The sequence below is a fragment of the Ixodes scapularis genome, unplaced genomic scaffold (assembly GCF_016920785.2).
Source record: "Ixodes scapularis isolate PalLabHiFi unplaced genomic scaffold, ASM1692078v2 PGA_scaffold11__112_contigs__length_91849675, whole genome shotgun sequence".
Taxonomy (NCBI): domain Eukaryota; kingdom Metazoa; phylum Arthropoda; class Arachnida; order Ixodida; family Ixodidae; genus Ixodes; species Ixodes scapularis.
In genome coordinates this window covers 26816326-26960504 of record NW_024609837.1, presented here as the reverse complement: position 1 = coordinate 26960504, position 144179 = coordinate 26816326, and the positions used below count along the sequence as shown (strand labels likewise).

The window sequence follows — 144179 nt, the reverse complement described above, 5'->3', positions numbered from 1 at the left end:
GCAGAGAATGCGTTGGGAATGAAGGGGCTCATGCTATACGTCTTTACGGGACGTTAGGTGACATGACTGTGACGTTGTACGACGTCATGATGTTACTTGATGTCACGGTGTCAGATGAGGACCTTTAAGGTATTTCAATAAATAAATATCATGACTTCACTTCACGTCACGTGCAACTTGGACGTCGCGTGTCACATGACGTCGTAATGTCCCATGATGTCATGATGTAAACTAACACCATTATGTAATATAGCTCGGTAAAGTGACGTCGTGATGGAACATAGCGTAACGGTTCTTTTCGCGTTTTTTCGTGGCGGTTCTTGGCGACTGTTTTCTCAGAAAACTCGGCCCATAAAACACAATGCGTGTTTAAACACTTGTAGAGCCCATCCACTTGACGTGACGATGGAGGACCAGCGAAGCTCTTATCTTTACGACAACTTTGCGACAACTATACGACATCTATGCGATTTATATAGGATTGCAATGAAGACTCGTGCACAACTTCGTTGTTTAATCGTCTTTTTTTCCGGTTTAGCTCAAGTCTATCAGCATCGCGGAAGCGAAAGAAAAGAAGGTTTTAGTTCAGCGAAGGTTAAGGAGGTTTTAGATCGGCGCGTTCTGCCCTCTGCCTCGTCACAGCACACTTTTAGCTGAGATAAGTCGGTGACCGTAGATGATAACAAGGGATCAGGACCTCATTATCTAATAATGCCGAAGACATTACCACAACTCTCGCGGGTTGCTCACTTTTTTATTTATACTTGCCACGTACGACCAATCGGAACGAAAGAGCGCCGTTTAAACGGAAGTTTCTTTAAGATCCATGGACGCATTTTTTTACAGATCCTAGTACATAACAGCATCGCTGTAAAAATTATTGGTTCCTGGCTGTGTCCTGCGAATTAACTGCGGTGACAGCCCGCCGCCGTGCACCCTGCTGCAAACTCCGACGCTGACACGCAATCGCTTAGCGATAAAGTTCTCCCCTTAAATATGGCGGAGAATTCCACAGATGATTCGTTTATCCGGTTAAATATCACCTCTGCAATGTGTTTACGGGAGAGTAGACTCTTGTGTCAGTTAACTATTCGTACAAGTGCAATATCCTAGTTACACAGATAACCGCCGTTAACTGTGGCTGAGGTAAAACTTGGTTGCGGTTAAGGGTGCCCGTGTAACAAGGTAGCAGTGCACGTTGTCTGCGTTACAGAAAAAGTAACGGAATACTTGGAGTCAAAAGGAACGCGTTGTTGACCTACGTTACTTCAAAATAAAAGTAAGGGGTTACCGTTACCATTAACCGCAGTTAAGTCTGACCTCACGAGTGTGTAACTAAGGTAAAAGCAAAAAGAAAAAAAAAGAAACGGTTTCTGAGTACTGTCATTAAACGTTTAAACTGCGAGTGAAACGAACCGCACTCTCAAGAAAAAAGGGTGTCAAAGGTGTATTCTTACACCCTTTGTCCCATATAGTACACCCCAGAATTTCAATTTGACGTACAGTGCCCTACAATCGAACAGAGGGCCCGAAATTTTACGTGGGGCTTGACAGCCGTGTGGTACAACATTTTAAATAGCTAAAGTACGTATCAAAGACCACATAAAGAAAACACCGAGTTTTTACAGTAGGGTCAAGAAAACCCGGATTATTTTTTTCGCGTTCAGTAAAACGTACATTAGCTATTTTAATAAGTTGTACCACACGACTATCAAGTCCTTCGTAAAATTTCGGGCCGTCTGTTCGACTGTAGGGCACTGTATGCCGAATTAAAGTTTGGGAGTGTATTATATGGGACAAAGGGTGTAAGAATACACCTTTTGACACCCTTTTTTCTTGAGAGTGCGCCGTGGTTTGCTCGCCGGACTCTAAAAAAAGCCGCCTCCTGTGGCGTGACCTGCAGCACGCTTGATATTTCGCCCTCTTCTATGTGGCTTCTATTTACTATTCACCCCGGCGGCAATCATGCGTGCAATCCTTTGGCCAGGAGGAGGGACCCTCTCCCCTCCTCTCGCCGTCTGAGCTATAAATTCGGCTCCTCCCCTTTGTGTATAGAAATAAGAGTGCGCGTCCTTATAGATGGGATTACCGCTTTGTGTGAAACCGCCCGGCGCTTATTGTGACAAGCGGCCTGTCAATATACAATTCAGCCGACGAAGAAAAAGAAAACGTAAAAAAAAGATACTTTTTTTTTTGTTAACTGGATATTTTGCTGAATCATCCGCGGGTTTTCGGTCGACAGTTATAACTTATAACCTATAGGCAGGGTGGCACGGTTTTTGCGTAAAACTTGATTTTTCCCAGAATTCTAGAATCCCGTTTGAATCTGCATACAGTGGTCAACCAGAAATTATTAAAAACAATCAGTTTGGATGCCGTACAAACTTCATATAAAGAAAAAGAAAAAAAGAAAGTACGAAATAAAACAGTACGCCAGAAAAAAAAAACATAACTGAGAAAGAAATAAAGGTATTATTTTCAAATATTATTTGTATTATTTATAATAATAATAAGAAGAAGAAGAAGAAGAAGAAGAATTTTACTGCACGCATTTTGATACATAAAAAAGCGGGTCCTTCGAAAGCCAATAGCGGCTTGTAACACCTGAACCCTGCAGCGGCAGAAAAAAAAAAAAAAACTATACTAATACACACACACAAAAAAATAATAATAATGTGAGCAATTACAAAACAAGTGCTTAGTAGCTAAACACAATGGAAACAAATGCAACCTATAAACACTCGTAGCATAAATAAGCTAAAAAAAACTGTTGAATGGTTTTACTCGTCTTTTGCAAAAAGCATAAAACTACAAATCCGAAATTAACAAAAAAAAAATAGCGGTGAAAACTTAACAAACGAATACCAGGCAATGCAGATACTTTTCACCACGGTCGGCGTATAAAAAAAGAGATGAAGAGAAAACTTATAGAAGCTAGTTTAATAAATCAAAGTTGGTACATATAACTCTAGCATAACGTTCGTAAAGCTTTTTTCTTAACGGACGCTTGGAAGTCATTTCAAAAAACGCATCCGACATGCTGTTAAAGAGCTCAGGGACATAAAAGGAACGCAGTCTTTTTCCATAATTAGTATATACACGCGGAATGACAAAAGGTTTGTTTTCTCTCAAAACGCGCTTTTCAACATGAGGCGTCTTGAAAGCACTCGTCCAATAATGCTTGCTAATTACACACCTATTAAAGAGGGCTGGAAGGCGCGGGAGACCCGAGAAAACAAACAATTCATCACCAGACACAGGCAGCGAAGTATACGCCCCTCCCCTTAGAATACTTTTTTAAAATAGCGTCAATTTTAGCATGCCAGAGCATAGAACAGTTAGCATATGCTGTAATGCCGCAACGCAACAACCCGTAGGCTAAGGCATTAACTATAATTTTTTTTTTACTGAAAAAGGGAAAAAAACTTCGCAATCTTTTGGCAATATATAAGGGAGGTGTGAGTTCCAAGAGAGGTCAGTATCAAAACATAATCCCAAGTACTTGACTGTGCCGACAAATTTAAGAGGCGTACACCTGCAATGTGTACACTTGGAAGAGCGCAACTAGAAAGGAATATCTGGACAATTCCGTTTTAAAGGATTACTAAAACGCATAAGCTCTGTTTTTTTTTAATGTTAATTGTAATATAATTTGCCTCAAAACCAATCTATTACTCGCGAAGCATTGGTTTGCAATAACTAAATAGCGTATCGTCAGCGTATTGGTAAATATCGCACCCTAAAACAGTCTTAGCCAGGTCATTCAGGTATAGATTAAACAAAAGGGGTGACAAAACCGAGCCCTGAGGCACTGCGACCCTCAAAGGTACATTATCACTGTTGGAGTTACAAAGTGAAACGTGCTGTGTCCGGTTTGTCAAAAAATCTTGAAAGATTTTTTGACGAACAGTCTCTCTCTAAAACCTAGTCATATATTTTTTTTTCAATAGTATCTTATGGCCGATGGTGTCGAGTGCCTTGGAAACATCTAAAAAAAGTGCGCAGGCAAATTTGTTGTTTTCAAATGTTGAGTGTACAAGTCCACGAGTTCCTCTAGTAGCGAATCGGTGCCATGCCCCGCTGTAAAACCGTGCTGTGTCGGCGACAATAGATCAAACTTGCCAAGAAACGTGGTCATTGTTTTTAATATATGTTTTTTTTTAAACTAACGCGAAACAAAGGAGAATAGATATCGGTCTGTAACTTTCAAAGTTATCACGAGCACCGCTAGAGCCGGATTAAGGCATTTCGGGGCCTTGGGCTAAGGACGCTTCAGGGGCCTTAATGATGATGATGATTGCGACGATGATGATGATAATGATGTCTGGTTAAAGCAATGAACCTGGGAAATACCGCAGTTTCCTTTATTTTTTAATCAATAGAAAGCTTCAAAATACTAAAAAAATTTACCATTCCCGTCTGGTTTCAACTAGGGAGCACTCCGGCAAGACCACCGCGGAGGCGGCATGCAGGTGTGTTCCCTTCCCCAGCAGCGTCGAAGGCCGCACTTTCAAGGTGTAAGCGCTGCTCAAAAACACGTGTTTGCGCGCACGAGACACGAGCCCGAGTAGGGTGAAGGGGGAGGTGTTTATGACATTTCCCTTCCTGATAAAAAAAAAAAAAGAAAGAGGAGCGAAAAACCCGAGATTATGGGGCCCCTCGTGTTTTCCTCGTTTGCTCGAAGCCGCTTTCAAAACAAAGCGTACAAGCACCCTAAGGGGCCGGTCACCCACCCAAAATGCCGGCTTTGTACAGGGATAGGAGTGTGCTACGCGAGGTGCGCGTTCGGCTTCGCTGACATCGCCATTATCTTTGTATATCCCTCTTCTCGAATGCTACGGCAAAGCAACATCGCTTTCCTAAATATTTCTAGGTTTCGTTTTCTTTTTTCTACGAGCTGCGCATGGGGGCCGCCAGAGAGACGGGGCCCTGGGCTGCAGCCCCCTTAGCCCGTACCTTAATCCGGCCCTGAGCACCGCCTTTGTAAATTGATCCAACTATCGCACTTTTTAAGCCAGCCGAAATTATTCAGAGACTCAAAATTCCGTTAAATATGAGTAGTAAGATATTTCCCAGCACTACAAGATTGCGACGTAGGTCTCCGAGACGAATTTTATCTGCCCCGTGTGCCTTATTTGGATTACAACTAAATAAAACTGTACGTAAATCCTTTCTAGTCATGTCCGGCAGAAAGGCGGATATGAAGCAAGAACGCTCGAGATTAGTAGGTGCGATAACTTCATCATGAGAGACACCCGAAAATTTGGCAAAAAAAAAAAATGATTGAAACCGTCAGCAATTGATGATACATCAGGTCCGAAGTATTGTTTTATATTTTCATCAATGGACGGCCTACTAGAGCATCCCTTAACCTCGTTTACAAGGGCCCAGGTCGTAGAAGTATCGAAGTGTAAATGAAAAAAAACTTCCCATGAAAATGCCGACGTTTCTGGAACGAATAAGTGCACTTACACGATTCCTTTGACTTTTGTATTGCAACCTTAGGTCTTTGACCTTTAGAAAACGACGACATCGTGCCCATAAGATATCCTTCTCTTTGATGGCAGAAAGGACGTATGCCGTCATCCGTGGCTTGTTCAGCCTGCGTTGTTTTTACTGTAACGTGTTTTGAGCTCGTGGTTCTGAAGCATGAGAAAAGTTCCACTAACTTTAAGTAGGCCTCTAATTTTCAGTAACATTATCCTAATTCTACGTGGAAATTTATCTATCGAAGTGGCGTGTATCTGTAATTTCGCGTTTCTTTTGTCGTTCTATGGCATCTGAAATGATATCGAAGTTAATTCGACTTGACACAAAATAAGGATCCGCCAATTTTTGTTTAATTACCGCCGATAATAAAGGAATTCCCGAGTTTCTAATGTTTATATGGTCAATACAAGATGTAACCAACGTGCCAGACAAGTATTCTTCTCTAGTAGCTGTTTGGATTACGCTTTCAATTCCATAATTCGCGAGTATATTAAAGTGATCACAGACGATTGTTTTTGAACACTTTCAAAGGTCAATGTTGAGATAAAATAGCAAGGGTGCAGGCGAGCTGGTGGATGTTAACCATGTTGAATATACCTGAGACTGGGATAGAAAAGAACATAAAAGTCGAAGTTGAGGTCACCTACCATGCCAAGTTTATCAAGACACATTGTATTCTCTAAACTTACGTTCAACTCATTTAAGAAATTACGCGCATTTTCGAATGGAGGCCTATAAAAAGCCAAAAATGATATCGCAAAATTATTGTTACAGAGTTTTAGCGCGATGCATTCTGCATATGTAAAATATATCTGCTAGTTAACGGCTGTCCAAGCTTTTCTAACATAAACGCCAATTCCTCCTTCTCTAGTAGCGTTACGTGTAAAAAAATAAACTTCAAAGCCTGGTCAAAAAAAAAAAAATTGGCTTTATGATACGCTTACGTCTCGGACATTAGTTTCTGTTAGGACAAAAACGTCGACACTGGCCTCTAGAAGCCCAAAAATGAGCTGAACTTCATCCCAGTATTTTCTAATGCCTCCGATATTCAAATGAGAACCGTAAGTGCGCTATCACGGGAAGGCGTCCAGAAAGGAAGAAAAATCGGTACTTAAAAAAGTGTTCTCCATTTTTAATTATTCTTTCTAAATCACGAGCACTAGCGATGCGCACTGGTGAAGAGTTCTCGTCTTTCTTTGCAAAGATTGTGACGTTTTTAACCCAGACACATTTATAATTTTTCCTTGCCCATAGTTCGCGCCTGCCAAAAAAAAAAAAAATCCTTATTGGTCCTTCTGAGGTTTTCATTGAAGTGTATTCTTTGCTGATTTTCTGACCGAGGGAGCGTAACCAACTTTTTTCTAGTGCCCATCCAGTGCTCCTTCACCGATACGGAACTGAACTGAATCATGATCGGGGCAGCTCCTTCGCGCCTCGAACGGAGGTGGTGTCAGGCTACAACATCGACGGGGTTATGGCAATGAATATATCTAGTTTTGTTTCAAGGTCGTTCATAGTAATTTTCAAATCTTCATCGTTCGTGAAAGGAATTCCGTGAATTTCCATGTTACATCTTCTGCTTTACTACTCAGTTGAATTAATGTTTGTTTGGAGCTGTTCGAAAAGAGTAGTTTGGTCTTTCACTGTTGTTTGCAGTACTCCGACCTCGGATCGCAGTAACTTCATCTCTTTTATCCTTTTCTGTAACGAGTTTCATCATAGATTTGCATTTCTTAATTGATTCTTGCAGGCCCTTGATCGACTCTTTCATCGCGTCCAGTGACGACCTCAAAGAAAGAAGGTCATCTACTTTAGCCGGAAGATCAGACAGCCGATCAACGTTGACTTTCAGGGTGTAGAAAAGCTCAAGTTTGGCGTTTATCTGTGCAAGTTGTGCGGTCACGGCACCTTCGTTGGCTGATAACGACGCCTCCTCGGCACCGCCCACGCCTAATCTGCTGTCACGATTTGTGCAAGTGCGGCAGATTCATTTGTCTCGTTTGGCGCTCCCCATTGATATAAGAGTTCTTTCCGCAATGCCGGAGCAAGCCTCAAGGTGGTATGCTTGTTTACAAGAAGAACACGTAATAAAAACACCGTCACTCGGCACAGGGTTGAAACATGCAATACACTCAGTGGGGTTTGGAGCAGCCATAACTGACTTGAAACAGACGTTCAATGCACATACAAAAAAGAAAAAAAAAAGTAACAATTATCGCAAATGCACTTGTTGCAGTCGGCGGCGGAGATAGATACTTAAGCTAGCAAAAACACAATTATAACAAACTCTCACCTGCCGAAAATGACTAGGTTAGTTGCTTGCTGAAGACAGGCCGCCGTCTGTGCCGAAGAAGGCCGTGGGATCCGTTTTTAGGGTGTTGAATTTTAGCTGCCCGGATGACGATCAACCACCTGGCCAGGCGTCAGACGACGAGTGCTTCGTCAGATCTTCATCTGTCGGCGGCCGGCAGCGATGACGATGCGCCCAGCACCGAACTTTGTTATCCATATTTTTGTTATTAAACGGAAGATTGCAGTGGTAAAGTTTTCAGACATTTACTTGTCTTGTAGCTCGAGTTTTCAATAAGTTCAACTCACATTAAAACTTTCTTAATTGTCCCGGTATATGCCAAATTTCTACCTTAATACAAAAAAAAAGTGTCAAGTTTTAATTTTTTTTTTCATTTTTAAATTTTAAAGTGGTACTCGGGCGCTTTTTTTTTCAGCTGAATCTCCGGCGTTTATCCGTTCCGGTATGCTATTTAGTGTCGCGAAATTCATAATAGTTATTGTAGAATCGGCATATAAAAATTAGGCAAAAACCAACATTCAAATATACCCGCACTTTTCAGTACCGTGTTACGTCAGTGGCAGGCAGGCTTGCCAGTCGAGCAAGCAGTCTAAAAAATAGAATATGCCAATCATTTGTTCCGTGCTGGAGCGCGGATACTGGAATGAGCTTCCAGAGCATTCATTTGATAATGAAGCAATGGTGAGGGTGCAGGCTAGCTGGTGTAAATTGAGCATAGTTGTAAACCCGAGACTGTCCGTATCCCCAGTCTCGGGTTTACAACTATGCTCAATTCATTTGATACTTTGGAAGTGACGCCCACTTTCTGCTGGCATGACTTTTTTCATTGTTGCTAGTAGAGACGTTCAGAATGAAAAACACAGTGAGGACCAAAATTGTATATAAAATAACTTCGGAAAAAATGTTTTTGCTCAATATTTGAGAGACTATTTCAGCCATGTTCGTTGGCGTGTTTAGCTAATTTCCATGCAAATCGTGGGCCATGAAGAAATCGCCACAGTAGCCCTTTAAGGCGTTTTTCTTCCGAGATCTCGAAATTTCCTTTTAGGTCTTGAGAACATAACTGCTGAACCTTTGACCCATGCCTCAAATAATTCTTATATTACAAGAATTTTTGTCTTTCGAAAATCACTGTAAAATAATTCTAATATTACAAGAATTTTTGTCTTTCGAAAATCACTGTAAAATAAGGTGTGTTTATTTTTTAATGGGGAGCTTCTATAATCATTAGCGTTATCTTTATCGCCAATCAAATTAGGATTGCTCGATGGCTCTTTCTTAAAAGGCTTTCAAGTTCTTCTTCTGACACAATCTCGAATGTGCGGGCATACTATGGCAACCCAAATCTGCCTAACTAGTGTCATGGGTGTCAAGGTCGGGGATACAGAAAACCTATTTGAACATTTTCTCATCTTACCCTGCGATAATCCTGCCATATCGTGCAAAGTGTTTAGGTAAAGGAACCTCTATTTGGCTGAATGTGTCAAAAATATTTTAAATGTTCTTAATGTAAACCCCCGCCCCCCCCCCCCCCCCCCCAAAAAAAAAATAACAAAAAAAATTCTGGGTCTAGAATGGTGTTTTAGAGTATTGTTACCTTCTGTAATATACATATGCCGCCATTTTACGTGCACCTTTCCTGGCGAAAGCTCTACACCGTTGGTAAAACAGTCCTCTAAAACTACAAAATAATTGAGACATCTCTAATGGAGCTAAAATGGGAAGCGTCGAAAAAGATTACTTTCAATTTTCCACCTTTCACCGACAAACCTTTTTTTTTTTTTTTCTAGATTGTGTGCTTTGTCATTTTTGTTCAAATTTTACCAGTTTAGTAGCAAGAATACGACTTTTTCAGTTGTGCTTTTTATCGCTTTTTTAATCAGCTGTATAATGATTTTCAATGCGAAAATTCCACCAAATTGATTTCAAGAGAAATGATAATCGGACGCGAACGAAGTTAGCCGGCAATCACGGACTAGAGGTTTTCGAAGCAATTGTATTTTTAATGAGCAGTCGGTCATCACACAAAACAAAACCACTCGAAAAAAAGAAATCTAAACCTTCATTGGAAAGCACGAAAATCGAAGCAAGAACGTACTTGTATCTTTTGGCAATTGTTTATAGCTGGTATTTAATAATTCAATTAATATTGAGTCGTGTTTCAAGAAATTCTGACATTGTTCGTAAATAAATGTCTGGCACTTTAGACTTACAACACAATCGAAACAATTAAGTGGTATCCTTTTGAAAAACATTTAGACCGCGTCAGTGGTCTAAATGTTTTCTTTCAGAAAAAGCTAATTATTTAGTCATACTGACAACAACAAAAAAATCGTATTCTACTTCGGTGCAATTGTATTTTTAATGAGCAGTTGGTCATCACACAAAACAAAATCACTTGAAAAAAAAATCTAAACCTGCATCAGAAAGCACGCAAAACAAAAGAAATACGAAATTTTATTTTTAGCATTTTTCTTATAACCAGTATTTAAGTATTTTAATCATATTGATCGTGTTCCAAGATATTCTTGCATCGCTGGTAAATAAATATCTGGCACTTTAGACGCATCAGTGGTCTTAATGTTTTCCTTCAGGAAGAACTAATTATTTTATCACACTTACAAAAAAGAAAAAACATATTCCATTTCATGCGCGAAATACCTAACTTATTTTACTTTTTCTCGTAATTCTACAGAAGGAGAAATTAGAGAATGCACGTACAAACTATAAACATACCACCAAAGATAAAGCTTTAAAAAAAATAATAAAACCGAGCGATGCTGGCCGGAAACGCACAAGGGTACAAACTGGTTTCAACTTTCAATTCCAAAGTAAATTCGAATCCTCTCACCCCCCCCCCCCCCCCCCCCCCCCCCACTTCTTGTCCCGCCACTTTCACGGTGGTAGCGCACGTTTCTGAAAACCCAAATTACCCGGCGGAGAAAAACACAATCTACCCGTCGCATTTGCTTCAGGCTTTAGTAGCCACTAACCTCGCATCACCACTCTCCATTTAACAAAAAAAAAGTCCCAATAAAGTAGTTAAAGCGAGCGGTACAGTAAAATGGCCAGTTGCTCCACGCGGAAGCACTCGCATAAACACGAGAACATGCGCAGAAAAAGTCGGGAAAATAGGGACGCATTTTCCGCTTCGTAAATTGGTTTAAAATTGGGGAGAAAGAGAGGGGGCGGGGGGATGGGTGGAGGGGGGGGGGGGGGGGTTGTGAAGAAAGCGAGCAGAAATACTAGTACAGCAACTCACTCGGCGCGCGACCCACCTGAGAGACTGCGTTTGCCGCCAGGGGGAGCAAGGGGGAGTTAGCTCTCCCTCCGGTTCTCCTCTCACCTCGGCTAACAAGCCCCGCGGCGGCGCTGCGATCGCCAAGTTACGCAGTCGTCTGCTTTCCGGAGACTCAATCGGGCCAATCAGAAGATCGCGTTGCCAACCAATTACGCGACTGTAATGGCGTCCCCAAATCGATTTTCGTCTGCACTCCGTTGTGTCGGGCACCCCCTTTAGCTGCTTGATTTTTTGTTGTTTTTTCCTGCTTTTTTTATTTTTCTATGTATTTGATACGGTAACGCAGTCACGAGATGGGGGAGATGATGGTACAAAGTAATCAAACAAGGGAACCAAATATAAGAAGCAAATTTTCGGGTTTGACAACGTAAGAGCCACTTCGTTCTAATGCAAAATGTTCACGGCGCGCGCGCTTGACGGTTAGTTTAACGAGATTGCGATTTGATGAACACAGAAATGCCCCGCCGTATTCATCGAGGAAATGGGATTTTGTCAAGCGACGCAAGCTTTGTAACAGGAACCGAACTCTTTTGCGAACGAAGATTGACGAGAGCTTGAACGGTGAAAGTTGTTTAGAAAGGATCGGGATACAAATTTTATTTTGAAGTACGTAAGTGCAAGAGAAAAAACAACCGACCCCCAAAAAAGTGCATAAAAAAGAACAAGGATAACATGGCTAGGGTTGGGCAGAAATACGCTAAAATGTATTTGTAAATACAAGTATTTCCAAATACATTTTACACATGCAAAGATGCCCCGAAAAATTAATACTGAAATACAGTTAGACAAATATATCGCGATACTATCATAAATGTATTTGCAACATACAAGACGTATTTGAAATACAAAGTTTTGAGAAATGCAGATAGTGAAATACATTTTGTCTAAAAACTATTCGACTTGTCTTCATATGCTCCGTAAGATGTTTTTGGGTTCATCCGGTAGTGTATACATACCTTTCCTGGGTAGTCGTTGCCATCTTGAACTGTGGAACTTACGGCACATCGTTTTGCCTCGCCGCATAACTAAATGGTGTTCACAATTTTGTCGCGACAGCCATCACTCAAAAAAAAAAAAAAAGAAAGCCCGTGCGTATACTTTCCCGCACAACACTCGGAGAGCCAATCATCGCAACTTACGGAGGCAGCTCAGCGAATGACAATGCCGAAACATATGTTTAGACCGAAAAACGCAGTCTGAGTTGTGACATTAAGAATGCAAGCGTGGCGTTTTTCATTGCTTGCCGTCACAACTCAGACTGCGTTTTTTGGTCTAAACATAGGTTTCGGCTTCGTCATTCGCTGAGGTGCCTCCGTAAGTTGAGGTGATTGGCTCTCCGAGGGTTGTGCGTGAAAGTAGACGCACAAACTTTTTTTTGAGTGATCCTTGTTTGGCCTCTTCTATATTTTTTTTACGTAATCCAAACTGTAATGCCTTGTCTTTCTTTTTTTTTTTTGTCGCTTATATTGGATGTGTAAACTATACGTGGCTGGGGAGGGGGAGGAGGGTCAAGGAAAAAGTCCATACAAGGAACAAACAGCAAACACGATCAACATTAAATGTGCGATATTTATTAACTAACAAACGAGTACTGGATATGTAGGATTTCAAAGCCTACGTGTTTCTTTTTTTCGCCCGAAACAAAAAAAAAAAAAAAAAAAAAAAACCTAATGAAAATTGTAACGAGATACATCCGCCCCTAATAGTACGTCGCGACACCAGGAATACACATCAAAATGCATTTCAATGCTGAGATACAAAATAAAACAGAAAAAAAAATTGTATGACTATGCAGAAATATAAATACCAAATATGTTAAAAAATTACTGTCGCGATACATCTGTAGAGCGATATTTCCCAATCCTGATGTTAAGTGCCAAATTCAGAATGAAACCAAGCATATTTCGCTGACTGAAAATCTTGCAACTGTATTTGTAAATTTCCCGAACTCCCCTTACCTTTCAGCGACGTGGTCGCCACCTATCTGATTTAAAGCAATCTATACCATGAGGGGCTAACGGCGAAGGCGTGATGGCACGAGCCAGCCATAGGTCTCCAACAAGAGCATCGCAATTTTTTTTTTTTTTTTTTGTATGAATTGTAGTAGTGCTTGTCAAACTGGTGGGTATCTTAATGGTATAAACAAAAGACCAAGCTTTTTCGGCTATGATTATGGTCATATTTCATGGTATCAAACCAAACTGCACTGCATTTGAGGCCATAACCACGAAGTAGACGACAAAATTACCACACAGGGGTACTACAGATCGCTTAGAGTTGCGAAAAGCTGCGAGCGCGCTGACCCTCGGAAACCCAATGACGCGTTATGGCTATTTCTCATGGTCGTCTTGGAGCACACAGGGAGTGCCTTTTCAGGGGCAAGCGCTCTTCAATAAGTAATCTGGATCGACATTCTTGTCAGTGCCTAGAAAGCTCTTGAAGAATGAGATTGACTATAATTAGAGTGAAAAGCTACTCTCATTACTGCGTTGGAAGCCACTCAGAACAGATGCGCCTGCTTTATTCGCACTACCTACCACTAAAGCGTAACTACTATAAAAGTTACTTTATGATTGCTGTCCTTACCCTTGTGTCTTCCTCATCACCACAAGTTTGACGTTCCACGTTCTATAACTACAAAATTTTATTCATATTTCGTTCACCGTACGTAACATTACTGGGTTCGCCTTCTCGGATCCGTACCCACCATTTTTCTAAATTACGTGAAATATCTTTGTCCACGCTCTCTTATATAATGCCCACATTACTAATGGTAATAAAAGACCGGGATACACTACTGGACCGTATTGTTTCTATAAATAACGCTAATATATTTGCAGCAGCTACCACCCTCTTCTTTAACCTCTCGAATTCGATTACAGTATTTTATTGTTGTGTTCGTTATTTATATCTATATATTCATATGTATTTACCCTCTCTTGTGTAATATGCTATTACTGTGTTCATATACCTATATGTATTTCCGCTCTCTTGTGTAATAACATTTCCGGGTGTCCAAGAAAAATAAATGATGATGATGATGATGATGATAACTGACTCTCAACATTTTAAATCTGCCATTATATCGCCGCGTGCATGACCGAGAAGATAGCTTCTTCGTTCATCTAGAGGATTCACGTAGACTGTTACCCCGAGCATAAAAGATAAGGAGGCCAGAATGGTGCCTAGTCAGTCTTGCCTCGCCCCATTGGCGACGTGACCGATCGAAAGCGTCGCGGTGGTCGGCCCTCCACGATTGGCCGAATGCTGACTTTGACGTCAGCAAAGGGTTCCTCATTGACGGAAACTTAAGAGTTATGTAAGAGCTTCGATTTTGACGGTGTTGGCAGTATTGGTTTAAAAGCGCAATAATTTCCAGCTTCCATCATGCTAATTACAAACACCATCGAACTTGTTGTCCACAGGGTAATGACGATAACCATAGGAGGGCGCCACCTAAACTTCTCGCCGCTAATAGCTCGTTCCCGAACATTCTAGGTCGAATGTTCGAGATGGCGAGAATAGTAGATTAATAGCCGTGCCCCGTATTGTTGATTCATTCGCTGATTCTCTCTCGCGATAGCCGGCTGTTACGCCGAAGCACCGCCGCTTGCTGTGGCCGCCGTCGACGCTCGCTGCTGCTTTCTCAACGCGCGTTCTTCTTTTTTTGTTTTTGGCACAAGTTCGCCCTCATTAAATTTTTAGTTCATTCCGATTTCTCCTGCCTCATCGTCTGTCCTTCGTGACAATATACTAATTATTTTGTTTGTTGAATACGCTTAATATGTTTTGTATTATATCTCTATCTTTATTTGTGCTCTCCCTTTCTGAAATACCGTCGGGTTTGGAGGGAATACTAAATAAACAAATAAATAACTAAATTAATAATTAAATGCGTTAAGTTCTGGTTAGTGTGAATTCCTAGCGACTTTTGACAAGGGTCTCCGTACTCTCTTCGCTATCTCGCTGCATGAACATAACGGCCAAAAGCATGCAAATCATTAAACTTGTTTATCTCAGCCAAAGACCGTGAGGCAGGTCCGCAGCAGCCAGCACCACCATTCTCTGCGAATTCACGTAAAAAAAAAAAAGACTGTTGGACCAGACATTTTAGTGCAACTATATCGACTCGCGATGAGATTTCTGTCCTTCTCGCAGAATCTCGCGAGAGCAGGACGGTCCTTCGGGTTCCGAACCAATAGCGTGACGACAAAATCAGACGCACGCGCTCGACCGGCACGCGACCTTTCCTGCCCGATGTCTTTCGTCGATCCGTATCGACTGCACTGTCTTGCTTTCAACATGGTTCCTTTGGCTTAAAAAAAAATTCAAAGCGAGCGGACTTAGTAAGGCGGTACTCGTAGACAGTTCGATAATGTAGTGTTAAAAAAATATTTGAAGTAAATAAGTGGTAATTAAAGTAATTAAAATGAAATCAACGTGTGCCACTATTACGTAACACTATAATACATCGTACAATGGTCAGCTTGCAGGGGCTCTCTGAGACGTGTTTCTTTCTTGCATGACAGTCTTGTTACACTGGTTGTACACAGAAACTGTTTACATGCATGTTTGAACATGTTTGCTGAAATTAATGCGTGAGCCGTGCCCGCAAATAATTTTGATATCACGATGTATACGGAGTCGGACTGAGACTAGACGCGCAATTTTAATTTGATATTAAAGAGGAAAACAATGCTTATACTCGCTTCGTTTTTACGATAATATACGGGGTCGTAGGTTGTTTATATCCTGGTTGAACCCACGCACAGAAGTGCCTTAAGAGACCGATATTTACGGCAATCTCGAGCATCTCATGTTTATCGGCAATGTGTGTTTGACGAAGCGCTTCATGCGGTCTGCCTTGGGTATCTGCCCGGCCGTGGGCGGGATTGCCCATGGATAAACTCGTTTCGCTCGCCGGTTGATAGTATGAGAACACGTTTTCTCTCTCTTTCTCTCTCTTTCTCTCTCTTTCTATCTCTCTCGCTGCTTTAGAGGACATTGACGGTCGCTGATCACTGAACTGGTGAGATTGTTCGCCACCTCGAGCTGAGCCCTTGTCATATGATAAGGATGGCTTCGGACGATGATAAGCGCCTGCCGAAGCAGCGTTTAAAGGAGCTGTGTAACAATTTCAGTGCTTTGTTTAAATAATTTGGGAGTTGGTGTCTCGACGTTTCTGAACTAAAGAACGAAAAACCCCTTTTGCCTCCATGTCCTAGTTTTTTTATTTTAAAAATGAACAAAAATTAAGGTTTTCAACACCTCTCAACTCCTTCACCATCTTTCGAGTCACGTGCGTTGTGACGTCAATGGGGGTCGCGCGGGGTTCGGGTGAAGCTCTTTCTCTAGAGCCATCAGTGAGCAGCGAGAACTCATCCGCCCGCGACCACGTGACCACGTGCTTGCGCGGTGCGGCCAACATGGCGAAAGGAGGAAAATCTCATCCGGGTCTGGCCACCCCAGTCCGGCTCTGCCCCCAGAGCCCTCTGGCTTATGGCGGCTGTTCGCGGTAGCAGACAGAGCTGACGGTTTTGTTGACCTCCTATAGATGGCACCACTAAAACTCCGTATAATAAAAGTTTTGTCGATTATACCAGGTTTTTGACGCATATATATTTATGTTAAACGACAAAATTTATAGAAAAAAAATATCTTTTATCGAGCAGGTATTTGCACAATTTCCTATCTTTCTACAAGTCCCCCATTGACGTCATGCCGCGTGGTTCTCACGGTCGCCGCTCGCGGCTCCAGGTCGGGAAATGTTCCAATTTGGGCCTCGCGATCACGCGGCGGAATCGCAACATTTCGAAGGAAGGAGATTTGTTTTCTGTTTTTCTGACAAGATAAACAATATCAAACGTAGAAGATGCAAATTCTTTCAACGTTAAAATCGTTGCACAGCTCCTTTAATAAGTACGGCCGCTGCCGACCAGCAGGAGCCAGGGTTGGACAAAAATCTCGAAAAATTGTACTGCAATACAAATACAGAATACTTGGACAAAAAAGTATTTAATTAAAAGTCCAATTACATGTTTTAGGAAAGTATTAAAATACAAGATACGAAACAATATTTTATCATTTTCATTTATTTGTTTATTTATTTTATTCAGTATATTTCATTCAATACACTTCAAAGCGTTCTGAAAGGCCATTGCACATGATTGCAAGAAAAAAAAAACATTAATGAAGCACTAAATGCCCCTGACGTAATATACATATATAAAAATCTAATTGAACACTCAAGGAAAAGGACAACAGCCTCTGCATATATAAAAATTCACCAATATGTACCAAATGTCCCCTCTGAATTCGGAAGCCTGGCTGTCACCACCTAACGACGGGGTGGACAACCTGCGAGACAGCGAATGCAGCCGTCTCCGCTGTCTCGGCCGATCCGGTATCTCGGTGCGCCGGCGGCAGCCCTCTCCGTCGGAGTATAGTGCGATGGCTTGACAACGTGCGCATAGCTTCTCTAGGACGCAGGCCATCCCCCCCGCTAGGGGTGAATTGGCGCTATAGGCGCATTGTCTAATGCAAATGAGCGGACTAGAATATATTATCTTGGTAAAGTATTAAGGTAAGTACGTGTCGAAGGTTCGTTCACATATCTGGAGGAAGCTATGAGGTGGCGAAGCGTGTCTAGGGGCATCTTAAGGCTTATTCACACGATGTATCTTTTCAATGCGCAACGGTATAGCGAAGTCGAGATTTCGAGAAATCGGCATGTTCGCACCTGGGGTTCAACGCGCGAAACCTCTGGCGCGTTGACTCGCAAGAATTTTGCCAAACCTTCTCATCTGCACCGGGTATATGAAGCTTTTCGAATTAAAATGATATTAAGTACGCACAGTGCGGAGACACAGTCTGCTTAATTAATACTTCTCGATAAACCTCATGGGATTCGGATTACCCAGATTACCCCTGCCAAACCGGGGAAAGACCGCGGGCACCCCCTCTCTTGCTTTATCGTAAATAAGACATGCAACAGGCTCAACCATCCGCATCTCCGAATATTTCGAACAGTTTTGCACTACCAAAATATCAGTTATACCCAGTCATCATGTTTACATTCAGTGCTAGCACTGGTCGCGACTGGATGAATCTGCACCGCGCCACCGACCGCGCCAAACCGTACCGCCCGTATCCGCTTTTCCGCCTGCCGCTCGCCGCCATGTTTGTTTTCTCTTTTCGGCTCTGGCCACCTTGGCTCGGATACGAGATCAACCGAAAATCAGGCTCCTCCAGATGCTCTCTCCGCCTCGAAGGCCAGACGTCATAGTGATGTCGAGCGCCCATTGGCAGCGTTCGCGTTTCTTCTTCGGGCGATTGACAGGCCTCGGTGAGGTTTCAGCAAAATCTCGCTCCTGAAGCGAGGAGCGCGCGCAACCTTTTTTTCTGATGCCCGCCACGTTTTGCGTCGCGTTCGCACGGAGCATCAGTTTCTCGAAAACCTAGTTTCCCGACACAAGATTCGTCAACAAGACGCATCGTGTGATTGGGCATCTCGGGTTGATGAGAGTCATTCGAAGAACCGTGCATATTCACGCGCAGAAGTTTACAGGGCCGAAGGAGTTATGCGAAGCCCGAGCAGGTTTTTACCTTCTTGGCTGGCCTTATACAGATACCCTTCTCTTCCATCCTGGCCTTGATCTTCGACACACTTGGTCCGTGGCCAAGTGGCACCGTTCAGACTTTTTTCTTTTCTCTCACCGTGGCCATAGTTCCGAAGCAGTTGGTCGCAGAACGTGTGCGAGCGCATCGGGGACGCGAGAAACGACGGAAACAGCAGGAAGAGCCTCGGAGTCCGAGCACAGCCGACTCTATACCATTTGAAAGAGCCAATCAAGCTCAGCGTCAAAAGTGCAACGTCACGGTGCTCGTGGACTTTGTTCGTTTGCCATCGCCGGCTAAACCGGTCGCTCACACATAATGCACCGTCATCCGGTGTTTTTATTTTGTATCCGTGGCTGGTTCAAACTTTAAACCAATCACTCCCAACTAGCATAAATTGACTTATCATTGACTAACTTGTGACATACCAATATATCATGAACTATAAGCCTGTTACAGACTAACCAGCCATGACCTGTCGTGGAATAACCTGGCATAAACCATTCTGTCAGAGACCAGCCTAAGTTCTACATGAACACAGCCTAAGGTGAGACCTAAAGCTAGCTTCACCTGACCAAACGGACGCTGACGAAAGGAGACTGAACCGATTCCGTGAGTTCTGGTTTTCAACACGTAGATTGCCGTGTTACGCATAACAGCAATACCAATAGCTCATACCAGTGCTACTAAAAGAGTTTTTGCTATTTTTCGGCTATTGGGTTATGCGTACTTTCTTAGCTACCCGAAGGCTAGAAGTATTCTTCATGGTAGTAGTGGTAGTGTTGAGAGGGTAAAGGAAGCTCGGAACATTTTAACCACACCTTTTGTAGGGGGCGAGTCAGTTCCGAGTTAGAAGAGGGGTAGGAAAGTGGGGCGGAAAAAAGGAAGCGGACAGAGTGGTGGAAAAGAAGGAAGAGGGTGGCGGTAGTTTCGAGAAATTATACTTCTCTTCATCCACGATCCGCAAAGCTGCCGACGCCAACCGTGAAGCCTTTTCATGTTTCAAAAGTAGAACAAGGTTCGTCGATGCACGAAGCACGTGCAACGTGCAGCCCTTGGGAAGATCATGGCGGCACAGCGCAGCACTGAGCTAGATTTCAGACGCCATGAACGACTCCGATTAAAAAACAAAAAGAGGCTCTGAAAAAACAACTTTTGGACACAAGAACTAAACTCAGAAAAGAAAAAAAAAAAAAAAAAACGGAACCCTAATTATATCTAGCATTCCGTGTTTTTGGTTTTTTTTTTTTTTTTAATTCAAGGGTGTCGGTTGCCGGGCTAATTTTTTGCCACAGATTCGGTGTTTTGTGTGAAAATTGCTGATCAGTTTATGCGCAAAAAAAAAAGACCGAATATACAAAATATTTCCCTCTCTAAAAAAAAGAAAACACCAGAAACCCTCTAAATTTGAAAAAAAAAATATAATAAACACCATAAACAGACAACCCTAATAATACACGTTCAATTTTACCCGCCAACTATGCTCATACACGATAAATCGCCCATTGTGATTTAAAATCGTGTTTATTGCGAATACAATAAGATCACAAACTATACGGCAGTCTACTTTCCGTTCTCGGTCAGCGCACAGTCCGTTTTTAGTAAATAGTTATATTTTTCACGACTCAGGCGCAAACATCCTCTTGCCGTTATCGCCACGGCGCAAGCACATTCCATTCAAACAAACAACTGATATTAATTGCCTACAGTTGTCGCAGTAAAATGCTGAGACTGTTTATCTGAAATATAAAGCTAGAGATAGCATTGTTCTTTAGCCTTATAGATGCCGTTCCGCGTTAGAACAGCTCTTTCGTGGGGTCAGCGATGACTTATCCATAGGATCATCGTAAGTACACTTTTCTTCACGATACTGCACTCTTATGGCGAATTCGGGCGGTCGGTTGTCGGATAGACCTAGCTGGCGGCACCGGCAACCACAAACCCGCCGGCGGCACACCACGTGACCCTCAGCCCCCGAACGTGAAACGCCAGACGCTGGCCGTTTAGTTCGCCGCCTGTACGCAAGAAACCGCTCAGAGGCTACCGCCGCCGTCACCCATGTCCTCCATTTTCCTTGTGGTATTGTCCCGACGGCTTGGATTGACTTGATTATTGGCTGCCGAAGTGACTTAAAATAAGTTTCGACCTTTCGCTAATTTTTTTCGCACTTATCTCCTCTCCACATTTCGGAGGTGACGACACCGGGTACAGTCTGTGCGCCCGCTCGCCCGGCCGTTCGGAGCTCGGGCGGAGAGGCGCCAGAAAGTGACCGGTGCTTGCCGAAGGACCACCACCACCCGAACAGTGCGCGCCGGCCGGAAACTGACCACGCGAACACTATTGCCGGTTTTCCGGCAGAATAAGTTGCCGACGATTGACCACCCGAATTCGCCATTAATCTGGTTCTTCTTAAGCCGGGGTCACATTGCCCATACATCGAGTCACCGCAATGTCCGTGGTTCGAATGCCTCGTGCCTATCTTTGTCCTTGAACTCATTGCCATGCGGCATTCGAAGCGCAGACCTCGCGGTGTCTCGGGTTCGAATCTCTGTTAGCCCGGCTGTGGGTTTCAGTTACGTTCCATACAAAAGTTGGTATCCCACTTCAACTGTGTAGAAGATAATGTTTAACGAATCAGCCGATTTTATCTGGAATGTTTTTTTTTATGAGTGTTTTATACGGAACTCGTGCATTCGAAGCATGCGTATTAGCTTTTGCACTTAAGGTATTGGCAGTGGGCACTGTTTTTTGCTGATTTACATGAGACGCTGTTCCAGTCATCTTACGCGTTGCAGAGAAACAAGTCAAAAAGAAAAAGAAACGCTCGTTGTTCAAATTTTACAATTTGATCGAAGACTCAGAAAATGCCCACACTTTCACTAGAACAGTGTTCCTGATACCAGTAGGTGGAACGCCGTTCCAGATAAACGGTAATTGTTCATAAGTGGAACAACGTTTCCGTTCAACACACCATAAAAATTGCGGAAAAGAACGCCGTTCCACCTGAAATAAGCGGAACGTTTTTGCAAACGAAATTTTTCACTTACTAAGTTTATCTTATGTGGAACCAAATTAAAAGTATATAAATCCGATGGTGATGGTTCTAAAGCACAAGCTTTGATATTTCCGGTGTATTGAGATACGACCGGAAGTAGGCTGGTGCAAGAAGTGCAGGTAAATTGAACTAAAGGTGCCATACCAACCGGGGGCGGGAGGGGAAGGGGGGGGGGGGGAAAGTGGGGGGGCAGTGATATGGTTATCTTGGTAGAGGTCCCCGCATCCTTAGATCGAGCCCCTACCTACGTCTGCAAAGAACGGCGATCTTTGTGGTGTGGAATGCACGTTGCAGAGCCATTGTGGAAGCTTTAACATGTACAACGCAGTAAACACGTTAGCGTCCTCCGGCAAGTCACATTCAGGACGAAGTAACTCCACGAGAGAGCCATACTGCCGCAAACTGGCGCTGCTCCTTAGGAACTCGTGACGTGGCGGCATTCACAGACCGCCACCAGACGCAATTTTGAAATATAATAATTTGTTTTGAAATTAGTTTCCTTGAATTTTCTGGACTGCCGGCAAAACATAGACCACATCTAAACAAAAAAAAGAAGTAAAAATGTTTCGTTTCTGTACCCCTTTAAAAAGGTGTTAAACTACATATTTTGTTGTTGCTATTTTTTGCTATGCAATCAACTGCGAAATGTACTACAGCCTTATTTAAAACTTGACAAAAGGAACACTGTTCTGGGAGTTTTTAAAAGGATACAATTTTTCATTATGACCAGAGTGACTTATAATCACTCTGGATGGCCGACTTATGTAACTTTATAAAGTGATTTGCCTTCGTACAACAGTGCTGCCTCCTAAAACGGGTAAATGCGCACGAATTATTAAAGCAGACGATTTTAATTTCTCCTCAATATGACTAACCAAAAACGCAACTTATTAATCGCTTTGAAAAAGTACACGGAATAATCGGAAGGTTAATCGAGGAGATACCCAGCCGTACAGTTCCAGTGAACCCTTTCTGACCCAGAATAGTTTTACGTTGTTCCTTACCGCGTCTCTGAAACATAGTTCTATGTTCCTAACTGCAAACTGTTTTTTCTCAAGGTCGGACACCAGTATGAGGGCCTTTGACCCAGCCACCGTCTTCTTGTCTTTGGCCGCCATCGCGTGCAGCGCAGATGCGTACAGAAGTAAGTTTACAACACCTACACAACGACTAAGATTTTATAAACAGACGCATTCACTCGAGTAGTAAGCAAGCGCAGTTTTTTAAAGGGCGAGTCATTTGCCCAGGCGACATGGACAGAAAGATGATAGATATGACTACTGCTGAGCCATTTAATTTGGGTGACAGCTTGCGCCACCTAGCCACAGTGTTTTTAATTCCAACAGTCAATCTTTATACAGGGCTTCCTTAAAACGCGGGCCAAATATTTCCTGCGAAAAATTACGCATCGCACAGAAAAGGTTAATAACAATACAATACGACACAATACAATACAATTAATTTTCTTTTATGAATATATTTCGCTCTGTACCCATGTAAGTCAAGAAGGCTTGAGTGTGGGACGCGGCAGGTCAAAAACAATCAGAAGTTTTACAGTTTCAACTCCTTCTATGAGTTAAATAAAACAAACAAATTATAAGAAAAGAAGCGGTTCATACAAACGTGCACACTAACAGGTGGAACGGGCCTCTATTAGGTGCATACGGCTATTTACTAATACTTTCTAAAGCGTGGTTTTAATAATCAATACAATTTATACAGTGGTTATCGTCGGATGTTGAAAAAGCTTTTTAGTAATTGCCACCTTTTCTTACTTCCTTTGTTCGTCTCTGTCAAAGCATCCATTTAGAAAAAATAATACCTTCTTACCTTTGTCCCTCTCACGAAGGCGAACATTTTTAGCTTTCAGAGGTGAGTTTGAGACATGCTTAGTCGCTTTCCTTGTACGTGACGTCCAAATCATCGCCGTATTTCTTTATATTTACAGGAACACAAGAACACTCTCTTATTTTATGAATTTCTTTCAGCGTCCCGCCAAAGGGTCTTTCTGTGCTACTTTGCCAGCTGGTCCTACTACCGGGTCGGCGACGGCAAATTCTCAGTCGCGCAGATAGACGCGACGCCGTGCACCCACCTCATTTACGCGTACGCCAAGCCCGTGAACGGATCTATTGCACCGATGGATACACGTCTCGATACCAATGTCCACAGTAAGTTTCCAAAGAATCGCAATTTAAAGAAAAAACAGCATTGTTCAAAAGCCTTAAAGGGATATAAAAAAAAGCAGGTGAGCTGGATCCTGGATTTGTCAAGCCCACATATGGGGCCGAAAGTTAGCATAACGCGTCGATTGGTCGTCTGTGCAAAAAGCGCGCCGTCATCGTCGCGAGAGTCCAATTGGCGCGATCTGTAAACTTCGACCCCATTTTGTGTTCGACTTTGTCTTTGACAAGTCTAGGGCCTCTAGACATCGTTTGTTTGCCAAGCCTAGGGCCTTTAGACAAGTCTATGGCCCCGTTTTTGTTTTTGACAAGTATAGGGCCCCTAGACGCACCTTTGTGTTTGACAGGTCTAGAGCCCCTACTTGTTTCTGTTTGGCTATTCCCTTCCCTAGGGCCCTTTGACAAGTACAAGATCCCAACCTTGTTTCACAAGGGCCAATCTAGGGCTCCAACTTTCTGTTTGAGAAGCCTGGAGGCACTAGACCCAACTTTGTGTATGACAGGTCCAGGGCCCTTTGACAAGTATAGGGTCCAAACTTTGTTTTTCAATGGCAAATCTAGGGCCCCAACTTTGTGTTTGACAACTCTGGAGGCACGAGACACAACTTAGAGTTTGACAAGTCTAGGGCCCCTAGAGAAGTCTAGGGCCCCTAGACAAGTATAGGGCCTCTAGATAAGTCTAAGCCCCTTAGAACAGTCTATAGTTCTTACTTTGACTTCGACAAGTCTGGGGCCCCTGGATCCAACTTTGTGTTTGACAATAGGGCCCTTAGATTCTTTTGTGTTTAGCTAGTCTAATTTGTCACTTGACAATTGTCTACGGCCCCAACTTCCTGTTTCAGAAGTCTGGGGCCCCTAGACCCAACTTTGTGTTTGACAAGTCTGGGGCCCTTGGACTCGTGAAAGACAAAAGTTGGGGCCGAAATTTACGGAGCCTGCCGATCGTACTCTCGCGACGATGATGCAGCGATTTTGTCGCCAAAGTTAACTCGGCGCCCTCCACGAACTTTCGGCTCGTCAAACACTAGTTCTCTCTTTTTGAATAGTCCAGAGCTCCTGGTATACCTTCCGCATCTTACAAACTCCGAGACGGAGGGGAAAAGAGGGAGTGACGACACAAATATTTCAAACACAAGAAGAGACGTTTATTTTCTATGCCTATCTGGTTAGCAAATACTTAGTTTACAAAAGAAAAAAATAAAAGTGACGTTATATCGCGTTGTCTGGTGCTCTCTACAAGCTTTTCACTCTCTCATCGTGCGTTTTTCCCTTCCTTCTCTTAGAAATGTATAGAAAATTTAATGCCCTGAAGAGGACAAGACGTGGCTTGAAGACACTCATCTCGATCGGAGGCTGGAACGAAGGATCAGAAAGATTTTCTAAAATTGCGTCGAGTGAGCGGGAACGCCGGGCCTTCGTGGAGAGTGTGGTCGCATTTCTGGACCTCCACGGCTTCGACGGAATCGACATCGACTGGAAGTACCCGACTCAAAGAGATGGATCCCCGAACGATAAGAAGAACTTCGCACTGTTGCTCAAGGTAGAAACTATTTGCGAATTGGAAGTATTTGAATCTAAGCCCGCAGCATTTCTTGTGAGCACAAAAACGTTAGTGCGAACGGAGTGGACTGTAGCGTAGCGGAGCGGAGTACGAACCTCCGGTGAACCTTTTATCCGCCCCCTAAAAAAGAAAAAACGCCATACTCCAGCGCTCTAGAGTAGATAGGGAAATGCAGTTAGAAGGAGTTGCAGGTTCGGTCAAGAGAAGCTAGCTCCGACCACAGAAACCAAGGCTCCGTCCACACTGAATAGGGCTGGTGTGCCGGCGGCCCTGTTCTGATAAACTGGAACACAGGGCATATAAACCCGTGATCTCAAATGCGATAAAACATACACGACGTTAATTTGCATATTATATACAAAGCTACTGTATGAGCGGCGCACATTTTGTAACGTCAGAAAAGGTTGCGTTTTAACTAACGCATGTTTCTCCGGGTTCTTCGGGGTGAAGCGTCTTGTGAAGATCTTACACTGTAAAGTATTTGCCTGTTGAATCTTGAAAAAAAAGAAAAAGTATTTTTCCGAATCCTTTGAACAAAATAGGTGCTATTGTATTTGCCCTGTCTAGGCGAATGCTACTTCTTACCCCAAAAATCTTTCCTGCGTAAAAATTTGAATTTGTATTCACTGTCGTTTAAAGAGGAATACATACATTAGAGTTTGAATGCGCTAAAATGTGTTGCATGATACAACCGGGAGTTACCGGTTACACCTGTAAGGAAAAACCTGCAATGCCCGAGCCCCCCGCTATACACCATTCCAACATTTACAAGTCTTCAGCCCAGCGTGCGATCCCCTCAGCCCAGCACACGCATGTTCGTTACTTCGGAAAGTGGCCAAATCACGCGTCATACGCACGAACACTGAAAATGGAACCGGATGCCGCAAGCACAAGAGCACAAATGTCGCTGCCTTAAAAAGTTTTTTTTTTTTTTTAACAAAGCTGGAGATGCACGTTTCTAAGCTAGAAACACGGGTTAGCTCGGGCTTGTAGCTTTGGATGCAGTCTCAGCTTAAGGTATTCACTGGACGCCATATTTCAAGGCGATGTTTAGAGCGCATGCTCAGAACGAGCTCACAGTAATAGGCTGCTAAGATCGGAAATCTCGATGGTGCGGGATGAGCGTTCCAAAAGAACTGTGGAAGTTCGCCGTCAGCACGCGCCCAGCAGCCGCGCACACTGTTATGGCCGCCAATGAAGACTCCCACTAGAGCGGCAACCAAAAACCATCGACACCGACAGGCGTCGAAACACGTGCAGAGTGCAAGCGAGGGTATATCTTTGGCATCTCGCAGTGTTTCGGTTCTCGTGAAGCAAGCGCGAGTGATTGTATACAATCACTCGCGCTTGAGTTCTGCCGGTGTGGGTTCTTTTGTTTGTCGCTCAACTGGAACTTGAGTGCGGTCGATGCCATGACTATGGTCTTCCGCGTGACATGGGAAGCACGGATGTTCTGGTGCCTTGCAGTCATATCGCAACGTAACGTATAATAGTCAAACGTAAAGGCTGGTTCACACAGGCCCGTTTTCTTCCTTAACCTTTCGTTACGAAAGTTTCCACAAGTCACCGGGACACGTGCGCTTCGCACTAAGCGTGGCTACCAGGTCAAGGAGGCAGCTTGGGACGCGACATTCAGGACACGAATGTTGCGGTCACCCACACGTGACGTAAGAAAACGTAAGAAAACTCTGCTGCGTGATCCGGCCTTTAGTAACTGTAGGTGGCATTCCCCGGCGGCCATAGCTGAGCTCGCTGCTGCTGAGCACGTGCTTACTGCAGGCTTCCACAACGCTTCCAACGCTTACATTGTGCACCATCAAGAGTGTCGTCTTTGGGAGAACATAAAGAGGAACTCTCCCCGAACGTGCGCTGTGAGCAATCACCCCCCCCCCCCCCCCCCCCCAGCTATGGCTTCCATTGAATACCACCTATACTCTGCAAAAGCTGCCAACTTGTTGTTGTTCGTGTTGTTTTACATCACCTGTTGTGCCGTCTATACCATGTGAGAAACAGCCAGAATGGTTCGTTACAGGATTTGAGGAAAGCATTGGACCGCAAGGATCACATACTTACGGCCTCCGTGTCTGCACTAAAGGCGATAATCGACGCAGCTTATGATGTCAAAGAGATCTCCAGGTCAGAATGTTTATTTTTCATTTATTCCTGTCGTCGTAGAAGCGTAGTCAATCGGAGCCTAACAAAGGCAGGCCGTGGCGGGTCCTAATCATCTTATTATCACCCCTCAGTCAATAAGATTGCGGGATGAGCCAATGAGGAAGCCCAAGAACGAATCCCCAAGCAAGAACTTGGAGGATTCTTAAGCTTCACCTTTAAGAGTGGAACGCGAGAACGGTATCGGGCCCCGTTCGCAGCGCCTTCTCATTCGCCGTGCGAGCCTGCCTTGCGTGGCCAAGTAAGTAGCGGGTCTGGCTCACAGCCGAAGGGTCGTGGGTTCGAATCCCGCCTAAAATGTCTAATGTTTTTCTTTGGGACAAATTAATTGCTTTATAAAGTGAAATCGTTTCTGAGAAGCGGGGACCATTAATTTGCATTTCCTGTCACAATTTTAATCACTCTCATTCCACGCGCGATGTCACGTGTTTCACGTGAGCGTTGCTTTGAAATTCCCGCGCGAGGTCATGTGGCCAAGACGTCATGACTCTATCAATCAATCAGGATTTCGCGTCACGCTATCGACGCCGGCTTTTCTGCAACACGGGCTCCTTAACGCTATTGCGTTAAAAACCGCAGACGATTTACGACCCCGAGTATTTTGTTAAGCTGTCACTTACCACAATGACAAATGCCAAGCTCAACTGATGCATGAACCGACCTGGTATCTGTGCTCGTGTTCTTTGATGCATCGAACAACGTTCGACACAAACTGTCAACGTATACGGCATGTGGAATTCGCTCTAACTTATTGTAGAACGAAGCACAATGAAGTCGCGTATGGAAAGAATAGGGTCACAAAGTGGGCATGTCGGGCCAACCATCAGCTTAAGAGACGGAAGGTGTGACCTATTACGCAGCTAATGGGGTCACGGCACAAGGTCGACCACGTCGTTGCGAAAGACACAAAGCGTCTCCGCGCAAATTGGGGTCTGAGCAGCGCCACCACAGCGACGGGAAGACAGGTGTAAGGTCACATGATGTGCATGGCACTGGTTGGCGCAATGAATGTGACTGAACTTAGGTATCCCACCTGTTGCGCTGTGCTGCAGGCATGTTCATTTCATGAGCATCATGGGCTACGATCTGTTCGGTCCGTGGAACTATCACACCGGACATCCTGCACCGCTCCGGGGCAGAATTGGCGGCTCTTCTGACGAGAGCACCCTGAACGTGGTACGTATTCCTGTTTATCCTAGTGCTCGAATTTCAATTTTTGTATTGTGAAGGAGATCCCATCGAAAATCGTATGCCGTTTTCTGGCACACGACTTCTTCGTAACTTGCAGGAAGATCTACAACCAATCTCGGATACTCTATCACGTTCACAGCACGGGACAGAAGCGGATTCACCACCGCTAATAGATTCACCGCTAAAACAAGGCATCATCATAATCTATAATCGTCTTCATTTATGTGACCTTAAACTATATCATAACCTCCTACATATGACAAAGCCTGGCAGATCGCCACGACACGCGGACGCCAAAATGAAAAATGTGGAGCGGCAGGCAATTACGGATAAGAGCAGAGCCACGTGACTGGTGCCCCGCTGCGGCGAGACGCCAAAACACAATTCTCCCGAGCGAACAAGTGTGTTTCGGGTCCTCGCCGCTGCAGAAAAAAAAACGAAAAAAAAAAAAAAAACGTTTATATGGTTTCGCATTAGTCCAGAATCCGCAACGCAGGAAACCAGCATCGCGAGTTGGATCTCTGAAGGAGCTGACGTGGGGAAACTCGTGCTGGGTATGCCGCTGTACGGGCGAACGTACACCCTGAAGGACCCCAGCGAACACGGCTTCAACGCGCCAACGTGGGGACCCGGTGAATCTGGACCCTTCACCAGGGAACCGGGGTTGCTTGGCTACAACGAGGTACGTTTTGTATTTAGCCGAGGACGCTGTGGGACTGGACGTAGTTAAAGGGCAACTACGGTCAAAAGCCGAACCGTAGTAAATGACTAGTGTACTGCTTCAGATGCACGAAATATGATCACAGCCGAAATATCACGTCGAACTGATGCCGCGTACACCACTCAAACCGATATTAAAGATGCGACCAGCTGCTTTTTAGCAGGCGGCCAGCGGGTTAGCTACTAGTCAAGCAACACTGGGCTACGACGTGATGTCGGTTCTTTGGTTGTTCCTAAAGTCGCTGGTTCATGGGAAAGTACACCTTAAAAGAAGTATGTGCGTTTACTTTCACGCACAACACTCGGAGAACCAATCAGCGCAACTTGCGGATGCAGCTCAGCGAATGACGATGCCCGAAACCTCTATTTAGACCAAAAAACGCAGACTGAGTTGTGACTTTAAGCAATGCAAGCGTGACGTTTTGCATTGCGTTTTTTTTATCTAAACATATGTTTCGGCATCGTCATTCGCTGAGCTGCCTCCGTAAGTTGCGCTGATTGGCTCTCCGAGTGGTGTGTGTCAAAGTAGACGCAAAGACTTTTTTTAGAGTGGCGCCATTGCCTTCCCTGCCTGCTGGCATAAACGAACAGATACTAACATACAGACGACCAAACTTTCGCAAGATGATTGGCTGATTGGTCTCAGTTGCCATGACAACCGCCGTTTTGGTCTATTCAAATCTTCGAAGCTTCGAAAAGTCGTCCTAAACCATCGCGCCAAAATAGCTATGGAGCATCTGACACCGTTCCTCGGCAATATAAGCGTATTTGGTACCGCGCATGCAATCAACTTATTAATCATGTTTATCTCTACAGATCTCCTGCAATGGTGCTGTTGTTTTTGCGTATTTTAGGACAGGAAAATTATTTTTCAATGCCACCAAGCACCAACACCGCATGTGATGGCGGTGCGAAGATGGGCGCTTCCCTGCAGCTGGGTCGCCGAGCCCGGTCTTGGTTTTAGCAGACAATCTTTCGAAAGTTTTTATTACGCCTCTTTCGGTGCGACGCGAGTCTCTGTAATGTCCAGTCTTCCAATATTCTCACTGGCTTGCTTCGGAGTGCAAGGTTTCTCCCAGAGCATAGTGTCCGCTTGCATGAATACGTGCCATAATGGCCCGGTTGACACCTATCGTTGTACGGAGAGGGTCGGTCGAGGTGCCGCTGGTGCCGCATCCTCGCGTTTGTCGCGTTGCGCCGTCTGTCGGCAGCATCATCAAAGTAGGCGAGCACCACTGATCTCTATGTCTATTTGCTGGATCGCGTTTGACCAGCTCCTCCTATGGACCGGAATGCGGTCACTGGCGGCCATCTTTAGGTAGAGTTATATCATCTCTAGCCATCATAGTAATATGGCGGACAGCGCAATGGCGGCAGGCTGCCATAAAAATAGCCGTAGATCTAGTACACTGTACCGTGGGTGACATTTCGTGCTTGATTGAAGTTGTTCGACGAAGCAGATTATTGAAACCCGGCGTGAACGGTAGCCTCATCTTTGAGGACCCGGCAAAAGTTCTACGAAAGCGCAGCACCGGGGGAAAGCAGCGCAGCTCGCATCAAAAGCAGACTCCGTACCGTCGTCTGCTTGCGATGCTTCTTTCGATGCGACTTTCGATACGTGCTGTGCTGCTTTTCTCCCGGTGCTGCGATTTCGTTAAACTTTAACCAGGTCCTCAAAAGCCGGACTACTGTTCACGCCGGGTTTCAAAAACATGTTTCGTCAAATAATTTTAATCAATCACGCAATATCACCCACGCTATTTTGACCGCAGCCTGCCAACCCACCTGCCAAAACGCTATCTGCCATGGATGGATGATAGCGGCTGCAGCAGCTTACATTGGCTAGAGGTGATATAACTCTACCTAAAGATGGCCGCCAGTGACCGCATTCGCGGAGCGGGCAAACGCGATCCAGCAATTGTCATAGAGATCAGTGGCGAGCACCGACTGCTTAGCTGCCAATCTCCGAAGCTCGGCGGCGTCGGTGGCTGCGCTCGTGTCGAGATAATCAAATAACTTCACTTCTAACATTCTGTTCGTTCCGGCGCACCGGTCATTCAAAAGCACCTTACCCGGGGCACTTCTATAGAGCATAGTTCTCAAGCAATTGCTCGTTAGTAACTCAACAGTCGTCGCGCACCCACTCAAACACAAGGTAAACATAGGAGAACTGCAGGAGAACCGGAAATGTTTCTCTCCCCTTGTCATGGCGGCCGGAAGTGGCGCGAAAACTCTGTATACCAAGGTTCCTCTATGTGATGGCGTAGCGTGAACAAAACTGAATGTTTTCGCCCATATGGGAAATTCGGCCATTCAACATGGCTACGGCCGCAGGTCTGTTTGTTTTGTACCAACATTAATAGATTACCTCAGTTGTGGAACTACCGCGGAAGGGACTGTACCCTGCCTCACTCATTTTAGTCAACCTTTCGTAGAGCCCCTCGATATGTTTACGTTTGAATTTTATCAAAGGAGTTTAGCCTCCAGTCGTTTGAAGCGCCATCTAGTTTTTCATTTGAAAACTTTGTGTTCCATAGAGTACGGTGAAACGCTATCTAGATGTTGTGCTTCGAAACGTACGTATTCGATGGAATACACTGCAGTTACTATAACTGGCGTCTCCCCAAAACAGTGGTGCTCCAACAGAGGGTGGTACTGCTGGTGCAAGCAGCGTCTCTGAGCAGTTCCGCGACTGAGCGAATCTAGTAACGTTGGTCTGTCCACGCGTGTATATCGAAATGGTTTGGAGTGGCGTTTGAGCTTAGCTTTCTTGGATCACGTGCGAGCTTTCCGGACTTTTACAGCCGATACTCGTTGTGGCTTCCTTGTCGTTTTTAACAAAAGATGTGTTTTATCAGCCGATTTCTACGAAAAAGACGTAATGAAGACCTGTCGCGAACGACTGTGACGTCACCGTGACGTCATGACGCCACACACGTTACGATTCTAGATAGGCTCAGTTACGGGACGTTTCATAGAGGCTGGCTGCTAAACATTACGAATCCCCCCCCCCCCCCCCCCACCCCCCACCCCCCCCACCCCGGGTCGCTTTCTGTCGTTCAACGCGCCACCGTTTTGGGGGGATCGGCTGCTATGGTATACCTGCAGGATACTCTATCGAATACGCATGTTTATAAGTAGAGCGTTTATATGGCGCTTCACCGTAATCAATGGAACACACCGTTTTGAAACGAAAATCTACATGGCGCTTCAAACGAGTGAGGAAGTACCCCTCTCCGCGGGAGTTCCGCAACTGAGCTAATCTAGAAACATTAGGAAGTGCCTAGCTCATTCACAACACATGGCGTGCTCCTCGGTCTTTGTCAGCACGATAAAGCTAATGTTGGTCCCTTTTGTTTTTTGTTTTGTTTTTTGTTAAAGCATTTTTACGATTCCGGTTGAAACCAGTTCTGTTTCTTCCTCCAGATCTGCACGCTTATCTCTACCGGAGGCTGGAAAGTGACGCGAGACCCCAACGTCGATGCCCCAGTTGCGGTCAAGGGCAACTTGTGGATCGGTTTCGACGACGCCGAAAGCCTCGCGAATAAGGTGAGCCTTTTTGCGGTCCCTGTAACAAAGTGATGTCATAATGGTCATGCAGAAAAACTTTGTGCGGGCATGTTCGAAGCACGCACATGCACGAAACAAACGGACTTTGAACATGATGTTTATGAGCAGTCTTACTGCGGCGTTAGGAGTGACGAGGCAGGTATAGACTATAATTTGTAATACTTTGTGTCGCAAATTTAGTATGCCCAAACGTCGTTAGGAGTTTCGATGGCTCTTTAGTTTTTACACGATACGCGCCTAGTTATTATCACGCGTGAGAACTACGTCAACGACTCGTAATTCATTGAGGTCCACATCAAATGTACGTATTTCTGCTCCCTTCCTCCCAAAAAACTAGATTTTTGAGCCGAGTACACCTGCCTCCAGTTCTCGTATATAACTAATTATTAAAAAAAGAAAAAGATCATTGACAGCTCGAGATTTGCGGGGCATGGTTTTTATTATGTTCGCTCTCCCTGATTGGTTTTGCGGCGCTCTTATCGACTAATGCCGCATTGTCTTTGTCGGCAGAGCGATAATGAGATGATCGAAACTCGCCTCGCCCCAGGGTTTCTTAACGACCTCTTCCATACATAGCTTGTACTGACGTCACATCTGCTGCCATTGCCGTGGCATCGCTGCTGAGTGTGTATATACCTTCTGCAACACACATATCGCTTACCTATTTCGTTTTACTCGAGACCGGTTATAACGATGTCTGTTATAACGAAATAGCAGCTGCAGCGAAGCGATCACGATTTTCCATTCTTTTTTTCATTTCGTTATAGCCGAAGTCGGTTATAACGAAATAGCGGATATATCGAAGTGATTTGCCATTCCCGTTGACTTCGTTATAACCGGTCTCGACGCGATAGCTGTACTTACCACCACTGGAAATGGCGTCCGTTGTCAATTTTTTAGCTGTAATCGTAGTCGTTGTTCATGTTGTGGTTGTTCTTGATGTTGTTGATGTTGATGTTGCTGTTGATGTTCGGGCTGGCGATGTAGGACGTCCGTCGTCGATGTTGCCAAATCCTCGGAAAAGATCACCCGCCGCCCGGGGGAATCGAACCTGCGGTCCGCTGCCTGCGCAGTGGAGGCGTTACTGAAGCCTGAAACACATGTCAGCAAAAAATCCCGCCGCATCGCGCCTCCAAGCGGCATGACCATAGCAACAACCGTCGCTGACGCTATCATGGGACGGCACGGCATTGGCGGTTCCTATGGTTACGCCGCTTGGTGACGCGACGCGACGCGAGTCTTGCTCACGTGTGTTTCACGCTCTGAGCCCCTTGATGAAGGAGTTTTTTTTTTTACAAGTACCGCCAACCGTCGCTGGGGAAACGCGTAAGGCACGTGCCAGAAGCAGGCGCTCCGCCGCCGTTCGCTTCCAAGGGCCGCTGATTTCAGTGCTGCGCCGCCATTTTCTTCCAGGAGCCGCTTGAGAAACGGGCCTCTGGTACACTGACGCATTTGACGTTACTCACGAGACAAGCGCAAACATATCGAGGGGCTCGTTACTACCGAGCTACGCCAAAGCGTCCACAACCATAGCCTCTTCTATACGCACAAAGCCTGGCAGTTCGACGACGGCGCCGTAGAGTGCCCGGTCGCAGATTTGGATCTGGCAGCACAGAGCATCAAAGAGCCATTTCTCGGGGAACCTGGACGTCAGCGCACAGCTCTTGCAGCGGCGAGGACCCGAAACACACTTGTTCGCTCGGGAGAAGTGTGTTTCGGCGTCTCGCCCAATAAGCGGGGCGCCAGTCACATGGCTCTCCTCTCATCCGTTGTCTGCCGCTCCACTTTCTTCCATTTCGGCGGCCGCTTCTCGTGGCGATCTGCCAGGCTTTTTCAGTGTAGAGGAGGTTATGCCACAACCCGCTTTAAACTTGGGTGTTTTGTGGTATATCATAAGCCCACTGCACGGGTTTTTTCAGAAAAAACAAAAAATAGCAGATAACAAAATGCCGCAGTAACACTGTCAATGCGAAGAGCTTGTGCCGGGAGACGCATTTTCACGCGCCCAAGACCAAATAAAGGAACTATAAAGCGCTCGGAACAAAACGGAACATATCAGATGTCTACCTTTTTCACGCATTCCACGGTTCGTGAACGCGACGCCGATTCCCCTCGACTTCGCCGAGACGTGTCGAAGCTATCGCTGTGACTTTACTGCAGATTAACACGGGACTGGTCGATTTTTTTCTTTTTGCGCAAGAACAAGTAGGAATGACGCAGCACGACCACCACACGGGGCGGTGACGTCACGTGGCTCGCACGCGAAGCGGTGACGTCAGGGCGAATACATTCAACAGTCGTTTCAGGAGTATTCGAGGCGAGACGTTTGGGTATTGCCGCCGGGTGAAATTTTTGCACAGCCCAGAGGGAGGATGCTTCAACTTCCTCTGCTGGCGCGAGCACATGCGATGCCAAGCTTCTATAAAGAGTATCCACTGACGCCATATTTGTGGGTGCTGTTCAGAGCGCATGCTCAGAACGATCTCACATCAATAGGCTGCTAAGACCGGCACTCTTGATGGTGCGGAATGCACGTTGCAAAAGAACTGTGGAAGCTCGCCATCAGCACGCGCTCAGCAGTCGCGCACAAAGCTACGACCGCCAGTGAATACTTCCTATACGCAGTGTGAAAATTAAAACATAACCGCGCGGGTAGCATGTGCACCGCCCAGTGGGGAAAACAAAAGCGCTTTGAGCGAGCTTCTCACTGCGAATTGTCTCGTTATTCGCCATTTAGGTTATCTTTAGTTACTAAATTTAAGGGGAAAATCGACGTCAAGGTGTCGAGTCCTTGAGTGGCCTATAGGGCGGAGGCATAGAATGTTATCAGATTACCCGCTAAATTTGGCGAGTTACCTAACCAGAGGACACGTGACGCGGGAGCGTGACATCGCTGTGTTTACGTGACGTCACATCAAATCAGTCAGGTCACGTGGCATCGATGTCCCGGCTAAATTTAGTGAGGAAACTGGCATCGCGTAACCCGAGGTCGCACGATGTTGTCACGTGACGTGATGGCACTGCGTTACGTGACCCGAAGTCACATGACGTCAGGTAACCTGACAAGATATTTTGCGCTATACATTTAACAGGTATTCATGACGTCATAGTTAAACCGTGCTGCCAACCTTGATACCGTGACGTCGTACGACGTCAATTAACCCTCTAAATTTAGCGGAAAAATCGATGCACGGATCGACGGACGGACGGACGAACGGACGGTGGGACAACTCTGGGAATATTCTATGATATCGAAACTTGGGCAGCCTGGTGGATTGGTTCCGGATCAGAGACATCTAAAGCCGCAATCCTGTTGCTCATACATATCCTACAAGACACACCGAATTTCTCAGCAAGAGATGATGACGTATTTATCTGCTTATACTCGCGCCGACCATGTTCGAAGCATGTTTGCTTCGTACATGCGTCGACATAAATTTGCATGATATATTAGCAACCGCGGCTTGAGTATCGTGGTAATAAACGACACTTTTCGACGGCAAAACATCACAGGTCCAGTTGGCGCTGGACAAGGGACTCGCCGGAGCCATGGTATGGTCCATCGAGACGGACGATTTCAGAGGCAAGTGTGGTCGCGGAAAGAACCCGCTCCAGGAAGCCATTCGGAAAGCCCTACTGCTTAACGCCTCCGAGCCAACGATGACCACGTCCGAGTCAACGATGACCGCGTCCGAGCCAACGATGACCACGTCCGAGCCAACGATGACCACGTCGCAACGTCTTACGAGATCTCCGGTGACTAACTCCCCCGGGCTGTTCACGTGCGTTTCGGAGGATCGTTTTCCGGACCCGGACACCGATACCGGATACATCTGGTGCGTGCGAAGAGGCAGCGATTTTCAACTCTTCAAAATGCGGTGTCCTCGCGGCACCTTCTTTCGCAAACACACCAGGCGGTGCGATCATGTCTATAAAAACGCCCTGTGATCTGTCGATGTCAGCGAAGGTGCCATAATATGCCTGCCGTTTTACTCCGGCGCAGTTGTGTGTGTTTCTAACGGCGATGGCCGTTGTTGGGGTGTTTTCGTAGATCGTTTCCCGCCGTCCCGGAAGGCTCTCCGAAACGGACAAGACCAGCGGCGTGCACGCGCAGTGGGAGCGTCTTCGTTGCGTAGAAGATTAACCATGTTGAATTAACCTGAGACTGGGGTAGAGAAGAAACATCAAAACGTAGAAGAGACAGAAAATAGACAGGACGACGTCTCAAATTGAGACGTCGTCCTGTCTATTTTCTGTCCCTTCGTTTTGATGTTCTTCTCTACCCCAGTCTCAGGTTAATTCAACATGGTTAAAATTAACCACCAGCTCGCCTGCACCCTTGCGATTTTTTCGTTGCGTAGACTGTTGCAAGACGGGAGAAGCGACCTGCATGTTGAAGCCCGCTAAAATTTAATGAAAAAAACCTATACGCTGAATTTAGCGGTGAAATGTCTTCGTTAAATATAACAGTGAATTGCAGTGCCGTAGGGAGTTTTCATAGACCGCGCTTCCCCCTCTGCTAAGCCCTCCGTCATCGTCGAACTGCCAGGCTTTGTGAGTATAGAAGAGGCTATATGTGCTTTAGGTCTTCCCAGAGCCGTATATGTAGAGAGTTTGGTCAATGGGAGGCGCGGGCAGAGTCAGGGCGTGCAGCACACTCGGAAAGAGGGCTTGGCATGCTCTCTTGACCAACCAGAAGCCGAAAAGAATCCCCTAGCGGTGGTAGCGAGAAACAGTTCTGATCAAAGGTCTATGTTCGTATATGGTTTTAATAAGTGCGTAAGAGTGAAGTGTAGTAACTCTTTTTGGTTGAAAATAGGGTTCACGTGCTGTTTTGATCATGACCATGCAGAAAGATGTAAGAAACGAATGCACCGCTCAACTCTGTTTTGCGCGGACAGAGTGTGACCGCTCAGACGGCAGATTCCCGGCCCTCGGCGTTTGGCGTACGGATTATGTCGATCGTTCCGCTAGTCGTACTCTTCCACCATCATTTTGGATGAGCGTGATTGAAACATCACGTGCACCATATTTTCAGCCATCGAGAGTTACTTCAATGCAGTTATCAGGTTTGTTTCTCGCGACCACCGCCAGGGTATTATTTCCGGCTTCTGGTTGGTCAGATTCGAATTTCTAAAGAAGCCCTGGAACACGCCCAGCCCGCTTTCGGCCAATGGCGCCTCCTCATTTGTCTCCTATACTTCCCAACGAATGGCCAAACTCTCTACATATACAGCTCTGGGTCTTCCCACTAATCAATCGAACAAAAGCTCAGTGTTTTGACGTCCTCGCACGCTCTCGTCTCCTCCTCTCCCTCAATTTTTCGGCGCATAGCCTTAGCTAGAGTCAGTGATCAAGCCGCTTCAGAGTAACGACACTTCCGTCGTTGGATGGATGGATGGATGCTGACGACTGTACCCTTTAAAACGGGCGGTAGCTTGCGCCACCTAGCCTGAACCGTCCTGGGGCTTAAACTCGTGGTTATCTTATACCGCAGGAAACGCTTTTACGTCCTTGAGAAAAGGTTAAAAGAATCAGAAACAAAGAGAAACGATATCGCCAGAGATGCCTGACGCCCTGAAGATCAGGCAGTCGTATTTTCGAATGACAGCTGTCGCCAATTGCGCCCGCTCTGCACTGACCTCCAAAATGGCGGCGCCCGCAACATAGTCGGGGTATGGAGAGCCGATACTCTAAGGCGTACCTTATTCAGAGGATCGAGTCTTGGCGTTACAAAGTCGTGACCATGGTTCTTGGGCTAGTGCCCCCAGCAAAGCGCGTTTCCACTCACAGTGGTGGGATGTTGTAAACTTGTATAAACGGCTATGTGGGTTGAGTCAACGCATAAACCCAGAAGTCACATCACCTAAACCGCGAGGAAAACCAGGAAAAACAAAATGGGGGGAGAAAGGGGGGGGGGGGGGGAGGCAACCCAAAGACGCACGTGTTGTCGCGCGTTAAAGACCGTACGGGTGTTGGGACCCCATAAACGTTCCCTTTGTTGTCGTGCTCCCGACAAAGCAGCCAGCTTGTCCGCCTCCTGTTCGTCCCATCCTTTTTTTTTTTTCGCCAACACGGCGACGACAAAAGGGCGGCGGGAACCGAGTTATTGTGACAGCAGCGGTCCCGCCTTCCGCCCCCTTTGGTTTCCTCTCTAAAGTCTTCCGAAAGGCCCGTCGCGGCCAAGAAAAGGCTTCCGCAGAACTCGACCCGCAAAACTCTTTACCGACAGACACCCTAGCTTTCTTTGTTCGTTTGTTTGTATGGGGTTCTCCTTCCTTCTATGACTGCCCGAGTTCGCGGAAAGTTGGGGAACGGGCAAAACAGTAATTCGACATACGAGAAGACGCCTGCTACTAAAGCCGTTGGGTTTGTACTCTGAAGGTCGTCTTCTGCGATCTTCGGAAAGTGCGACCGCCAGTGCACGTTGCTACGGGTCTACATAGACGCACGTACACACGCGGGAATGTGGCTAAAAAAAGGACACAAGTAAACTAGGCACACAAAACCAACACGACACCGCGATTTTTTTTTTTTTTTTTCACGTTTCAGTAGGTGGATTGCCTTGTTAACGCACAGCGGCCCGTGCATTTTACTGCGAAATTTAGGGGGGGGGGGGGGGGGGGAATCGACGTGGGCGCCACAACTTTACACAACAGTGTCCCGGTACACGTCAAATTTCACTTTCAAATGTGGCGGAAATATCGACGCAAGTGTCCCGGCGTCACGCGGCACCGCGAATTCGCATGTGACGTCAGGTACGCACGTCACGCGACCAAGTCGCACCTAAGGTGTGGTTACGTGACGTTAATTTGCGCGAACGTTTAGTGGAGAGAATAAACGTCAGGTTACGTGACGCGACGCCACCGTGCCAAGTTGTGGTATCACGTGGACAACGACGCGACGTTCGGGTCACGTGCACAGAAGTTTTTAGAGCGCAGCTCTTAGGGGCCCGTTTCCGGCTTGAGCGGCGTCGCCGTCGGCGTCGGCGTCGGCGTCGGCGTCGGCGTAACCGCGCGGTGCATCATGGGAAATGTCCCATAATGCACCGCGCGAGCCCCCCACCGGGGTCACGTGACCTCGTGGGGGGCACGTGACCCCCCCGAGGTCACGTGACCCCGGTGCATCATGGGAAATGTCCCATAATGCACCGCGCGAGCCCCCCACCGGGGTCACGTGACCTCGTGGGGGGCACGTGACCCCCCGAGGTCACGTGACCCCCCGAAGTCACGTGACTCCCCTGAGGTCACGTGACCCCCTCCTCGAGGTCACGTGACCCCCCGAGGTCACGTGACCCCCGCCGATGTCGCGTGACCCCCCGATGACGTCATCCTCACTGATGACGTCACCGGCATCCACATCGTCATCGTCATCATCACTGATGACGTCACCGGCATCCACATCGTCATCGTCATCATCACTGATGACGTCACCGGCATCCACATCGTCATCGTCATCATCACTGATGACGTCACCGGTATCCGCATCGTCATCGTCATCATCACTGATGACGTCACCGGCATCCACATCGTCATCGTCATCATCACTGATGACGTCACCGGCATCCACATCATCATCGTCATCATCACTGATGACGTCACCGGCATCCACATCGTCATCGTCATCATCACTGATGACGTCACCGGCATCCACATCGTCATCATCACTGATGACGTCACCGGCATCCGCATCGTCATCGTCATCATCACTGATGACGTCACCGGCATCCACATCGTCATCGTCATCATCACTGATGACGTCACCGGCATCCACATCGTCATCATCATTGATGACGTCACCGGCATCCGCATCGTCATCGTCATCATCACTGATGACGTTACCGACATCCGCATCGTCATCGTCATCATCACTGATGACATCATCAGTGACGTCACTGATGTCGTCACCGGCATCTGCATCGTCATCATCACTCATCACTCGCTGATGACGTCATCATCACTGATGACGTCATCAGCGACGTCACTGATGACGTCACCGACATTCGCATCGTCATCGTCATCATCACTGGTGAAGTCATCAGTGACGTCACTAATGACGTCATCGGTACCCGCATCGTCATCGTCAGTGATGACGTCATCAGTGACGTCAGTGATGACATCATCGGCACTGGGGGTCACGTGACCCCCCACTGGTTAGTTTAACCCCCCCCCCCCCCAGTGCCCTTCCCTCCTCCTCCTCAAGAGCTGCGCTCTAATTCGGTGTTACAGGGAGTTGTAAGCGGCTTTCATTTTTTTTTTTAAATATTTCTTTGATGTATTTGGAAACAAAGTACTATAATTACAATTGGCACAGCATACAATAAGTTATACGAGCTTTTTTTTTTCTTTTTTTTTCGCCTTCGAGGTTTATAAAGTTTGCCATTTATACTATAGACCAACTCAACTCTGACGTCACAATGCTGTCGGCTCCGCGCATGCGCGGATGCCTCGCTTCACCGGAATCTGATTTCTGCGCACGAACAATGCCCACACCCAGTGTGGGCAAAGCGAGCTTGTTTGTAAACAGTGTGTTGGTGTATACATATACCAGTATTTCCCAAGCTTTTGATTGGCTCCGCGAACCGATCCTCGGGAGCCAATCAGGGATCGTCACGACGCAAAGGCGCCTTTGTGCGCTTGATATCACCGAAACCAATCGGCACAGTGTTGTGTATGCGCTGCGATCCTGCGCCGCAACGACTAACTCATCCGCTCGCACATGGTCGCTCGTTGGACCAGTCAATTCAGAGTTGACTGGTGCAACGAGCACGTATTACTTCCACACCAAGTTGTCAGGCCTCTTCCTTCCATGTTACGGTAGGCCCGTTCGAATCTTCCAAGAGCTCGATATTGCTTCGAATAACGTAGTATCTGATTTTATCATTGCATCAAACATTGACGGCACTCGCACAGTTGGGCTTCGAACTGTGCGGAGGAGAATCGCCCGTAAACATTGCAATCTCGCTTTGCCGCAGCCCACCTGAGTTTTGGGAAGAAGCACCCTTCCTAAGAGGGACTCTGCTCGCGCACGTGTCTCTAACCTATGGTGAAATTTTGCGAGGAAAATCGCTCCAGTATTTATTGTAAACCGATATACTCTGGTAAGTCGCGTGCATTGTTGGTCGTCAAGTCGGGCCTTTTAGGGCAGCTTAGTCGTATTTTAATCGTTTATTTCAATATTTGTTAGATCATGTTCAGCTTTCGAACTTTCGAAAACGGTCCTTTGCGGGAAAGCTTTGTAATGGCAGAGGTCTCCCAAGGAAGGAACGCCACTTTAGATAAGTGATAAACAGATTTTGTATAGGAAAGGTTAAGTCTCCAAAAGTATCGAAATACCGAAACGAGAGTTTCGGTATTTTAATGCTTCTCAAGTTTGTGCTAAATTCGTATAGCGAAGAAAAAATGATATGGGTTGTGTGTATGTTTATACAGCCTAGAACTTGGTCTGCTTCAACGGGCGACGAGTCTCCCAGCTGTAGATGAGAAATTTGGCCAGTGCAGTATAAGCGCTAGCCTGGGGTTTTAAACGTGCATCGCGCAGTAGTGGTGCACGACCGCACACCGGTACGATGCTCATCCAGATCGAAACGGGCAGGGGTGGGGATTGAACCCAGGATCCCTAGGTTCTGTAGCGCGAGCTTTCGCTCCACGTGATCCGAGCTGGTGCACGTGCAGCAACAAAGCATATGGTCGCATGACGGCCGACCACATGAGTTGCTGCGGAGCAGGTCCTACGCTCTTGCAAGAAGCTTAAAAACTGGTCTTGTCTCTCTCGGTCGTTCTCTGTTGCACGTGTGTCAACGGGCCTTTACGCTTTCGCCTTAAAACAACTTTTGACGTTTATGAAGACTCGAGCTCGGTACCTCTCAGGGAAAAGAAAAACGCACAACTTAGCATAAAGACATACAATTTTGCATGCGGCTACACTATACCCTCGAGCAAACTCGGTCGCGAAATTGATGCTTACACGCAGATCTCCATTTTGATCTACAACCGTTTACCTTTAGATTTGCTAAATGTTTTTTTTTATATATATGAACTGAGGTAGCACGCACATTTTCATTGAATTTATAATCCACCTGCAAATTGATTAGGAAAGCACTTTGTCAAATTGGTTAACTAAAAAGAAAAAAAAAACACGAAAAGGTTCTTGGATAAAAGACGAGTTAGAGGTAAATTCTAGAGTATTTTTATCCCGTGAATCTGGATATCACGTTCGTTTTCCCCGAACTTGGTGTGATCACGGATGAACCGAGACACAGCGGCTCCCGAGAGAACGTTTCTCCGACTCGAACGGCGCCTGAGAGCTTCGATTTACGATACTCGACTCAGGTGCCACGTCGTCAGCGGAACTTGCCGCACGCTTGCACCAGTTCCGCGCGATATATTCAAGGTACACACAACGTTGGACAACAGCCCCGTGGCTTACCATCACACCGCGGCTGTCTCGTCGGACTGCCGTATTGCGGCGGTACCACTTCACGCCACCACGAGGTAAGCCTACGCACCGCGGTGTAAAAGAATACGGCGCAAGGTCACTAAAAGCGACACAGGGAGACTGCACAACAGAATGACACCAAACTACAAAGACTACAAAGGCCATTCAGGGCGAAGTTTAAGGAAACAAAATGTAGCTTTGTGAGTCCTTCGTTCAAACTAGCCCCCTCACACACACACACAAACAGAAATCAAAAAAATAAAAAAAAACTCCGGTCCGTAATTTCGATTTTGGGATTATGGCTGTTTATAGTGCAGTTAGCGCCCCTGAGTTGCAAGGTGTAATTTTTTTCTCGTTATTGTGCGTAGTTTTAAAGATATCGACGTCTCAAAGTTTTGTTTGGGGCGCGGCCGATAAAACCGAAACTAGCCGCTCGAGGTTCCGGCAACACTGGAAATCAACCGCTATGTGGACGTGACGCCAAGGTCGTTCTCGTTCAGCGAGTACGCAGTCCAAGCGGCACCTACCTCTGTTGCGCTAGCCGTCTAAAGATAAAATGTAAGCTGATTTTGTTTTAATTCTGTATACCTGGTAGTTATCCAGCATATGTAGCAAGAGTTAGTGCGTATACCCAAAAGCTAGCGACTGGAAAACCGGTCAACTCGTTCGGTGGCGTACTCGGCGGCCGCCGCCGCGCGTGCGCTATGCCGTGCCGTACTCGTTGCTTGTATACCTAAAAGCTAGCGACTAGAAAACGAGTGAACTAGTTCGGTGCCGTACTGGGCAGCTGTCGGCGTGCGTGCGGTCTCCCGCACTCGTCGCTAGGCCTAAATTGTCATCGGGGCTCCGTGGATAAAGCGGCGTTGCCCTACGCCGCGCTGCCAGTGACGTACAGTGTTGGCGCTTTCGCGCGGCGGGTCAGTCCCAGACACGAAGCTTTGAGGCTCTCCACGGCGCGTTCCGCAACAACCGAACAGACGTGTGTCAAGCTGTAGACGTCTGTTTTTTCGTTATTTTTTCCTCAGGCGCGTAAAAGCCGAATTTGTAAGCTACGACACTAATTCACCACATAAGTTCGTCCAGGTAGTGAATCTTTGTACAAATAAAAAAAAAAAAACTTGCAGCACTAAAAAAAAATTTCTTTGGGCAGTCATTTTCTTCTCAAAGCTAGCAAAAGATTTGTGGGTGATAGGAAAACAGAGAACGTTAGCAAGGTGAGAACAATTTCTTTCCCTTCCGCATCCCCCCCCCCCCCACAACAATTCTTTTTTATTAGAATACATAGGATTTTAAGTTTTCCTTCGTAACTTTTAACTAAGGCAAGTGTTTTTTTTTTTGCATTTTTAAATATTATATTTACCTCCAGCCGAACTCGGGCAAATTAGAAAGTTGTAACTTACAAATCCGAACTTTCGCGATTTCTTAAAAGTCCCTTGTGGTATAAACAAGCGCAATGTTAATTAATACTGCTGCGTAACGGGTTGGAACGATTGGAAGGCGATTGTTTATATCGCATGAGCTTCACGCGCCGGCTGTTCGTTAGTAGTCGTTACGGACCTGAATAAACAAGCAGTGACGCAAAGCAGAACATTGTTTTCGTTTTCATTACAAACTTCAGTGTTTGGAGCTAGTTAGTGGTTGTACCAGTTGTACTCTACATGCCCACCATTCCCCATTCAACAGACATTCAATGGAGCGTGAATGCTCAATCTTCAACACTGCACTTGACAATGACTGTTTTATTTATTGATCAGGATACTTTTATCATGTTTACCTTTTCTGTACATGTATGATGGGCAAAGAGCGACGGCACGGCATCCTTTTTAAGCCTCGACCCCTTCGCTGACAAGCCACAAGCAACCAACACCCGTAGGTTTCGTTCGTAACTCTCCGGCGAAAAATGATGGGAGCAGAGCTTCGATCTGGGGGTCGACGTCCAAGGCTTTCCAAAGTCCACTCGTCGAACAGCGTTCACCCACACCTTCTCCAATTTCCGATCCGTTGGAAACTTGTGAAAAAGCACCTCCGGGTTGCGCAGCGGCTTGTTTGAGCAGCCCACAGCGCTTTAAGTTGTACTCGGCATCTTTCGAGGAACAGCTGGGCAGTCTTGGGCGCACCGAGTTGCTCGCTAAAACGAGTCTAGGAGTCCTCACAAGCAAATAAACAAAAGGCTATACCGAAGCTACACGGGCTACAGGTAAAAGCAACGGCTAAACACACAATTACAAGCCGAAGTAGCGGTGCTAGCGGCACAAAGAAGCGCGCGCGACGGCTGCGCCGTGCGCCCGTCCGGAACGGAGGAAAAAAAGAGGACGATGTTGACATCACGGCCCAATGTTGCTTTAGCGATCGGCAACCCGCTGGCCGCCCGCTAAGGAGCAGCGGCTCGCGGCGGGTCGCGTTTTTATTATCGGCATTAGTTGAGAATGCGGCGTCCCACGGACGTGAAATTTTGGCTGGGGTCGTATTTTGTGTCACTAAAGCGATACCAGTAATTTATTTCATTTTGAGTTTTGGCCGGAGTTGCCCTTTAACTAAAAAAAAAAGTAGCTGCTCTTACCAACCGTTCCAGACCCTTTTTTAACTTCGAGTCAGCAACAACCTAAGACGCTAAAACAGGCACGTAGCCAGGGGAGGGGGGGGGGGGGGGGGCATGGGGCCTGCTCCCCCCCCTCCCCCTCATACAGCAGCCAGGGGAGGGGGGGGCATGGGGCCTGCCCCCCCCCCCAGAAATCTTCCATTTTGCTGGGACCTCCTCTCCCCCTCCCCCTCATACAGCATTTTGTCATGGGTCGCCCCCTCCCCCCTAAACAAAATCCTGGCTACGTGCCTGCGCTACAATGGAAGTAAGCGTGAGAAAACCCGAAAAACCTCCGACCTATCGTGGCGTTCCACCCAGATCTGTCGTCCTCCAAGCGCGTGTCGCTCGTGTGGACAGCGTGTGCAATTGCAAGCTTGCCAGGTATATTCCCCGCACTGACACCAGCCGTGACGTCTTTTTCTAATATTATTGAAAATGCCGAAAGTACTCGTGCATAGCTTTGATAGGCACTGGAGGTGTGCGAAAGCGGAGATTCCGAAAACTCGTTTTATGACGTGGCGCTTAGGGAGGGAGGGGCTTCAGCGGTACTCTGAAAATGATTCTCTCCTGCCTCCGTGCACCGAACTGAACAATAATCTGGATATTCGTGATCCTCCATGGAGGCCAAATGAAGACGATTTACGTGTTTTAACTCAAATACAAAACCGCTTCAGGTTCCGTATATACTATACCGTGAGACCATGTACCGCCTAATAGCTGGAACCCCGGTGAGAGCTCGTACAGTAGCTTATCGGCGCATCTCAAAAGTTACAGCGTATATCAGCGTCTTGTCTTGAAATATGATTCGGTACGTGGGCTTGCTTGCACGCACACTTTTCTGCGCGAAACTGGAGCAGCACACAACGACAAACCGAAAACGCGGGCCCAATCCCAATGCACAAGCCACACGCTCACAACAACAACAACAACAACAAGAACAAACATTAAACAAACACAAGGAACTCGTGCGCAGTCAGACAACCAGGCGTTCACACACTCCAAGAAACGCGGACAGAGAGACGATCAACTCTCTCGAACACGCACACACTCGCAAACGTAACCTCAAAGCGTGCACACACACACACACACACACACACACAAACGCAGAGGCGCATATAGCACCTCGCACACGGACGCAAGCGCCAGCGACACATGTCAGTCTCGCGGTGAAGGGCCACACAAAAGGCGGAACAGTACAGCGAAAAGGCGAGCCTACAGACCGACAACAACACGCGCACACAAATGGAGACGAGATGTCGTCCGCCTTTTTCTGCCGCTCTTGTCTGCCAACACGAGGCAATCCCACAAAAGGGGCAAACGCCCCCGTTGACATCTCTGTTTTGACAACTCGGCGGCTTTTTTTCGAGCATGCTGCAGCCATCTGTTTCTGTGTATCTCTCTCTCTCTCTCCACGCTGCAAACGGTATGCTCAAACTGAGATCAAAGGATGCATAAAAAAAAACCGTGATAGAATAGAAAAAAGAAAAGAAAGATGGGGGGGGGAAGTGGGGCGTAGAAAACCGCACCTCAACTCCGGCCGGCAATAAGCGGGCGGGCATGACATCCCTTTTCACGCTTCGGACCCACCCCATCCCCGAAATTTGAGGCCGCTTTTGGCTGTGGTTCTTCCAGTCCGCGCGAGCTTACCGCGTTGCATTCGGAGCGAACCAGAAATCAAAACGCGAAAACGCCGCGCTAAGAACATCTGCGCCGTAAACCAACGTCCTCTCTCGGAATAGAAAGTGGATATAGACGGTAGGGCTGGGCACTTCATCGATTAACCTACCGATTAATCGAATAATGCTTTAATCTCGATTATATTTTTAACCGGTTAATCGGCTAAATTTTGACCAACAAACAAAAAAAGTGAAAAATTACCCGCTTTTACCACGCAGACATGGACGAGTACACCAGCGCGAAGGTACGGTTTGGGTAAAGTTTTGACCTAAAGTAAACTGTAGAGGCGAGATTAGTAACTCGAAACAAGTGAAGTCGAAGGTCATTCGCGCCTTAGGCACTTCAACGCCATGCGAATGTCCGTTTAGCGCAGAAGAGACAGTGTTGTGAACATTCAAGGGACTTTGCTATTGACGGAGAATAACAACGAAACTCCTTGCTTCTGCGGCTGAAGTAGTAAGTTTTGAGTGTGGGTGCCTTTTGTCTGCCCTCAATTACACCTCAAGGTTGATGTAAAATCTTAAATTATACATTGCGCCGTTTATCACATATTCAGCGATGGCAAAACATTTAATGTTGACTTTTTTCAACTATTATTCGTGAGAATGAACGAAACAGATTAATTGAATGATTAATTGATGAAATGATTACGATTAATAGACTTAAGGCTTTAATCGATGCCCAGCCCTAGTTAATAAATATAAATGCATACGACTGACTTTTTTTTTCTCATGTCCAAAGTAAATATTCTTTTTCTAATGAAGAAAACACAGGGGTTGAGCTTTTTCTCTGTATTATATTATGTGCGACTCTAGCGAAGTCGGCGGCACCTAGCGGCTAGAACAGTAAGCTGTGGCGGTAGGTTCGCTCGCCAGCCTTCGCGAGCGAATCAGATATTCAAGCGCCTGGTGGTCTAAAGACGAAGCCGTGAAAGCAAGTTCGAAAACACGACATGCAGAACCTTTTTCTCCTCAAAACTAAAGACGCAGGCGCGAAAATTGTTGCGATGTCATGTATGGCTGTGGGGAAATGTGGTGCCGTATTGAAGTGAGACGGAATGAGCATTTATTTGAAAACAGCAAGGTCAACGGGTGCTTTGTTCTGGTTTGCTACACTCTGTATTGAAGAGACACCCAACGCCTCAGACGCTATCTCGCATCACACAACGATAGTATCGTAAACCTCGTGATCGCTATTGGCATTAAATAGAGAGAGGCATTGTTGCATTGCACACATTGTTTATAAACAAGTCCGCGTGTGGCCACACCAAGACGCAGACACGAGGCTCACGTTCCATCTGCGCATGCGCTCTGCCGACGGCAGCGCCACCATCGCAGCGGCGTGGCGACAGAGCTCCGCCCCCCTCTTGGGGGCCCCCCGGATGCCCCCGAGGGATCCCCACGAAGGTATCTTATTTCCCCCAAACGCGGGACCCGCTGCGGGGCGCTCAAACACCCAAGGGTGTTCGCATAGAAGGGCATCATGTCGCCTCGGGCGCTGAAACTCGATTCCGGGGGCGTCAATGGGGCTAATTTTTTACTTCCAACATAAGAAGAGGACACCCCCCCACCCCCCCTCTACACTATGGCCCCCCGCACTCCAACAGCCCTCCCGAACCCCCGAAGGAGCGACAGGGGGAAGCGACTGCCACACACCGTCGTTCGCGGACGGACGTGCAATTGGATTACACGTTCTGAATCAACAACAATCTGCTCGTCGTCGCTCAGAGGTACGGCCGTGTCTATCAACCGGTCTTTGGGCGGAGAAACTGCCTGGTGGTTAGCCCGGGTGTTGTCCCCGGACGGCTCTTTTGTGTGTTGGAAAGATCGTCTTGCGATTTTGTCAGTTCGGCGGTTTGGTCGCTATGTTATGGTTATGTCGGCCGCTCTCGATTCCTGACGTATTGGAGAACGTTTATCTTTTATTGCGTCTCGTTCAGTTCGGGACCTCGGAGCATACATTTATTTGTTCATATAACTATTCAATGGCGTGGAGATTTAGTTAAGGAAGTGTTTTATCCTCTGCAGGCTTCCGCATCTGAGGTATCTTCCGACGTTACTTCCTCATTTTTTTTTATACACTTTAGCGAATCTTGTTTTCATTATCTTGTTTTCATCTTTTTTCCTTTTATTTTTGGGGTTAAAGCTAATCTACACATTTACGTCGGTTGCGTTTAGAGCAACTGAACCGAGAGCAACGACCGGAACGCCGGGACAAGTGCGACTCATGATTGATTGCTTCACAAAGCTACATTTTGCACCGTTTACCACGTTGTGTACGGCAAACACTTCTCCCGGTACTTTGTCGTTGCTGTTGTTTCGGTTGCTCTGAACTCGAGCAACGCAACAACGCAACCTCAGCTTTATTTCCACTGTCCACCATTTTGTTTATCTTCAGATAAGCCTCTAATTAAATTGTATTTAATTCTTTCGGATTCCCTTTTTGAATCTAGAGATTGCGGAGCTGTTTATTCTGGATCGAGTCTACCCAGTGGACTCATCTGCCATCTTAGTTCGTGTTAGCAACTCTCACTTTCGGACAGGATTGCCAGACTGCCGGTTTGTTGTGAGCCGTTATTTACGTCCTCAATGCTCTCATGCTGAATTCATGGCGGACTTACAACAACGACCGGCAACATTCTCGAACGATTGGGGGAACCTTCTTGCAGACCCGGAACTATCTATAGTGACTCGAGCGCGTCTCCGACTCTGTTGCCCATACATCAAAAGTGGTCCCGAAGAGGGCAACGAATGGCGTCACGGAAGGTAGAGTGTCCCGTTGTCGGATGTCGCGATCCTGGCGGTTGGTCGTACAAATGCTGGCGAAAAGCACGAGCGACCGCGAGTGTCGGTGTCGTCACGGCATCCCAACTTCTGGCTGCCGAAGCTTCCGGGAACTGTCACACCAGAGGGAGACCTGCAGCACAACAGGCGTCTGCTACATCCACCACCGCTGCTGGGACACCGCCAGGATCGCGACGGGCGACAGCAAGACACTTGTATGACGTCACCAGACGGAAATCGAGGGACCCCTTTTTTGGGGGGTGTATCTCAAAACGTCCCATTCACATTTGAACCTTGCACATTTCGACCCATTCTCATTTGGTCCTTCTCGTTTGAACCTCCTCATAAGATCCGAATCGTGTTTTTCGCTACTGGACCCATTCTCATTTCGCCCGTTCGCGCTACGACCGAATGGCACTAGTTTGGCATGCTTCTAACGTCATTATGCCTTCGCGGCTTTGTTAATGAGCCTTACCTTGCTTGGGCCCCCAACATACCATCAGATATATGTTATGTGTAGAGGTACGCACTGAGAATCGTGCATTGCCACCTGCTCCCCTTCCTCTAAGCAAACGAGAGAAAAAAAAAAAGCGATGAACATTTAATTTGGAAAATTTGTTTCAACAGAAACAGCACACATAATAGCAGTAGTTCTCAACCATTGATGTTTCGCGGACGCCTTGTAGAGCGGTGGAGATGATGGAGGACCCCGTTCGGGGTGAGGGTAATAGAAAGGTATAGGTTATCATGACACTGATTTAATAAGTGGATATAACTAATTGCTAGTGTAAAGTAGACTTATCTCATTGACATACAAACGAGACTGCTCTCCCGAAAATTGGAACGTTTCTTCTCAACGGGAAGAAAGACAACTAATGTTGCCGTGCCTGACTGCTGAGACAGGGCTTCGCGGACCCCTAGGATGTCTTCGCAGACCCCCTTTTGAGAACCACTGCATTGTAGAAGTGGTGGCATTGTCCGAAGTCGAGAGACCTCAAACAACGTGACATTTTGGAATACGATCTCGCTGCGATAGATAGTTGGTCTGTTTTGTTGTCAGCTAGTAGCTTGATAACCACCCTTTTCGTCGTACAAATATCGGTGGTTATCATTTGTCAGCTAGTAGCTTGATATTATATCAATGTAATAATATTACCCTAAAAAACGATTTTGGTATAGAAAGAGTCAAGTGCGACGAGTCAAAGCGAGATATTTTTGAGAATGGCTGTTTTGAAAAAGGCCAGGTGAAAGGGGCGAAACGAGAACGGGCCCAAATGAGGAGGGTTGGAATGCGAAAGACGAAACGGGAAAGGATCAAATGCGACAGGTCCAAAAGAAAATATCTTTTTTAAAATGGTTGTTTTAAGAAGGGCCAAGTGAGAAGGTCAAAACGAGAACGGGCTCAAATGATAACCACCCTTTTTTTGGACGCGGTAAATACGTACACCAGTCGGAGACGCGTTCCAGGCACCATGCCGGAACCGAGTTTTGCGAACACCTACCGGCGACAACCTAAAATGCCTCAATAATGTTTGCTGGCTGTGCCTTGCTAGTGTGTAGACATTCTTTGTGGAGGGCCGCTTTTTCCTGGCCACCAGTTTGCCTCCCTGATGTGCAGACAGGCGCTGAAAGCAATACGCGTATACCTGACGGAGCACGTGACGTTCCGTGTTCTTAAAGTTTTCCCCCGTCTATTCACAAGTGGCGATTCTCCATAATTGCTCATAAACGGCTTCACAGATTGGGAGGCAAGGTGGCAGCTCCGTCAGCAGACGACAGAGTTGTTCCTACTCTGGGAGGGCTGCCAGGCAACGCTGCATGCAGCCCACGGCGACAGTAAGGCACTCTACATCAACGGTTCTTCACTTTCCCTCTCCTTCAGCATGAAGAGAATCTGCAGTAGGGAGAGTATCAAAATGGAGCCACCGATATGCTTCGCAGCAGCGGCACCTCGGCCATCTTGGCACTTTAAATCACGGTTGCCAGTTTTCCGAAGCTTTACCTGAAATCACAGCAGACGCCTTTTCTGTTCCCCAGAAATACGAAAACCGTCCGCGACAGAAAAAAAAAAGCTTTGTCGCCTCGAGGTTCCTAACACTTTATCCAAAGTTCCGAAAGTCGCATTTTGTAATCTCAACGATCGTCATTAGACCCATTTCAAAAGTCCGTCAAGCAACACTGGCAGTCGTCATTGCATTGACATGAAGCGCCTGATTGGATCCGAGCTATCGCCCAGCGGTGACGTCACACTCGCTCTCGATATGAGCTGAGCGAGTTCACGCCGAACGCTGACGTCAGAGTAAAGCGACCAATGGCGGGCAGGCGTTGGCTCGGACTTATGAAAACGACCTAATGCGCGCGCACTGCACTCGGCTCCAAAATGGCGGTGCCCACCAAGACAACCGCGGGAAATAGAGTACCGATGCTCTTAGTAGCTCACTATCCGCGGCTTGAAAGGGCCGGTTGAACCGAAACTTCATTGATTACAGCAGCACTTGTAGGTAACACGCTGTTTCTTTGTGTAACGATCGTTACTTTCCCGGTAGGACTAACCTTGTAGCTGCCGTTTTCATTTTATATATTTGTCCAGTACCCTCTCGACCACGTGCCGAGTCACTGGCAACAGGTTTTGAAGTTCTGCTCGTATGAAGTTAAGCGTGATTCAAGATGGCGTCGTCGGGCTCCGCAAACAGATGACCGACCTGCCCATGCAATATATCAATCGTATAGGTATACGTCTAAACATTTTGATCATGACCAGCATAACCTATTTAAAGAGAGTACGCTTTAAAAACGTCTGTATATTCGAATTTCAGAGAACAAGAAAGCCGTAGAAAGTTACAAAATCCGTAAAAGAAAGAAAATCAGCCTCAGTGCGCAAAAGAGACCCCGTTAACACGCATCAACCTTCAAACTACGCATCCTTTGCTGTAAAAAAGTCAAGTTATACCATACCTACCTTTCTTCACTAACACCTAATATTTAGTATATCTCAACATTCTCCTTAACTCAGCCGGTAACCCCACCCCCCATTCCGGTAAGTCGTTATTTTCACGTCTGTACCTCTGGTAAGCACTCTACCTTTGGCAAGGGCTTCGCCTCCGCCTCCGCCACACCCCGTTTCACCGTTACGGTGAAACGGGGTGTGGCTCCACATCATGCAGTCTCCGAAAAGCGCGCGGGCACAAACACGCAAACAGAACGCACACACACACACATATACATGCAGGGAATTCTGCCCCCGGGCCTACACGTCTCTGCCCTCATCCTCGTTCGTCTGCTAAACTCTCCGGGACCTGGCAACCTGCTGCAGAGGATGCACCGTCCTTCCAATTAGCAGCCCATTAGCGAGAGCAGAGTCTCTCATCGCCGCGTTGCACCCCCTTTCCAAGTTCCTCGTTGGTCCCGATTAATTATGCATTCCTCGGTTGCGGCGCTGGAGTTTTAAAACAACCGGAGCAAACAATTAACCGCCGTTTGCGCCAGAATGAGGTCGTTTAGGCCCCAAATGGCCGCCTCGCGTCCCCAGGTTTGTCCTCGGGGAGTGCTGCACACGCTACCGTACACGCAGCACTCCTTGTAACCTGCGTGAGTACGGGGAAAGTATGACGTAAGAAAGGTCAATGGGAAAACCGACGACTAATCTATAGTCGTCGGTATCTATAGTCGGTGGACATCTGTAAACGCCATCTCCCGGCGACGCTGATCGCAAAGACGTGATTATAATTATTTCTTTGGAAGGAACTGAAAACAATGCCGATTGAGTTAAAGGAATTGCTGGCCCTTTGGTTTCTTCTATTTATTTGTTTATTTATTTATTTTCTCTTGAAGGCCTTTGAGAGGGCATCACACAAACGGGTGAGGGAGGGGGGGGGGGGCTGTATCGTGCTAAGGTTTTGTGGAAAGGCGACCTAAGATGGCGCATTTTTGTTTATAAGTACTTCAAAGAATGAACTTATCTGAGGAAATCGCAACCAATTATAAGATTGTGAATTCGCTACCTATGGCGACCGTCTGCTAACGAAAGGCGTCCTATCGACACGACAGCCGACAGATGGATTTAGTACATTAAATAATTCGAAAAGTAAAATTTATAACAAATTACGCCGAATGCTGTCAAATATCCCAAGTGTCCCCTTTGGCAGAAATCAATACGACATCGACCTTCTTTCTGTGCGATGCGTACTTCTTGCGGGATCGATTTGGTCCGCGTTTCAACTTTCATAAAACACGCTCTATGTCACGATTTCTTCCACATTCTTCCCCCTCCCCCCCTTTCCATATAAAGCACCGCTAGATGCCTTTGAAGCAAAATAAATTAAATAAAAAAAAAAAGCCCAATGGTAGACTACTCAACTACCGAAAATCGTTTCCTTCCCACATAGCAGACGACCCTCTCTCTCTCCACGAACGAGGTTCGCAACGGAAGGGGAAGACGTGCCGCACGCGTGGACTCGTCGAAAGAGGGCGCTTCTTGCGCCCCTCCTACACAAAAGCCCCCCGGGGATTCGTGTATTTCAGCCCGCCGTGGACAAACAGCAAATGACAGAGCGCCAGAAAGCTTTTTGCGCTTTGATGTCGGGGAACGTGCCAAAAGGCGCGTACCGACACAATCGATCACAACAGACTCGCAGCGTTTAGGCGCCGCTAATGTGATCGGAGAGCGGAACCTCTGAAGTTACCGCTTCGCTACCTAGGGGGCGCTACTTGACGCACACCCGCCCGCGCCCCCACTCGGCCAAGCCGGGCGTTTGTGTCGGCAACTTTGTGTTCGTTTTGTGCGGCACTGCAGGAAAACTCACTTAGCGCCTGTTACGTACCCTAAGGCGCTAGTGTTATCGTTGCTGGTTTTGGCTTTGCCTCTGCCTGTTATTGTTTTTGTTTGGATCTCGGCACCTTTCCCTTAGCGGTTGATAATAGCCGAACTTCGTGTTTATTAACGGCTTCTTATGCGCAGAGTTATCGGCGTAGTTAGTCGATGTACTTCCATATTTATTGCACCCGTTTGCGTCAATTCGTCTCAATTTACCTGCCTACGTTGTGATTCCCGTTTTATGGCATTCGTTCACTTTCCATTCCTCATTTAAGGATTTCATAAGGTCAAGAAGTATTCTCACCAGGAGAGTCCGTTCTTTTGGGTGCATGTTGCGGTACCCCAATTGTATTCAATCCGCTATTAAAGATATCTCTAGGTGGCAGACTTTCCGGTGCTAACCGAGAAATACCGATTAACAATGTAGAACCGGGAAACACCGTTTTAACGTCTGTCTGAAGCCAACCACGCAAATTCACCAATACTAAAAAAAAAAAAAAAAAAAAAAAAAGTGAATAAGCATCGAAAAACATCCGCCAATTTTTCTCGTAAATGAACACCGGAAAATCTATGGTCTAGATATATCTTTCCTTACAGAGTTAAAATGGATCGAAGCATAAGCTTTTCTTCAAAGGCCATCTTGATAATTCAAGGGGTAAATTACGCAAAAAAAGGCATACGACTAATTTTTCGCGTTTTTCGTTTCTAAACCTGAATCTCAACGATGCCTCGTACACGCTCCCTCAGGAAACGTTGATATAAGCACCCCTGCTTCATTTTAAGTGACTCCAACAATTCACAATATTTCGTTAAAAAAAACAAAAAAAAACTCTTCTTTTTTTTTTTTCGGAGGGGGGGGGGGGGGAAATAACTTTAATACCGGGGTTGTCGGAAACACAAGCTTCCGAGCAGCTTTGATCTTTCATCGGAGGCCGCGTTGCGTAAACGCAGTTTCAGCACAACTTGGCAAAGAGCGAACGCAACGGCCTCCCCTCGAGCCATATGAGAGCGACGGAGCGCAGCAAGGGTGACAGCCCTCCGCAGCAGGTGTGCACCATGACGATAAGCTGTCACGTGCCTCGCTCTGCCACTCTGATTGGCTCGTTGGGGGCACTACAGCCTTCGCCGTTTGCCAGCTTCTGCTGAAACGAAAAGAGGGTGCTCCGGGCATGTTCGTTTCCACGATGCAAACGCAATTTAGGAATAACGCGTCGATGCTTTCGCTTGTTCACTTTGTTTCCCTGCAATACACGTCCCCCCCCCCCCCCCCCCCCTCCCCCGCCTCCCTCCTAACCAGACTCTAGTCGGCGAGGGCTTTGTTTGGCGCGCCGAGTGCCGACTAAAAGGCACAGCGGAAACTCGATTTGTCTCCTTCGTATACTCGAACCGACTAATTATTGAATTATAACTACGTCCGATCGCGTTCTCGCACGAGGGCGCTCCGGGTGGGACGGCTAGGTGGCGCAAGTTGCCGCCCGATTCAAAGGCTTGAGCGGTGCGCAGTAAAGCCATGCATCCATCCACCCATAAATGCGATGCGGGAGGTCCTGGAGGTTATAGGACATTGCAGAGCCGTGTATGCAGAGAGTTTGGTCAATGGGAGGCGCGGGCAGAGCCAGGGCGTGCACCAGACGCAGAAAGCGGGCTTGACATGCTTTCTTGGCCAACTAGAAGCTGAAAAGATTCCCCTAGCGGTGGTAGCGAGAAACAGATTTGGTCGTTTTAATAAGCGCGTAACAGTTGAATGTAGTAACCCTTTATGGTTGAAAATAGGGTGCACGTGATGCTTCGATCATGATCATGCAAAAAGATGTAAGAAACGAATGTTAACTCTGTTTTGTTCGCACAGAATGTGACCGCTCGGAAGACAGATTTCCGGCCCTCGGCGCTTGGCGTACGGATTATGTCGATCGTTCCGCTAGTCACACACTTCCACCATGATTTCGGAGGACCGTGATTGAAACATCATGTGCACCATATTTTCAGTCACTGAGAGTTACTCCGATGCACTTATCAGATTTGTTTTTCACGACCACCGCCAGGGCGTTCTTTCCGGCTTCTGGTTGGCCACATTCGAATTTGTAAAGACGCCCTGGAACACGCCTAGCCCGCTTTCGACCAATGGCACCTCCTCATTTGTATCCTATATATACTTCGCATCGAATGGCCAAACTTTCTACATGTACGGCTCTGCTGCATTGCTTGGGAGACGGAGCGAGCTCAATATGGCGGTTACAAAACAAATCTGTAAATGAGGACAATTTCGAAATCACCGCGCGTGTCGGCCGGTAAGAAGCAAACCTTGTTGTTTAGTATTCTTTAATAGAAAAATACACGACGGATCGCCGAAAGCCCAGATTTCACTCGAATATAGTGCAAGTGATTGGAATGAGGCGTCGGGTAGGTTTAACTCGAGGTTATCCTGATTTGGTACACAGGGTGTATCCCCCCAAAATGTTTACATGGTTTTTGTTTTGTTTTGTTTTTCACTGCAAACATAAACTACGTGTCGCCGAATGCTCATTGCCCGCCCAAAGGTAGCGCTAACGGTCCGAACCAGGTGCCAAAGGTACAGCATGTAACCGTTATTTTATTAAAAAAGTTACGTGATTTTTTGTGAAAATGGCGGCCGACAGAGCTCTCTAACCGCTCATTCACAGTGGAAGCGGATCTGCGTTCGCAAAGCGGTTGCGAACGCTTTGCGAACGCGGTTGTATAAAGATTCAGTACAATTGCACGGGCATTTTGTGACCATAACAATAAAAAAAAAACGGTTCGTAGCCGTGTCCTGCGTACGAAACGTGGCGACAGCCGAGGCGCTCCACTTCCGCTGCACACAGACCACACACGACGACACTGCACAGCAACGCTACCAGATTAGCCGTGGTGTGTACCTCCCGGTGATGGGGGTACCTCCTGACTCCTTTCAGTCAGCCGCCCGTCGTTTGAAGCGCCATCTAGATTTTCGTTTCGAAACTGTGTACGAAGCATACGTATTCCCTGCAGTCCCCCCAGAAACGGTGGCGCGGCTAACGACAGGAGGCGTGCCATGGCGGGAGCTAGGGGAGGGTACTGCTCGCGTAAGCAGCGTCTATGGACAGTAACGTTACTGCCCACTATCCATGACGTCGAGCAACGCCAGGGTCACGTGATTTTCATGACGTCACATGAGATAATGTTATCAATCAACGCTTGTCCTGCTCTTTTCAACCTGCAACAGGCTATAGATCAACTCAGTTGAGGAACTTCCCGTACACGCTGATTCCTCAAGCCGAGCAATCATCCCCCCCCCCGGTCCGCTCCCGCTCTCGTCGTTCGACGCGACACCGGTTTGGAGCGGCTGCTTTGGTAACAGCAGTGTATTTTACGGAATGCGTATGTTTTAAAGCACAGCGTCTAGATGGCGCTTCACCGTGCTCAATGTAATACACAGATCTGAAACGAAACTCTACAGGTTTTCCCGTTCATTTTAATCCAAATGGTGGTCAATTTAATCTAAGTGCCATTCAGTTTAATTCAAGCGCCATTCAATTTAATTCCCTGCGCTACCCGATTTCATCCCGGAGTCAGTCCATTGAATCCACAATATACACGTGCACGTTTTTGCCTTCAGAGATGGTGTCTCGCTTACACTTTTGATAAATTAGAGTAACTGTTTATACAATTAGATTTGGTTGGGAGCTAGTGATATATTGACCACTATTTCGATCACTTTGAGTTACTATTCGCGCGATTGACATATGGGTTACTCTTTTGGTAACCTATAGATATTAGTGGCGCACTAAACTTTTGTTTAGCTGAATTGACGTTTTAATGCGAAAGCATTAACTGGTCCCATGGAGCGTGCACACGTCATCAGCTTAGAAGCCGCGCCAAACGGCACCATAAATCCTTTCTCCAAGTAAAGCCATCTCCCAGCTATGAAACCACGCGAAAAGCCTAGCAAACCGGCACCTAGTTTCCCCGATCCCAAAGGAGCGGAATAAATCTGATGGATTTCGGCTTCAGTCTCATTGGCTGGCGCGCGTCGACGAGGCTCCCATTGGCCGCTGCGCGTCATTTTCAACGACCGCCACCCCATGGCGCTGCGTGTCCGCGCACTGAACTATTCCTATTCCTAACCCTATTCCCTAACCCATCAAGGTTAGATGATATTTATCAAGAAGCCTTGACATAACCCTTTCATCAATAAAAAAAACGTTTAACCACCACTTGGGCGTGGAGCGGCTCCGCCGCTCCACGCCCAAGTTCAGTGCGCCGAGGACAGCGCGCTCGACCGTCGACGTAAGTATGCCGCAGACGAAAGAAGGGAGCGGAAGAGTGGCGTGCATGCTTTCGCATTCACAACTCATAAGAAGTGATAGGTGTACACCCGCCGGCAATATGAAGGTGAATACCTTACCTGGTTTTTTGCCTGTTTTACGGCTCCCTAAAGCTATATTAGCTCTCAACATCTCAAATGGTGCGTGGCTTAAGGTCTAAACTTTGCGTTCATAGCCCTCTTCTGGAACAGAGTTTGTTCTAAAACATACAGAAGCGTCAAAAACACGAAGAGGGCTATTCACCTTCATATCGCTCACGGGTGTACCTCTAGCATTTGCGTTTACTCTTTCTCTACTTTGACTTATTATTGACACAGTTCAGATGATATAAGTTGGTTGGTTGGTTGGTTGTATTGTTTGCCAGACGTGACATTTGCCTCACTCACGGTGGGCACGTTTCACGGGCCTGGGTTATTGTAGGTTGATGAGGGTGAATGCGGGGAAAGGGAAGGGAAAATATGGTGACGAAGGGGTCCGGGGATGACGAGGGAAGGGTAGCAAAATAATGACTAAACACGTTTCGCGGGCAAAACAAAAATGATTAGGGCCGTTAAGACGAACTGTGACATATGTTCAAACAATGCTGTACACGACAGAACCCCATAGCGCGCACCAGCAAGCACAAAATAAATAATGAGAGTACTTATATCGACCTAACTATACCTCGTTTCACCCACGTGCGAGCGAAGGCAAAGCTGGAAGCGCGAGCACGAAAGCTCCGCGCGCTCAGGCTTTGCTCGAGCACGCGAGCTGGGGAGAAGCGCTAAAAGCGCTGGTCACACGTTCTCAGCCCCGGCCCCGCCCGCAGATATGGCGAAACGAAGTACAGGCTACCGTTCTAAAGTTTCTTACACGTCACAGTCACAGTCTTGAGAGGAGTTCGCACGCGCCCAAAAAACAAAACACAACGTGGAAGTTGGTCCCTTCGGAAATAATGTAGCTTCGAGCGTGAAAGGAATGTCCAGCCCTCTCAGGCAGTTCAAGAATTCAATTCGTTCGGATGCGTGTTCGCACTTAAAAAATATGTGTTCAATTGTCTCTTGTTGGTCACAGTGTTGGCAATTAGGGCTGGCCGCTTTTCCAATCCGGTACAAGTTAACGTTTGTATAAGCGGAATCTGATCTAAGACGGTGAAGAAGGGAAGCAAACTTGCGTGTTAAGCCCCGCGTACATGCCGGGGCAGGCGGGTCATGCGCTGCGATTCTTGAAACCGGATGTCTATGCATGCTGTATCCAGGTTTGGATTGCTATTTTTGAGTCAGTCTGCGTCGGAAGCTGTGAAGTAGCAGTAGGTAGGAGCAGAGCGTTGGAAGCCAGTTTGTCCGCCTTCTCATTGCCAAGAATGCCAACATGTGAAGGTATCCATTGCACTCGAATGTTACAGCCTCGGAAAACAAGTAGACGTCCCAAGTTAAATATATCACGAGTCATGTTGGCATTAACGCCTCTGCCACTTCGAATGCTTCGCACTGCACACTGGGAGTCCGTTGCGAGCAGCCAGTTTTCTGGTGGCCTTTTCAAGATATAAAGAAGAGCTGCGTGAATTCCACAAAGCTCGGCCGTAGTCGATGAAACAGCGTGATCAAGCCGTCCTGACCAAGAGTGGTGTTCTGATGGGATATGGTATGCCGCAGACGCGGAATCGTTAATGAGATTAACAGAGCCATCAGTGAATATGATCTTAAAGGAAGCGTGGCGGGACGCCAGGACGTCTTCCGTCAAGGCGCGGCTGACCAGCGAGGAATGCTGTGATTTTCCATGATAGCCAGGGATGTCATCATATACGGTAAATGGATGCTCACTCCACGGTGAATCGGCTGGAGAACGCTGAACAGCTGGTGTGGATCCGAGCGCCTCTATCAAAGTGTTGCAGTGTCTGCCATAATGAGAACAGTGCCGCCGTTGGATATCCTCGTAAAGAGAACCACCGCTGCTCGACTGGGCGAGTCGAACCAGATGGCGAAGAGCCCGTTCCTTAGCGTGCAAAGATACTGGCATTTCCTGGGCCTCAATCCACGTTGCCTCTATTCGAGAGTAAGAGGGGAGTCCTAGGGCCATCCTTAGTCCAGCGCGATGACGTCGTTCCAGCTGATCCCACATAGAGCGAGTGGGGGGCAAGTACGGCGCGACATAAAGAATTCGAGACAGGTTCAGCGCTCGATGCACGTTAGTTAGGGCTCGAGGAGTTGGTCCCCAATCAAGGCCACGAAGCCTAAGAATAAGAGAGGTTGTCATCGTGCTTTGCCGTACAAGAGTAGTTCTGTGGCGACGAAAGCAGAGCCGCGAGTCGAGATCAACGCCCAGATAACGGTAGTTTCGCACACGTGGCAATCGGATCCCAGATAAAGTTAAACGTGGAAACCCGTGGCGAAGAGGGCGGCGGGAACATGCGAGCACAGCCGTCTTTTCTGCCGAGATGGAGAGACCGAGGTCTTCCAGCATGTTTGCAACTCGCTTAAGGCAGGTTTGCATAAAAGGGCGAAGTATACGGCGATCGGAATGGGAAGCCCACAAACAAATGTCGTCAGCATAAATTATCATACCACTAGGATGAGGTGATGAGTCCCTGCACAGTGGTAGCGTTGCCATTACGACGTTGAAGAGTGTCGGGCTTAGACAGCTACCTTGAGGTAGTCCCCGCAGCAGTGGGCGAACAGCACCTTTAAGCGTTCCCAGGCGGACACTGATAGTCCTGCCGTTCAGGAAGTCTTCGAAATATCTTAACATCTTTCCCGTTACGCCAAGATGTCTCAAGCACGCAAGAACAACATCATGGAAAACAGAGTCAAATGCGCGTTCCACGTCTAAAAATACTGCCAAGCCTGTATGTCCCTGGGAACGGGCGTCTTCCAATGCTGACGTGAGAGTCGCAATGCAGTCAGCGGTGCAACGTTCGCTTCTGAATCCTGCGAGCTCAGGGGGAAGAGCTTCAGTATCGTCGAGGAACCACTGAAGGCGTGTAAGGACCAGGCGCTCTAAAAGCTTGCCAACGCATGATGTCAAAGATATCGGGCGATAGGATGACGACTCCGAGGAGGGCTTGCCGCGCTTTAAAAGGGGTGTTACTAATGCGTGTTTCCATTTTTGAGGGATCACACCCGAAGACCAAACTGAATTTAGACGTTCGAGTAAGGAGCTGCGTGACTGATAGCTGAGATTCCGTAATGCTTGATATGTTATGTGATCAGGCCCGGGAGCGCTGTGACGCTTGCATCTTCGAAGAGCAGCTTCCAGTTCTGACATGGTGAGGGGGTGGTCCAGATTCTGCGGACTTCGCGATGGGCCAGTCAGCGATAGGGGCCGCGATGACCTTACAGAACGTGGAGCAACGACAAAACGTATCGCAAATTCGTCGGCAAGTTGACATAATGCCAAGCCAGTTTTTAAACTAAGAGCAACGAACACGTCTCGAGGTGTCGGAGATCCACTCATACCTCTGAGCACTTTATAGATCTTCGGCTTCGGTGTACATGGGGTCAGCGACGAGCAGAACTGGCGAAATTGTTTTCGACGAAGTACTCGGGTGTGCCGGCGTAAGGCTGACGTTATACGGCGACACTCAGCCCAATCAGCGATCTTGCCAGAGCGGAGCGCACGGCGCTGGGCACGACGGCGAGCTGCCCGAAGACGAAGAAGTTTCAAGTCCGGGCTAGGTTGCGATACTCTAAGTGTGATTTTTGTTGTAGATTGGAAGAGGCAGCTTGGAATGGCTTTTAGGATATCCTCTGACGGATCGAGAGACAGAAGACTTTTCCGAAACAGGTCCCAATTGGTTACATGGTACAGACGACGCGGCAAGCGGCCCACCCTGGGTATACTCATCAAAACTGGGAGATGCCATCGCTTCCGCGCGTGTCCACGTCCAGCGACAAATATACGTCAAGATCGGGCGAGGCGAAACTAAGGTCGAGGGCGCTAGGCTTCCCGCGATGGCCGAAAAATGTTGGAGAGCCATCATTTAAGAGCACCAAGTCTGTAGATTCAATGGCGTCTGCAAGAGATGTGCCCCGCGGCGTCGTGCGTTCACTACCCCACGAAGGGTGATGCGCGTTAAAGTCTCCACATAGAAGCAGAGAGCCGGGGAACTGTCGACCTAAAATTTGAATGCTCTTCGCATCGAAGCGACCTGCAGGAGATATATACACAGATACAATAGTCATCCTAAAAGAACCAAATATGACAGTGCAAGCCGCGAACTCTGCTGTTTCGGTACACGTACAGATGTGACACATCTTCTGCAGCTTGTTGAATGGTGGAGTGAACAAAAACCGAAGCTCGCGACAGGCTGTTTGGGTCAGATACGGCACTTCCATAATGAACATATGGCTGAATTCGAGATGCAGGTGGGAGCCGGCCTTCCGAGATTGTAAGTATAGGCACTGGCGTATAGGCAAGATAATATTGCAACTCAGGTAGTTTAGAGGCGATGCTGCGGGCGTTCCATTGTAAAATAGAGGGACAGACTGCCATTATGATAATGCTAAGCATGATAAGGACCTTCATCGCAGGAAGCTTTCGATTAAAGGTTCTATCAGTCCAATGAAATGCAGTAACTTGTCTGCCCATGAGTACTTTATGAATGGTAAAAATTCTCGTACTGCAATGAATATCTGGCGAACGATGCTAGAGAATGAAGAGGAGCCGGAGAAAATTTGAGGCGGACGTGAATCTGCGATTTTCGGTGCGGTGTCTCGTCTGGGAGTTCCTGTGCAGGCTTCGGTGTAGGCCGTATTTGCACTTGAGGAGCCGACGTTCTAGAGCTGCTGCACAGTACGTCTTCGAAGCTTCGTTTCTCGTTTTTGTTGACAGAGGACACGGGGACCGACGTGGTACCTGGATCGATGTTTACTGCACTTGATGTCTCGGGGAGAGGTGAAGAGGTCGATTTATCAGCGCAATTTTGTTGCACCTGGCGTCGTCGCGAATGTCTTCGCCTTTGTGGGTGTTCCGGGGAAGAGCCGACGACTTCTGGTGCAGCTTGTGCTTCCGGCACAGCCTGCGCATCAGTAGGCTTGTCAAATGCTGCTCGTGCTTGCGCAAACGGCACGTTGTTCTCGCAGCGATAGCGGCACACGGTGCGCTCGGCTTGCCAGAACGGGCATATGTGAGACGTTGCTTCATGCGACTTGTTGCAGTTTACGCAGTGGAGGTCAGAGGCGTCACACTGCGCAGTTGCGTGGGGCTGCGCACAACGGAGGCAAGTCAACTTCCTCTTGCAGCCAGCAGCAACGTGACCGAAGAGCCCGCATCAGTGGCATTGCAGAGGGTTGTTAACGTACAGGTCGACTTCATGCCGGACCAAGCCAACGTAGATGTGTTGGGGAAGTGTGGCAGATGCAAACTCAATGCGAACTGTGCTTGATTTTCCAAGCCGACGAACACAACGGATGCTTACACTTGACCGTAGCGCTCCGACGATCTCGGTGTCTGAGAGAGCGATGTCAACGTTGCGCACGATGCCTACACTGGAAACTTTTCCACGGGGCTCAAAGGCTCGAACTTTCATGCCGCAAAGCGTGGTCAAGCCGAGAAGCACCCGCGTTGTCTGGCCATTCCGGGTGTCAACCGCGAGAAGATTTTTTCGCCTGTTGAATCGAGCCTCAATGACGCATGAGGGCACCAGCGTCTCCAGGGTATTAGAGACGCGGACCGAATCAATGGAGTCGATGCTCACGTCTGGATCCAGTGGCGTGAACAGAACCACCAAACCAACTGTCGGCTCTGGGAAGGTGACGATGGTCGCGTCGCTGGAGCCAGAGTTGTGGCTGCTGCAGCGTCTCTTTTTTCTGCATGTCACTTCCTGGAAGGGACCTTCAGTGTCTTCAATCAGCGAGTCGGACAGGCTTGCGGCGTCATCCTGCGCGGTCGGGTCGGGGGTTTCATCCATAGCAGTTGAAGGGGCGGTCGTGGTGTCCATACCTCGCCGGTTTAAAAACCGGATCGAAGGGTCAGAAGGCCCAGGAGGGGACTATAGGGACCTCCCGATGACGTTGAGAAGCTACTTGCTGATATAAAGTCGACGTAAGCAAAATATTCAATGGAAATAGAGGAGATTAGAACACACGTCCGATGCGTAGCTTTGCCTTCGTCTTCTTCTCTACCAGATGATATAAGTACAATTGCAGTTTGTGATTACACTTTTGATTACTTTACGCTGTTATTGACACATCTTTATTTAAGCTTATTCGACGTATGACTTGCACTTCAAATTACTTCGACTTTTTAATAACACAATTTACATAATAATAGTTCAACAAACATTTTATTACTCTATCGATTACTTCGATATATTATTGTCAAAATTATAACTTCGTAGAATCTCATTTGCCATTTTGATTACTTTTTGGTTATGTATCTATTATTGACAATAACATCTTTTACAAGCCAACTTTTTGTTACGCAGTCGATACAAAGGCGACTTCATATAAGTTCAGCTAAGACTCTGATTATTCTTTTTATTATACCGTGTTACTATTCAATTAATTGACTTGAAATTAACTCAATTAACAGTGGTTAAATTTTTATCTTTCTCCGATATTTTAGTCACATACCTGAGTTTATATCAGCATTATTGGCATCTTGATTACTTTGAATAAGTAGTGACCAGTGCCACTAAATAAATACTCATAAGCTAAGCTTCAGAGTAACGACACTTGGCCATATTGTGTCCTAAAATCATGGTTGTCAGTTATCTGAAGCTTTATCGGAAATCACAGGGAACGCTTTTCCGTCCTCCACAAATGTTTAACCAGTTCGAGACAAAGCAAGCAATGTTACATGAGCTTCCTAACACTGAATCTAATGCTGAGGAAGTCGCCCTTTTGAATCATGACGATCGGCAGTTGCGTCTGCTCTGCACAACCACCAAAATGGCGGTGCCCACAACAATGTTGGTGAACGGTGTGCCGATACTCTAAGCGCAGCTCATTTAGTGGCTCCAGTAGTGACCTATAAAACTTGATATTGGTTCAATTAACATAATCCTCACACTCATAATTACTTTGAGATTTTATACAACCAAGATATTTATTCTCACCTTAGTGGCCATTTCGTCACTCTTTTGATTCATTTGACTTACTATTTACCCAATGGAGTCAAAACACTAAAAATGTGAATTGAGCAAATAATAGATCAACTGGTTGCATAATAACTTGAAGTAATATACGGAGACACAACAATGCCAATTAGCTGACATAGAGTATATTGAGTAAATAGTAACTCGAAGTAATCAAACTAATATTCATAACATCTATTAAGCTCATAACACAGCAATTGCTTAAATATTAGCTCAAAGTAATCAAGTAATCAAATTGTTCATTAAAGTGAATTAAAGTCTATTGTGTCAATGGTAACTCGAAGTAATCAAAAGAGTAATCATTATGTTATTCGTGCTCATAACAATCGGTTAGTCTATAATTTTCTCAAAATAATATCAAGAGCAATCATGATGTCAATTAGGCCAAATCAAACAAATTGGGTCAATATTTAGTCAAATTAATCAAAAGAGTGACCAAACATAACTGAGCTGAAAATAAATCACTTGGTTCAATAAAAGCTCAAAGTAATATTGAAAGTGAGGATTATATCGATTAGACCACTATAAAATCAAATGGGTCACTAGTTACTCAAAGTAATCAAGATGTCAATACTGCTGATATGAACTCAGCTATGCAACTAATGTATCAAAGAGAGATAAAAACGTAACCACTAACTTAATTGAGTTGATTTAAAGTCAGTTGGGTAAATAGTAACACGGAATAATCAAAGGAGTAATCAAAATCTTGGCTGAACTTGTTTGAAGTCGCCTTTTCCAATAATACTTCAAAGTAATCGATTGAGTGACGAAAAGTTGGCTTTAAAAAAGTTATTTGTGTCAATAATAACTATATAACAAAAAAGTAATCAGAAGGCCAAATCAGCTTCTACGGAATATATATATATATATATTTGTCTATAGCTCCTCGAAGCAATCGAGAGAGTAATCAAAATGTTTGTTGAACGTTTAATGTGTAAATTGCGTTATAATAGACTGAAGTAATTAGAGGTGGCAGCGATTTAAATCAGCGGTGTCAATATTAGCAAGAAGAAATAAGAAGAGTAATCACAAACTGCAATTGTACTTATATGTTCTGAACTATAACAATAATTTGTCGAAGTAATGAGAAACAGTAACCGGAACGTCAATTCAGCTAACGTAAATTGCAGTGCGCCACAAATATAAAGAGGGTAACAAAAAAGTAATCCTCAGTAGCCCTTGCGCCATGAAACCCGATCAATCAATCAATCAATCAACCAAAAGAGTAATCCACATGTCAATCGTGCGACTAGACTCTCAAAGTGATTGAAATAGTGATCAGTATGGCAATGATCCCTAACAAAATCTAATTGTGTAAATGTAAACAATGACTCTAATTTATCAAAACTGGAAGCGAAACACTACTACTGAAGACAAAAAGGCACGTGTATATTGTGGATTAAATTAACTGACCCCGGGATAAAATCGGGTAGCGCTAAGATTAAGTTGAATGGCGCCTGAACTAAATTGAATGGCACTTGGATTAACTTGACCACCATTGGTATTAAAATGAACGGGAAAACCTGTAGATGGCGCTTCAAACGACGGGAGGCGGACTACAGGTTGAGAGGGGGGGGGGGGGGGGGGGTACCTTCTTTCGCGAAAGTTCCACAGCTAAGCTAATCTAGTAATGTTGATATCAATTCCCGTAACATCACGATGCCACGTCATGGTGCACGCGACGTTAGAGTTTCACGTGACATCGTGGGGAGACGTAACGTGGCGTCACAGGGTCAAGCTTTTCGTAAATATTATCCCGTTAAATTTAGCAGATATATTTTTCTGCTAAATTTGCCGTAGAAATTGCCCTGCCACGACATACGCAAAACAAATCCGGGACCCTTTGAAAAACATCTCTGTACAAAAGTATATTTCCGAAGCAAGCATATCGTAGCGGCCGCAGTGATCCCGACGGTGGCGCCTCCACGCGAGCAGACGGGGAGGCACGTGACGAGCCCACTCCCTGCAGCCTCCATTGTTCCTCCCGAGGATCCGCGATGTGCTTGTTCGAGGACCACGTGACAGAGGAACACGTGCTGGTTCAAATCCCCGGCACGTGCCGTGGCGGTTTCGAGAAGCTCACCCACTCGCGCGGCTAACTCCGTTCCCATCACACAACGCACTGATCACGTGACGGTGCGTAGCGACCTCCCCCCCCCCCCCCCCCCCCTTCCCTCCGATTAGGTTGTGGTGTATTCAAGCAGATGTGGATGCATAGGAAATCACTAACGTAACTATCACTCGAGCACGCAGATGTGTGCGCAAAGAGAAGTTCCGTTATATGCACCACATTCTACGTATAGATGAACAAATTAAACATTCAACGTCTATTTTCCAGGCTTTTTTCTATCTTGTTTCTTGACCAACCACACGCATCTGGTTTCCCTCTCCCCTCTTTTCTTATCCAATCCCAACCGTTCCCCTAGGTAATTCATCGAAATCAATACCGCCATTTTCAGACGTGCCACAATGAACTGGCTAAGGAAGTCAATTTCGAGGATGAGCACAGAAACTTCAAAGACAGTACCTCTTTTTTTTTTCTTTTTTTCATTTGCATATGTTTGTCTGTGTCTGTGTGTGTGTGTGGGGGGGGGGGGGTAATAAAGATAGTATGTAGTCAAAACAGCCACAACGAAGACAACATCACTCTCTCATAATGCGAACGGCCCCGCGCTGTTTGGGTACACACACAATAAGGATTAGGAGCCAGGGGAATGGAGGGAGAGCGGTCGTAATCATCCAGATTATCCCTATTCATGCGTCGGGATGAAAGGTTACGTAACAGCATGCTTCCAAATGAATCCTCCGCGCTACATAACTCCGTCCACCCCTAAGCTGACGGCGCGGGAAAAGTTACGTGCTCGACCGACCAATCGGCCACCTCCCTTTCATCACCTGCGCGTTTTTTGTTTATTATATTGCTAACCTCTTTCGAGGTCTTAGCAGGAGTGGAAAACACGTAGATACAAATATGTCATGGTGCACTCATTTACACAAAACGTCGCAAAAGTCAGTATAGGTGGCTGCACTAACGACATTGGGTGGCGGGTTGTTCCAGTCAATTACTGTTCTAGGAAAGAAGGAATATTTAAACGAATCATTTTTATAATTATATGGTTTAAGTGTCTTCTGTTGGTGAATATCGGGATACCCTTGCGAAAAAAAAATGCAATGCATTGATTTTTGTCTATTCCTAGCTCATTGCTAACAATTAAATAAAGCGATTCCCAACGATTTTGTTTCCTTTTTTTCCTGTAACGTTTGTAGTCCTGCTCTAGCACACAAGTCTGTGGGAAACGCATAAGAAGAATACACATTAAAAACAAATCGAACTTCAAGTCTTTGAACCCTTACTAAATCAACCTTAAAAAATATTTCTTTTGACACATCTAAAACCCCATTTGCGCTGGATGAGCAATGACATAATATCTGCGATTAAAATAAAAGAACTAGCTTGGCAGCGTTGTCACCGTTCACCACAACACCAAAGCCTACACGACGAATTCAAGCCCATCCGCAACAAGGTTAATGCACTCCGTCGATCAGCCAAGCTATGGTGGCTATAGGCCATTGTACGCCCGCACGATGGCACCAGGCGCAGGGTACCGGTGCCATCGGCGTCATGGACAAGTGGCATGCTATCAATTTTCCGTTCGGCACACCTCCCCTTAGAGCCACCATAGCCAAGCGAATTTATTCTCCGAATCTCGAGCTAACTCAGGTATTGATCAACGAATTGCGCGGTGTCTGCCCACGCGCGCAAGAAAGCTGTTTAGAAGACGCTTCTAGTTATCGCCAATTTTTTTAACGGAATACTTTGCTTCTTTTTCTGGGAAACCAAGAAAAAGCACTCAGACTGCTTCTCTTCCATGCACAAACTCTACTTCCGCATTTCTGCCAGCGATGACCGCAAACGACTTAGAAGATATAATAATTATTCTTAAACCCAAGAAAACCCCAGGATTTGATGGTAGAATACTTGGCGATCTCCGAAGAAATTTGAGTTAAAATAATGACAGACTCCTTCTGATGTCCAATCATATATCAGAGTCTGGTATCACACCCAATATGTTAAAAACTGCATTTCTCAAACCCCATTTTAAAGGGATACTGAAGCGAAACTTGAAATACACCGATTATGGTCAGAAATAGGTTCAATATGATCAATGATATTCATAAATCATAATCGCGCGTTTGTATTTTGAACGGATGGCTATATTTTTCACCCTAATGGGCCCGATTGGGCGCGCGTTAAAAAATCGGCCATCGGAGAGCGCGATGCGTCTTGGGATATTGGGCGCATTCGTGACGTCACTTGTGCCAGTCGGGAAAGGCTACGGCGTGAATGTTGTGGTTACGAGCGTTGCCACTTGGTGGCGCGTCGACGATTTACGACCTGTGACAACGTGGCCGTTTGAGATGTGCAAGGGCTGCACGCACGCTGCACCACGGCAAGTCGGCAACCACGGCAGCACTGGCAGCACTGACAAAACCAGCTCTGAGGCCGGATTCTCAAAGCGAATTCACGACGAGAAAAGTGCGTACGACAAATTTGAGAGAAAACCCGTACTCTCGAAACGAAATTCGTAACCTTTGCGCAGGTTACGACAGAATCTTACGACAGCTCCGAAGCTGTCTTACGCACTTTTTACGATCAAATCAACAAGGCCGACAGCGTCGCTCAGTTACTTGGTATCGGCCACCAACGGACATTTATTTTTCTTGGTGCTCTTCTCGTGCGTCCCGACTTCAACCAGCAAGAAAAAAGGAAGGAGTACTTAAAACAGACCACGACGATCAAGAACGCAGGATCCACAAACACACGAGAAGAGCTACAACGGCCACGATTCTGCCGACCGAGCGAGCTCGGCAGAATATAGTAGGCCTAGCAGCAACATCGACTCGGCGCACCGTTGCTCCGGCGGTCCTTGGCCAAGACAGTCTGTCCATGACCGGCTGGCCTGCTGAATGGAATATGCCCGCACGACCCTTGTGGACCCTTACCGGATGAGTAGTTTGATCCCTGAACTAAATTTCAGAGGTAACCAACTAGCTCAGATTACACCAATCAATATTTTCCCCTTGTCATCTCGATCTCCTTGTTTTCCGAGACAGCGGTGACGAACGCTGTCGTCGAAAAGGGACTCTCATTGATTCTATCTCCTTGTTTTGTGTGATATAGAGCTCAAATAAACGCCATACGGATTACCTTCGCAACTCGGTATGTACACTCTGTTATTAGTATGCCATTTTTATTCTGACTCGACGCTACGTCACTGTCGAGCTATAGCAGTTCGTGGGAGCTACGCGATGTCGGTCTAACCTTTCTTTGCCGAGTGTCATGTCAGTATCGAGTTGCAATCGTAAAAGATCGGTCCAGAAGCGCTTACCGAAACGCGGTCTAACAGAGCGAATCCAGCACTTCGATCAAACGCGCGTGTCCGCTCCGAGTGTGAACAGGTATTTGGCATTTGCGTGGCTCTTGCTGACACCCTCGTAGTTCAAACATATCCTTTTTAACGTCGGCTTGCTGCTCGCGACTCGCAGCAACTAATACCGGCCGTGCCAGAAGCATGCTGGGGCCGTGTCGTGCAAAGAGCCGCAACGAGAACGAGCTCACTGTGGCCAACTACGCTTTGGCTCTCTCCGCCAAGGCTTTGCAAACGCGTTCAGGCCTAGGCGAATTCTGCCGGCACGCCGTATTGCCGCAGAACGGCGCTGCTATTTTGGCACAAGTGATGTCACGAGAACTTCCCCCCATCCACCAGATGAGAATTTGAAATCATTTAATTATGTTTAATATTAGTTCTCCTGTGTTTTACAGCGCAATATTTATATTTCCGAGGTGGTGCCTGTCCCTAGCCCACATTTATGCAACAAGATCGGCGCTAAAATTTCGTTTCACTACCCCTTTAAAGGAGGTCACCGAAGGCAAATAGAAGACTATCGCCCAATATCCATAATGCCTTGTCGTGCACAGATGTATATATTTATATATATATATATATATCTTCCTTTAACGATAAACACCAGATAATATCTCCGAATGAATACGGCTTTATTGCCGGACGAGGCACTTAATCTCTCTTAGACTCATTATCCGACGACTTGAATTATGGCTCTGAGCATAGCTTGTTTATATACGCCTGCTTTCTAGACTTTTCGAAAGCTTTTGACACAGTGAGCTATTCAAATATTCTCGAAAAACTATTCGCCATTGGCTTCCGTGGACTTTTCTTGCAATTTTGAAAATTATTCTTTTTTGAGCGCTCACAACTGGTAACGGTAAACAATACTCATAGCAACAAAGTTACCTTGAAAGTTGGCGTTCCGCAAGGTTTCATTGTTTTTTCCCTACTTTTTTAACATCTATGTCAACAATATGTACACCGAGGTTTCCACGTGTATTCTTGACCAATACGCTGACGACACACGGCATCTGCAAAACTAACTTTTTAAGAATAGAACGTGTGCAAAGGAAATGATTTTTTTTAATATCTTTATTTGAATGGGAGCAATCATCTCCAGAACTATGAGGCCGCGCTGACGCACGCGAACTTACTCACTTTACATCAATGTCGGTAGAAAGAAGACTTGTTCTTTTTCAAGGCTCTGCATGGTTTGATTGAATCTCCGGGTCTCTTGTCTGAAGTGTGCATCAAGGTCCCGTGGGTATCTACACGGCTCACATCGACATTTTATGTTGCTATAGGTCATAGACGACACAACCCAACATTTCGATTTGTAGAGTGTTACAAATGTTACTCCGAAGAACTTGATATTTTTAACTCGTGCCGTCAAAACTTTGATGAACAGATGGCACACCTATTCCAGTCGGGACGAAGATAAGCAGCACGGTTTATTTGAACTGATAGCCTAAAAATGTACTGCTCGTGCAGTTGGTTTGTCTTTTTTACCACGATATGAAGTATATTTATTTATCTTTTTTTTTGTCTCGAAGCTCACTAATGTCTAGGACGTTTTGTGCTATATTGTAATACATTACTCGTACACTGTCCTAGACGTTAGTAGTCTAGGACAAAACGTCCTAGACTACTAACGTCTAGAACGTTTTAATGCTATCTTGTGATACACTACTGTCAAGATGCGATAGCCAATCGTCCCCTTTTGCTCATGCCCTGCACTAGCGACTTCTTCTACTCGATGTGCAACGGGGTGTGTACATATAGCATGGTCAATATATTCGTGGTGTTTGTGTTGTCATGTCGGCAGTTTTGTGTTTAATTGTTATGCGTGTAAGTATCCGTGTGCCAGCATCGAGACCTTTGGTTGTTCCTGGGCACCAAATAGGATTGATTCTTGATCCTTGATTATTATTATTATTGATGACCCTAAAGAAAAAGTTGCTCGGCCCAGACCTTCGTTTTCATCTCTCTGTGTAACTGATCACCATACCATCTTCCTAGCTGAGGCTTTAGACTATGTTTATTTACTGGAACAAGGTGAGACACCATGGAGACCTATGTTGCGCTTTTTGGACTCCCACGGCGACTAGAAAGAAGGAAGTGACGTCAACAAAGCAAAAAACGCAGATTGGATGTTTCTTCTGCGGAAATTCGTCATCAGCGACTCTCACTAATCAACATCCAATCTGCGTTTGCTGCGTTGTTGACGTCACTTCCTTCTCCATAGTCGCCGTAGGAGTCCAAAAAGCGCAACATAGGTATCCTGAGAGTGGCTTTCTTGTCCACCGATTTGAAGAAAGCAACCGTGGCCCCTACAGTGGCTACTGGGTCGTCGATTTGAAGGCCCCGACTGTGGTCCACCCGATAATCATATTTACCCACCTTTGAAGTCCAACGACTACCTGCAACCTGGCTCAACATCAGCTTTGCATCCTTCAAGGGCCGTTTATTCCTTACTGGTGCTCGACCACCAACGCACTGTAAGCGGATTCTCTAATCCCGGTGACCTTACTTTTTGTTGTTGTTTCTTGACAATTCTGCATCTAATGTGATAACTCCCGTGCATTAAGCCTCGTGTTTTCTTATCTGCGAACGCGAGACTGCGCATTTAAACCCAATATTTGAAGTCTTTTTTGCGCGTGACACAGTGCGAATTTCGAACTACCCAATGTTTGTTGCTGTTTTTTTTTTTTTGTTTTTTTTGTGCAAGGCTGATATGTAAGGCGTCTGTTTTGTGTGTGTACATGAAACTGCAAAGTTCAACTTGTATCAACTTGTTTTTTGTGTATGTTTGTGAAAAGTTTTGTGCAAAATTCGACCTATAGATATTTTTTTTTTGTGCACGCGAGATTGCAAGTTTTTATTTGTTTTAATGGCTGCACCTTTTTTTTTGTGTGTGTACGTTAGACTGCAAAGCTCGTATTATTATTATTATTATTATTATTATTATTATTATTATTATTATTATTATTATTATTATTATTATTATGTCGTCATGTCTGCAGCGTCATGTTTCTTGTTATGATGCAGGAGCCGGCGGACTGTGGCTTTGGGTAATCTGCCTTGAAGACTACCTCGGCATTACGGAAGGCTTCGACGAACTGCAGTGGCCGTTTGCTGAGGCAATTATTATTTTTTTTTGTGTGTGTGGTCATCCGCCAAATCTGTTTTCGCGTCATCTCATATTTGGGGTTTCTTTGAGGGATTTCGCTTTACCGTTGTCTGACCTCGAGGGGACGCGTCTACATGATCGCGTGTGTACCGCGTGTGTTTGTGCGTCTGTCAACCGAATCCATCGAAAGAAGAAGGCTACCTTGCTTTACCGGGTCTCGAGTATCTACTTCCGGTATCACCCCCCTCCCCCTCCCCGCCGACTTCCGGTGATCGGAGCAGAGAGGGGAGATTCCTCCGCACTTCCGGTATCGACGCAGAGTCGCAGACAATGGTATAAATAACCGCCGAAAGGCGGCGCAGCCGTGACATCCGTAAAATAAAACCAACACAAGAACAAAAGGTTGGCGGGCAAGCACAAAACACGTACGCAAACAGATAGGTACAGACAAGACCAACATGCCCACACACGTCCACAACAGAATTATTTACAGAGCGACACACGTATATAACAAGAACATGTACAACACCACAAAATCAGGAACACAAACATACACGCAATCATCATCGGAGACGTACTCCCGTACGGCACGCGCGAGCGCACACACACGCGCGTACATGCACATGCTCAACACACGCACACCCACACACAAAAGTCAAAAGCGTGCAAGAAAACAAACTCAAACATACAGTCTCAAATCCCAAATCCGCGCAGACGTTAAAAAAAAAAAAAAAGGATGATAGGAACCCTGGTCACGGCGTCGAAACGAGATTTGGCGAGACAAAGCGAGAACTCTGCGTGTGCCACTGTAGTACAAGTACTGAGACACCGGTGTCTATGTTCGTGACACCACCTCCCCTTGGGAACACAGCGATGAGCGTTACCGCGTTACACGCCCCGTCATTTTGAAGGACCGGGTGTCGGAAGTGCCCCTTCCCCTTTCCTGTTCTCCCGTGTCCCCCCACTGCCCTGTTGTCTTCCGATTCTCATTAGGCCCCGAACACGAGGACCGCATGAAACGTCGTGATCCAGCGTGGAACAAATAATAGTGTACTCTTCTACAGGCACCAAGAGACAGGTCCCCTGTGATGACAGCGTTTCCTTTTGTATTTTTAGATGGTAGAAAAAAAAAGCTGTACTTAAAACAAAACATTACCGGGACTCGAAGAGCTCCCGCCCTCCCCCAACTGAAAATTTTCTTTAAAAAAAGAAAAAAAAAAAAAAAAAAAAAACTGGGGAGTAAAAAAAATAGAACTAGAAAGAGTAAGAAAAAAAAAGGTGCGTTGTACAATTGCTGACGAAAGGACCTCCACGCGTAATTCTGTAACGTCGCTACGTACTCCGACCCACGTGTACGTTACGTGGGAAACGGCGAAGGCTACAGTACCAGGGAGCCAATCAGCGCCTTGGAAGAGAAACACGTGACTGTAGTCTATCTCACTATACTCACAAAACGTGAGGGCGAAAGTGAGCCAATGTGGATTCATAGTTGTAAAAACTACCGAAGACTGCTGTGAAGACCAAAAAACGCCAAAAAAAAAAAAAAGCTTTCACTTTTTTTGTGTTTTTTTTTTTTTTTTTTTGTCGTCATTGCAGTTTTGGGTAATCACCATACTCATTTTTACCTCAAGTAAAAAGGAAGTTTTGCGAATTGTTTCTTGCGCCGCGAGAAGTAGTCCTTATAAGATTCGGTTTTCGGGAAAAGAAGCGATGCTTTTGACGTTTGAAACGTCAAAAGCGAAAATGTCTTGATAAGGTAAGACATACCTAATCAAAAATGCACCTTCCTATATCTTAATCCTACACATAGAGAGGGGGAAATCAGTATAGCTCCGCGAGAAGTCGGACTTTTTTCACTACCACGGGATGGAAAAAGGGAGAATCGCTTTTGTAGCAATTTTGAAACACGGGCTCATCTCGGAGGGGGAAAAAACCCGAAGTCTCGGACACACGGAAATGGGCCTGTGTAAGAGCCTGAGGGGACTACATCGGGCACTTGGATTACGCTCTCGACTTGTACGAGCAGCCACGTGCCTCACCTCCGTCCTTCTGATTGGCTCGAAAAGGCCGCAACTTTCACCGTTTGCCAGGTTGCGGTGAAACGGACTCAGTAAAGATGCCCGGATGAAAATAAAAGAAAACCTTGTCCGCTCTTTGCTGTTTCCTGAACATGAACTCGAAGGACAGCCGAGGCGCTGCACACTGGACAGACTACACACGATCATGTAGTGGGACTGCCCGCAGAATATTGTCCACCCCAGGTCCCAATTAATTAGTCTCCAACCAGACTTGAACAGATACTCATTACAATTAATCAAATTGCTTGCACTCGATTATTTTTTTAAATAATTTTGTAATAATTTGATTACATCTACTAGAAAACAATCCCAACATTAATCTGGTTACTTTCGCGAGCACTGAAATTCTTTTTTTATCCCTCCTGTTTCTAGTAGCCTTATTTGTCCGTACAACGTTCCTAAAACAGAATCCTCGAACAAAATCTCCCACAGGAGCAGTAGCGTATTAACGGAGGGGCGAGGGGGAAGGGGTAGGGGGCGTACCAGGCGTCTCAGTTACGTGAGGGGGTGCCACTTCTGGCAACATCCCCCCCCCCCCCCCCCCCCCCGCTTTTCTAGTTACGATCTCGGGGAGTGAAATGTGTGTATGTGTGTGTGTGTGTGTGTGGGGGGGGGGGGGGACTACGAAAGAGCTGAGGGCCCCAGGTGCCGGATGGCCTAGCTACCTCATATTGGACAGGAGTGTGTTTTACCAAAACTGGTGGACTAAGAAGATCAGTTATCATTTCGTGGTTCTAATCCAATAAATACGAAAGACCCGTTTCCGAACCGACAGAAAAGTCTCGTTTTGAAAATCTAAAATAATCGGAGAATGGTAACGGTTACCCTTTTTTTTTTACGTGTAACGGACAATTGCCTTTTGTATCGAGTAATCAGATTGAATACATTTTTTAAGCGAGCGTAATTGTAACTGTAATCCATTAATTTTTTGAGTACCGTGTGCAAGACTGTGCTGAAGACTAATTATAGGTTTACGAGTACTAACATGCGTAACGATAATAATCACAAACACATACTTCCAAACACAGCAAGGTGACTGGTGGTTTAGTGTTACCAGATAATGAAACTGTAAACACAAATTTTCATCGCACGTGCCTTTGGCTTTTCATAGTCGAAGACAGCTCCAACAAGGCTTTTTTCCGGTCTTCACTGATTTTTTTAAAAATAAAACAGTCTCGGAGGTGAGTTTTCGGCGTTTATCGGTATTTACCGTAAACACGGAGCCATAAAGAAAACAGCCCAGCATATAATTACGTCAGGTTATCTGACAAAGAAGTGACGAAATGGTAAATGGATATTTTTACATGTGTAATTACTGCTTTGGTCAACTTTCAGCATACCCACTGTCACACGCAAAACGTCTGAACCTCGGCGTACACTGGGCATCGCAGCAGCCATCGACACCGCGAAACTGTCCTTCTAAAAAAATGTGCAAGATCTTTTTTTTTTTTTTACTTGAATTGCGTTACGCATTGCCGATTGCTCAGTCTCCATGCCAAATGTAGCGCCAGAGATTCGATGCAGATGCCAAAGTTTCAGCGCTAGCCGTTATCTTATTTAAAAATTATGAGCGATTTTCTGAACGTTTGAAAACGGGCAAAGATGGTCCCATTTCACGTGGACATACTAGTGTAGAAGAAACAGGAGTTTTTGTATATTTGCAGCATAGTTGAAGGTTTGGAACCGTTGCAACCTCGAATGTATCATCTCTACTGGAGCCACTATATAAGCTATAGGGTACGCTGAGAGTATGGGCTAGAGCTGGGTATTTAATCGATGAACCTACCGATGGATCAATTAATGCCTTAATCGCGATTATCTTTTTAACCGTTTAGTCGGCACAATTTCGACAAACAAAAAGATGTAAAAATTAGTATCACGCAGACGTGGACGAGTACGCCTGTATGAAGGCAAACCTTACGATAAATTTTTACCTAAAGTAAATTCTAGTGGAGGGATTTGTAAATCGAAACAAGCGGAGATGGTTATGTGTGTCCCTGACACTTCAACGCCGTGCGAGTGTCGATTTAGCGCAGCAGATACTATTGTGAAGATTCAGAGGAGTTCGCCATTGCCGGAGAATATCAACAAACCTCTTTGTTCCTGCGGCTGAGGTAATAATTTGTGGGTGGATGTCTTTTGACTGTTCTCAGCCACACGCCAAGGTTGATATAAAACCCGAAATTGTACTGCGCCGTTTATTACATATTCAGCGGAAGCAAGACATTTAATCTCGACTAAAAAAAAGAATCGATTCATTAATTGATTAAAGGGTGGCGATTAGTCGGGTTAAACTTTTTAACCGACGCCCAGCCCTAGCATCGGCACTCCCCTCGCCAATCTTTTTGTGGGCGTCGCCATTTTGGTGCTTAGTGCGCACAGCAAAGCTGGCACAAGTGGCGATCATTGCGATTTGGAAACGCGACTCCTACTTTAGCTGCGCTGTCATGAAAACTCTGGTGCTATGAGCTTGGCCTGTCGCGAACTGTTTTAACATCCCTGGAGGACGGAAAACCTTACCAGTAACTCTAGCCAACAACAATCCAATCAAGAGAAGTACGCGTTACTCGGGCTGCAAGTTGCCTTCAACCAACGCGCCCTCAAAAGTTCGCTGTGGACAGTAGGCGCCACCTCTTGACGGCAGCACACACCAGACAACGCCATTCGTGGTCTCCCAAGTTGCCGCCGGTCGGTAAAGCTGCAGAGCCCACCTGTACTCTCGATGGAGGACGTTTAGCAATGAAAGAGTTTTAGTAGATCGTGAAGGATCTCCGATAAATTTCGCAGAGGCGCCCGTGGTGCATCGATCTACTAACATTCCGTATTGTTCGTCACTGAACTGTAGCATTCTGAAGGTGGCACATTCATACGATGCAGTTCGCCCGTATTCTATAATCCATCCGTTCATTTGTTTTTGTCTTGAATTTTATATTTTATTGTTTGCCTCTAGTGGGGAGGAAAGGAAGAGAGAGAGAGAGAGAATGCAGATGTCGCCGACTGTGCTTCTCCTTAGAGTAACTGCTATTTAGTTACTTATTTACTTCCACTTATTTTTATCCACCACCAGCAACAGAGGAAACTGACATAGAAAGGGATAAAAGGAAAGCTACATAAAGGGTAAACACAGGAAAGACAAATTTTCAACTGCCAATTTGAAAATTTACACAGATTCAAATAAAAGTGGTAAGCTTGAGAAAATTTTAATTTGAAAAAAACAAACATTTGGAGGAAGTAGTGGACTCTTGAGTGAGGGGTACGTTGACAAAATGCACAGCGGCTTGGATAGGCAGACACTACGTTTCACGTGAGACATTTATAAAACAAGAAACGCCGATTTTGTTCTACAGACATTTAATATGCAAGAAGTTCATAATTCTAATATCCCGTGACTGCGCAATACCAGGATTTCTTTCGATAATTGTAACGTAAAAGTAGTCCGTTCAACACTGCACAATGTAAAGGCAGAACTTTTATAGTAGGTGACAGGTCAAGAACGAAATGGAAACGCTGGAAAGGATCGATCGCCTCCTCTCCAACGTGCGCTCTGATAAAATGGGAAGAGGTAAGACGGGCTGCCACTTCGTTCTTGACCTGTCACCGACTATCATTGAAAAGAAACAACAACAGTGAGCTGAAGACAAGGATTATCACTGAAATGGGGGAAAAAGGGCCAACATGTATGACCAAATGTCCACCATTTCTAAAAGACTGCCATCATGGGAGACATATTCAATCTGCGCCAAGGGTCAACTAATGGTTAATCAAACTGATATGAAAGGATCGAAGTGGAACAGATCGGAAAACTAAATAAATAGAAAAAAAAATAATAATAAAGCACGCGAGAGCTTACTTCAAGTCTTTTACCAACAATAAATTATTTATGTGGGTATGAACCTGTCAACGTTGAGAGGAGGTTAGAGAAAAGCTATGCGAAGCAAATGAAACCGGCAATGTGCCATTTCAAAAAGCCCGCGTTGAAGACCCCTAGCGGTACGACTGTCTTTAATGTTTACATAGCCTTGCTTACCAACATGCTATTTTTTCTTAAAAAAGTATAGCGGGATTATTTTTTTCGCTCCTTTTTTTTTTATCACTTTGAGCGAAACGTATTTTTATTGCATATGATCACGCATAGAGTTATTATAATGTACGCTAGAGGTTCAACTGGCGCTAGTGTCTATGCGACTTCCGGGAGGCAAATTGAAGCAGACAGCAACCAGTCTACTTTTGCGGTGCTCCTGTGCATTCTTATGGGAAAACGCACGTGAATTTTGTCTATTCGCCGTAAAATAACACGAATAACTTTTGTTATTTCGGTTGTACCGGATAGTATGTACCTTTATTGATATTGTGAAAGTGTAATTGATTGAGTTACAACATTTTTCTTTACCACTGAACGATGTTAAACTTCGCTCTATTTCAGGCTCAAACCTCTGTTCAACAGCCGGCGTGTAAAAACAAGCGACGATTCTAAGCAAAATAACAATCGAAAGGAATGTAGAGTGCGTTTAAGGTTCGATAGCATTCCGGTGGCGCTTATATATTGCTAATATGTCCGTTCTGTCACTATATGAAGACTCCGTCGTGCATCTTTACAGTCCGCTAAAAAAGTAAAGTATGTGGGCTACGAGAGGTGTGTCTTTTTATTATTTCCGATGTCGGGCAGTTTTAATCGGGCACCTGTTCTCTGGCTTCTCCCCATTCGCAAAGATCTGGAGCCTGCGGGTGATGATTTGAACCCAGAGCATGCATCTTTGCACATATTCATGAGCAGAAAGAAGAAAGCAGTACTTATTTATTACAAATCTGAATATAGTACGTGACTTTCAATTTATTTGATCGTCTGCATGCACAAAGAGTTACTTATCCAGTGTTACTGTGTAGTTCTTGCCGTCTCTCTTGGTTTTCCACATGTCCTTCGTTCGTTTGACACGTATGTCCCTCATGTTGAAAAGTGCCGACGCCGTGTTCGCGCTAACAGTGTCTGACAGTGCACATAAATACACGTACGAAGCGGTTTTAGCATCGTTTTTCGTGCCACGAATTTCAAATGAAAACGCTGTAACTGACCAATTATTTCGTCTGCGTGACTGAGAAAAGTTCCAAACTACCTAGTACGTACGAATTATTCGTGATATTTGCTCTTATAATCGAGCGCAGAGAGAAAATGCACTCGCTTTTTCCCATAGCAATGCATTACCGGAAGTCAATTTCGGACTGGTTGCTGTCTGCTTCAATTTGCAGCAGCACACTAGCGCCAGTTGAACCTCTAGCGTACATTATAATAACTCTATGTGATCACGTGAGGCATGGCTACGACCTCTACGGAGAATCGAATGCGCCCACAACGTTGAAGCAGACGCCGTTTTTGCTGAGAACTCGTTTACGCTTGAACCCGGTCGGATGCATCTTTATCTCGATAAACCATAGAGCATGCGTAAACACGAAACAGACACTAATCATGCCTCTTCTTGAAGGTTCGTGCAAACCAGGTAACGTTGGTGCCAACAAAGAGGTTACACCAGCGCGGGTTCACCAGCGCTAGTTCGAGCTTTTCGAGCTCTGAACGTTGTTTATTCTGATTCTGCGTGATTTCGATTTCGCAACATATTCACCGCGGTCATGCGCCTTTATTGCTGTATTTAAAATACCGTCCAGTTGCGGTGAGAAAAAAAAGAAAAACTGAAATAAAATATTTCAAGTCAAATAAGGCGCAGTAAAAGGGGAAAAATCGGACGAGCGTGTTCGCCCTGCTTTCAATCACAGGGTCGCCGAGGTCGCGGCGCGTTTGTGACGTCATCAACGCAGGTAACTGCAGACGACGAAAGCACAGAATCAAGCCCCCGAACTCCGGAATGTGCTGCAGCGTTCGACCAATCGAACGCGCGGCGCCTTGCGTCACGCATGCGCACAGCACCGCGGCGCAGTCGCGCAAGGCATCACGGGATCAGGTGTTCAGCGAGAAAGGCCAAAATGGCGGCACTGGTGGAAGGGAGTCAATATGGTCTGTCTTCACAGGGGAATTACTCGAAAAATAAAACGCTCATATTCGTGAAACTCACAGATTCGGCGCTCAGATCCATTGAGGAATATTTAAAGTACAAGGTCAGTAAAAATTCCTGCTTTCCTCGCTTGTTTTCCGGGCCGGATGCTGCTGGTGGTGGTCGAAACAGCTGTTGATGGGACCCGCTAGTTAGTCCTTGGTGCATGCTTTTCGCCCACTTTTGGCCAATTGTTCGGGTGTGGGGCCCGCTGCCGGTCGACTAAACCCTCGCGCCTGGATGACATCGTTGTCCTTTTACCCGAACCGCTTTAGGCCGTGCAACGTCGACCGCGAACTGTACGTAAATGTCTCTTGTTACAGCGCCTAAAAATATCCTTTTCAAACAAGTCGTGTCCGTTCTTTCTTGCTTAGTACCGAGTTGCTATAATGAAATGGATCTCATTTACTGGTCAGACGTGCGATAGGCGACGGTAATACAGTACGGTCACTGATAGTAAAAAATGGAGGATAAAAACGAGAAAAAAAAATAATAAAAAAAGCAAGCAAGCTTCGTCTTTTTTTGTGACACCTCGGCGACCGCACTGCCAGAATTTCATCGCTGGCTGTCGTTTTTCTTCTTTTTTTCTTTTCGTTTTCTCCGGAGACGAGCTTTTTGGAAGCAGGGTTATTTTTCAAAACCGATGCTCTCTTCAACTTGCGTTCCTGGCATATTTTCGACTGGGCCAAAGTCGCGTCGAAAAAAACCCAAAGAAACAACCCCTTATGCGACGACAGCGATTGAACCGTAACCTCCTTTTGTAGAATCGAAGCCGAAAAAGCAAGAAAAACCGCAATAACAGAAACGAAAAACATCGTCAGTCAGTTCTTTTCTTCGTCTTTTGTTTATGTCGAGCGACGTCGCCGTTGTCGACAAGCCATTGCCGGTCTTCTGTACTTTTTTTTTCTTTTTCTTATTTTCTCGGGGATAAGCTCAGCTTTTGTGCCCTCACTCTGCGCGGGGCATATACAATTCGGCTGATACAGCGCCGATAAGATTGCTTCAAATACGCCGAGCCGACGCTCCGCCGTCTCCCCTACTCGTCACACCAGTCTGCGCTAGCGCTCCATTTTTTTTTTTTGTCTCGTTTAATTCCCCCCAGATTTTCCTTTCAGACTGTTTTATTAAACCGTCGTGCGAACCCCGTCGCTACGCGCTGAGGAACTCCATCAAAACTTCCTTCAATACAATAATAATAATTTAAAAAATCTACTATGTCGGACGCCTAGGACTAACGTTGTAAAGTTTGCAGTCAAATTAGTAAACCCGTGTCGGCGGAACGTGGATTTGCTAATAAATGTTGCGTTTAAGGCTCAACATATCCCATTTCTGGTGTTCGTCATCTCTTCAACTCTTGTATACTCTTTTGATTTGCTGCTGTCGATCTGCTGTCTTGTCGCTGGTTCCTGGAAGTAGTCAGCTCTCCCAATCAGCTACTAACTGTAGCACGCGGTTATGTGTATGTTTTCCAGATCGAAACAAACAGGGTTGAGGATTAGACTAACTATTGCATGCTCTTTGAGTTACTGTTGTCCCCTTCCTTCCTGCGATTGGTTACCGAGAGTTGCACACCTTTTCTTTTCATTGCCTGCGATGTGTTGCTTGCTCTTTTTCAAGTCTGCTCACTGGCAGTTTGCACTCAACTTTCGTTTGCTCCTTTGTGTCTTTTCATCCAGGGTGGCTGCAGTCAGAAGCCATCAATACAGTTTGGAGGCAACCAAGGGGTGAGTCTGAAGTTCTCGCACTTCATTGACCACTTGCCGAGCTCAACATTGCACTTACTGACTGCCGATCATCTTTTTGCAAACATTTGGCCAAAGGTGCCGAACGTCAAGCATCTATCGTTACAAAGCATTCAGCTAACATTGACGTTGTGCACAATGTTGTTGGCATCGGTACCACAGTCTGTGACTGGCTAAGAATGTTGTTGGAGCTATGCCTCCAGCACATTCTTAAAAGGGAAACTGAAGCGGCTCTGTATTTGAGGAAAAACACTTCAATTGTCTTCATTTGGCCTTTCAGATTATTTTTCGATTAGGTGCACAGAGGCAGCAGAAATTAATTTTCAAAATACCGCTGAAGCCCCTCCTACCCGTGACGTGACTTCATAATTTCATAATAGGAGTTTTCGGAATCTCCACTCTCACGCATATACAGCACCCCTCAGAACTAAGCACGCGCACTCTTGCTATTTTCGAAAAGGTCAGAAAGAGACGCCACGACTGGTGTCAGTGTGGGAAATATACCTGGCAAGCTTGCAATTGCTTGTGCTGCCCACACGAGCGACACGCACTTGGCGGCGCGAAGATCCTAGTTCGGCTTCATGACTGGTCGTAGGTTTTTCGTGCTTTCTCCTGTTTAGTTGCATCTCCGGGAACAACAAACGTGATACCCAGATTCACGGGACAAAAATATGCCAGAACTCACCTCTTACCATATTTTTTAAGAAGTGTTCAGCTTTCTTTTTAATGTCATTCGACGGGCTATGGATGCACTTGCAGCAAAGTGTTATCAAAGGCAGAAAACTCACACTGGAGGCAGAGTATCGACTGCATTCTTAACCTGTCACCGTCTGCACCTTGCTTTAAAGGGAAACTGAAGTGGTTCTGTATTTAAGGGCCTCATTTGGCCCCTACGATCACAAATATCGAGATTATTTTTTAATTTAGTGCACGGAGGCTGCGGAATATCATTTTTAAAGTACCACTGAAGAGCCCCTCCTTCCCGATGCAGATAGCACACAAAAACTTACAAACACTTTCGGTCCTGAACTTGACCGAAGGTGTGGCAATGTTTGCGAGATCAAGCCTATGCACTGTTTATGAGAAACGGCCGCTGCAATATTGTTGGAGTTTTTTCAAGACAGTGGTGCGAAAGAATAGAGAAATATATGCAGACCGGAAGTGGGCAAGGGCTACTTGACTGATGGCACAAAGGTGTCATCTCGTGAGCAATCATAAGCGGTCGTAATGCAGCTAGTCACGCACAGACGCAAATGTCTTAACCAGTCTTTGGTCCCTGGTTAGCGTAGGATAGGATCCATGCCGTGCCACAACCAGTGCTTAAAACTGGCTTTTATACTTGTGGGGCCATCTCGAGCTGCGCAGGAGACTGAATTGCGAATTTGTATTATCGAAGTGGTCTTACGCTTCGCCTGCTTTCAGTTGCAAGTTTTAAGGGACCCTCAGACAGTATGAAGGGCACCCCTTGTAGCTTACTATTTAAAAAATATTCTGCAAGGATTTATGGGCTCGGTTCATGGCAGTTCTAAACTCAACGATGCAAAAATAAACAGGCTGGATGGAGAGTCTGCCCCCCGACTAAAGTTTGGGGAGCGTTGCTCAAACTTTCTTCAGCATTTACGCATTTCGGTTTGAGTGCCCGCAGACATACCAGGGTGAACATATTTTAACACCCTCTATTCCTAAACACTTATTACTGCTCACGGCAGCCTTGTTTGTAGGAAAAAATGGAGCAGTCCCTTTTCTGTTGCGAGCCGCATTGCACAGTGTAGTAAGTTAGGACTTTCTGGCATCGTTCTGCAAGCCAAGCTTCTCTGAGGGGAAAAAAAGTAGAAGGGATGGGTCTGGGGATGGTTGACCTTTTAACTCAAGTTCGTGTTAGGGGGGGTTGGGTTATAGTCACGGCCACAGGCTTCTGGAAGGCCTTCAAAGTTTCTCAGTAAGGTGCTACTTTTTGACGTGCCCTTTTCAATCCTCCAGTTCTCATTGTCCTTGATTTTATGCAATGTGCTACACATTCTTTCTATCGGTAGCTTTTAAGATGCCGGCTTCATAAACTGAATTGCTTTTTTTTTACTTCGTAATACATTCCTTTTCACTGTTTTCCTCCATGTCGTGGCGAGTTGCGGAGTCCCATAGAAGTTTCACAGTTCCTTATTTGTTTGTTATTGTAAAGAGCAAAGTGACTCCGAAATTCTGCCCTCATTCCAAGCATGGATTGTTTGTCTCTGAATGAAAGATCCATAGCACAGTTTAGTTCTTTGGTTTAGTTGGCTTGCTACATTTATCGCATGGTAGAAGTTTTTGGTTTACTTCGGCTTGCTACATTTTATCATTCGGTTTCCTGCACTTGCTATTATTGAGTCACTCTCTGTCGTCTTTTTTTGTTGTTAAACTTCATTTTGCGGATCACAGGCACCTGTTGTCAGAGGCGTGTAGGCCCGAACTCTCCGGAAAGTGGTTTTACTAACACAGGGCATGTGTGCTCGGAATTCTTTCCAAGGCTACTACATAATTATGCACACGTGTGTGTACGAGATTCCAGGACTGGGCGTATTAAAGTAGTTTACGGAGCAGCTGAGTGTACTGTATGCTGTGGATGAGTTGAAACAGCGTTCAGTCATGTCATGTGTGTCATCTGTTGCTGCTTGTCTGAGAACCTAAAATAGTTGACATCACTATATCGTATGCTTGAAATTTTGCAAATTATTGTAAGTCTTGCTTTCTAGAATGTTTTTCAGGAAACAAATTTTTCAGTTAGCAGAAACTGGTCTGTGAGCCCTGTGTATTAGTTAGTAAATATAGTGGAAGATAAATTTGCATGATTGGTTTCTCATAACTTGTTAAATTGTTACGGCCGAAATATGGGCGATTCCGAGAACTTTGTGGTCTCAATCATTATATCCTGTCCACATATCTGATCTGTTAATCCCATTTATTTTACGTTAATGTTTCTTATTATTAGCTGCATGTGAAGTGTGGTGGTTGGAATTGGACAGGAAAATGGACAGCAAACTTGGTCTTATCGAAGTTCCCATGGCAGTATGTGACAGTTCTCACTGTAACCTATTTTCTCATCATGTATTACCAGTATGCCAACTGTGAGTTGAAGGCTTTCATTGAATCCATACCTGCTTTTGTGGCAGAAACACTACACTGCGGGAGTATTGTGGAAAATCCTGGCTCTTTTGCGCAGTTTGATTTAGTTTATTGCTGATCTTTAGTTTGGTGTCTAGCATGTGCCCCTGCAACTTTTAGATGTCATACCAGTATCTCATTTCATCAAGCTGCTTTGCTTGGAGATCAGCTGCTAGTCCTGTTTGGTTGTGTTTTAAAATTTCTTGGAAATTCCAGCAATATGCACTGTACAAGCTCCTCTTTAATTTTTTTGGGCTTGTTTATTGTAGATTCGTCTAATAATTTTGGTCTCTGTTTTATTAGGTGATTCTTGTTCAATTTGAATTTCCAGTAACCTGTTGTTTGATGAAACTGTCCTTGATTAGGGTAGTTAAGGAAACGGCAAAAATGCCAGGGCATATAGGATAAATAGTAGGTACCGCCATCTCTTGGTGTAGACAGAATACTTCCTTTCGACATTAGTCTTCAGCCTGACTTCGATCTAACCTTGGCTAAAGTTTTGCTTTATCACTGGCAACTAGCACTGCTATTAGTGTGTCGTGGCATCCATATCATGTGATAGTTGACCAGAGCTTTTCATTGCTTTTTAACAAGTGCAGTGTAGTTTGAAAGTATTAGATCTTGACATTGACAGGAATTCTATGGTGCTTGGTATAAATTACTTCATATATTCTTAAGTTTACTGTAGTGTATTAACGGGCTTTAGAGATCAGCCTTATTTTCCAACCTTTTGAATATGTTTTAAATGCTTCTTTAGCATTAGACATGTAGGGCTATTCACATTCGTGGAGCTACATATTTTTGTAATGGGAAGTATTTTGGAGTCTTCAAGCATGCTGCGTGCAGCGTGTTGACATAATGCAGTGCATAGGTATTGTTTTAAAAAAGGCCTTTGGGTAGTTTCTTTTTTCTTTTTCTTTTTTTTTTGGGGGGGGGGGGGACGTTGTCATGGTCTTTACTTGCTGAAGTGACGAGCTTCCACTGCAACATTTGAGGTCCTTAAACTGTGGTCTTGCGTAGGTCCTGAATTGTATTCATCCCGTGCAGGTTTTCGTCCAAGGTATCTAAACCGAGATTTAATGCAGATGTTTGGCAGTGATGCCTGATACAAGAAATTCGTGCATAACTGCTTAAGTTGGCCAAGACTGAAAGCATTGGCAATATGGCTTCATTTTAGTGCACATTGTGGTGGGTGCAAGCAGTCTAAAAAATGTTTACAGGTGTATTTGTTTGTCGCTCGATTCTCTGGACCTCACATGTGGTATGATACTCTTGATATCAGTTGCCTATTTTCTTCTATAGCAGTTGCTTTCATTCGTGAATGGTTGCATCGATTTTCGTATGCAACCAGTATATTTCAAAGCATTCCGACTGCTTTACTTTGATAGCAGTTTGGGTTTGTCCTCTTTATTGATTTGATGCACTGTGGTCTGAGCTTGGTTGGCTAGTGTGGTCTGTTATGCAAGGTGACTGCAGTGGAAGTACATTGTACCTAAAGTACTACTTCCAATTAGGCTTAGAAAACTTGTACTGTACTCAGGGGCTTCAGGGGCAGACCTACTTAATAGGCAAAGTAGGCAGCTGCTCAGGGCGGCAGAATTTTTGGGGGGCGGTCAATTTGTGGCTGTCCCAACATGAATTGGCCCATTTTGAAATCTAGCTCCGAATTTAGTTACTTTGAGACGTTTAGCCCCTTTTGAAAATTTTCACTCCAAACGAAGCTACTTCTATGAATGAAAGGCTGTGTAGGGCGGCGAAGTGCAAATTATGCCTCTGATTCTACTCGAAGTACATTCTCTGAGTATGTACTTGTACTTTACTTAAAGTTTTTTTGTTTTTTTTTCTTGACACTTTTTGATGAAACTATAACTCTCCGACTTCAAAGTACATTCCCCAAATTAAAGGCATAAAAAGATCATATAGCCATGTAAAAACGCGCCATCATCTTTCGAGATGTCATCTGATAATTTCTCGGAGTGAGGCAATGGTGGCCACAAGATCGATACAAATAAGTGCCTTATGAGTTGATTGTGTTAAATAGTTCGAAGGCAAGAGTAAAACAACTAGTCTTGGCAACTTGACTTGATCTAACATTTACCGCCGTTTCCGAAAATAACTAATGTACCCCATTGACTCTAAAAAAAAAAAAAAATAAACTTGGGAAATGATATGGCATGAAGGATTGCGTTAAAAGTACTTGTACTTTACTTTGAAAGTACATTGTGTTTATAGTCTTTGACTTCAGTTACATGATGCCCGGCGTAGGCCGGGCATCACCGAACGGCACCACAAACTTTTAAGTGCAATAAAGTACTATCACTATTACTATCACTACTTTACTTCAGAACCTCTAATTTATGTTGCACTTTCACTTGAAGTATGTTTTAGATGTACTTTACCCAACACTGGGTGACAGTGTCCTGCGTCGTTGGACAGCGTCCTAGGCACTGTTGCACAGTATCCCTAACTGATATCATGGCATCTGGGAACTAAGGTGATGCCACATCTCGTGGTTTACATTATGCTGTCCATTATGTTACCTTGCGAGCCACGCATTGTTTGAAGGGTGGACCAGTCTTATGGGTGTTGTTTATTTATTTATTTATTTATTTATTTATTTACGTGTAACATGAAGGAATTTTACCCTTGGAGGTTGGGGAAGGGGTGGGGGGGGGGGGGGGGGGGAGAGGGGGTTCTGAAAGCACCCTTGAAGTCGACCTCAACTGATGGTTACTTCTGATGTATAAATGAGTTGTACGAAGAAAGGACAAGTCATATACTATTTTAAAAGTAAGGCGCATGGGGCAATCCAATCAACTTTGTCTAGCCCAGTGGTTCTCAACCTTTGATGTTTCGCGGTCCCCTTTGTGGGTCGACGGAGATATGGAGGACCTGGTTCGTGGTGAGGGGAACGGAAAGGTATGGGATGAATATGATAGTGATTTAGTAAATGGATATAATTAGGGTCTAGTGTGGAGTAGACTTCTCTTCTTGACGTATGCACGAGGAAGCTCACCCGGAAAATTGAAATGTTTCGTCTCAATCTGCGAAAAGACAACTTTTATTGCCGGGCTTGACTGATGAGGCTGGGCTTCGCGGACCCCAAGAATGCCACAGAGTTGACCCAGGTTCTGTTTCCTCGTTGCTTTCTGAATTTCTGAGCCAGTCACAGTCTAGGTGTTCACTTTCCCTCTGGGGTGGTGTCAGTTATCAGGTTCTCTTATTAGCGTTGTTTTGTATGACTCCAAGAAATACCTTTCTGTCGCCAGTAAAGAGACCATTGGTTAATCTGTGCATATGAGGTATGGACGTAAATGTGGGGACACATCTCGAGTAAAAATAAGGAAACAGAAAGATGGAGGGGGGTGCTTAAGCTAATGGAAAGCAAAAGCTAGCTTCGGAGACGCCAGCGACTCCTTGACGCTGGGCAGTTTTAGATTTTGCTGTGCGGCCTTGGCATGGGACTGGTTTCGTTCAAGGACGTTTTCGACCACCGTCGACTGCGAACGCGCAGTCGCTCGCTCGGCCCAGGCCACATTGCCGGGTATCCCCCCCCTTCTCCTTTCGCCTCCCCCCTCCCAGGTCGTCTGTGTAGCGTTGTTTGTTTGCGAGCGCGGCTGGGACTGCACAAAAAAACGAAGCCGGGGAGGCGCGCAGGCAAATCGGCTCCGGCGAAGAGACGACGACGCTATGGCGGCGGCCGCCGTGGCCTGGCTACGGTACGGGTGGCAAGGTGGCTAGCGGCGGGAGCGAGTTTTTTTGTGCGCGGGGGGGTAGCATGGCGATGCAGGGAGCGGACGAATCGCGTGTGCTGTGCGAAATGGGGCCACATTCCTAACCTACTTGGGCGAGCGGAACGCTCTTTCGGCGTCTTCCTCGTTGTCGTCGCATAGCAACAAGGGGGTAGCGGACCTGTGGCAGACGACGCGCGGTGCGGCGCTGACCGTCGTCTGCTATCCGAAACTCGCTGACGGCTGAAGGGGTCGGGGACCGAGTGCGCGATTTACGGGGGGTCAAAATGGGAAGGGCTTGGTGACTCGGACTTTGGGACATCCAGTTTAACCCGTGGCATGGCAGAAATATCATTTGCCGCGAACGAATGCGTTGAACCGTAAACGTTCCGAAACATGCCGCAACAGGGGGCCCCGATGGCGCCCTCTCGTGGCGTCACGGGCGGGGTGAATTGTGTTCCCTTGGTGACAGCCCGCAGCTGAGAGGAATCTTCGTGTTGCGGAAGCATACACCGGAGAGTTTGTTTTCGCCGTACTACACACCAACAGACTTTACTTTTTTGGTGCTTCGTGCAGTTAAATTCGACCCTGCCGTGGTGTTTGGTGACGCCCCGTGAGGTATAAAACCCATGTGACTGCAGTAAAATGCTGCTCAAACAAACATTACTTCAAGAAATTTGCTAAAGCACAAGTTTTAGACCCCTGCAGAGTATGTAATTCAGTGTAGGCAGGCTCAACTCCTAGCATTGCTGCGATTCATTTGCTACTTTCACTTCTGGCCTTCCCACCTTTCCTTCTCTGCCTTTTCCCTCTTTCTTACATCCAGTACCAAACTGTTGACTTGCTATACTCCGTGCCATTAGTTGCGTGCAGTACAGGCGAAGCCACGCCAGGCGAGGGAGAAAGGACAGCCACTAGGAGGGCTGGGAGGAGGAGAGAAACCCCCTTTCCTCTCTAACGTACCTAGTGCTCTCCCTTTCACCTTTTTCCCTCCATTGCCCTTCTCTCCCGTCCCGCCCTCCTAGTGGTCGCCCTTCCTCTCTTCGCATGGCGTTACCTTCACCTGCACTGCACAGAACTAGTTACACGGACTATAGTGGTGACTTGTGGTACAGTAGCATTACTCTAGTTCGTGTACTGCAGTGATGTCCCATTAATGTGTGGATGCAACCATTCCTCCCAAAAATTGTCCATAATGTATGTCATCCGTTACACTAAGACAAAACTGCCTGTATTTATCCTGCTCGTCCTTGAAAGTTTGTCTGTATAATGGTGTAATCATATTAACAAGGCACCACTGGAATGGTATAATTTAGAATTTTTAGATCCATTGTAGAGTGCAGTCTGGCCCTTGTAGACTCATGCTGCCTTCAGGGAGGATCCATTTACAAATGTTGTCTCATTCCTATTATGTCTGTGCCAGAACAGTCAAGGTGCATATGAAATATAAGCAGGTGACAGGTGTGCACCTCTGGCTTTTTACTTGCTGCTGTCTGCAGGTGAAATTAACCAGTGTTTAAATTACAGACGGTAAGCAGCAGTCTCAATTCAATTCACATATTTAACCTAAAAAAAGTGAAAACAAAAAATGCATATAATAGGTGGATTACTGGCATTGTGAGCATACTCAAACAACAGTCATCTGTTGTGCAATCGTATGGTTTCTTCCATTGAGTATGCACCTTTCCGAGAAACACTTGACTCCAGGGGCAGCAAATTGTTTTCGAGCCCATTCACTGGGTTTGAGGCTAAACTCTCACCGGCGTCCCTATTAACCCTAACCGAGTGGGCTGTGATTTCGAAAGGCGCAGCCTGTATAGGCACAGTTTCAAACACTGCTGGCGGTTAAATTCTCGTCTTCTCCCGCTGTATTTTGTGTTTCATGGTGCATGTATGTTCCAGAGGTCATTGAGAAAGCATTGTACCCCATTTGAAAAAAACAGAAGGCAATAAAAAACCTAAAACCATTTTTGTTGGGTATGTGCGCGACAGAACGAATGCGTCTGGAATGTAGAGTTCTAGATTTTTGCTGTTTTTTACGATAATTTTTGACGGTGCCGCGGGATTTGCTGCATGACAAATGACAAAGCGCTTAGCTGTCGAAAATAATTTGCAACAGAAGATAACCGAAAGGCATACATTTTTCATGCTCACAAATAATGTGTTTACCGATGGACAGGACACGGTCATACAATTTAGCAAGTGTTAACATTCTAACAATATATTGTACGTACCGCACGATGCAGCGTTATCTGAAAATAATTTATTTGAGAAAGACTTCAAATAACACAGTCACAGTCGATGACAGTCAGATCTTGACGATCGGACGGAATCCAAGATGACTTCGTTTTGGGGCACGTTTGGGGGAGAGCTTCCTTTTTTCACAACAGCACTCAGGCAATGGAACGAACGCGACTGACCCGTTTTCCACCCCAACCCGGACAACTATTTTTGAAGATGACTGAGGGTTCTTCGCGGATTATCTCTGGGAGGGGGGAGAACAATGTTTACAAAATTGCGTCGAGGGCTGTTTGAAGTCCTTCACCTCCTTCGTTTCCCGTGAATGTTAAGCAGAAAAGCTTGAATGGCAGGCACTTAGCAGCCTTATTTCTCACAATGGAACATAACACACAGAAGGGGTACGCAGCCTGCATAAAAAAAAGTTGAGGGAAAATTTCAAGAGGGGCCAGAAAACGTTGAATGCAAAACCGCAAAAACGTAGGTAGAGAGCTGCGCTGAGCGGGTCTTCACAGTCCAAGAGAGTGTCCGAAAATTTCTAGCTGATAGAGGGCGCGAGATTCGCACCAGCCGCATTAGCATCAGCAACATGGCGGCGGCAGCCTAGGAGCGTTTTTTCGGAAAGGTGCATAAGGGCAAGATGCCATTAACTACATTGTTACCTTAAAGGGGCCCTGCAAGGACTTTTTACTGTTTTTTTAAATTGCACCGAACCTGAGCGCACTGAACGTAGTGACTTAGTGAAACTTTTCTTTTCGCGAAATTCACTTTATTTTAAAAGTTATAGGCAATTTAGAATTACAAAAACAACCAAAAAATAACCTCCTTCATGACGTCGTAGGTCCTGGCTTGAGTGGCCGTGAACTAGAGGAGGAATAGTGAGCTCATCGAGTGCTCACGGCCACCGCACTGCTTGTTGATGGCGCCAGAGGGCGCCACTAAAGCATGTTTTGGATAGGCTGTATGCAGCAGGCAGCCAAAGCGGCTTTCATTGCGTTTGCTGCGCGATTGAACACTAATTCAGCATGAAACTTCATTGGCCACAAACGACAGCAAACACGGGGTAAAGATCAGTTCAGAATGGGAGCCACTTTGCGCTGCCATACCGTGAAACGGCCAAACCGCAAGACAAAGCCTCTCGCCGAAGGCCTTCGGAACGCTCTGAGCCGGTCGGATCCTCCTGTCCACACGACTGCAGCGCCACCGCGTACATCCGGTATTTTTCCGTGTCGGCGCCTTATCCCACTACTCCTTTCTAGTATGCGCCGCCTTTTCCACCGCTTGGCGGCGGGTATGTTGGCGGGTCATTTCTTGTTTCCGTACTTTATAAACTGCATTTCCTTCTTTTTTTCATCTATAATAGTGAACAAAAACTACTTTTATAAATAATTGAAACGGTTCGCGCCACTTATATTTTGTATTTCGACCAAAAAGAAGTTTTTAGTGGCTCTGACCAGTAGTAAGCCCAGGACCAAAGACGTCACATTTTGCGCGCTTTCGGTACCGCGGGTCGCCCTCGTCGGTGGAGGAGGTTTCCGTGTCGTCCGGTTAAAATATGGCGCACTGATATTTAGCTACTCTTTCCGTGCCCGCTGGCTTGCCCGAACCCCAAGAGACGTGGAAACCGCATAAAAGGTAGACGCTTAAATATGATTGCAGGGCCCCTTTAAAGAATGGTAACATGATTTCGGAGACTGTTTTGGCTATTACGTCATTTAAAGGATATAGTTCTGTGATGCTTCATAATTCAAGTTGTTTGAAGTTTTCTGGTCTAGGTATTGTGAAATTTGTTTTTAAACAATTTTTGTGATAGTGCTGCTTTGCATGTCATGTCTGGAAACCGTGCCGCGCTCGCCGCCCCACTGAACGGTCTGGGTTCTCCGAAAAGCCTGCGAAAAGCATAATTAGTGTCAAATAAGTTCTTCCAAATAATATATTACTGCCTAATTACCTTCTATACCACTTAAATTGACTTATTTACGTCAAGTGGTGTGCGCTTTCAGGATAAGCTGCGTGCGCCCTTGTGATAGGAGATTTGAAATTGAAATCAGCAAAACTAACTTCACTATGGACTTGCAGAGCTCAGCTATTTGTCCCCATTATGTGGTCTATTAAATTCATTAAGACCAGTTTATTATATTATTCAGCATAAATGTTTCAAATGCAAAAAACATTTTTTTTTTCAACAACTGAATTTCGATAAGAGCTACTTTGTGCAGCATATGAACTGCCTTCCACCTCTAAATACTTAATATTCAGCGGAGAAAGTGGCACACTGAAGAATAATTGTTATTGCATTATATTCAGTCAAACGATAAAAAGGAAACTCGTCTAATAATTAATATTTATACGCCATTTGGATGTTCAACATTGTAGTAAAATGGCCTTCAAATTAAATTCAAAAGTTGATACCACTTTACCGAGTGAGTGGTATCAACCACTCACTCTGTAAAGTGAGTTGGCAATGCTTGTTTTTTTATTGCGGTGCTATATTTTGGCTAGTTGCTGGCAAAGCATGTTTCATTGGCTTTTATTAAATGTAAATGTTGGTTTAGGCTGGCAGTTTTTTGGAACAGCAGCCATTTCTGAGGTGTAGAAAATTACCTGTAACTTGTACTCCTCTAAAGTCAGTGATTTATTTGTCTTCCAAGCAGTCTGCATTTTCAGTGCCCATTACCTAGATATGCTCGTGTTGAACACATTATAAATTTTATGTAGGGCCTTTAGATGTGCCATTCTGCACTTCAGCTTTTCCAGTAGCACTTCTTCCTACATTGAGTTTGTTATTATTGCGCGTGGGAACAATGTGCCGGGGACTGTATGATGCGCAGTTTGAGCTGGGACCAGAACAATGACTTGTTACGTCTGCCTCTACACTTGGAATAAAATGTGTGGCGTCAAAACAGCAGCTACCGCAGCCGCTGTTCTTTCACTGCAGCTGCCCAATGCACGGTGGTGCCGAACAAGAGAAAAAACGTTCTTGCACACCCATTTGCGCCGCGTTTACAGGAAGTACTCTCCATGTGAATACGAGAAGACTATCCACAGCAGCTGGGGATGGCAAGCGGTGAAATGGACATAAGTTGTTCGTTGTCCGACTTTTTCAGCTCTTGTGTTGTATTCAGACTGCGATCGCAGGCTATTCCGTCGACTTAAAGGGACACTGACACCCCCCAAAAAATTTTTTAAATTTTTTGCCAGGCGCTTTATTATGGTGTCGGAGGACTACCCAATTAATATTTTGCAACAGAGTAGCGTATTTTTTTAATAAAACCAAAAAACGCAACTGCTCGAAACCGAAACCGAAACCCGACGGAGGTCGGAGAAGTGGAGAGAAGAGAGTGAGTGGCGGAAGTCACGTGGCTACACCCGACCGTGCCGCTTTTTTTTTTTTTTTCTCTCCTCTCCGTAGCAGACGACACGACATGCGGCGTACGGGAACTGTTCGCCGTGGCGTGCGCTTCTTTTGCAGTTATGTTTGTTCCGCTCGTTGTTCTGTACTCCAAGATGAGTTGTTTTGTACATTGAGGAGTTGGAGATGAGTAGTGAGTGCCCGTGGTGAATTTCCATGGTCGGCTCCGAAAAGAATACACCCAAGATGTTGCGTGAAGAGCTGGCTCATATGTCCTGCGTCCGGAAAAAAAGGGCATTGTGCGACAGAGTTTCCGAAAGATCAACGGGATCGGGACCAATGGCTGGCTGCAATTAATGTAGAACATATACGGGCACCTCGGAAAGCGGACACTACCTGATTTATATGCTCCTTGCATTTTGTGGAAAGTGATTACATTGAGTTCGCAGGTGTCAAAAAGGAAATCCCATACCATTTAATTCAGCGAAGGGTCATCCACAACATTTTTTTGCTATTTTTTTGCTTGTTTCTTCAGTGATAATTGTAAAAAAAAAAGGCATGTAAACATAAAAAAATGTTTAAAAAAAAAAAGGTTCTACGAGGGATCGAACCCAGTCCTACTGCGTGCGAAGCGGACGTCGTGCCCACGGAGCATTTCTTCAATGGTGGATCTCTTTCCTTACTAATATTTCAGCCGGTAAACTGTAAGTTGGAAAGTTTGCTGCCGATTTCCCTTTAGCAAAAGCACTACCGGGTCGAACTCGGGAAGCACCATGCATTGGCGACATTCGCACCTAGAAAAGAAATCGTACGCGTGCATATTCTTCTCGAAGTAGACACGTCGTGCTTGAAGTTTGCACGAGCGATGTCTTCAGCCACGAGAAGGGAGCGACGGCTCGGCGACGTCTTCGTGCAAATCGGCTTGGTGGTCGGGCGTGTCGTACGGGATGAATACCAATTCTTTTGATCAGTCCCAAATTTCTCTTTTAAAAGTAGACAGAATTCGCCGGTACCGCGAACGACAGTAATGAAATAGAGGTCCCACGCCCGTCGTCCGCTGCCATCGCCGTCCCCGCGAGTCCCACGATACGCGAAACGACGAACGCACAGAATGCTTCCGGTTGTCTGTGGAACTTTTTTTTTCAATCAACGTATTTGCAGCTTTTTAGAAGCCACAAAAAATGGGTTTCATATTTTTTTCTATTTTTAATATTGAGTGTGTGCCTTCAGTGACCCACGACTTTGATTAAATTTGGTGGTCGCATCGATACCTTAGAAAACGGCCCGTGACCGCGGAAAAGAGAGTGAGCGAGACTCGAACCGGCCAGTTCTTGATCGGCGGTTTTCGGGCGGAAAGAAACCGAATTTAGAGTTGCAAATTCTGTTCTGGGTAGTTGAGCTCTCATATGTCACGTACAACTAAAAACCTCGGCGAGCATAAATACCCTGTCAGTATCCCTTTAAGCTTTGTGAAGTATCGTGTAGTATGTTACCTTAGTTTGATGAGAACAGGAAAGAAATCTCTTGAGCCTACAGGGCACATAAATGCCAGAGAGGTGTAGATTGCATGGCTACAATAGCCTCCAAGGTGCAAATGAGGGGACCCTTGCAACGGCGTTGTAATAATTTGTTTTTGTGCCCTTTATAAACTTCATTTTGTCATAACTATTACGCATGGCGTGCTTCAAGTAGCGCGCTCGTGGCTGCTTTTGGATGTGGGCATTGACCTTTGAGGTGCAGCAAGGCTTGCGTCTTTATGGTGTTCGCAATGTAGGTGTTGTTGGTATTGACCCATTCATTGCATCGCGTGCTATAGTCGGTTACAAGTCAAGAAGGTAGGAGAAGCTCCTCCCACAAGCGTGATGCGCCCGTTTCAAATTTCTCCGCAGTCGAAAGAAGAGTTCCCTGGAAACGCTCCTTGTTCCGCTTCAATGGATTCCAACTTGTCTCCGATCCCACTTTTTAAGAAAGCGACCTTTGTATTCATCGGGGAGGGAACCGAGCCCCTGAAAGCAGCCTTTGTATCCATCGGGGGGGAAGCTAATCCCCGAAAGTCGTATTTGTTTCCGTCGGTGGGGGAAAACTCTAATCTCCCTCTCGTGGCTTCCACAATGCTAAGTCGAAGTCGAAAGATAAAGCAAATATGTACAGAAAGGCAAGACCCTCCTCGCGCGTTGGCCGCGACGTCACGGAAACGGTGGGACGCTATTGGATGCGGAGGTGGCGGAGGGATATGGCATTCCCTTTGAGGGGCATTTGCCGCTACCTTCTTAACCTGTAACCGACTATAGTGTAGGCCGCACGGCCCGCGTGTCTTGTGTCGTTTGGCTGCATAATTCTATCTTGAAAAGGAGTGACATTTCACTGGGACTGACAATCGTCCAGGAAAGCGCCACATTTGGCCACTGTAGTTGGGGGTGTTGGCCGAGACCGCGGTAGTGTCTCTCTCTGCCAGATGTAGCGACAGTAGTTAAAACGCGCATCTTGTTTGGGAATCTACAGGATTAACTAATTTAGTCACACTATACGGGCAGTTGCTAATGTCTCTTGGACAGCCCCGTCACTGCCCCTCTTCGAAAAGTATTCCCTAACTGACGTATCAAATATTTATTCTGAACATTTAATATAAACATATCAAGTTGCATTAAGACGTAAACAGGAAACTTTCTTCAAAATAGCTGACTCATAGTCTCGCATTTCAATTCACTACGTCCGTCATTTTCACCCATGGCATACTCCTAAATCGCAAATTAATATTGGTCACCAGAGAATTAAGCATCTACTTCTCGAAATATTGAATAGCATTGCATCAAATTGAGTTGATATTACTTCTGTACCCAATAAGCATATATCAAACATTTTACAAATGTGCATGTAGTCATTCGTGCTATGGTAAGAGCGTGTAACTATTGTGTGTTATCATATTTTGTTATTTATTTCTTATGACTTTTGGAGCTGTTGTCTGCTTGCTTAGTAGGTGTGCCATGGGCTCGTCAAGCTGTGTCGAACAGCTTTTTTCCCTTGGCACCCCCCATCCCCCCCATGATGGAAATAAAACAATGTTCAAAACATGTCGCCCAAGATTTTTATTATTTTACTCTGCCAGACGCAGAGACCACAGTCTAAGCGTGTTGGTTGAGACTGTAGTATTAGTATTACTCGCCATAGTAGTAGTAGACCGTAGTAGAAGCATGTCGGCCGAGAACGTAGTAGTGACCCTGCCACATTTAGCGATCGTAGTCGAAGAGTGCTGAGAAGGTTTCGGTGTTGCTCTGCCACACGTTGTGACTGTAGTCAAAACGTGTCGGCTGAGACTAGCGGTGCTACTGTGCCGCACGTAGCGACCGTAGTCGAAGCGTATTGGCCGAGACTGTCGTGGCGTTACTCTACCACAAGCGGTGACTTTAGTCGAAGCGTGTTTGTTGAGACGTCCACATGCAGTGACCACAGTCGAGGCATGTTGGCTAAACTGTAGTGGTGTTGCTCTGCCACACGTGGTGGCTGTGGTGGAAGCGCGTCGTCTGACAGACGCTCACGTGCTGCAGGTGATAACGGTGCCGCGGCCGTCGCATGGGGGTGGCCAGCCCCAGCAGCAGCAGCAGCGGTTCGGCTTCGGGGTGTCCACGCTGGAGAAGGATGCGCCCCAGGGCAGCTTCGAGTGCGTGCAGCAGATGGGTCACAGGGCCCTGGAGTCTCTGGGCTGCCTGCTGCACAAGATGCAGATCCACGCAAGCGAAGACAGCTACGAGAAGACCAGGGTCAAGATGGCCACCGTCGAGCAGGAGAGCAAGAAGAACTGGTGAGGGCCAGGGCCACCGTGTATGGCAAGTTTAGCTGTCGACGGCCTGAATACGAGGTGTTTATTTTTTTTAAGGCTTTAGGGTCCGTCTTAAAGAAAATACTTCCAAAGCTACTCAAATGCAGACTGTGCATGCGAGTTGTATGGCCAAGGGGATATAAAATAGGGGGACAGTCGTAACAATAATTAAATTCGTTTACTCAAATTGGTTCATTACCTTTTTAAGTAGCAAAGTTAAACATATTGCCCTTAGAAACTTGCTGAGCATAATCAAAAACTATTAAATTAGTCAATTATAAAAAGACTTGGAGTGCCTGGAAAATGCACTGGCACGCTAAAGTTACCACTGGGGCAGCAGGCGCGAGGCTGCGAGTGCAAAAGTGCACTTGCGTGGTTTTTCCGTCCCTTTTTATCCGCGTTTTAGCATTGCCAGCCTTGCACCCGCCACACGAGCAATAACTTCTCCGCATCGCCGCGCTTCCCATGGCTCCAGATCTTTCTGAAGTATTGTGATGTAGTAGTTTTCGATTACGCTTGGCACGTTTCTAACTGGAACCGCGCGTTCATTTTCACTAAATGAAAAGTCAATCAACGAATTTTACTTAATTACCTGACTCGTCGTGAGAAATAGCGCCTTGGATCATGTCCCCCTGGCCGTCCTATAACTCACCTGCACAGACTGCATAGTCGTTGCTTTCCTAGCTTTTTTTAAACAAACCTGTACAGCTAACAGAAAAAGACACCCTGAAAACGTTGGAGCCCGTCTTTTCGACGCACGGCCTCCAGCTTGCACTCTACGCCTTCTGTAATGCTTCGACTGCTTGCATGCGTTTTGAAGTGAATGGGACAATCGAGGTTTCTCCCTGCCGTTCTGGCTAGTCAGTGACTATAGGGCAACTCGGTTGGCAAGCTGCCACACGAGTCTGCTTTGGAGAGCTGGCTCTAACTCATACTTCAGTACAGAGCTCGACGAGATAGTAGCGCGATGCTTGGAACGCGTCTTTGCATTCCAGGCGCCATACTGTGAGGCAAGTACGTCTTGATTATAGTTTGTCACCCGAAATCACGAAGACGGGTAGACGACGATAGCGTTAGCGTCTCCTAGTGCGGGGCGTGTGCCCCCTTGTAGACAGGTGGCGAAGGACTTACTTCTTCCCCCCCCCCCCCTCCCTAGTGCAAAGTTCAGCGATTTGGTTGATCTAACGACGTCTGTTCAGACCACATAATGACTTCATTGTGATTACGACAGGATTTTCTCTAGTGAAGTTCTCTGTGTGTTTTCTTTTTTCTTTACCCTTTGCACTGTTTGTGATTTGAAAGCAACATGCTTTGGAAATGTGTTCCTTCGTGGGGTGGGTAAGCTCAGGAAAGACTTTTTTTAAAACTTTTTGCCGCCAAGGTTTTACTGTCATGTCGAGAGACAGCAATGACTAATTTGAGTTTTTGCCGTTCTCTCACAGTACCAAGGTAATCAAGGTCACGTCACCGTACGTAGGTGAGTCCAGTTTTTATTATCGTCTACCCGCTTGCAGACATTTGGTTGGATTTTCTCCTCCCTTAAAGCCTGAGCCCACAGTCGTCTTGCGGAATCTCACAACGACATAGTGTGGCCTGATATTTAGCACATTTGCAGTGATGCGATCGCTGCACCATATTCAATTTGCTCTCTGTGTCAAATATTAACAGTACTCGGAAGTTCTGCAATGTTTCTTTGGCTTGTTGTCTGTTCTTTGCGGGTAGCTAGCACCGTTAAATGTGCTTGTTGTCGCGTGCTGCAGTGAGGAGTGAACCGCGTGGTCTGCTTCACAATTTCGCATAATCTTGCTTCACGGCAGTGCACCCGCATGCTAAAAAAAAAGCACTCTCTCAAAAAAAAAACCTTACTCAATTTCTTAAAAAAACATTTTTTTTTCTAAATTATGTTTAGTATTTTAAATAGATATTCTGACGATATCTGTTTTGCAGATATCGTCAGATGCTTTTTGTTATTTTCGTGTCAACTCTAGTTTATAGCTATTACTCTTATATAGATTCCATCCGTTCGATGGCACATTGAATACAGAAAATTAAAGCTGGATTAGCTGGAGCAGTAATTGGAAGCCTCAGAATAATGTAAACAAGTTTGCAAAATCTTTTGTTTACATGTCATTTTTGTTATGAAGTTCTGTTCATAAATGGTCATTGATGTTCACATCAAAATGACAGAAGAGTTGTTTCCTAAATTAATTAAGAACTGCAGTTTTATTACAAGCTTTAAAACGTAAAGAAAACATAAATTTGAGTGCTCAAAATTATATTTTAGCACTATATCAGTGGACTTAACTATTTGCTTTACGTTTGATTTCATACCTAAATCAACCATGCACTGCACCTTCTACTGCCCTTCGTTAATTAGCATCTCATTACTGTGCCTTGTATTTCGACGCGCAACTAAACTGCTAGCTAGGGAATTGAACCTGCCATGCTGTTGGTACCATCAAGAGGTTGCACCGATGCAGGAAGGCAAAGTAGACATAGACACATAAAGCTTAACATTACATTCACACTAGTTTGAATTAAAATGGAACTGTGCTTATGCTCCAAAACTGACTTTTGGCTGCTCTAAAAAGATGCTCTGAAATGACTCCAACCAATCACATCACTGCATTAGTGACTAAGCTGCAGAATTTATGCACTTGCAGCATCAGAAAGACCTTGCTGTTAATGCATATGCTCACTAAACAAATAAGTAATCAATGTGTTCAAATCAGCTTCAGTAAAATTGAGGGCTAGTGCATGTGCCGTGGTTCAAAAGCAAATTCACTTGCTGTGCTGGACAATGGTAATGGCAACCGTGCCTCGTTGGAACGTTTTAGGGCGAAAGGGGTGCTCCCTCGAACGTTCTAACGTGTTTTGGTGTTTAGAATTTTCGCATTATTTTTTTATTTTGTTTCGAAAACAGAAAAAAAGTTTTGGAAAGATGCTCGCAAACAGCCTGGATGTGTGACTTTGAGTCGACCTAATTAAAATAAATCTGCGCTTTCTGAGTGGAATGATTAAAATGTTTACCATAATACCCCGAGGCAGGCACGTAGCCAGGATTTTGATTCGGGGGCGGGGTTCGCCCATGACATAATGCTGGATAAGGGGGAGGGGGAGAGGAGGCCCCAGCAAAATACAAAATTTAGAGAAAAACTTGGCCACCATGCCCCCCCCCCCCCCCCCCCTTTCTGGATATGTGCCTGCCCTGAGAGATGGACCAGCTAAAAGCAAGAGCAAATCTGGTGAAAATGAGGAAGGGGGGTAACTTTCGACGTGCGATTATGAAGAATGTTTTAAAATGCTACTTTTGTATTCTGTGCCCCACCAAACTTGTTCTTACGTTCAGGGGAAGCGGAGAACGGACAACTGTCCTCACCAGTTGGCAGTGTTACACTTATCTCCTGCCGTAGATACCTAAACCCATGTAGGCTGAGGTCCCCATTGGCCAGGGCAGTGCAATTACTGGATGTATGCTATCTTTCAATGTTTTTGTAAGAAAAAGATAAATAGCAATCATGCAGACAACTTTTAAAGTTCACGAATTGTAGACTAAAAGAAAAAATTTTTTGTTCCTGCACATTTTAAGATTTGTGTCTTCTTTTAACTGTTTATAGTTTGGGGAAATTTCTGACCCTCAACTGCTGAATTGCTGTCTTTAATATTATGTTGACTGCCTTGAAAATTAAGTTTCTAACAACAACAAAAGAAAAGTGAGTAAAATTTGAAAACAATTTAGTGCTGCCATTTGTTGGCAGGGCCTCAAACTAAGCCATGGGCGAGCCTGGTTCGTCCTAAACGGTTAAGTGTGGGAACCGGGGAAATCAGACGAGCCACACTCGTGGGTTAATTCACAACCAGTCGAGCTGGGGTGTCGGCCAGACTTTTGAGGGGCACGGTGCTTTGCAGGGCGCAAGGTGAAGGTAAAACGGCCGCAGCTTACGGTCCCGCCCCGGCAGTCGTCCTCTTCGCCCCCGCGCATCACGTTCGGCAAGCCCGTGGGCCAGAACCACACCTCCAACCCCACCCCCGAGAGCCGGTCAGGCATCGTCCGGCGGTCCTACAGGTGACGCCCCCTCTCAAACCCCCCCCTCCCTCACCTCCCCACTCTCGCCCCCTTCTCTCCTCACTGACCCCGACGTCTCAAACTGGTCTGTGCTAGAGTCACTGTATAAATTCCCAGAGTACCAAAACCTCCAGGCTTGATGACGTCAAGATGGCGGCTCAATCTTTTTATTTTTCTTACTGTGGTCACTGTGACAACCGTTGCAAACTGCCTTGTCGGAATTTACGACCGACCCTCTACGCGCGAAAGTTCTAAAAGCGTTTCTCGTCAATGTCGGCGTTTAGGAAGCATGTTTTTTGCGTAAAAACAAGTGGGAAAAAGTTCTTTTTGTGGGCTCTTTTATTGGAGATTAGCACAAATGGCAGGAGCATGACGTTTTTATTAACTTTCAGTTTACGAGATTTTGCGGCGTTTTAATATTGTGTTTGCACAACCATGTCTCACCGGTGATTTTGGGTGGTACGACCCAACCTGGGTACGTCCTAACTTTGGCGATAATTTGTGGCGCGTCTGCTTGGGAAAAGGTGGTTGGCACCACCAATACTTCTTCCACCATATATGTTTCGGTGCCAAAATGACAGATCAAAGCTAATATACTAGAACAGTGACACCGGACGCCGCCGGTTGCAATACTCTAGAAATATTCAGTAACCCTAGTCGGTGCCTCCCAGACGAGGCCGTGGGTGGCTCCGGGTTTCCTACGTCAGCTGCTGGCAGTCTTGTATGCATTACTCGAAAGACATAATCGATTATGATTACAGTTACAATTACGAAGCGCGATTTCGTCTGCTTCTTTCGCAGGGATTGTGGTGAGTTTTGATCGGCTTTGACTGAAGAGTAGCGGGTAGACTTCAAGGCAGCTTGCTTTGGGGTCTACCCACTACCCTTCAGTGAGAACCAATCGGAGTTTGGCGTTATGACGTCACCACAACTAGAAGCAGACGAACTTGCACTTTGCGTAGTCACTGACAAGGCGAGAACAGCAGGGAGGACTTTCGGTTTTCCCGCCTCCAACTTGAGTTTCCTACCTGCAGTAAGGCTTCATTGTCTCGTGAATCTCAATGCGTGCACGTTCTGGATGCATGGCATTAGAAAAAGGCACCCTGCCATTTTCATACCGTCGGTGACCACAATAGCTTGAATTCATTAATTTTTGTTTTATGTCTTTTGCAGAGAAAGGGTGATACACCTCCTCGCGTTGCGGCCGTACAAGAAACCCGAGCTTTTGGCGAGGCTCATGAAAGGTGTGTAGGCAAAAAAGTATCTCAAATTGGTTGTTGTTTTACAGCCAGTAGCTATCCAGGCTGCAGTGGGAACAGTGTGCAGAACCGTTTGCGTCGTGAACGAGGGTTTAATTTTACTCTTTGCGATCGGCATCTGGTCGGTGGTAGCTTTACGGTTCGTAATGGAGAATAATCCAGTTCTAATATTGACTGCCCCTTAGGATGTTGCGAGCTGGAAGAGACTAGTAGAACTAAAAGGCAGGGTAGCGCTTGTCCTGTCCTCTTCTACTAGTCTGTTGTAGAATAAGAAAATGTGACACGCTACTCCCAGAAAGCCCTGCACCCTTTTCACTTTAGCAGAGCGAACGGTGGAGGGGGGGAAGCCACGAATCTGGGCAAGCAGAGAGTTTCGTGGGAGGGGCTTGACCCGCTTTTTTTTCATTCATTGTTTCTTCGGGACTCCAAAGCACTACAGATGGAGATGGGAGGAAGAAAAGAGAATTAGGCGAAAACATAATGCAAAGAAAATGGGTTAGGCACTGTCGATGGGAATACAACTATTAAGGCCCGTTCACAGACTTGCAACCGAGTACGACTGGATAAGACAAGGCCGGTTTTTAAGCCTCTTACAACCGAATGCACTGCAACACAGCTGGTCATAAGCCGTCGCAAGATGCTTAAAACCGGTCTTGTCTCAGTCGGTCGGGGTCAAACACAAGTGTGTAAACAGGCCATTAACAGCAGTTCTAAAAGGTTTGGTGTGTGTGATCGTGGCAATTGTTCGGGTGAACATAGTTCCACTCCTTGGATGTTCGGGGAAACGACAGATGAATCAAACGTCGTCATGATGGAACTTGGGATGCCAACCTTGTGCTGAGGATCGAAACGAGAGGAACATAAACGGGGGTGATCCATTGGTCGCATAGGATGAAATTAGCTTGCAACAGGCTTTAGTCCTTGTTGTCCTTGTTCCTTTTGCACCGTGTTGATTTCAACTTTTATTTTGAGGTTTAGACTGCGGGACAATCGAACGTGTTAACGCTTATTCGCAAACGCCGTTCGGTCTTGGCGCTGTTTCAGAGGGCATCAAGGAGCAGGATCGCAAGGGCCTGACGGCGGTGCTGGGCCAGGTGGCAGTGCTAAAGGACAATGCATACTGCCTGGCAAGGCACGCCTGGAACCAGGTGTGCGACGACTGGCCCTTTTACACCCCCGAGGAGCAGGAGCTGCTCAAGAGGTGCGAGGGACACACTCTGTTTTGGGTATGGTGTGGAGAGGCAAGCTCGTTGGGTCGAGAGGGTTCGTACGACACGAGAACAGTTGATGGCCTTTTTGGTTTTGGGTAAAAACTGCGATAAGCGGCTGGGAACCTGAAACTCTCAGTATGGTTTGGCATAGAGAGAAGTGGGCTTGTTGGGTTGAGAAAGTTTGCACAATGTGGCAGACATGTAACATGGTTTTTGGTTATGGGTAAAATCTGGAATGGGCGTTTGTGTGCTCGGCTTGCTTGTTTGTGTTCCGCAGAGAATATGGGCATTTCAAACTTCTTGATGCACCCTCAATGACACAGGTGGGAGGGCGTAAAACTGATGAAGTGCTTTTATTGATGTTTTGAGTATGACATTATCTAGAGCTATGTTTAGAAGAATGTCTCAGCAACTATAACGGGGTGCATAATCAATGTTGTCGAACATAAATTGTGGGAAGTTCATTGTATCCTGGTCCTTCTTAAGAAAAACGGCCTGCCACCTACGGAGCAACCATAGAATTGCCAGAATTTGCTGACACTGAGGGTCTTAAACTTGAGGGATTGTACTCCAGTGTCTCATCTATTGGAAGCAAAAACCATCAAGGTCTACATGAAAGAATGGGAGCACCTACGAGCCGCGAGTGTGTAAACGAAAGTAGTGTGGCAGAACCTTACAAATGGCAGTTGTAAAGCCCGGTTCAAACAGACCCGGATTGCGAACCCGGGCGCCGGAACCCGTAGTGACGTCAGCGCTCCCTCCATACGGGCGGTGACGTAAATACGGCTTCCGGCACCCGGATTGAAGAGTTGAATTTTTTTCAACTTTCTCCTTCCCGGGTCGTGACGTAGGTTTCCGTATTTTCTCCGCGGCCAATCAGCGCGGCGCGCTTCCCTCCTCTGCCCTCCTTGCCACCGGCGTTAACGTTGTTCCGCGTGCGAATGTCTGAGTCGCTCCGTGCTTGCTTGCAAGAAAAGCTCCAGTGATGAAATTCCCGCCCGTCTCCGACGTGAGGAAAGCAGCTCAAGCTGCAAAGAAGAGTGCCGCTGCGTTTGACGTACCCGAGAAAGCCTATGGACTAGTTAGCTAGTTCAGCGGTACCCCTGAATCTACGACAGGTATCGTAGCGAGCACAAGGACCGGGACAAGTGAAAGAACTCGATACTGCTTTTAATAATTTATTGACACGGTTTCGGAGACACGGGAGGTGGTTGCAACCCGATGAAACGGCCTCTTCAATGCAAATGTGAGTGGCCTTTAGAAAGGCCATTTGTAGAGGCAGGCAGTGGTTGGCTTGCTGGCTGCAAAGAGACCGGAAAGGCAGTGGGATGTTATTAATAAGCAAATGTGCTAAGCTTCCAGCTTTTAAGGCATGCTGGTTCACTACAATTGTAATGAAGCAACTCATTTGTTCATCTTTTTTTTTTTTATACACAATGTTTTACCAGCCTCGGGCACTCTGCGACCGACAAAATCTCCTCCCCCCCCGAAACAAAATCCTGGCTATGTGCCTAGCTGCAACCATTGTGCGTGCGAGCTACATCTGACACTTAAAAGGTTAAAAAGGTCAACGACACTGGTACGCGCTGTAGACCAGTTTTTGGGCAGCACTGTACGACCGCTAGCCTAGGGTCTTTAACACCCGTCACGCAGTAGTGAAACACGAACGTCTGCTGGTACGATGCTCATCCAGATCGAAACGGGCAGGGGTGGGGATTGAACCCAATATCCCTGGGTTCTGCAGCGCGAGCTTTCGTGCAGAAAGCTTGTAAGCACACATCCTAGCTAGCACAAAGGACAAGGAAGCACAACGGGCTTCCCTCATACATGCATTCAAAGGAGCACAACACCGTGACCAGATTTTGTGGACCGAAAGAGTGTGTCATACGAGCTGCACATGTGCACGCTATTGCTATTTCTTTTTTTATAGCACAGACGCAGTAAAATTTGACAAGCATGTGTCTGTTACAAAAGCTGCTCTCGTGATCCTGCCGCGTTAAAAATGACATAAACGTGCTTTCACTGCGGGAGCGCACGCTCCAGGTGAGTATTCCTACGAGCGACGTGCGGGCCCATGTGGAACGCCACTTGATATATAACATGAAAAGGATCTAAAATAAAAAGCAGCACACCCTACCTTGCTCGTGACATTCGGAAGCACTCAAAGAATTCCCGGTCATCGGGGTCTTCGAACATCTGCCTCACAACACTGTAGGACTGTAGTCTCACGATGGTGGCATACTCGTCGAGCATTTTTCGAGGCTTCAGGAGCTCGCGGACGGCCTTTCGCTTCTTCTTTTTCTTCACGTTCCGTAGGTACTGCTCACACGCAGCCGCGAAAGTAGTCAGCCGACGCCAGGTGATAGTTCTTGCATTTGTGACGCACCTCACTACACAAAGGTTCATAAGTGAGGCAATTCGAGCTTCGTAGCCGGGATCCTGCCGAGATGACGCCATCACGAAACAAAGCGAGTGCCGCGGTGCCGCCGGTGCCGCTCCAGACGGAGCGCGTCGCGCGCCCGGGCTACAGGCATCATACCCGGGCTGCCCGGGCAACGACCCGACTTGACAACAGCCGCTGATTGGTTGCCTGGGGAATCGCCGTGACGTCAGCTACCGTATGCGGAGACCCGTGTCGCGCGCCGTTCAAACCAAACCGTGACGTCAGCGCCCGTAAACGGGAGCCGGAAGTGATTACGTCAGTACGGGTTCCGGCTCCCGGGTTCCGTATTTTGAGTCTGTTTGAACCGCTTTTAAGGGATTTACAGTGAACATTGTTTACAACGTACAGCAAATTATTGTCGAAATCGAATTCGTGGAAAATTTAAATAAAAATGCATGTAAAAAATGAAAGCCGTTTACAAATCCCTGTAATGCCGACTTGGAGCGCAGCTCTTGAGGAGGAGTAGGGAAGGGTACTGAGGGGGGTGACGTCACCTGCGGGTAGTCACGTGATCTCGGGGTAGGGGGGGTCACGTGACCCCCCCTCCCCCGGTTACGCCGACGCCGCTCAGGCTGGAAACGGGCCCCTAAGAGCTGCGCTCTAAAAGGACTTTCTATGACTAACAACTTATTGGCTATATCAAGCTTTTTCCACCCGGGAAGGCTTCCAAAAATGTGCAAACAATCGCCTTCTAGCCTGTCCCTTCGCCCCAAAAAAACAAAGTAGGAAAGAAAGACAATTTCAAAAGCTCAAGTTGCGAACGAAATTGAGCGAAGAGAAGCATTTCAGAAGGGTAGAACTCTAAAAAAAATACACTGTATGCACGCACAGAAAAAAAAAAAATTTTTCATCCCAAAATAGTTGCTTACAAAGAGAAGCGATTCAGAAGGGTAAATAAGCTAAAAGAACAAACTCTGCTTGCAACGAACGCATCGTGGAAGTTCGTATTAAATGGTTTTTGCTATATCGAATTACTTGCTATATCGAACTAATCGTAGTGTTTCCTGCTGTTCGTTATAAACGGGTTTGACTGTGTAGCTATTGGGGAAAGGAGGGTGCCAAAGCTCAAAGTGTTGCCTTCAAGTGAACCTTGCAGCGGAAAGAAAATGGCCCATCTAAAACTTTTCGCGCAGCAGTGGAAAAGTGGTTTACCCCCTGGGGGCTCAAGGAATGCGGTTTGACCTAAGGCCCGTTTGTTTCCAGAATGCGGCCGCACAACTTGACCCCTCCGAGCGAAAACGGCCACCACTCGCCCTCTGCCCTCCTGCACAACAACAGCAACGGCAACAGCAACCACCACAACAACAACCACCACCACCACCATGGCACGCCCCGCACATCTCCAAACGGACAGGTGGGTCGTCGTCTTCCTCCTGTTTCAAACGTTGGGTCTACAAGCAAAGACCGGAGGTTTGGTAGTGGTCTAGGACCAGTTTACATTTACTCGTGGGAAATTTGACTTGGCAAACTGAAATTTGTGTGGTGCTCTAGAGCCTCTCAGGCTGGTATAGCAAAGCTATCAATATAGTGGAGCCAAGTTGGAGTATATTTGTAGTTCTGATGCAGATATTAGGGGAGCTTCTCTAACGAAGTCCCCGTAAAGACGTCCAGTCTAAATCAAATGTCATTACTGCCATTTCAGTCGAGCAACGATGGCCCCTGCTTTTCTTGAATTTTCGAAAATCGCCAGATTGCCTGTGTAGTTGTCAGATTACCTCTGCTTGAGGAGGTGTAGCCTTGAAAAACCGGTCTCTGAAGGCCCACTAAGCAATGGTGCATGAATCTGCTTTGTGTACTCAGTTGTCAAAAAGTACCGTATTTACTCGAACGTAACAAGAGTTTTTTTTTTTAAATTTACCTGACCTAATTTGGTGGTTTGCGTTATAATTAGGGTTTGGAGTTTTCAATTTAAAACGATAAAAACCGATAAAATTACACCGAATCCATTTTCGGAAATTTGGTTTTAACCGAAAAAGGTCAGTTTTTAGGTTTGGCGTTTTCAGTTTAAACCGATAAAAGTAAGCCGAATCCAATCTCTAAAATTCTGTTTTAACCGAAAATGGTCAGTTTTTTAGGGTCGTATCGAAATGGGCGGGGGAGGGTGGGGGAGGGAGGAGGGAGGAGGGAGGAGGGAGGAGGGAGGAGGGAGGAGGGGAAGAGGGTGTTGCAAGGTTCGACATTCTGAGACGTCTTCGTGATTGCCCTCTTCCAAGGCTCAACATGCAACAAAAGAGGTCTTGGGTTGTCCTTTGCGGGTCATTTGTGCCCTTTCTTTGTTCGGGCTTAGTGTGTCAAGTTCCTGGTCCTAAAAGAAAAAGTGTTGGTGTGGGTTAGTATAATGTTTTTAGCTTCATGTAAGATCTGCAGCCAGAGTTTAGTGAGTACATGAAATATTTTCTGCCTCAAAACGTCGCACCGTGTCTCTTTTGGTAGTCACTTTTGGTTGATTGGCCGATTTTGGATCAGGCAGCGTTTCATCTCCTCAGCCTGCCAGTGTTTAGTGTTAACGTTGAGAGGGCATTCTTGAAGCCCTGGGTTATTAACAGGAAAGAATGAGCATGGATCAACGAGGAGTACCTAGGAAAGTTCATATGTGTTTACTAAAATAAGATCTCGTAATCCTGATGTACAGAAGGTGGAGTTTCATGTTTTTTGGGCACTGACCTGTTTGTATTTGTATTCTACAGTTGCACACATCTGCCAAATAAAGTGTCAATGTTTTTTTTCTTTCAATGTATCTGCGCCGGAAAAAAAAAAAGGTAAACTTTTGTAGGCATAAATATACACCGATAAAAACCGAAATTGTACCTTAAAATAAACACCGAAAAACGTATGTTGAATATTGAAAAAATAAAAACGGAAAACGCGGAACCCTAGTTATAATCGAAACGCCTCAAAATCCGCCTTGGCAGTGTTACAGCACAGGCTCTTTAAAATGGCTACGACAATTCTTGCGATCTTTCAATGTTGTGCTGGCAACATATACACGCTGGCAAGATCCAATCCAATCCTATTCTTGTTTGCGACTCATTGCACCCGTGTGCCCGTGTTTCGCATGCTGCTATTTTGTGCTTTTGCGACTTTGGACTCGAGCAAATGGCAATGCAACGAGCTCAGTACGATGCCCACCTTAAAAAGAAGTGCAATTCTGATGGCTGAGGAAATCGGAAACTCTGCCGCGGCTCGACGGCTAGATGTGACAGAATCGACTATCCGTGGGTGCTCCAGCGCTCCAGCTTGGAGCACTCTTCAAGTGTGAGCCCGGCCGAAAAGGCTTCCACGGACCTTGTTGTAACTGTCACACAGAAATAAAAAAAAAAAAAAAAGAGTGGCGGATCACTGGTGACGAAAGCGACGAGTGAGCAAAACTCGTTTTAGTTTTAAAAACTGGCAGGTGTTGGCCACTATGCGCAACAAATAAAGGTACTTTTTTTTCCTCACTTTACTCGTGTTGCATTCGTGTTCTTTTTTTGGTTGGCACTGTGAAAAGTAATTTTTCGTGCTACAATCGTGGTCGCGTCACATTAGAGTAAATGCGATAGTTCTCAATGTACTGAGTAAATTTTTATGTGCAAACACGAGAGGTCAAACACGAAGGACTGGACAAGAACAATGCACTGGTCCTTGTCCACTCCATCGTGTTTGTCCTCTGTGTTTGCGCCTGCAAGTTTACTCTGTACCTTGAACTTACCATATCTAGCCCAACAACAAGTCTGGCTAAACTAGATCTCATTTGGGGACATCATTTTTGAAAACTGTGGAACCTGGCCTTGAGGATAGGCAAAATCGCAAAGATTTCATAATTGATAGAGTGCCTCCATGGTATACTCAGTCAATTATGAAATATTTGTGATTTTACTTTTTGTATACCAGTTATGTGTTGGTAAACCTCGTAGTTCACTCTTACTTTGACCCCAAAAAGTGTATTAACCGTTGTGGACCCTACGTTTTTGAGTTTGCACTTGGCAGTCTTGCGCATCAACCGTTATGGACACTGCGTTTTTTGGGTTTGTACTTGGCAATCTTGCGCACACTCACGGCGTGTGCCGTCTGCACCGACTCCCTCCACAGAAACGGGAACCAAATCCGGAGACGGGACCGACGCTCCCTGGCAGCAAGCGACAGCGGATCAGCTTGTGCACCACCAACGGTGGCAGCATCAACAACGGCAGCACCAACAACACCTCGATCACCAACGGGAGCGCTCTTGGGACGACCAGGCCCCCGCACTCCAGGGTCCTGGCAGAATCTAATTCGGGGAACCAGCCCTGCCGCACCCAGCCCTCGATCCCCTCCTCAGAGCCCTCGGTGCCCTTCGCCTGCCATTCCATCCCAGACTGCCCGGATTCCCCGGATTCCAGAGACTCTCGGGACTCTAGGGACTCTGGTGATCTACAAGGTAGGGATTCTGGGGAATAGGTGTATCCACAAGCCAGGAATTCCAGCTTTTGGGTACAGCTAGGTTATTGAGATTCGTAAGTTACAGTTGAGGTATACAGTAAAACCTCGTTAATTCAACTCCCGCTAATTTGGAAATTTGGATAATTTGAACTGCCGATCCGGTCCCGTCAAATAGTCAATTAGTCAATAGCAGCAAACGCTCATTAATTCGGAGGGAACGCGGCGCAGTATGGTTAATTTGGACGAATTCGGCAGGTGGCGCTAGCTACCGTTCGTTCCAAAGGGTATGATTGCTATCCATCCGAGGTGCACACGTTTTTCCGGTCTTCCCATGGCTCTTCGCTCTTCTGGTTCTCCGTGTTTCGCACCAGTTTTGCTCTGGATCGCCGTGCTTCAGCGCGTTACTCTCATGGCATGGAAGCGGCAGAAGCATAGCTGCAACGGAAAAAGGGTAGCAGAAGTGACCGACGACCGGAATGGCAAAATCGCGACACGCGGGGCTATTTTTCCCGAGCGTGCCGATAGCGAGAGTGACAGTCACGTTTTATGCCTCAACGCGGAGATCCTAAAGCCCGCCATTTTAACAGCTATCTTATCCCTCAATTTTTCGCCGGCCACCCCCGCATTGAAAAATACAACGTGACTCGCACTCTCGCTATCGGCGCGCTCGGGAAAAATAGTGCCGGGTGTCGCGATTTCGGTGCTCCGATTATTGGTCAGTTGTGCTACTCGTTTTCCGTTGCAGCTGTACTAGGCTAAGATTTTAGTGATGAAAATGGAAATACTGAGGGCTTTGAAGGACGGCGTCTCTCGACAAGTGACGGAAAGTTACGACGTCAAGAGAAGCAGTTTGGCCACATACGTGAAAATTGAGGCCGATATCGAAAACGAGAAGTTCAACGCGAAAAGAAAGCGGCCTTGGAAGGTGGTGCACCCGAAACTAATAGCATCCTCGATCATCCGCACCGGTGCGCACCGGGGCAGTGAGGTGCGCCCCTTCATCTTCGATCAAGTGCACCGGTGCGCACCGTACGTCCTCGATCAACGAAGCGCACCCTCCCGGTGCGGCTTTTCGTTGCCCCAACGTGCACCAAGAAAATCGGCAGTGCGCCAAGGGGCAGTCCCATCAGGCATTGCGGCCAGGAGCGGGAATCGAGAAGATGGCGGGAGTAGCAGACGCGCAGACTATCGAGATGGCAATCTTGCAAAAACGAACACGCCTTGCAGCTGCACTAGATGATTTCCTCGGGTCTTCTGACGGCGAGACGACGAGCTTCTCACCATCGCCGCGATTACTGGCGATTGCTGCGGTGGCAAGGAGCGCCCGAAAAGCACGAACTTCGTGGAAAGCGGCGCGAGGCGTTTCAATGACAGCGAGGTATGGCTATTATCTGGTGTTTCGTTTTCTTGAACTAATAATGATGGCCAACATATACATGTGGAATTGTCACCCGCTTCGTGACCCCATCGACACTCACGTCCACGATGTTTATTTCTGTGGGACCGTCAAATCCGCGAGTAAAAAAATAAAAGAAATTGAGAGCAGACGGGCACCGTGCGCTGACCTACGCAAAATAAACGAACAAAACGCGAAGTGACGCAAGGTGGAGCTCGCCGCGGTACACCGGCGCGGCGCAGTTTGTCCTTGATGTTGCACCGACATCGCGCTGCACGACCGAGGAGCGCTGTGCACTGTGCTGGTTTCAGGGCGATTCCGGTGCGAGTTGATCGAAGATGCTATAAAAGAGGCCTTGCTGTGCTATATTGTCCGCGCACGGGATGCGTAGCTCCGACAGTGCGAGTGCGGTGGAGCACTCGACCGCGCTAAGGAAAGTTGCCGTCTCCGCCCAAGTGGCATCCAGAAAGCAGGCGGTAATAACAGATTTCTTCTCAAAATAAAGGTATGTCACAGGGCAACATTTTCGCGCAGTTTTCTTTGTCCTTTCGATATTTCGACTTTCGGATAATTCTGACATTTTTGCCGGTCCCATGAGATCCAAATTAACGAGGTTTTACTGTACCATCAAGGACTCTGGGGACCATGAGGGACCTCTAAGTTAGAAAATCCAGGCACAATGGGGACCTGGAAGTTAGGGAATCCAGGGACAGTGGGGACCTGCAAGTTGGGTCCCATGGGGATTGTAGGGAGGTATTCTAGGAAAATGGTGAAGAGGGGATTTTAGGGAATTTGTGTATCTACTAGCTAGTGATTCCACGAATTACGGAGACTTGCATGTCAGGGACTCCACGGACTATGTAATCTCACAAATTAGAAAATTCAGGTACTATGTGATGCTGCGAGCGGGGTCCTGTGGGGAGGTGTTAGAGGAAAATGGGGGTCTCTGTCGTCCTGCAAAGTAAGGAATCTGGGGATTTGCAAGCTAGAAACTCCACAGATCATGAGAATTGCAAGTTAGGGACAATAGTGCTTGGTAAAATTGCAAGCTAGGGACTCTAAGGGACTAAGGAAGGCCGGCAAGTTAGGGAACCCAAGTACTACGAGGACCTGAAAGTGGAAGGAGGTGTTCAAGGGAAATCGGGAGTATGGATGAGCGGAGTGCGTAGGGAACTCCATGGTGTGCTGCAATACAGAGGTCTGCTTCAAGATGTGGGTTCAGGAATCTTTAAGGAACATTAGGAAACTGTGTTGCAGTTCAGTCTAAGGATAAGATTTTTAAATGCCTCACTGTAGGAAGATGTTAGGGATTCTTCGGATGCATTCAGAACTCCCAAGACTTGTACATTCTAGGTAAAAGGATAAAAATTTCGGAGGCCTAACAAACAAAAAAATTGACTTTACCTGAAAGGTAATGACACTGGAGACATTCCTGGTTGGCTCAACGAAGGTGGCAAGAACCTTATGGGATTGTTACAAGCCCCTACAATTCCTTTCAAAGAAAGTATAGATACCTTTTGAAACTCGCAGTTCTTTTGAATGACAACAAAGGGGATCTCGTTAACCCGAGAAATGCCCCTGAACAATGAGCTTTGTCGCCTTGAGCAATACACACACTCTCCTCTGTGAGCAAGTGTTCTAAGGAAGCCAAGTCGAGACTAAAGCCTGTCGTAATTGGGATATTGCATCCATCATTGCTTGCAGCTGCAGGGATCCCATCTACAAATCCATCGCCACGGAATTCCACCAACCAAGTCCCAGAATATGTAACGTAAGTGTCTCAGTGTCTCCTTACAAAACTTTGGAATCAAAATTTAATTGTGAAGTGCCAAACCACCCAACGATTCTACCTTTCCAAGCTTGCCCCTGGGGTTTTACGCTGTTGGCTATGCTATCATATAATTGTGTAGCATTCCTTCTCAATAATTGCATTTTGATGCACAGTGCGCAGTTAACACGAAAATAAAGAACATGGCAGTCCATTGCAAAATCTTTTTTTAACAGCTCAAAGAGACAGTGGTGGGGTATGGATAACGTAGCAGCTTGGGCAAGTTGGTTGCTCACATTAACATTCACGACAGCAGTATTAACACACTACAGAAGACAAAGTATATAAAAACGAGTTGTCAGTCAGCGCGGTTCGTTTCAATTTTGCTTTCTTTTTCGTGTGTAAGGAGTGAGTGTACGTTTGCAATAGTGCGCTGTAGTGTGGAGGGGCGTATTGATGCTTGCCGAGGTTTTTTTTTTAAACATGACCTATATGAGCCCAACTACCCAGAACACAATTTACAGCTTGAAATTCGTTTTCTTTCACAGTTGAAAATAGCCGGTCGAGAGTTGGCCGGTTTCAGTCATGCTCACTCTCATTTCTATGGTCACGTGGCATTTAAACTTTGTGTACCAAATGTGTTCAAAGTCATGGGCCACCTAAAGCCCACGTTCAGCATTTGTGGCAAGGCCGTAGAACGATGTCCAAACGAATTCACCGACGCAGGAAGTACGTAGAGATCACCAATCAAGAGCAGCGGGGCCGCTACAAGGCAGACTTCAACGCGGAGTATGAGGAATACAAGACGCTGCACTCGACGGTGGAGCAGGTTTCGCGGCGTTTCTCGGACCTGGAGGACAGCCTACGGAACTCGAGGGAGGGCTCTGACCAGTGGAATGTGAGTGGCACCGATCCCCAGCAATGAGCAGAGTCTTTTTACAGCAATAGCTGTTATTGGCTCTTCCCTCCACCGGCAGTGACCACGGTTGTTGATGTGGTGGTTGGTGTTGTTGGTGACGTAGTTGGTGTTGTAAGGCGTCCGTGGTTGATGTTGCCACATCCTTGAAAGAGATTACCTGCCGCCCGCAAGAGCCTAACCTGGGTCCACCGCGTGCGAAGTGAAAGTGCCACCACAGAGCTATGCCGCAGGGTTAATGCTCTCTGGAAAAAAATGGCCGAGAACAAAATGCCGTTGTAGCACTGTCAATGCCCAGTAAAGGAAGCGCTGCGCCGAATTGCGCCATGAACGAAAGTCTGCTTCATCTTGTGCCAAGATGGCATTTTTGCTAAGAATTGCCCCACACCTGCGCCGAGATGGTCTACAGGCAAAAAAAAAAAGTTAATGTTTTATTATTGGTTGACCTGAATATTCAGAGAGGTAAACGTAAAGAAAAATTGTACAAGTATGAATCTCATGGCGTCTCTACTCACTGTATAGTTTGTTTCGTCTTAGGTCGGAACGCAGTCGAAGGCTGGAACATGTACAACCCCAAACACAGATACTAAAAGCGCAAGTCGCGCGACGTTTGCTGCACTTGATTGGTTTAGCCGATGAAAGAACACACTCAGGAAGATGGACGAATGCCACAATGTCTCACTTTGATGCTGCAAACCAACCGTTCTGGCCGGTTGATGCAATGGCCGGTTAATCCCCGACATCATCTAAATTTCTAAACGATGTCGGCGATGTCAGGAACTAGGAGTCCCGGGAAAATTTTGCAAAACAGTAAAATTGACGATTGCGGAAACTGTGATAAAACGAGACCAGGGTCTTGTACTCCTGATCAAATCACTCGATTATCACGTCTGCCACATGCCTTCGTTTTGTGGCACTTGCTTCGCTCGTGGCAACCTTCACCGCCACTCACCAGCGTGCATGTGCCGAGCTTCACCGCTTTGCACCGGAGTGCGAGGGGCAGCGGCTGACCTGGGGGAGCGCCTGCCTTAGTGCGATAGGCATGCAGGTTATGCTCTGAATTATGACGGGTCGACCTTCTTCGTCCTAATTGTGAGTTAATCTCTAATCTTGAAAAAAGAAAAAAGGAAACTGGGCAGAGAAAGAGAGAGCGAGAAGAAAACACGGGTTTACACATATCTAGCAGTCTCAGTAGTTTCCGTGCAACTGTCAATCGAAAGAGCAGCAAACTTTGACGTAACTCTGGTCTGTACGCCGCTCTTTAGCGGCGTCTCAACCAGAGTTAAAGCGCATGTGTGGGCTTTAATATTATTTTTGGGTGGTTGTTTTTGTAGTTGTATGATATTAGAATCGTGAGTTTGGTAGGTTTTAGCAGATGTGCTGCTTCTTGCTGGTATTTTAGAGACATTTTATTTACAGACTAAAACAAACTACCAAGTGTAAAATAGAGAGGCTGAGAGAGGATTTGTCCCAATGAACTGTCATGCTAGATTCACTGTTCAGCCATTTTTTAATACCCATTGTAAATTAAACCTGCTCTGACTGGAGCCTGATTTAAGAAGACTGCGTTCCTTTCATGCCCTACCTGTTTTTATCACAAACAGTAATACGTAATATGCTCTAGTACCACAGGCAACCTTTAGTCAACATCATGAATGAACTCATTTAGAGATTCATTCACTTTATAATTCTCTAACAGATGTTGGCATCTGCTCCCAAAGCATCAGTGGCTGCTCCAAACCTATAGTTTGCCTGCTACTGCTACAGAACCTGCTACAAAAGGTCAAATGCCGCTTCCATCACTGAATGATGACAAGAGCTCGTGCCGACACACTTTCACGCGCTCCGGAACAGACTGGAAACAAAAATCGTTTGGAAGAAAATGGTCAGATGTCTATTTTGTTCCCAACGCTTTTGTTCATGCACCCCGCGGCACTTGAGTGCAATGCCCAGGCCAAATGACTGCCGTGACGTTTTGAAGCTATCGCTGTGACTGTACACATGGGACTGCTCGATTTCTTTTTATATCTCTGACGATAAAAGGGCATGAAAGTGGTTCCTGAGGTCATCTATTTATGGTCATGACTCAACCTATGGGCTCTAGGCATCCTAAAACCCTAGATTTTGTTCATACTCGTTCGATTTCCCCATTAAAAATTAGATCGCAGATCGGGACGTGCCCGTTCCTTTTTCGAAATTCAGTGTAACAATTGAAGGGCACCATCCAATACGTGTGACAGCCAATCACGAGTGATTAGGTATTTCTTTTGCACGAATCACACACATTCAAAAGCCATTTCGCCGTTAATTGGCCCCCTTGCTGCGCGGGAAGTGAACGCTCGCCATCGGCTGTAGAATGTCCGACGGCACTCTCTGGCTGCAGTGCGGAATCACAGAATGGGCATGTCGCAGTCTTTGATGAAGTTTTTAATAAGGAAATCGGACATGTTTTTTTCCAATTGCCCAAAGGCCGTATATTTAGTTACGACCATAAATGTAAGATCTCGGAAACCACTTTAGTACCATCTTAGCTATTCTCGCACCATTCAGCCTCGATCGATCAGTGAATGTTTGGTTTCCTTGCAGCGGATCAAGCAGCAGATAATGCGGGAGTACGAGGAGAACAAGCGTGACCAGCGGTACCAGCAGACTCGGCGCAAGTTCCAGTACCTGCACGACAAGCTGGCCCACATCAAGCGCCTGGTCGTGGACTACGACTCCAGGGCGCTGCCCCTCAAGTCCTCCTAACCCTCTCTTCTGGAAAACGAACCCTTCCTTCCTTACCAACCTTCCTCGTGCATATTTTTTATTTTTTCTCGGAAATCTCCTGTGAAGACAAATCAGTTTGCGGACTCCTGTTCCCGCGGCGGCGGCCGTGCAATCAACGAATCAATCAATCAATCAAAAACGGGCTGGCGACCGGCGTTGCGCGTTACGGACAATGGAAGCAGCGGTGTCGTTAGTTTTAGGTTCGAAGCTGGTTTGGGTTTGGACTAGTTTTTTTATTTATTTATTTAGTTGGGCGGCGGACGTCGCGAAGGACGGACGGTTTTTTTCCGGTTGTTTCGAACCTTGCCGGTGCGCTTCCTTTGCTTTAATTGCGTCTGGGGTTGTCGACTTGTTGGTTGTATTGTTTGTTTGGTTGGAGGTGTTTTTGAAGAGTCCCTCCCCCTTCCTCCCCATCTCTACCTTCTCCTAGAGTGGGGGCGTAAACAAAATGATTGTCACATGTCCCTCGAAGAATAAGCTCCTGCAACTGCCCTCTTGGATCTATATTGTTGTTGTTTTCTATCTTTTCGCGTACATGTGTGAAAACATGTGTGGGCTTAACTGTGGCAGGACGTGTGAGGGAAAAGTTTGACAGTAGCTGGCTTTCTTTTTGGCAGCTGTCACATTTTTATCCTTGCCATTGAATACGACGAGTCTGTCAAGGAAACTGTACTCGGTTTTATCTTACATTGAACAGAGGCAGACCCTACAAGCCATCCTAGCCAGTCCGGAACGTAGAGCGTATTGTGCGACATTTCGTGTTTTGAGCTGTGCTGCACTTTTGCGAAACGCCACACGACACCTCTACAGCGCTGGATCGACTTCGACGGCTTCAGGATCTGCCGTGATCCATTGTAAGGCGAAATGAAGCATAGGTTCAAGCGTTCCTCTTCGCCGCAGTCTAAAAACAAAACAAGGACGGCGCCTTGCATTTAAGGTGGCCGTGGCCATACCAAAAGGCATATTCAGAAAAGCTTGTGAAGCAAGCCAGGGGCCCAATTTCGGCACTCTGATTAGCGCATTTCCACGTATGTCACAACGCCTAACTTGCGAGAGGAGTGGAGGGCCGAGGCTTGGGTAGGCACGCCTCAATGTTTCACGTGCTAGCCTTTAGTCAGCTCTCAGATTTGCTTGCACATCAGATAAGCAAATCCGGGAGTCTGCTTAAGGCTAGCTCCAGCCTTTAGCCGGGCGATTTGACAAACATGAAAATGCGCTAATCAAGGTGCCGAAATGGTTCCGTTGGCTTATTGCATGTGCTTTCTGGAATGTGCTACAGGGAGCCCAGATAAAACTGCAGGGAAAAGGCTCGGAAGGAATGAGGGAAGCCGCGGGAACAGGACGAAGAAGACGACGAGAACTTTTGTTTTTTTACGTTACTCCAAGACACACAATGTTTGCCGCCATTTGTGCTTTCTCCGGGTGAGGCGAACGTTGGGCCTCACATTCCAGCTAGAGTGGCCCCAACTTCCCTCTCTCCATTTATTTTTTTTTTTTTGTGTGTTTTTTGTTTTTTTTTGGAAGGGTTTTTGAGACGTTGCCCCTCCCCCCCCCCTTCCCCCGGTTTTTCCGCCACCAACTTCCGAAGACGGCGAGAAAAAAAGAAAACGACTATGCGGATCACTCTATTTATGGTGACGACCGGAACGCAGATTATGATGACCACTATCGCAACGAAGATGATATGCACTTTTTCCCGTTTGCGAGCTCTTCTTGTCCGTTTTTTTTTTTTGCCCCTTTTTTGTGTGTTGTTTTTCGCTATGCGTGTGCCTGTGTGGGTGTGTGTGCATGCGTGCGGCAATTTACGGTGGATGGATTTAACTGTGCTATGATGGCAGCGCCATGTTTTTCGTTCCTTGTATTTCTTTTTAAAGACATTTTGTCTTGCGTCTGCTTTGAAAAGTTTCCGACAAAAACCGGTCGGGGCGTTGCAGAAAAAACGATAAAAACCTTTGGCCAAAATGTCGGAGGCACGCCGAACAGACTTGCGAGACGCCGGCGGCGTTTTATGCGTCCCGCTTTTGTCTCGTCGTTTTGTTTTCTCGTTGGTTATGTTCGCATATGCAAATTGTACTCAGATAAGCAAGAAAAAAATCACAAAAAGGTTTACAAATGCAAAATGTAAAAAAAAATGCCATTTTTATGGGGGCTTCATCTTGTTTGTTTTTTTTTGCACGGCACAGCTGCATTCTTTAGCTCGGCAAAATCGAGCGACGGTGGGCCAGCCGTAAAGGAGTATTACGGTCTCAAAAACGAAAAGAGAAAAAAAAAAAAAAAAAAGAAAGAAAAAAAAGTGGGTTGTTTTGAAGAGTGTCGTCTTCTGTGCGACGAGTGCGTCCACGCAGCGAGCCAGCAAAAATGCGTCCGGTCATCCCCGTACACGGAAGCAAAGTATTACGCGTTGCGTTCCACGGTTTACCAAAAGAGCGACTGCGACAAAGTAAAAGACGTTATGCCAATCTCGAAAGTGCAATCGGCGTATGCAACGACAACAAAGAGAACCGATCTGGAGCTTGGCCCTCCCCCAGTGTAACGTTAAACAGTGTTCCTCTCCCCTTAACGGACGTGTGGTACTTAAGGCGGCGTGTTTGTGTTCGTCGCCACGCCGGAGTCGGAGGCCCGTTTCGGAGTTTTTTTGCGTGTTCGTTGCGTCGCTTGCGTTTCCTTAGCGAAGCCTCCGACCCGCACACGTCTCGTGGGTGCTGAGAAAAAAACCATGTTGTCGATTTAAAACAAACAAAAAAAAGGACTTATCTCATGGGACTGTGATGACGAGGAACGTCTCGAAAGGAGGGGCCTGCATTTATAATGAGCATGTGCGTGTGCGAGAGACGGAGGATAGAGAGAGAGAGTGTTGCTGCCAAACGTATTACTACACAGACGAAGAAGTGCCATTGAATGAAGCGAGCAGGAAAGCACCACATGGTTATATTATACGTATGCGAAGTATATCGTTCCGTACGACATGTTTAAAATAACAATCCGCAAACTTTGTTTGTTTTCTTCCTGCAAGCAAGCTGGCTGGGGGTGCTTCCTGCAGCCCTGCTTTTTTTTGGATGTACGTGACATTCAGAGAAATATATCAAACCTGAGCATTCATATCGCCTTTGTGTGCAGTTTCTCTGGGGGGTGGGGGAGTTGTCGCGGCGTGTTTCTGCACCATGGATATTTCTAACTTAGGTGGCCTTAAGAGAACAGTTCCCAAAAGCTTTTCCCGTTAGATGCTCCGACAAGACGCGTGTACAACGTCGTGAAACATTTTGAGTTGGGAGCAATTGTGAGATTTTGGCGTGTTGGTCCGAAATATAGGCATGTTTTGCGATCGTTTCTAGAGACTGAACTCCCCCAAAATATTCTTTACAAGTGCCTAGGTTCCAGACACGTGTCACAAAAAAAAAATATTACGCACAAAAACATTGTTTTACTGCAATATTTTTGTTGAGGCTCATTTTGAGTGGTTTCAAAATGCGCTTCTATTTTGGCACGTTGTACCAAAATAGAAACAGACGCATTCAAAATGGAAGTGCTGCGCTGTTTGCACCAAATTGCGCCTTGAGTGACAGTCTGCTACATCTTTCACAAAGGTGCCATTTTGGCTAAGAATTGCGCCACACCTGCGCCGAGATGGGTAAAAAAAAAATGATATATTTTTTTATTGGTTGACTTTAATATTCAAAGAAGTAGAAAGAAAGAAAAACGCTAGAAATATGTATTTCACAGCGTCTCTACTCACCGTATACAGTGTTTCATCTAAGGTCGGAGCACAATCGAAGGCTCCAACATATACAGTATGAACACACAATAAAAGTGCAAGTCGCAGGACATTCGCTGCATTTGATTGGTTTAATCGATAAAAACACGTACAGTACGAAGGTCGGATGCCTCGATGTCGCGATTTAACGTTTCACTAATCCCACTGGCTCGTAGCGTCGGCTGCGCTTTAAATTAAGGTGAAACGAAGTTTTAAGATTGCTGGACCGTTGCATTGGCCAGTTGATGCGCCAACGGCTTGATCACCGACATCCTCTAAACTTTCAGGCGATGTCGGGAGCCAAAAGTCACGACATATCATTGCAAAATACGCAGTAGGATAGCGGCTACTGCGATAAGACAGAACCAGGTTCCTGTACTCCTGGTGAGATCGGTTGATTGTTCTGTCTGCCGTGTGCCTCCATCGTGCTTCTCACCGGCCCACGCGCGTCGACCTTCACCGCATTGCACCGGAGTGTTTGGAGTAGTTGCTGGCATGGGTGAGCGTCTGGTTTAGCATCACATACATGTAAATTATGCTCAGTACTAGTGCAGGTCCACATTCTTTGATTTCGATTATATAATCTTGTTTTCAAATGCTGCGTCGAGAAAGAAATATGCGGAGCTTTATTTGAATAAATGTAAGGGCAAGAGTAGGTTTTCATAACATTTGTGAGTTGCTGTTTTTTATTTTCTTTTTCAGTTATATTTAAGTCTCGAGTCTGGTAACGATCAAATTTGGGAGGGGCGCATTTTTACTGATAGACATGTTAGCGATCATGTTGGTTTTTGGTGGCATTTTACAGAAACATTACATACAGGCTAAATGAACTACCAGGTGTAAAAGTGGGAGGGGAAGGAAGCTTTAACCCAAGTGAGATTCATTTCTTAGCAATGTGATTAGTACCGATTGTAAATGGAACCTACTCTGAACAGAGCCTTATTTCTAAAACAAAAGCTCTATGTACCTTTTGTGCCTTATTGGTTTTTATTACAAAAGGTAATAAGTAGTATGTTCCAGTATCAAAGAAAAACCCTCAGTCATTATCAAATATAAACTCATTTAGTGATGCAATCAGTTTTTTTTTTTAATTTTCAAGTGATATGCTAACAGACGTTGGCATCTCCTCCAAAAGCATCAGTGGCTGCTCCAAACAAATATTTTGCCTGCTACAGAACCTGCTCCAAAGGGTCAAATGCCGCTTCCATCACTGAAATGACTCTTGCAACCTAAATACAGCGCGAGAAAAAAGTTTGTTTTTCAGGGAAAGTGTTTTTATAAGAGTTTGGCATCTCGAAGTTTATGGCAACAATGTCATTAAAAACCATTAAATTTAAATATGGGTATTTTGGGGAGTGTCTTGATGCGCTTTGGTGGTACATTTGAAGCCATGTGTCGCAGCTTCAAATGCATTTTAACCAAAGCTTTGCGAACGATGATGCTCGCACTTAATGGGTGCTTTCAACAGCGTGGAGGCACTGCATGATCATTAGTTATCCCTAACGTTTTTTCTTTCGGTGTCCAGTCTGTAGTTTGGCGATTACATACAGTGGTGGACTTTGACCTGTTGATGGCTCAAATTACATTATCTGACCTCTTGCAGCTTCATGTTTTGGTTCTGACGTGATTTTATTACACAGTTTTAACCAGACAGTTGTATACGTTTTTAGGGCCTCAGTCTTTACCACCAAGCTCTAATGGAGCGAAATGGTCAATGCTTAAGGCTGAAAGAGGGTTTATTCCAAACTGCACCAGAAATTTCAAATTTCAGGCCAAATGGTGGGAAAGTTAATAAAAACATATTTGCTAGTCACAATTAGGCAATTGTGCGAAGGTTGCAATGTGGCAGTGCTACCCTGTCACATTGCTGGTGCCATGTGTGCTAGAACTTTGATGCTGCAGCCAAGTTCTTTGAAAAGGTTACCAATATGGTCAACGAAGTACGAGGACTTCCCATGCCCGTGCCTGTAAGTTGGCAATTGGTAGTGGTCTTGCAGTGTCTCTGAAAGGCAGATATGCTGCATAACATCATTGGTGCAAGCCCAGGTTTTTGCTCTTCCATTTGGTATCTAATAAGATTTTACTGCCTGGGTTGGTACTGCACACATGCACATTCTACCACACTAGCATGTGTAGAATTGCATATCGTGCTATGTTGCACAAATCTTGCAGTTTGGCTACTGCCAACTTGTGATTAGAGCTGTGACTTGAGTATGCTTTCTATAGTTGTACAATCTACAGCAAGAGTCTGTGGGTCGCAGGAGCACCAGCCGAAATGACTGGTTGAGCCTTCAGATGGCGTGCAACCGCTCCCAAGGTTCACGCTTCGAGAATGCGCTTCCTTTCGTGCTCGCAGTCGTATCTTTTTCACTCACTTTCGTCCGACGTGCACAAGATGTCGCTTTGTCGGCTGTTGTGCCGTGCCTTTGTCTCGGACACCGTGATGGGTGCTGGAGCTTGCATGCTACAGACGAGGTTTCGCGGTACCTTGTGCCAGACCGTTATCTCGTGGGTGTCGAAGGAAGCGAGTGAAAAAAAACATGACTGCAAACACGAAAGGAAGCACATGCACAAAGGTTTAATCTTGAGAGCGGCGACACACTGTCGGAAGACGCAGGCAGTCTTTTCGACTCATGCTCCTGTGCCCCGCAACCTTTCGCCGCCGTCTGCAACTTGGAAATGTAAGAATATCCACATAGTGCTGCTGGAGCTTGCAGAAAGTCCAGTACGGTTGTGGCTGCATGTTCATGCTTTTGGGTTGGCAGTCAAGGCTTGGTAGGCCACCACTGTAGCCACTAATCACTTGAAAGTGCAAGTGTGGGTTTCTGTGTGTGATTACTCCTGACTATCGAATCCTCATTGTGCAGGTTGCAGAATTGGAGATGCATTATAATGAACAAAAACCAGTGGACAAGCTGAGCACTAAACTGTTTCACTTTAAACATTCGGGCATAGCAGGAGTTACGAAAACGACCTCCGGGCTTTCGGCATCTCTACCAAGCACGCGTGCTCGTGCAGCACAAGCATTGCTCGGGAAAGCACGCTCGTGCTTCTAGCTCCAGCTTTGCTCTCACATTAAGTGAAACTATAGGAGGCTGCAATACATGCACTGCTATATTTTCTCTGCTTGGGAGCAGCAAACAGTAACTAAGGAGAATGTGTGTACATTAGTTTACATTAGACAAAACGCAGGGGCAAAGCAGACAAAACAGTTGTATCCTGCCGTAAAATACTGTGGAAGCAGCCACTTTGTTCAAGCATCCACTATTAACATGTTCCAAACTTGGGAAATCTGTATACTTTAGGCACCCTATTTGATTGGGCGAGCACCTGTGTCTAGATGAATCCAGTTTTCAGCAAAAGTGGGATGGGTGCTCACCCGGTATTTCACGGTAGCTTGTGGTCAACAGTACTGTCGAATGGCTACATACTCCAGTAAAAGAACCAATAGTCGCATACGAGCAGCAACACAGGAAGTCCATTGCTCACACAATCGGATGTAACTGACGAACAAAGAATGTCTCGGCGGTATCCAGGAAGCATGTGTGTGTTCACTTCACCTTGGGACAGTGTTTATCTAATGCCACTTGGACGTCTGCGATGCTTTGGAGCAGCGCTTCAAGATGGGACTTGTCGAGCTGCAGTTGAGCTTGTCCAAGGGTCACATGTGCCGTGGGGCCGTCCACGTCCACCCTCCACGAGCAAGATTCGAGCCCCGGGTCCCAGCGGCTCTGTGCCAGGACGCTGGCACGGATGCGCGACCGGTGACCTTGCCAGAAGCGAGCTGTCGACTGCGCCTGTTCGGCCGTCAATCCGCCTTCCTGACGCTTGGTCTGGGACGTCAGGAAAGCTTCCAGTTGTGTCCAGTCCATGTTGGAGGCCGCGAGAGTCTGCGCTAACAGGAGAAAGTCCCTTTTATGCTTAAGGTTCCTAGCTTTGAGCAGCGCCCCTGGCGAGAAAATTCACATTTTTAGGTCGCGTTTTGGCACCATAAAATCGCTTTTCGTCGCCACGCTTACCGACGTTAATATAACGAGTACACAAAAGTCGAAAAGAAATTGCACCGTTTTGATTGGATGCTGAAGGTGCGAGTTGCACTGTTTTTTCGTTGATATAAAAGATTTCCGAGTTTCTTTTAAACTTTTTCTAGCGCGCGTGGACCGACGCTGACAGACGGGCATAATGGGACGCTAGGACGCAAACGCTAGAGGACACAAAAGCGTCTCTTTCGTTGTAGCGTCTATGCCTTCTGGTCGAGAGAACCAGGCCTATTCACACAGGAGCGTTTGCTTACGTTACGGATAATATGACTGCGAGTTGCCGGGACATTCGGCAGACATAAGCTCCCGTAACGGAATTCGTGAGCAAACGGGCCTCTCTTTGAACTTCGTGAACATCACACGAGCGCTCATGCAACTGACGACTGAGGGGACCGTGCTTGTAGCTCAAGTTCTACAATCGGTTCGAAGTAGTAGTGAGAATGATTCAAGTTGCGAACACTTGGTTCTGGCGCGGCAGCGTCTTTCCGCAACATCAATCGGAAACATGTGAAGACGGTGGAAGGGTGGAAGCTTTTGAAACGCACCTTGATAACATTGGTCGCCTTTGCAAGCAACTTGGAGAACTCTTGATCCGTAACCGATGGATACAGGTCGTTCTTGAGAACATCGTCCGTAATTTCCTTGTTCTCGTAGTATAATTTTTGGGCGATGCCATTCAGTAAACCGAAAAATGGGTCCTCCGCCATGACTGCTCGTTGCTAAGACAACAATGGCAACAGTAGAGCAACGCCTACAAAAACGAGGTAAAGTGACGATGATGATGACAGTCTTTAACGATTGAGACGTCCTCGAACGACTGTCTTGGGAAGGTATCATCTGGTGGTGTGCGCGCGTCTTTCAAACATCGTTACAGTTTTGGGCCATTTACCCACGTTCGATTTTGGGTTTGAAGTTCAGGATAGTAACTTGTTTAGTTCTAAACTGAATGAATAGGGATGATCACTACAAGCAACAAGTCATTCTTCACTGATCAGAAATGGGCCGAATGGTCCTGGAACACCGAGTAACAATAATCTCAAGTCTTAATTAATACATGCCTTGTACCTGACGTCATCCCGTCAGCTCTCCGGCCACCACTAGGGAAGAGGGGAAGGGGGAACTCCCCTCTCAACGGCACCCTCTTTTGTGTGTCCGAAACTTGCCCAGACGTCGCTCGCATCACTCAAAATCCATACAAAAGTAGTTTTCCTCCCCTCTCTCTCTCTTCCGCCGAGGTTCAAAACGAATAATGTAACGTCAATGCAAGACATGCATTAAAGGGACCATGAAATGAACCGATATGCTACTCACATATCGTTCGGTGCGCCAAAAGAAAACCAGTACACGAGGGTAGAAAGCGAGAATCCCGCTTTTCATACGAAAATAGGGGAATATAGCGGATTATTTCTTGCCGCCCTTCCTCCGCAAGCTCTCCTTTTTTTCACTGTGGTGCGTGATGCATCTGCAGTGTCGAAACACGTCAGCCGATCCCAGCTTGCGTATTGGACACGAGCACTGCATCACCCGGACGTATGCTCTCGTCAACAATTAATCTTTCAACGAATGTTTGGATTCGCGTTCGTGGTCAATGAGTGCCGTGACTGCACTTCTCATCACCTGCGAATGACAAGTTTAATGGTTAGAAACGGGGGATCGGAGGCCGAGTGGGCTAGTGCACACCAGCTCGGAGCACGTGGAGCATCTAGGGGCCGACTACGAAAAAGCTCGAAGGGAGTGGATACATTTTTCTAACTATTCGCGCAGTCCTGTTCGAAAACCCTACGTGGTATTAGCAAATACGATCAAGGCTAGTGCTGGAAATTCCTTCGAAAACCATTGGGAGTTGTTGCGAATGACGACAGTGGCACCTCTAGCGGACCTGCAGCCTATGGGAGTAGACGGCATTGTACGTTTTGTAAACCCCATTTTGTTTCCCCAACCGTTGAAACAACTTATTACGGTCAGTGCACTTGAACCACATAATTCACTGATTATAACTGCAATGACAGCTAAATTATAGGGTCAAAAAAGCAGACATTTGTTTAGGTATCACGCCGTCAGCATGCTTATCCTACGTTATCATCATCTACAGCTGATACAGCACATGCCTATCGGGGCTAACTAACTTTAGGCTGTATAAACATACACAAAAAGCAAATACTATTAAAGTTCCGTGGGGAGTGTGGCGTAAGCATTCGGCTGACACTCGTGTCAAACCGGCGAGGACGCGAGTTTAACCGAACGCAGCACTGGTGTTCATTGCATGCCCCGCTCACCACATCTTGTGCTCAGCACGTCAGGAACAGAGAGAGAGAGAAAATCGTTTTATTAAAATAATAATGAAATTCGGAGAGGGTTAGTCTAGCCGATTAGCTGACATTGTTCGCTCCGAGAAAAGAAAAAAAAATGTTTAAAGAATAGATGAAGAGTGCAAAGAAAGAGAAGAATAAAGAGAAAGGTGAGAGGTGTAAAGTTATTCATCACGATAGCACTTTCGTATGTTCATAACTTTAGAAAATGCTCTGCTTCTTATAGTTGACCTTGTAGCCCAGTGGCTTGAAGGAAGGTCAGGAATATCCTTTGAAGTAATTTCCTCCGAGCTCGGGTACCAGAAGGGAAAATAATGCTTGCAATGTCTTCCACGACGAAGTGATGTCTTTTTAACTGTGATGCGAGGTCTTTCCTTTCCTTTTCAAATTTCTGGCAGTCTTCTAGGATATGGTTAATATCTTCGGTAACACCGCATACGTTACAGGTGTCTGTATCGCGTTTTTTCCAGCGGTGAAGTAATTTTCCTGTACGCGCACTTCCTGTACGTAGGCGGAAGAGAAGTGTGGCTTCTGCTCGTCGAAGACTTCCTGTTAGACAGGGTTGGATAGGGGAGGAGTGCGCTATTGATAAATCACAGATGTGTTCATTTATAATTTGGTAATATTTTCTGGGGTCATCTTGCGTATTGATGCTAATAGGAAGATTGTGTGCGTTGGAGGCAAGTTGGTCTGCCTTTTCGTTTCCATGTAATCCGACATGAGCTGGTACCCACTGAAATGAAATTTCGAAACCATCTTCTTCTAGTGATCTTGAAATTGATTTGGCCGCCATTACTACTTGTGACATTTGTCGAGACCTTTGGAGCTGTTGAAGTGCAGCACGAGAATCCGTTAGGAGAATAACTGCCTGTGGTGTTAAGTTTTTTATCATGTGAAGGGCTTCTAGGATTGCATGCATTTCAGCTGTTGTTGATGACACAAACTCATCTAGTCGCCCACTCCATTCGAGCTGTAAAGTAGGCGCATATAGTAGGCGGAAGTGCTACTTCTTCGACTTCGATTTACTGATCCGTCCGTGTACACCTCAAGGTGGTTGGCGTATCTTCTCGAAATGTATTCATTAGTTTTTAGTTTTATGACAGTTGAGTTGGCGCTGAACTTGTTGTGTATACCGGGAATGCGGCACTTACATTTCGGGCAGTAAACGTTCCAGGGGGGAGCTGATAAAGAGTTGTCTTTGTCTTGCAGTAACTCTGGTGTCCATCCAAGATGTTGAAGAGTTTGCGTAGAAATAAAAAAGCGAGAGTGTTGCCTGGTTCGAAGTCGGCGTAGGAGGCTCCTTCCTGCGGACGTAGTGGACAAACGAATTTGTTGGGAAAGAAGGCATTTGGTAGCCATAAGGGGTAAAGTCAGAGCTCGGGCTTCTCGATATACATTTTCGTTCCTCGTTGATCTGGGCACTCCTAGGCAAGTACGCAGGCCTTGTCGATGTATGCGCTCTAGAGTTTGAGAGTCTGTCGGCGATAATCTAATGAAAGGTAATGAATATAGAATACGACTGACAACAAGGGATGAATGGAGACGTATCATAGAGCTTGGCGAGTTTCCCCATGATTGTCCTGCCACTCTACGAATGGCATTTCTTGCTGTCATCGTTGATTTTATCACGTTAGTGGCTTGCGCATGCCAGTTGAGGCGGGAGTTCAGTGTGATTCCCAAGAATTTGTGCTGTCGAACACGGCGCAGGGGGACGTTATAAATAGTCAAAGTAATTTTTGTGCTTCGCCGGTTTTTTCCAGGAAAAAGTATGAACGCAGTTTTCTCTTGTGAGAACTGCAGACCACAATCAAGTAGAAAATTGCTCGCTCCCGTAATGGCTGCTTGGGCGGCGTTTCGAAGACCATGATGTCGATGTGCTGAGACCCAGGGCCGTACCCAGAAAAAAATTTCGGGGGGGGGGGGGGGGGGGGGTTTTCGGGGACAACGGCGGCCATTTTGTCTTATTTTCGCCTATGAATCATGTGCATCGGTGGCATATAATGGAGAGTTATAGCAAACCGAAGAACCGGTCCCGGTTTGGTACCCGGTAGCCGACCGGTGCCACTGCGCGTGCGCAGAGGTGGAGATTAAAATCGGCTGGCTGCAAGTGCACCGACCAGGGCCGTACCCAGAAAAAAATTTCGGGGGGGGTCGGAACCCCCTATCCCCCCCCCTGGTTACGGCCCTGCTGAGACCCATATGCAAATGTCATCTGCGTACAGTGATATATTGATGGGGAGAGTGTACTTTGGGAGGGATGTTGGTAGCCTGGCCAAAACGATGTTAAAAAGGATTGGCGAGAGTACGCTTCCTTGTGGTAGTCCTTGAGCACAGTTGCGAGATGTACTAAAAGACGCGCCTAGTCTAACCTTGAAGGTTCGATTCGTGAGGATGCCTTGTACAAACGCCTGGACTTTTCCCGTGATGCCGATGGCTGTCAACCTTTCAAGAACAACTGCTGGATCAACGTTATCATATGCCTTTTTAATGTCAAAAAATACCGCTAATGTCGATTTGTTGTCGGGGTGATTCTGTTCAATTGAACTTAATAGATCTACAATGCCGTCTTGAGAGGATAGCCCACGCCTGAATCCTGTCATCTCGTGTGGTAATAAGTGATTGGTTTCAAGCCACCAGGTGAGTCGAGCGTGTATCATTCTTTCCATGAGCTTCATAACACAAGATGTAAGTGAGATGGGTCGGTAGGACGATGGCGCGTCGCGTGGTTTACCAGGCTTGTGGATTGGAATTACCCAAGCGGTTTTCCAATTTTCTGGTATATCATTTGTTTCCCATATATAGTTAAGAAACTTGAGAAGTTCTTGTTGGCGTCCATTTGGTATGTTTTGCAGCATCTGGTTTGTTATTCCATCCGGTCCTGGAGCGCTTTTTCGTTTACTCTCTTTTAAAGCCGATAGTAGTTCTTCGATGTTGAAGGGAGCATCTAATGGGGACGATGTAGTCACAGCGTCATACGTCCTGACTGTCTTGTTATCGATTAAAGAAAATTGGTCTGCAAATTGTTCTGCGGCGTCCTCTAGACTTGTGCCCAACCGAAACGCCATCGATGCGTGTGATAGGTGGAGATCTCGTTTGCCCATGAAAACATCAAGGATTCGCCAAATTTGGGTTCCAGGTTTATTTGCATCTGCTGATGCACAGTTGTCGTCCCAGTGTTATCGCTTTGTTTTTTTTCGCATATCGTGTTGTTGCTGCATTGATTCTGTTTAGATCGGTTTTGTTTGCGCTGGAATACTTCCTTTGGAGTTTTAGTTGGGCCTGTCTTCTTGCTGCACAAAGATTGAGCAACGTGAGATCAGGCTCTGGGTAGTGCTCTGGGAGCTTTATCTTGATGGTGGCCTGATTTGCGCTGGTCAAGACTGCTTGTAATATGGGTTCTGATGATTTTCCATATGTGCTCGAAATGAATCCCAGTGAGTAACATATCGAATACGCTGTTTAGTTCCACGGAATCCATGCAGATCTAAAAATATCGGATAATGGTCGCTGTTCATGGTATCAGGGTTTCTCGTCCAATTTACGCATAGGTCTGTGGAATGAGCAGTGATGTCGATGGCGCTATACGTATCAGGAGGACGAAAAAAGGTCGGACTACCGTCGTTTGCAACAGCGAGGTCGCACTCTTCAAAGCATTTTGCCAACGCCCGCCCACGAGTATTGTCTCTGCTAGCTCCCCAAAGGCTGTGGTGTGCGTTCCAATCTCCGCAAAGTAAGATTGGGTCCTCACAGCGCTGGCAAATTTCTTTTACGACTTCAGAAATCTTGATTCCACTCTTTCCAGCACGGACATATATGGATGCCACACACAAACTCCGTCCGGTCAACATGACACGTGCTGCTACCAGTTCAATATCTTGGGTGCACAAATCGCTCGTGTCAATCTGGTGTTGTGGAAGAGCTTTTCGAATATAAAGGGCTGCACTCCCGTCAGGAAAACCGCTCATGGTTGGATTTTTGTAGCAATAATACCCAGAAATGCTGCGGTCATTGGGGAGACCCGCCTCACTTAATGCAAGTATCGGAATAGGGAAGTGTTCTAAGTACAAAGAAAGCTCCGCATGACGATTTTTCAGCCCGGCACAGTTCCACTGCATGAGAATCGGTATATTTCGTCGTTTTATTGCTTTTCGTTGCGGCTGACACTTTGAAGTGTCAATCATGGCTCTGGTCGAAGTTTCGTGTCATTTCTGTAATGGCCGGTTGGAAAAACATGATTGCTTGTAATATGGTCTTGAAATTACCTGACGGTAGGTTGGCAATGAGGTTTGGTAAAACAGAAAATATTAGACTAACTAAATCCCCGATTTTCGAATTCTGAGAAGGTCTTTTTCCAGTGACGATGTCGCTGTATGATCTCTTTCCTCTGGTATTAGTCTTTGAGGTGGCGGTAGTGTCGGTGTCAGCATCTTTTGAGTAATGTGCTTCCATTTCTTGTTCTTTCTCGGACGAGGTCTGCTTTTTTCCCTCTTTTGTCCCAGCAGCTTTGGCTTTCTTCTTTTTCGCAGTGTCATTCGGAGCCTTAACCCTTGGATTCCTCTCCGCGGTGATTTTGTCATCTTGGCTTGTGGCCTTTAAGCGTGGTGCATCACGTTCCACCTCTGTGCAATCCGCATTTTTGAAAAATTTGGGGCCTCTGATAAAACTCTTCTTCTTCGCTAGAGCTTGAAGTCGATTTTTGCAGTTGACATAATCGGCCGGATGGTCTCCGCCGCAGTTCGCGCATTTGACGGGTGATTCGCCATTGCAGTCCTTGGTGGCATGTGTTCCTCCACATCTCTTGCAGATCGCGGTGGCACTGCAGTATTTTGCCACATGGCCCAAAGCTTGGCAGTTGAAGCATCTTGGGGGCGCTTCGACATAGTCAGTTACTTCATGTCGTGTGAAGCCGAGATTAACCTTGGCAGGGTGTTCTGTGTTAGGGCGAAAAGTGATCACCACTTTATCTGTCGGCCGCACTGTTTCGTCTGGTTTGCCGTTGCGTTGGTATAGGCGCCGTGCTGCAATGACTCCTACTGGTTCGAGGAATTCAGTCATCTCTGAGTTTGAGTACCAGTCAGGCACTCCTTTGATCAGCCCATTGTTTTGCATATACGCTTTCGGGATGGTGGCCTGAACTAGGATCTCTCCCAGGCAGCGCACCTTCAGGAGCCTGTTGACCGTCGCCGGCTCTGCTACGTCAACGAGTAGACCTCCCCTGGCTGTAAATCGATGGCGTACGAAGGGTGCGCCTGCAGCTGCCCTGACTTCGTCATTTAGCTTGAGCGGGTTTAGCTGCTGTAATCTTCTCCCTTCTTGCGTTGGAGTGAACAGCACAGGTATGCCTGTTGTCCTTTTACGGCGATGTTCGACTAGGATGAATCCCTCGTCGTCTCCCTCTGCTTGGGATGCGTCCATTGAATCGCAGTTGCTGAGGAGCAGTTTGGCTGGTGTGGACTCTTGTGATGTGGAGTCGTCGGTTTTGTCAAATCGTCGCTTAACAGGGGCGTGGGGTCGCTGACTTGGCGGGATAATATGGTAAGCGTGGTCTTTCTCAGCGGTCTCTTCAGTTCGATGGCGTCCATTTGGTCAGCCTCCGCGGAGGCCATAGCTGGCCTTGTAGGCACCCAGGTTGCCCCGGTACCTGATGTTCTCCAAGAAGAAGAGACTAGTTTTGAGACCGTGACCCAAGAAGTGGTGAAAACCGTCGGTGCGGCGTGAAAAACGTCCCAAAACCAGGAGCGGTTTGTAAAACACAAACGGGGTGGGTGACACTTCTTTTTCCTCCCACGTCAGGAACACATCATTTCTCATTTCGCTCTTGAGGATTAATGCTAAGGAGGAAGAAGTTTGAAAATCATTTTTATTGTCCATCTAACAGATGCGAACCAAAATAAAATTTCAGCTCAAGTAGAAAGTATCCTAGCCCCAAAACGCACCACCACCTCTAAGCTCACAATTCCAGATACCAGTGGTGGAACTGCGGCCCCATTTCCATCAAATTGCTCCAGAACGAATAACCTGCTACATGCTGCTTCAAAGGCTGTATTTGTGCACAATTTGCGCCATGTCTGCGACAAAAGGGAGCAGTTCTCGAAATGGAAAATGTTGTGTATTTAATCTTTACATAATATATACATTACAGCATACAGCGGGCACAACCGACCGGGTTGGGGCCAGAGCAGTCGAACGTCTCGTGCCTGCGCGCGTGCACCAGTTCACCGGCATCCCTGGATATCCTCGGTTGCCAACACACAACAGAAAACTGAAAGTGTCTGGCACGGGGCACTCTTGGCGATGCCGCTGAAAAGTAAGAAAGTACAATTGTTTATTTGTTCGCATGACTGTGCGATGATGTGCGAAGAGTGGGGCTGAGCGAATATTCGAATGTTCGAATAATAGTTTCATGTAATATTCTATCTGATATTCGCTTCAAAATACACTGCGATATTCATACCTTTCGAAGTGTTGATCGCGGCGGATTTGCCCCCTTGAGTGCACTTCTCCTTAAGAACAGATGCACTGCGGAGAAGCAAAGTCCGCAAAGCTGACACCGCGATTTCGCGACTCGCTTCACCGCAGCGCAGCCGCGCACTTAGACGAAAAACACACTTTCAAAGTGTTATGGTGCACGCGCGGGCCCGGTGAAAAAAAAAAAAAAAAAGGATAGATTAAACAAACAGGAAACGTGATTGTTGATGGTTACATTCTTGACTGTCGACCACTGACAGCCTACTTTGATTTGGAGAAGGCGTACGACACAGCATGGCGGTACGGAATCCTTAGGGACTTGTTTGCATGTGGCATACGCGGCCGCATGCTTTGTTGAATAAAAAGCTTTCTGTCATATCAAACCTTCAAAGTTAGACTAGGTGCTACGTATTCCGGCCATTTTATTCAGAAGAATGGGGTACCACAAGTGGGCGTCTTGAGCGTTACATTACTTGCCGTAAATATGAACTCTCTTTCACGAATAATCTCAGACTCCTTGTACATCGATAACGTTCATATTTCGGTTTCTTCTTGCACTCTGTCCAGCTGTGAGCGCCAGCTGGAGCTCGCAATGAGTAAGTGTGCCGACGAAAATGGCTTCCTGTTCTCACCTGAGAAAACGCTGCGTACCTTTCTCTCTTCGACGTGGAATAATGCTGGATCCGGCTTTGGAGATCGATAGAACTATCATAAGTATCCGATATAAACACAAGATTTTATGTCTCATTTTTTTACAGGAACTTAAATTTAATTCTTCTTTGGAACAGGTGAAACTTAAATGTCTCAAATCTGCTAGTATTTTTAATGCCTTATCTCATAAGCAAGGGTATGCGACATAAAGTTTCTGCTGCAACTCTATAATCCTCTCATGAGATCCCGCCTCGATTACGGAGCAATAATGTATGAACCGGCGAAGGTCGTCGGCATTCAAATTGAAAACCACCTTTGCTTTCAATTCGTAACACGGGCTTTTCTCACATCACCAACCCTCAGTTTATGTGCAGAAACAGATAGGATGTCACTGGAAATAAGGCAGCAATATCTCAGCTTGAGTTACGCCTACAAAATCCTGTTCGACCTTAACCATCCAACAGACTGTTGTGTACAAGGCTCTAACTTATCTCGTATTGGTCAAAATAAGCCTTGCATTGTGTGAGCTTTCAATATTCGCCTTGAGGAGCTTCGTCAATCTCTTTGTCAGGAATTAGAGAAGATCAACCTACTTGAAAGGACTAACACTGTTACTGCTTGGGACGTGCTGTCGGTCAGGTGATTGGTATTTTACAATATTCAGCAAACATCGTTTCTCCAATAGTCATCCAGCAGGAGTTTCACGGGGTGTTAGAGCAATACAGTGACTATGGTCATTTTTATAATGATAGGGCAAAGGTTTCCTTCTTTGCTGGATCCGCTGTATACTCAGAATCATATACTAGTATTTAAGGGTTGTGCTGTGTCGCCAGTTATTTACTGGTAAACTAGAGAGTGTATTAATAGCAGCAGACTATATTAGAGAAAGCTGTACCATGAAGACCTTCATATTTGTTGATTCCCAAAATGTTGAAACTACAATTATCTCTCTAAAGGATACAGAGCGGAATCTTAGCCCACTCGTGCATGCAAAGATTTATAGGGGCCTACAGAATAATAATGACGTCGAATGTGGCTGGGTATACCCAGCCACGCTGGGCACAACGGCAATGAGAAGGCCGACAGGTTTGCGGCTTCTTCGAAGAACTTTGTACAGACATCTGTGCACTTGCCAAATCAAGACCTGAAACCAATTTTTAGGGCAACCATTTTCAAAAGTGTCAATCAGAATGAGAACATGAGAATAATGATTAGCTGCACACCATCAAGCCTGTTTAAGGAACGTGCATGGGACTGCGCTTCCCATCAAACCCGGTCTCATTAGGTCTTACTCGGTCGCTTGAGGCTTGGTCATTCGTACCCCACTCATGAATACTTGCTGCATGGGGCAGATCAGCCGCTGTGCGAAGACTGCGGTGAGATTTTGGCGGTCTGGCATATTCTTGGTCTCTGCCCTGCCCTTGCACAACAGAGACGGTTTTCCCTCGTGGAACTCTTGAGTTACAGTATTCCGCTTCACCTTGCACTTTAGCTTGGTGAACAGCCGTTAATGTCGTTTGATCAGTGTTGTCGCGTTTCTTGAGAAAGCAGGTCTTTTACATAAGTCCCGTAGCTTCTCCACCACACACTTTCCACTGTATGTATTTTTTACAGCTAATTACGTTTTACGTGGTATTTTGTCTTCCACTGGGTTATTTGACTTCCACATTACATAATGATTTCTACTTCTTATTCCCGAATAATTAACGTTAGCGCAGCTAACGTTAACTATTTGGGATAATATCACACTGTTCGTGCTCAATGGACGGGTAGGACGATGGTAATAGCTGTACCCTTTGTAACGGGCGGGAGCTTGAGCCACCTAGCCCAAGTCTGAAAAGAAAAACTAATTAATCCTCCCGCCCTTCTAAGACCAATTGTTGTCCCCCTAACCATCACCACGCAGTGTGGGTTATCACCAGGATTACCTTCGGGGGATCAACCAAGAAAACTGAAAACATCACCCTCCACCCCTTCCTCCCGGCGAGGGAGTCGCCAATTTTTCTCTGGTCAAACTTTTCGGCGTTACCCCAGCACCGGACCACTGGGAGACAGAGTTGAGACTTTGGGCCGGAGCCACGCGGGAGGGATTCCCAATTTTCTTTTGACCCGGCTGTCCCCAGCTGTGCTAGTTGTGCATCATTCAATTTTCCATAGATAATTTACACAAATCTTCAAATCGCCTCTTTGTGACTGCAATCCTTTTTTTTTTTCTCTCTTCCGTCCTTCCATCGTCGCCAGCAAAACCCAGGGCCCCGGCCAAATTGATTACCTCTTCAGGGAGGGAAGGGCAAAGCCCCGTGCACGCCAGCACCAAGTGCTCTAGTGTCTCGCTTTCATTATGGCAGGCGGCACATAATGTGTCTGTCTCCTGAAATTTAGCCCAATACGTTCTCGTAATCAAAACTCTCGTTCTCGCCGCGAGCAGCAGAGAACTTCCCAGTGAATCGTCAAACATGTTTTCCTTTGCTATGTCCTGTGTTCGTGACCTGTACATTGTTAGAGCAGATTTTTTCTGCATTCTTCCCTCCCACAGTTTTCTTTCTGCCTCTTTCACTCCATTTTCCTCTGAAATAGTCTGCTGAGCCCCATCACTAGTGTGTAGGTATATAAATGTAAGCTTTCGGGTTCGGTTTGTGCATTTTGTTTTTAAACTTTTCATGCATAAATACTTGAATGCCTTCTGTGCCTACCGTGTATCATTCATTTCGGTCAACCTTTGTTCAAATTTCCACTTACTAAATGCCTCCCTGCTCTCAAAAGGCGACAAGCCTATGTCCCCCTTTACTTCCTCATTTGGTATCTTTCCATGTGCTGCCTGCGCCGATCTCCCTACGTTTCTTTGTCGAATTTTTTAACCTGACTGAACCTCTGATTTCATGCAAAGTACCCCATTGCCAAAAGACCGTTCTGGTACCATCACTCCTTTCCATTACCCTGACCGCTTCATATGTATTATAGTTCCATAGTGCCTCGAGCTTCAAAATAGATTAATTCATTTTATCTTTTCCAAGTATATTGTCCTCATGTTCCTCTAGATATTTCCTTCCCCATTGAGCCAGACTCCTAGATATTTATATTTTCCTACATGGTCTATTACAATGTCTTGTATCCTCATGGGTTCCCCATTTTCGTCATTAAACACCATTACTCCAGACTTGTCACTACAAAAACTCATGCCCAAGGTGTCCCCTTCCTCTCCACATGTTACAGCTATTTCCTGTAATGTATCCTGGTTATCTGCCATGAGTACTATGTCGTCCGCATACATCCGCAATATTGGCGAACGCCAATGTTGCTCGACTGGCTTTTCAAAAGGGTCTGTTTGGGGCTTTTCTGTTTTCCCCCGATTTTGATAAAATCGACCAGGAGGTTATACTTTTCGGGGTTTATCGGTGTTTATCGAAAACACAAAACCCTTATTATATGACATCGTGCGAATAAGAATCACTGTGTTTAAAATTGTACTAAAGCTCTCAAGACAAGTTTTCTTTTTCTTTTTCTTTGTACTAAAGCTCTCAAAATTGTACTAAAGCTCTCAAGACAAGTTTTCTTTTTCTTTTTCTTTGTACTAAAGCTCTCAAAATTGTACTAAAGCTCTCAAGACAAGTTTTCTTTCGCGCAGTCCCGGAACGGTCTTGCTCTCATTCCACCTCCCGGATGTCTCTCCAAAATAAACATCACTGCCAGATTTTGTATCTCCAAGAACGCGGCGATAGCCGCCAAGTACACCATGCTCAAGTATGGCCTCAAGAGGGAAAGCGAGCCCTAGCCACTATCGTAACACTCAAACTGCCTCTTTTTTTCTGTTTGGCGGATTTTCCACGAAAGCAGCTCAAATAACAGCGTATCGTATATAATGGCTCTTCATGGACAATGTCAGCGTTTATCCGAATAACACAAACAGCGCTTATGATACAGTGTCGGGAGCGAAGAGTACAAAACCATGGTCACTATGCTACTACATCATACAATACTAGAACATTGATATCCGTAAAACTATACTTAGCACCCACAGTTCCAAAAAAAAAAAAGTGTCCCTGGCGTTCTGCCACGCCAAATATTCACTACGAAATTTTGATAATCGCGTGTTTACTATTCATGAAGAGGTGGTTTTCCTAATCGGTTGTAATTTATTCCAAGTTCACACGCTTTATCCTCGTATTAGCATAAAGGCAAAGCCCTTTTTATTTATTTTGTTATTTAGAAAGAGAAATCAACAAAGAAAAACCACATTGTTCGGAATGGTCGCCGTGGGATCACAGCCGCAACACAGCGCGTGTGTCAGCCCCCCCCCCCCCCCCCCCCCGTACACACGCACACTTTTCTATTTATTTATTTTTTATTTCAAAAATAAACTACACCTTACCGAAAGCTCATTCTCCGCCCAAATAAATTGACCGAGTGTCCGAACCAAATAACGGCTAGTTTTAAAATACCGGATTTTAGAACTAACCGTCATCTCAAACAAAAACGTATAATAGATTTTCTGAAACCCCGTTTTCGGTAACTGATGTCATTCAGCTTCGTGTACTCGAGAGCTTGGCCGGTCGCCATTTTCCCATTGAAAATTTCAGGAAATCGCATATATCTTGAATAAGATAGCGATATGTCCTGAAACTTTGTCATGTGGTTCAGACCGCTAGCGCCATACATTTGGGTTTAAAAAGAGCGTTTGGCAATGAAAAGAAAAAAAAAAAAGAACTGTAATTATCTTAGGACACCCTGCTCTTCTTTCAAGAATCGAGCCTTTAGTGTGTGCCTGATTATGACTTTGCCTGTCTTATTTTTTTTCCCCCCCACTTTATAAGTGTTTCTTTTTCTTCATTCCTACGACAGTGTTGCACTTTTTAGGCCCAGCGCTGTTTGTGGACACATCAAAATACAGGGTACTACGCTCGTCACCAAGCTCAGTGTTTCAAGCAGTCAAAACTAATCAACAGCTCTCCCGTATCTGGAGTGTTTTTTGTTTTTTTTTAGGGGCGAAGCTCTTTAGGGGCTAGCCATGTCCGTATGTCCGTCCGCCGTCGGGTGCACGTGCTCCTGCTCGTGAGCTCACGCGCTCACGTGCTCGTGAGCACGTGCTCCCGTGCTCGTGTAGGGCAAAAAAAAAAAAGAAACCGCATCTCCACGTGGTGAATGATGTTGATTGGGGCGAAGCTTTGGTGGTGCTTGTCTGCGTAGACGGTGAGCCGCA

At 46.1% G+C, this 144179-nt stretch overlaps 3 protein-coding genes and 1 pseudogene across 4 annotated transcripts; 3 read left to right on the top strand and 1 right to left on the bottom strand.

The window, feature by feature from the left end:
• Nucleotides 1–20507: 20507 nt before the first annotated feature.
• Nucleotides 20508–37127, top strand: LOC8028458 (chitinase-3-like protein 1). The gene is made up of 9 exons (XM_040214308.3): nt 20508–20565; nt 22833–22918; nt 23763–23945; nt 25241–25497; nt 27551–27654; nt 28743–28866; nt 29378–29563; nt 33028–33150; nt 36685–37127. The coding sequence occupies exons 2-9, from the start codon at nt 22846–22848 to the stop codon at nt 37117–37119; spliced, it is 1485 nt and encodes a 494-aa protein (XP_040070242.3). The 5' UTR covers nt 20508–20565; nt 22833–22845; the 3' UTR covers nt 37120–37127.
• A 46262-nt stretch (nt 37128–83389) lies between these two features.
• On the top strand, nt 83390–124862 carry LOC8028457 (RNA polymerase II elongation factor ELL). The gene is made up of 12 exons (XM_029989266.4): nt 83390–83580; nt 85193–85240; nt 101263–101516; nt 102977–103011; nt 105444–105600; nt 106774–106844; nt 107904–108060; nt 111717–111867; nt 114585–114912; nt 118015–118081; nt 118805–118976; nt 121581–124862. Exons 1-12 carry the CDS (start codon nt 83449–83451, stop codon nt 121740–121742), a joined length of 1734 nt encoding a protein of 577 aa, XP_029845126.3. The 5' UTR covers nt 83390–83448; the 3' UTR covers nt 121743–124862.
• LOC121835008 lies at nt 122997–124862 on the top strand (annotated as a pseudogene). Its single transcript, XR_006077426.1, has one exon. The product of XR_006077426.1 is annotated as an uncharacterized LOC121835008 (transcript).
• A 3935-nt stretch (nt 124863–128797) lies between these two features.
• On the bottom strand, nt 128798–130289 carry LOC8028467 (COMM domain-containing protein 1). Its single transcript, XM_029989265.4, has 2 exons — nt 130100–130289; nt 128798–129404 (listed from the first exon to the last, which is right to left on the bottom strand). Exons 1-2 carry the CDS (start codon nt 130259–130261, stop codon nt 129066–129068), a joined length of 501 nt encoding a protein of 166 aa, XP_029845125.2. The 5' UTR covers nt 130262–130289; the 3' UTR covers nt 128798–129065.
• Nucleotides 130290–144179: the final 13890 nt, after the last annotated feature.

Excerpts from the sequence above, each read along its gene's own strand:
- LOC8028458 (XM_040214308.3), top strand. The coding sequence starts at position 22,846 with ATGAGGGCCTTTGACCCAGCCACCGTCTTCTTGTCTTTGGCCGCCATC. Across the intron at positions 23,946-25,240 it reads TCTCGATACCAATGTCCACA|AAATGTATAGAAAATTTAAT; the intron begins GTAAGTTTCCAA and ends TCCTTCTCTTAG. Across the intron at positions 27,655-28,742 it reads GATGTCAAAGAGATCTCCAG|GCATGTTCATTTCATGAGCA; the intron begins GTCAGAATGTTT and ends GCTGTGCTGCAG.
- LOC8028467 (XM_029989265.4), bottom strand. The coding sequence starts at position 130,261 with ATGGCGGAGGACCCATTTTTCGGTTTACTGAATGGCATCGCCCAAAAA. Across the intron at positions 129,405-130,099 it reads AGGCGACCAATGTTATCAAG|ACTCTCGCGGCCTCCAACAT; the intron begins GTGCGTTTCAAA and ends CTGTTAGCGCAG.
- LOC8028457 (XM_029989266.4), top strand. The coding sequence starts at position 83,449 with ATGGCGGCACTGGTGGAAGGGAGTCAATATGGTCTGTCTTCACAGGGG. Across the intron at positions 85,241-101,262 it reads AGTTTGGAGGCAACCAAGGG|GTGATAACGGTGCCGCGGCC; the intron begins GTGAGTCTGAAG and ends CACGTGCTGCAG. Across the intron at positions 103,012-105,443 it reads GGTCACGTCACCGTACGTAG|GGCGCAAGGTGAAGGTAAAA; the intron begins GTGAGTCCAGTT and ends GGTGCTTTGCAG.